Consider the following 144,179-nt stretch of genomic DNA (forward strand, 5'->3'; position numbering starts at 1 on the left):
TTGCCCATTTGGAGCAACTGGGATTCAGAATTCATTTTTGTAGCTGGATCCGTCTCCTGTATCAAGATCCAGTGGCCCGTGTACGAGTTAATGTGATGCTTTCTCAGACTTTTGTCCTGTGGTGGGGCACACAGCAGGGGTGCCCACTCTCCCCTACGTTATTTGCTCTTGCAATAGAGCTGCTGGAGGTGTAGGTCCACCAGGACCCTTTGATTTGGGGCATCAGGCTAAACAGGGCATGGAAGGAACGTATTTCTCTATACACTGATGATGTGTTGCTCAATGTTACTAACCTGCACTGGTCCATAGCTAGGATCTTACAAATGTTCCATATCTTTGGGGATCATTCGGATTATCGTATCAACTAGGAGAAATCCCTTGTTTTTCTGCTGGCTGGGGGTCCACCAGTAATACCACCAGAATGCACCGAGCCAATTGCCTATGATGGATTTATATACTTGGGCACTTATATTACCAGGGATCCAGAGAGATTTTGAGAGGCCAACCTCCTTTCACAATTGATAAGGTTACCCAGGGATTTGGACCTCTGGCGCACCTTGCCACTGTCACTAATGGGGAAGGCAGCATTCTATAAAATGGTTCTGGGCCTCGACCACATGGGTGATGTTTGGAAGAAAAGGGCATATGTGTCATGTAAGGATCTCAGGCTAGAGTACAATATGGCTGAATCTGAGTGCTTTCGATATCTCCAATTGGGGCATGCTCTTTACTGTCATATATGGGCGGGTGAACAGTTGGCAGACGTGACCCTGTTAGATGAGTGCCTCCTCATGGAACCACTGGAGCTTGAAGCAATTTTGTTGCTTAATAAGAAGCTGATGAATAATTCCCTGGACCCATTAGTCTCCTTCCCGGAGGCTTGAGTGAGGGGATCTGGGAGGGCCAAAGAAGGACGACTGAGTGGAGGCACTCCAGAACCCTACGGAGGTGGCCATTCGGCTCGCTTTAGATTATTTGAACTGAGAATGCTCCACAAGGCGTATTACTTCAGGCTACTCCATCGGATGGATGGAGGGGGGATTTTTCTCTGTGCTTGAGACAAAGTGGACAAATCCAGACCTTTTATCATATCCTGTAGTCTTGTCTGGGGAATAAACAGTATTGAAAAAGGGTAGACAGGAGCATGGCCTGGGTGCTTGGGCGCAGTCTCTTTGGATCCTAAACTGCTACTTTTAAACATTAATGGTGCGGAAAGTTGGTCAAAATATCTGCAAATGTTGTTAGCCCCGACAGCAATAGTTACTAAACGAAACCTCACAAGAGCCTGGGGGATAGGACAAGTTCCCAGCGACACGGCGTGGAAGTCTGACCTGGATTGATGTAGTGGGGTGAGAGAGTAGGGGATGCCCCAAGAAATGGGATAAAATATGGGGTAACTGAAGTCTATATAGAGGGTAAGTGATCTGTAACTTGTCTGGGAGCGCGAGGTACTGTTGACTCTTCCTTGCATTTATTGTCCCACTGAAAATGTATAGTTTGTACCCATCTGAACAACTGATTACATCCTTCTCTGGTAACACTGAGAATTGCTCTGTTAACTGTAGTCAATTGTCCAACGTGTGCAACAATTAAGTCTGCTAATAAAAAGATTTTAAAAAACAGAAACAGTTTGTAAGCGCCAAATTCATTGAATTTGCCAATACTTCTTTGCAGTTTAGTATAATGCTTTGATTTACTATACCATGTAATTCTATATCTCCGGAGCCCTCCATTGGATCTCTTTCGTTGTGGTGTCTAAAAATACATAAAACTACAGTCTATTTTTAAGACTAGTGTTGGATTTCTTTGGTGTCTTGTTGATTTCTTCTTCAATTAATTTGCTGCTGTTTAAATGATTCAGGAGTTGTTTCTTTGGTTTCTTTGTTTAATCCTTGCTGCACAGAGCCAAACCTACCCAGGGTTGCGCTGAAGATTTTACAAAGAAACCTAAGGGCTGGGCCGGACTGGCAAGATGAAAGCAGCCCTGACAAAGTTTGTCAGACCAGCCCCCTTATGGTGCATTGCGAAAATGACCACTAAAATGGGTTCTTCCCCCGCCCCAAGAACATTTGGGAGAAACAGTGCATTCTGCAACACATTTTTCATTACATATTGAATGGTATTAGTTTTTAAAGCATAGTAAATGATGACCTTACAGTGCACTAGGATACGGCAATCTTTAAAGGGGTTCTTCAGTGACTCTCTCACCATTACCCCCTGACATCATCCCTCACCTCTCTCATGTAGTTAATTTGTTTTCGTAGCACCTCCCTTACCAGCATAGGGAGTACTTTACATCACACACGCATACAGAGATAATAAATCATATATGTGTAAATCAGTGTATAGAAAATATTGTATAAAAAACAAGGAGACTACAAGGTGTAGGATTCACTTGTCATCCCTACTGGTTGGCATCTTTTAAGAGTGCTTGGTCTGGTCAAATATAAACCCAGCATTCAGAATGTATCACAGTGGTTAGGGTTGGCTTTGCCAAAAATGTATGTCTACTAAAAAAAAACCTTTTTACCAAAATTAGGATAATCAAAGACTGGTAGAAAAACATAACCTTGTAACCTGTAGTATGGAGTTTGCATGTAGCTCTTTGATGGCAGTTCATAGCGCACTTTGCTAGATTATGATTGTAACTTATAAACTGCAAAGTAACAAAGGGATCTCTGTGACAAAAGCAGTATCGCTTTGAGCACTGAACATAAAATACTGTTCTGTGATCGGCACAGTACTCGGTCCTTGCAGCAGGCATATTAACCCTCTGCGCTACCTTAAATTAGTCAAAATTGCCCCTAGACAAAATTCCGATCTCTTTCCAGCAGGTAGATTAATCACCAGAGTTATTTTACCACTTTTATTCTTGCCTGAAAACTGTTGGCTATGCAAGGAACTCTGCTGCGCCTTTAAAACTGCTTCACTGCTACAAAACCGGTCCCCCAGTAACAAAAGCGGCCTCCACAACCTTCCAGCCTCCCGGGGAAATGCCCAAAACCCCCTACAGCGAGTCCAGCCTTACCTAGGGGTTGGTGAATGTATTACACTGTGAGGTTGTACAACTGCACCATATAATACACCCCCCCCCCCATTTCCTCATAAAATGTTATTTAATGGCTTCTGACTTGGTCTTATGAAGATTCAGGCAGCACCAATCGTACATCTTGACCCTTTTAATTGTTTTAATTAGCGCATCAACGTTGCTCAATACTGTGCCTTTTAAAATTTGATTGAGACTAGTTCAAAATTAGAAGTACAGTTTAGAACATTAGCTCATTTTTGCACTTTTGAAACTTCGTGTAAACAGAGTTTTAAAAAAAACACAAATTCTGCGATGCAATTGTTCTCTGAACTCTCAGGAAGCTAATCTGATAAGTCCATATATCTGAGTCAGTTCTAACATTTTCACTGTATACTGTCTATCCATACAAGCACATGTTCAGCATTTTCCTAAAGTTTAAGTGTGGATGCATGCCTGATTTATATGGGTAGCGAATTCCTTAAGTGCATTAGGGCCGCAATGCCAATAAAATAAGGAATATTGTAAAAGGTACATTGAGGGGAGTATACTGTAGCCCAGGGGGCTCTGATCTACTCCTCCAGATGCCCACAGCGGTCATTTACACCACGCGGCTTTGCTACTCACTCACATGGTAGTCTGTTATCTTGGCCACCAGTCATTTATTTTATTTCTCCTGGAATCTGAATTGTATCTTTGAGAGTCATGCGTGGAGTTGTGATGCATGGTTGGGACCTTGTCCCACACACATGATATCTGAAGGTACACACTAGTAGCAATTCAATGTTACATGGAGTCTCTTCCTCTAGGACACATGGATCAGACCTTTTCCCACACAACCAATATCTGTAGGCATGCTCTAGTGGAGGTGGCATGGGTCATTGGCATCCTGGCCTCAATTCATGCTTTGTATTTCCCATGGAATCAGAATTGTGTCAGTGTGAATCATAAAGGCATGTGTGATGCGTGGGTCAGACGCTGCCTCTCACATGTCATATCTGGAGATACGCTCTAGTAGCAATCCCATGGAGTCTCTTTCTGTAGGGCACATGGTCCGATCCTGTCCCACACAAGAAATATCAGTAGACGTGTTCTGGTGACATAGTCCATTACTTGAGCCCCTTCCCGTAGGATGTAGACCTACAGATCAGGCCTGGTTATATTCATAAACATTAAAAGCCACGCTCCGGTGGAGACGACACATTCCATTGAGTCTCTTCCTGTAAGACACAAGGTTCAGACCTCATTCCCCCTATTTCTGAAGACATGCTCTGGAGGTGATTCAATGTTAAATTGTTTCTTCCTGTAGAATGCATGGCTAAACTCATGTCTCAAACTAGGGATATTCAAAGGAGCCCTGTTGTACAGGAGTGTTCCATTCATCCATTCAGTGAGCCTCTTCTTACAGGACACATGGTTCAGGCCCAATAAGGCACACTCTACGAGAAGTCACTGTATTGGCCTTCCATGTGCATGTTCCCTGTGGATAGGAAAACTGTTGATAAGAAATATCCCGGTCAGTGCCCCTCCCCAACTTTCCTTAGAGCTGAAAAAATGTAACCGAAGTGATATCCACTGGACATGAATTCAGCAGAAAGAGTGACAAGATAATGCTTTTATTCACAAAGCTTCAAAACACACAGCTATAACGCCCCTCCGAAGGCCCTGATCGGAGGGCATTCTGTGCACTCCTGCCCCCCCCAGTGAAAACAAGGGAGACTTCTATCACATCCCTAGCGAGGTAGACTAAACAGCTTACTTCTCAGTCTTAGTTCATCACTTTTGCGGTCCTGCATTCTAGGCCGTGTGAGACGTGTCCATTCACGGCCAGTATTGGGAGCTCCAAATAATTTCAACTCCACAGATTGGCCTGGAACCTTCACTGCAGAAATTCTCTTCATGAAATGTAGGCATGACAAGCAAGTCACCATCAGGAAGGAATATCTGTTGATCGGAACTGTTCCCATGAAGAACACAACACTCTTCGAATGCGTGCATGCTTGAGGTTAGGTTCAAATAAACCGACTTAAAAGGGATGTTCCAATACCAAGCAACTTGCCACCAATGCCTGGCAACACCATAGATGCGATTGATCCAATTCCCCCAAGAATATCAGAAAACCAGGAGGACTTGTTTTGAGCGTTTGCCAGCTCATTGCTCAAGCTTTGGATCTGGGACTGCAGAGCGTTGGCCTTCTGTTCGAAGCCTTCCATCAACAGTTTCTCTTGTTCCTGAAAGACAGCGGGTTAAATGTGGTAAACACGTTGGCTTTCAGAACGTAAAGGTAACATAACGGGGAGCCCTCGATTGCCTATGAAAATCCAGAGGTAGAATTACACAACTAAAACTGCTCTACATAGAAAGAGCAGGGAGACATATGTGTTAGGAAATAGGAATAACAAAAATACATTTCACTAGAAAATTAGATTTATTGCAAATTGCAAAGGTACTTCATGGCCACACTAAACAGTAAATTGCATAAGCATTAGAAGGATGCATAGTTAAAGCACAGGTGATAGGCCCTTAGCACTAGAACGATTTAAGGCGAGATGTGGTATTAGATGGGTGGCTGTGATTCTAGATAGCAGAAGCATTAATAGTGAGTTCTGGCATTAGACGAATGACTAGTGATCCCTGGGTAGTTAGGGGATGGCTGGCGAGCTCTGGCATTACCAGTGTGTATGGAGAGTTCAGGTATTAGAAGGATGACTGGTGAGCCCCGTCAGTAGCAGGATGTCTCATAAGTAATGACATTTGAAGGATTTAATGGTGTGTTGTAGCATAAGAGGGATAGCCGTGAGCCCTGGCATTAAAAGGGCCTCTGGCGGTACAGGGATTAGAAAGATGACTCTTAGGCAATAGCATTTGAAGCATGTATAGTGAGCCCTGTGTATCTGAAATGTGACTGGTGAACCCTGAAGTTCCATCATTAGATGGCGAGCGAGCCCACGGTGTTGAATGGTTAAATTAGTTGCTCCCTAGATCTGGTGGAGTTTGCAGTCACCCTGCCTTACAGAGTGGACATGCCCATACCTTGAGTTTACTGGTCACCACTCTCTCATTGTCCTCCACAAGCTTCTTTCGGTCCTCTTCCATCTTAACCATCAGCTGCTGCACATGCTCCTCATAGCTGCGCTTCTGGTCCTCCAGTTTCTGCTGCAGCTCGTCCTGCTTCTCCTGCATCACCTGTCGCTCGCGCTCCGCTGCCTCTGCCCGGAGCCGCTCGGCTGAGGAGGTAAGGGAAGGAATTCAATGAGAAGTCACATTGTCTAGTAAAATAGGTCTAACCTGTGCATAAAAGTTCACAATATTTCTCTTTTAATGTTCATCATGAGTAGAGAGAATTAAATTTGAAACTTAAGATAACCTTGACTTAGGACAATTCTTGTAAAAAGGCCCCATATGTCCCTGTGACTGGCATCTACCATGCCAATGAATAGTGAGTGTGAGCTGGTCTGGGGCCACGTCAGGCTTTTTTATAGTACAAAGTCAAACTATTTTCCCAAATTCTCCCCTCCTTTTGGGAGTAGCAGCTCCGCCTGCAGCTACAGTGATTGTTCAGAGCATACGGAATATCCATGACCAACAGAATCTGCTCAGTGCCCTGACTATTGAAGTCCATCTGTTTCCCACTTCCTTCCTCCACAGTGATGGAATGTTCCCGTTCCAATATACCCATCACCTGCGCAGTCACCGAGGGTTCAATGCCGTCCGTGGTCAACATGTTCATCCTCCATATGGAGCTCCTTTGGGGTCTACTCACCAATAACAGCATCAAAATTGACCAAGATGCTGACAGTATATATCTTATATAAACCATACCTTATGTTGACCTATCGTTTAACTTCAAGGTATTCAGTTGAATTGTTTGATGATTAGTGTTATGGTGTTATATAAGCAGACCAACATTAAAGAGAGGATAGCAGGATATGTATATAGACGGGGTCCCACTACCCCACTACATTGTCCAGTGGGTTCTAGGAATAGTACAGACTTTGTGAATTTTCTGCTGCATCGCACATTCAGTAGATGGTGGGGGCACTGGATGCTCTACAGCTTTTGGCCTCCCTGAGTCTGCTCATCGCTCGGTGCAGATCCCACAAGGGTAGATGTGTGTACATGGGTTGCACTATTTGTAGAAGCTCTCTCTAGTGATTTTGCATGTTACTGTAAAGATTAGTCTTTAACGAAGTTTAGTTCCACCTTTCTTTTATTTCACATCCAATGTACAGCATCTCCAGCACAGCCATGAACAGCATCCCTGGCACAGCTTCCACCTTCTTCTCTCCTCCTACTCTCTCTCCCCAGCTCCCTAGTTCCATTCTAGAATACCATCTTCTCCTAAAGTTCTAGTATTACCTACTACATTACATAAATTATTAAACCATCTCTACACTTCTCCCCCTTATACAATATACAACACATAACAAAATAAAGAAAAGCATAATGAAAATGTCACTTACCCAGTGTACATCTGTTCGTGGCATCAGTCGCAGTAGATTCGCATGTTCTGCAATAGCTCGCCATCTGGTGTTGGGCCGGAGTGTTACAAGTTGTTTTTCTTCGAAGAAGTCTTTCGAGTCACGGGACCGAGTGACTCCTCCTTTTGTCTCCATTGCGCATGGGCGTCGACTCCATCCTCGATTGTTTTTCCCCGCAGAGGGTGAGGTAGGAGTTGAATTGTAGTAATAGTGCCCATGCAATGGAGTGACTAAGTATGCACTTATTTAAGGTTGAGATGATACATATATAAATAATTGAAGGTAACTTCCAAACTGCTACAGGCTCCCGGGGAGGCGGGTGGGCACATGCGAATCTACTGCGACTGATGCCACGAACAGATGTACACTGGGTAAGTGACATTTTCAGTTCGATGGCATCTGTCGCTGTAGATACGCATGTTCTGCAATAGACTAGTAAGCAGTTATTTCCCCAAAAGCGGTGGATCAGCCTGTAGGAGTGGAAGTAGTCTGAAATAATGTTCTTAATACAGCTTGACCTACTGTGGCTTGTTGTGCGGATAACACGTCTACACAGTAGTGCTTGGTGAATGTGTGAGGCGTAGACCATGTGGCTGCCTTACATATTTCTTGCATTGGGATGTTTCCTAGAAAGGCCATGGTAGCACCTTTCTTTCTGGTTGAGTGTGCCCTTGGTGTAATGGGCAGCTGTCGTTTAGCTTTAAGGTAGCAGATTTGGATGCATTTAACTATCCATCTGGCTATACCTTGTTTTGAAATTGGGTTTCCTGCATGAGGTTTTTGAAATGCAATAAAGAGTTGTTTAGTCTTTCTGATGTTCTTTGTTCTGTCAATGTAATACATTAATGCTCTTTTGACATCTAATGTATGTAGTGCCCTTTCAGCTACGGTATCTGGCTGTGGAAAGAACACCGGAAGTTCCACTGTTTGATTTAGATGGAACGGTGAAATAACCTTTGGCAAAAATTTAGGATTGGTCCTTAGGACGACTTTATTTTTGTGTAGTTGTATAAAAGGTTCCTGTATAGTAAACGCCTGAATCTCGCTTACTCTTCTTAGGGAAGTAATGGCGATGAGAAATGCCACCTTCCAGGTTAGGAACTGTATGTCGCAGGAGTGCATGGGTTCAAAAGGTGGACCCATAAGTCTAGTTAGGACAACATTTAGGTTCCATGAAGGAACAGGTAGTGTTCTTGGTGGTATAATTCTCCTAAGGCCCTCCATGAATGCTTTAATGACTGGTATTTTATATAGGGAAGTTGAATAGGTAGTCTGCAGGTATGCAGATATTGCTGCAAGGTGAATCTTAATGGAAGAGAAAGCTAGGTTAGATTTTTGTAAGTGAAGCAAGTAACCCACTACATGTTCTGGAGTTGTGTGTAATGGTTGTATTTGATTAATATGGCAGTAGCAAACAAACCTCTTCCATTTACTTGCATAGCAGTGCCTGGTGGATGGCCTTCTTGCTTGTTTTATGACTTCCATACATTCTTGGGTAAGTTGTAAGTGCCCGAATTCTAGGATTTCAGGAGCCAGATTGCTAGATTCAGCGATGCTGGATCTGGGTGTCTGATCTTTTGGTTGTGCTGTGTCAACAGATCTGGCCTGTTGGGCAATTTGATGCAGGGTACCACTGATAGGTCTAGCAGCGTTGTGTACCAGGGTTGCCTTGCCCAAGTTGGTGCTATCAATATGAGTTTGAGTTTGCTTTGACTGAGTTTGTTTACCAGGTAAGGAAGGAGAGGGAGAGGAGGAAAAGCGTAAGCAAATATCCCTGACCAGTTCATCCATAGGGCATTGCCTTGGGATTGTTTGTGTGGGTATCTGGATGCGAAGTTTTGGCATTTTGCGTTCTCCCTTGTCGCAAACAAGTCTATCTGAGGTGTTCCCCAGAGTTTGAAATAAGTGTTCAGTATTTGGGGGTGAATTTCCCATTCGTGGACCTGTTGGTGATCTCGAGAGAGATTGTCTGCGAGTTGATTTTGTATCCCTGGTATAAACTGTGCAATTAGGCGAATTTGGTTGTGAATTGCCCAATGCCAAATTTTTTGTGCTAACAGGCTTAACTGCGTGGAGTGCGTCCCTCCCTGCTTGTTTAGATAATACATTGTTGTCATGTTGTCTGTTTTGACGAGAATGTATTTGTGAACTATTATTGGTTGGAAAGCTTTTAGTGCTTGAAAAACTGCAAGAAGTTCTAGGTGATTGATATGCAGTTTTGTTTGATGTACGTTCCATTGTCCTTGTATGCTGTGTTGATCGAGGTGTGCTCCCCACCCTGTCATGGAAGCATCTGTTGTTATTACGTATTGTGGCACTGGGTCTTGGAAAGGCCGCCCCTTGTTTAAATTTATGTTGTTCCACCACAGAAGCGAGAGGTAAGTTTGGCGGTCTATTAACACCAGATCTAGAAGGTGACCCTGTGCTTGAGACCACTGTGATGCTAGGCATTGTTGCAAGGGCCTCATGTGCAGTCTTGCGTTTGGGACAATGGCTATGCATGATGACATCATGCCTAGGAGTTGTAATACCATCTTTGCTTGTATCTTTTGTGTTGGATACATGCGTTGTATGAGGGTGTTGAAATTTTGAATTCTTTGTGGACTTGGAGTGGCTACTCCTTTTGATGTGTGTATTATGGCTCCCAGGTATTGTTGTACCTTGCGTGGCAGAATTTTGGATTTTGTGAAATTGACGGTGAACCCTAGTTTGAAGAGGGTTTGTATGATATGATTCGTGTGATTTGAGCACTCTATTAACGAATGGGCCTTGATTAGCCAGTCGTCTAGATATGGGAAGACATGTATTTGCTGTCTTCTGATGTGTGCAGCGACTACCGCTAGACATTTGGTAAAGACTCTTGGTGCGGTTGTTAATCCGAAAGGCAGTACCTTGAATTGGTAATGTATTCCTTTGAATACAAACCTTAGGTATTTCCTGTGCGATGGGTGTATTGGTATATGGAAATAAGCATCCTTGAGGTCTAAAGTTGCCATGTAGTCGTGCAGCTTTAGCAATGGCAATACTTCTTGTAGTGTGACCATGTGGAAGTGGTCTGATTTGATGAAAGTGTTGACTACTCTGAGGTCTAGGATTGGTCTCAGTGTTTTGTCCTTCTTTGGTATCAGAAAGTACAGTGAGTAAACTCCTGTGTTTATTTGTGTGTTTGGCACTAATTCGATTGCATTCTTTTGCAATAGTGCCTGCACTTCTATCTCTAGGAGATTGGAATGGTGTGTTGTTAAATTTTGTGCTTTTGGTGGTATGTTTGGAGGGAACTGTAGAAATTCTATGCAGTAACCATGTTGGATAATTGCTAGAACCCAAGTGTCTGTAGTGATTTTCTCCCATGCTCTGTAATAATGACCTATTCGTCCCCCCACTGGTGTTGTGTGGAGGGGGTGAGTGACATGTGAGTCACTGTTTAGTAGTAGGGGTTTTGGGGCTTTGGAATCTTCCTCTATTTCTAGGGAATTGCCCTCCTCTATATTGTCCCCGAAAACCTCCTCTATACTGTCCTTGGTAACTGGACGGTGTGGCTTGTGAGGTGCTGGCTTGTGTGCTTTGACCCCGAAACCCCCCTCGAAAGGGCGTTTTACGGAATGAGCTGTAATTCCCTCTGCTCTGCGGGGAGTAGAGTGCGCCCATGGCTTTGGCAGTGTCCGTATCTTTTTTGAGTTTCTCAATTGCTGTGTCCACTTCTGGACCGAACAGTTCTTTTTCATTAAAAGGCATATTGAGAACTGCTTGTTGAATCTCTGGTTTAAATCCAGACGTTCGGAGCCATGCATGCCTTCTGATAGTTATAGATGTATTAATTGTCCGTGCAGCTGTATCTGCAGCGTCCATGGAGGAGCGGATCTGGTTGTTGGAGATGGCCTGTCCCTCCTCAACCAATTGTTTTGCCCTATTTTGGAAGTCTTTGGGCAGATGTTCAATGAGATGTTGCATCTCGTCCCAGTGGGCTCTGTCATAGCGCGCAAGTAGTGCCTGGGAGTTCGCGATGCGCCACTGGTTTGCAGCTTGTGCTGCGACTCTCTTACCAGCTGCATCAAACTTGCGGCTTTCTTTATCTGGGGGTGGTGCATCTCCAGATGTGTGAGAGTTGGCCCTTTTTCTAGCTGCTCCTACAACAACAGAGTCTGGTGGCAGCTGTGTTGTGATGAAAGCCGGGTCCGTAGGAGGCGGCTTATACTTTTTTTCCACCCTTGGTGTGATTGCCCTACTTTTGACCGGGTCCTTAAATATGTCTTTTGCGTGCCGGAGCATACCAGGGAGCATAGGCAGGCTTTGGTAGGAGCTGTGGGTGGAGGAGAGTGTGTTGAACAAGAAATCATCCTCGACCTGTTCTGAGTGGAGGCTTACGTTGTGAAATTGTGCTGCTCTAGCCACCACCTGAGAGTACGCGGTGCTGTCTTCTGGTGGAGATGGTTTTGTAGGGTATGCCTCTGGGCTGTTATCTGACACTGGGGCGTCGTATAGGTCCCATGCGTCCTGGTCTTGGTCACCCTGGCTCATGGTGGTGTGAGCTGGGGAGTGTGATGGCGTTTGTGCTGGTGAAACGTTAATCACGGGCGGAGGAGAGGGTGGTGGTGTAACTCTTTTCACCACTTTTGGTTGTGGTGCTTGTTCCGTCTGGAACTCCAACCTTCTCTTTCTCCTAATGGGGGGAAGGGTGCTTATTTTCCCTGTCCCCTGCTGAATGAAGATACGCTTTTGCGTATGGTCCGCATCAGTTGCTTGTAGCTCTTCCTCAAACCTATGCTTCTGCATTTGGGAGGTTAGCGAGTGCTCTTCTGTATAAGAGCCTGAAGCTGGGTCGCTTGCAGTTTGTTTCGGCATCGAAACTTTGTCTGCGTGTTTTTTCGGCTCCGAGGTGACTTTTTTCCTTTTCGGGGCCGAAACCTCTCGGCGTCGATCTGTTTCGGTGCCGCTGTCTCGGCGTCGAGCCGTGTCCACACCGGCATCTCGGTGTCGAGGCTTGTCTCCAGCACTTTCTCGGTCCCGAGAAGGCTGCGTGCCGGTGTCTCGACCGGAGTCGGACGATCTCGGCACCGTTTGGGCCTTTTTCGGTGCCGACGGTCGGTCACCGATTTTATGGGTTGAGCCATGGCCTGGTGGCAGTGGCGTCCCCTGGGCCTTGTAAATGTTTCTTTGTGTGGTTTTCGACGTCTTACTCACGGTTTGTGTATCGTCGAATCCTTCGGAGTCTGAGTCTTGGATCGAGAAGGTACCTTCCTCTTCCTGTTCCTCGAACTCCCGTCGGGCTGTCGGTGCGGACGCCATTTGAAGTCTTCTGGCTCGACGGTCTCGGAGTGTTTTTCGGGACCGGAACGCACGACAGGCCTCGCAGGTGTCTTCGCTGTGCTCAGGTGACAGGCACAGGTTGCAGACCAAGTGTTGGTCTGTGTAGGGGTATTTATTGTGGCATTTGGGGCAGAAACGGAAAGGGGTCCGTTCCATCGGCGTTCCTCAGCACGCGGTCGGGCCGACCAGGCCCCGACGGAGGATCGAAAAACTACCCCGAAGGGCACCGGAGCTCTTCGATCTTCGATGCGGTGTTGAATGTAAGTACGCCGATCCCGAACGCAACAATACCGACGAAAATCTTCCGAAATTAACTATTTTTTCTGTTCCGAAACTCGGAGCGACAGGAACACGTCCGAACCCGATGGCGGAAAAAAAACAATCGAGGATGGAGTCGACGCCCATGCGCAATGGAGACAAAAGGAGGAGTCACTCGGTCCCGTGACTCGAAAGACTTCTTCGAAGAAAAACAACTTGTAACACTCCGGCCCAACACCAGATGGCGAGCTATTGCAGAACATGCGTATCTACAGCGACAGATGCCATCGAACATAAGATTATATACATAGAAATAAGACAATAACATTGACACAAGCTACAATAAAAGTTCTATAAATAACTAAGAAACTTTGCATTTTAACAACTTAATGATGAACTTTACACACACTTCCCATACTCCAGGAAGAGCCATCCTCTAAAACTACCACATTTCTTTTGACCTCCTTCACACGTTGAGGAGTGAAGTACTTGCTGTCCCCCTTCACAACTATTCCACTTCTCCTTGTCACTACCCGATCTCCCTTATTTATGTGGCCATATTTTACACACATTCTTTTGTTATATTGTTGGATACTTTTCCTTTGCATCTCCTCTACTCTCTTTACCATTGCTTCCCTGTGCACTCTTACATTCCTTTTAGTCTTTAACCAGACCGGGCATTCTTTCACACCAGGCATTCTCCCCTTCAGAGACACAAACGGTGCCACCCCAGTGACTGAATGTGGAGTTGTGCGATATGTCCACATCATTTTACATAATTCACTTTTCCAAGAGAGATGATTAGCCAAGGATAACTGAATACTATCCATTATCAGTCTGTTAACCCTTTCAACCAAACCATTGGCCTGTGGCCGAAATAGAGCAACTCTTTCATGATTAATACTCATTCTCCGTAAATATTCCACCATTCTACGTGACACAAACTGTACCCCATTGTCAGACACAATAGTTTTCGGAATTCCCTCTTGTAAAAAAACTTCTTCAAAGAATTCTATGACTCTTGTAGTGTCCACCTGGTCAACAATTTTGATTACAAACCACTGAGTGGTAGTCAACAAGTACAATAATGAACTTGCTCCTAGCACCCAACTTAAAGATGGGACCAATGAAATCTACAGCTAGTTTTTCCCAAGGTCTTTTTGGAAAAGTCATGGGAGCTAGAGGTGTTTGCCTTAAAATCTTAGTTTTGTCACTATTACCACAAGGCACACAATGTTTCACTGTCTCTTCTACTTGTTTGTCTATATCTGGCCACCAGAACAATTGTCTTATTTTCCTTTTCATCACACCTCGTCCTAAATGTCCCTGGTGTGTTATGTCAATAATGTGCTTTCTAACCCACTCTGGTGGTACAATTTGACTCTTCCTATACAACCTACCCTCCAATATACTCAGTTGATCCTTGATCCTAAAGTAAGAAGACACATCACTATCATGTTCATCCTCATATGTCCACCCGTTAATTATTTTACTTTCCACTTTATTCATAACCAAATCGCTCGCTTTAGCATCAGCCCATTCACTTTCGCTCAAGGCCAGTTCACCCAAGATAGTTCCCACAAAATTCTCAACTACCTCACTCACGATTTCATCCACTTCCACAGGCATTCTTGATAAGCAATCCGCCACCACATTCCTCTTACCTTTTACAAACTCCACTTCAAAATTATATTCCATTTTAGATAATAACCATCTTGAAATTCGTGGTGTTACATTCCCCTCTAAACCACGCCCCCCTTTAAAAATATAAATCAAGGGCTTATGGTCTGTCTTCAATTTAAAAGGCACTCCCCACAAGTAAAACTTGAAATGATTGATTCCCCAGCAACAAGCCAAGGCCTCTCTCTCAATTACAGAATACGATAATTCTGCACCCTGCAAACGTCTGGAAGCAAAACCTACAACATACTCATCACCGTCCTTTACCTGCGTTAAGATCGCTCCCACTCCTACATTGCTCGCATCCGAAGTTACATATGTCTTTGCTGTTACATCAAAGACGCCTAAAGTAGGAGCACTCAAAATATATTTTTTCACATCCTGAAACGCACATCTGCAGTCCTCACACCACTCATATGTTACTCCTTTCTTCATCAATCTCCTTAAAGGTTCTACTATCTCCCTGAAGTTCCTTATGAATTTGGCACAATACTCTGGAAGACCTAAAAAAGATCTCAACTCATCCTTGTTAGTTGGCTCTGGTGCTTTCTCAATTGCAGCCACAATACTTTTCTTAGGTCTAATACCATTTCCACTAATAGAGTGTCCCAGATAAGTTCCTTCAGATTTTCCAATTTGGCACTTCTCTTCCTTAATGGTTAAGCCTCTCTTCTCCAATCTGGACATCACTTCCTCAAATAAGTGGTTATGCTCTCTTTCATCATTACCCACAATTAAAATGTCATCCTGAAAGCATAACACTTTTTCCAAATCCCCAAAAATCTCCATCAGTCTTTGGAAAACAGCTGAGGCAGAGGCTAATCCAAAAGGCATCCTCTTATAGCGAAAAGGCCCCAGAGGCGTGACAAAGGATGTCAAGTGCCTAGAGTCTTCATGTAAATTAATCTGATGATATGCTGAAGACATATCCAACACACTAAAAATGCACCCTTTACCTTTTACAGACAACATCTGGGAAATATTTGGCAACGGTTGTCTGTCCACCCAAATATTTTTGTTCAAATCTCTAAGGTCGATGCACAGACGAATCCTCCCCTCTTCATTGGGTGCCACCACAATTGGAGCAAGCCATTCTGAAGACTCGACAGGTTCAATGATGCCATCCTGCAAAAATCTATCCAATTCACTTTTTAAAGGGTCTTTCGTCAAGTTAGGTATGCCACGTACTTTATGAACAACCGGTTTCGCACCTCTCTTTAATACAATTTTATGGGAAAATCCTCTCAAGACGTCCAATCTCGGAGAAAAAACTTGTGGATGCTTTTGAATCAAAGGATGACGAGAGTTTTCATTAACTTCACAAATTTTCCCTTTTTCCATTAACATCACAGGCTCTTTGGCATTGGGATTCAGGACTATCCCCAAATCTTTCTGGTGACGCCAACCCGATAGATTGGTACCAAAGTCTGTGATATATATTCTTCCTTTCACTGCTCTTCCTTTGAAAACAATTTCTCCTCTCCCACAATTCCTCATAAGTTTTTCTCGCAATGAGGGTAAACAGACTCCCAGAATCTACCAACAATTTAACTGGTATGTCATTCAATAACACTTGAGCATGAGGTTTCTCTAAAACACTTGTACTTTCCAGATCAACATTGTGTATCAAATTCTTTGCACTTGCAGTTATAACCATAGGCGCTGAATCAATGACATTTCCTTCCACTGTTAATATTATTTCTTCCAAATTTCCACATACGTCCTGTATTTCTTGAATTGCACGTCCGCCACCTTCGTTGTTTTTGAATTTACAGACTTTGGCAAAATGCCCTCTTCTTCCACAATTGCGACATATAGCGGTTTTTGCAGCACACATTTTGCTTGATGCAATGTGCCCAGGTGCTGCACATCTATAACATTTCACTTCCCTTGAATCAAATCTTCCTCGATTCAGGTCCTCCCAGTCCCTTGTCAATTTTTTCTTCACTTCCTCAAATGGGAGTTTGCTCTTATCTCTTACTTCATTAACAATATTCTGTTTTCCATCTTTATTTGAACCATCCATTTCCAGTAGCCATACAGCCGTGTGCTCCATAGTTTTAGCAATTTGTATAGCCTCATCCAAATTAGAATCTTTCATTAGTAATTTCTCCCTTATCTTTTTGTTGTAGGCACACCTTACAATCTGGTCTCTTATCAAAGAATCAGATAACTGTTCGAAGCGGCAAGACAATGCAAGACCACGTAAGGTTGCTACATATGATGCTACATCTTCATCAGCATTCTGCATCCTTGAAAAGAATTTATAACGTTCTAAAACTAAGTTAGTTTTAGGTGTAAACTGCAAATCTAGCATTTGTAAGGACATTTCGAATAGATTGGAAGGCTGACCATTACCCATACCTAAGGAAACCTCAGGTAGGTCCTCATAGATCCTTCTTCCCTCTATGCCTAAATGATGAATCAGAATTGCTTGCCTTCTGATTGGACTGTAACAATCACCTCCAATTGCTAGCAGGTAGGTAGAAAACATCTTTTTCCACTGTTTCCATGGAATGGATGGCTCTCCAGGGGTTGGCAAAAAGGGTGGTGGTGAAGACATATTTTGATCACCCATAATTTGTTTAGATCGATATTCAATTCTATAGTTGTAAATATTAATCAATTATATTAATAATTTCAATCTATACACTTTTTTATATGCATAACTCATAACTTTTTTTTTTTTTTAGTCTTTTCTTAAAACAATCTAGGACCTATGTAAAGTCTTTCTTCAATTTCTTCTAGTAAGTCCCTTTTCAATTTCAATTTTCCAGATGAAGGTTAAGTGAAAGACAGAGACGTTAGGTGCACACGTGAGTTCTTTTCTTTTATTTGTTTAATCATCCGTATTTTATTTGTGCAGGTTGTTTTCATTCGCATAAGAAAGCCGCATTAATCGTGCTCGCGGTATGTTTGTATCCAAAATGCTTTCTTTCACAAGCTGTGTGCGCACGTCGCTAAGGAAACGCCGACAGCAGCACGTGCAGTGCTCGCGGTGTGTCTGTTTTTGAAAATGCTGACCGCTAGCACTGCCGCGAGCGCCACACCGACCGCTGTGTGCATACGCTGGCAGAGAAGCGCTGGCAGGAGCACGCGCTTACTTCGGTTGAAGATTTAAATATATACACACAGTCCTATACAGGCACGCAGGCGTAGACCGTTCAAAAGTATTATTAATTACCCTTATAGAGCCGCCCAAATTTAATTAATTATATATGACAATAAAATACCTTGACTGTCCTCTGCTTCAAGCATTCAAAGTCTCAAACACTGCCTGCTGCCCTGGCTGTCCAGCACCTACTTCAAGCTCAACCCAACCAAGACAGAATTCCACTTATTTGTCAGAAACAACAAGGAACAACTAGTTCATTCCTGACTCAATGGCACAGCTAATTCAAAGCCAAACCTTTATCCGATACCAAGGCACTTGGATTAACCCTTCGCACCAACCTCACCCGGAAAAAGCACATTGCCAATAAAGGAAAGACAGACTGGTAACAGCTCTCTTTACTAAAGAAAGTTGAATCATTCCTCTCAGAAAATGACTTCAGAACTGCTGCAACGACTAAGCGGAGCCTGCGGGAGCACACGGGGACCGCGGTGGAAGCCTTAATTGTAGTCGCAAACTGAAAAATATGGTTGTGGTTGGTGCGGTACAACTTGGTGACCCTTTTGATGGATCCATTTTTCTTGTTTGGAAGAGCAGCAACAGGAGTGGGAACATTTTAATTGAAACTACTGACCTTCTCTTCAGGTTATATTAACCCACGAGTACAGTGTTCATTAATATTTTATTTTTCCTCAAGTGTAATAAAAATATGTAATAAAAAAAAACCTGCAGTTCAAGCCTTAGTACTTTGACATCTAGATGGTGACCACACTATGGTACATGCCCTCCTACACTCCACGGGGGCATCGTTAAGGGTGTCCTACATGATGTAGCACACCTCACGTGAGCCCTAAAGAAAGAGGACTACATCACTTGACGCAGCTCCACTTGCAAGTCCCCATTATCTTCAAAATCACTGCATAACTTACAAAGCCAATACAACCAGCCACCTTCCTATATACTTTTGGGGGGAAAATAGCTTTATTTTGAATGCATTGTAAAATGTGATAACAATCAATGCATACATACATTTGTCATCAAAATCATACAAAAATGAGCGACCATGCCATTTCAATCTTGCAGATAGCTGGCTACATACAGTGAAACTCCAGAAAACGAGAAATATTGAGCTCATATGAGCTTGTTTTCATGTCAATAAAAGATCCAATGTATGTGTCTTGTATCTACATAGGCACTGAATTATTTTTAACAATATATTCTATCCATCAAGAAATATGGATGAGGATATTTTTAGGAAACGGTGTCCAGGGATGGGTACATGCCCCCAATGTATAGTGACTCATATCTTCATGAGGAGGAGTGCCAACGATGTCAATTTTCATGTGCTTTTAGGGATGTCTTTTTTGTACCCCAGGAAGGGATAGCAGTGGGGAGGAAGGCGTTTGTGCCATCAACAGTTTAGACAGCATCTACAATATGACCACCCAAAATGCTGCAATCGATAGAGAAGCCTACGCCAGATGAAAGTAGCCTGCCATGGGATGGCGGCAACTCAGGCACTCCAGATCGCTAACATCCAGTTCAGTCTGGCTAGTGTGCAGTGCACATCCGCAAGAATTTAAAATGAAGACATGTATGTCTGCTATTCACGGAAACCTGTTGTGTCTGAGCAGCAATATGTCCAGACTTTATCATCCAAGCTTCTGTTAAGCTCTTCTTCCCATCGCTCTCTAACTTGTGACCCATGAGTCCCAACCTGGAGACTGCATTATGTAGTTTTGTAATCACATTCCGGGTGCCATATTGACCTCAAGAGAAGACTTAATTTTGAGCCGGTTAAGTTAGCCCATCTTTAGGCCCTTTGCCACATCATTAACTTTTGCAATATCCATCAAAGTGCCAAATCATCTAAGCAATGACCTTGATAAACACTTAAGGTGGCATAAAACTGACACCAGTCCCATGGCATCTATATTTCAAGGTCAGATAGTGAATGCACAACAAACACATGTAGTCTGAACTGGCATACTTTTTCATACTGGTTCATACCGGTTCGATCTTGAACTTGGTGGAAACTGCTGCAGCATCCATCCCTTTGCTAAGAGCCGATTCCAGGCCAGTTTCAGGAGGAGAGGAGCTGAGCCTAGCTGATGTGTGTTTTCCTTTCAAGGAAACATCCTCTCCTGGCTGAAGTCTGATAAACACTGTGTCTCTGCAGTGAACAGGTATGCACTGTGCTTCTGAATCCCAAGACACTCTGGAGGCTAGCTAACTCTCAAGTTAGCTACTCAATGTTCTCATCATGTAGCGCATAAAAGTAGCATCTAGGGTGCAACCATGCTAGAAATGTTGGTATTATTCTTGCTGTTAGTGACATGCACGAGTGCTGTTTTAATTATTTTCAGTGTGGCTATTTCTCATGTACTAAGCAACAGGCTGAGGCTGCTGAAATAAATACCTCTAAATATATTGTGTCTTTTGTTAGTGCAGTACTTGTGTGTGACATTCTAAAGTACAAAATTAGGTTTGTATTACCACTGCGTCCCTGCTCCCTTTACAGGAATGTTAATAACCCTGAAAGGGGACACTACATCGACAAGTATGTTGAGTGGGGTTGTGTGGGCTACAACATCCTGGACCTTCACTGTGAAGCGTTGGTGTATTGAACTAAGTTCAGGCGCCTGTGGGGGAGCCAACTGCTGTTGACCTAGGCCGGAGCCCTAGTTTATGCAAGATGGGGGGGCGGTGATATGCACATATATCAGTTTTAAGGTTGCAAAGGTGGGGGATAGTTCTGTAAATGTGGGTATCACGCTTGCAAAGATTCTTTTCAATCTCCAATAGAGAAAATTGTTTAGCGGGGAGGTTCCTCATCTCTGTCTAGATGAGCCTAATGTTAAGAAATGCTTTTGGCTCAGAAGAAAGAGGGATTATAGGGTTGACTCATATATGTAACTATAAGGAAAACATCTCATCTGTTTTCAATATGGAGTACCAGGCATGTGATGAGCGTGGGACCATACCAGAGTGTGAGGGAGGAGGTGGTGGTCTCTGAGCAACAATGGAGGAGTGTGGGGTCATGCCTACCAGGTCCTGTCCATTGTATATGTTGGCAGCTTAGTAACGTGACATTTCCAGTAGTATAGGTATTTAATCTAAGCCACTGCATAATTCCATTCCAAACGTGGAGCAGCAAAGACCCCCTCCCACATCTTATGGCAGCGTCAGCATCAGCATCTCCCAGCTCACTCTAGGCCATCGTCCGTCCCAGACACAGTAAGGATGGAGCAAATGGTGATAAAAGTGCTCATACAGAGTGTCTTCCAAATGTAATCATTTCTCTCATAATTGGATTGAGATTTGTCTCGGGGTGTTTAATGTATAAAATTATGTCATCCGCGGAAGCAGACTACGGTGATTATATTGTTCCCTCAAGATACTTATTAGAGAATCAGTTTCCACACAGACAAGAGCAGTGACACTGAGCAACCCTGTCGCGAAACCTTTGCAATCGGAACAGAGAGGGACAATGCACCATCGAAACACAGTTTTGCCGAGGTGCTGGTTTATAATATACCAAGCCCAGAAAACTCTCTCACGTGCACACACAAGTTTGTTTGTCAAACATAAAAGGCATGCTAGGGAATCAAATACCTTTGGGAGCTATAATATTATTGATGGGTCTGGAACATCAGGTTTGACCTGTCAAGCTACTGTGAAAGAAGTCGTAAGATTGTCGATCTTCCACGTGAAAAGCCAGATTTCTCGGGCAAAACTATATTCCTCATGTGGGATTTACTACTAGTAAAGGTAGGCTTTTGGTCTAACTATACCTCTGCGAATACCGAAAAGTAGTAAAGTTAGACTTTTGAGGTAAGTTAGACTTTTGGTCTAACTTTACCTTTGTATACCAAAAGGTAGTAAAGTTAGACTTTTTGACCTAACTTTACCTTTCGAAATTCGGGCACATTGATTATACAAATAGTGAAACTGGTTTGGTTAAGTACTCAAGTGGTTCATTCAATAACTTCAATCCATATCACTCTAGGTTCACCACAGAGCAGGAAGGGAGACAGTGAAGGTGGAACCATTCCAGGATCAGGGGATTCCCACCGACTTGGAAAATAATTCTGTTGGGAATACACAGAGCTGAGACCTATGGCCCTCATGCAAACAGCAGGTCTACGAGCACATCATTTCAAGAGCTCTGCCAGCCACTTTGCCCACTTCTGAGACCACTCACCTTCTATTGCCTTGTCACTCTCCGTCAGGGCATTGTCGGCCTGCAAGATTGATGTGGCCATGGACTCCTGGCCCTTCAAGAAGCTCTTGAGCTCGTTATCTGCCTACAAAAATCAATGAAATGGGAAATAAAATGATTGTGAGAGTGTGGCAAGTCATCGGACACCGACGTGGCAGAAGACACCAAGGGAGCCTATCTCCTGGTCTGGAGTAATGCATGACTGGTCTCATCTCAGGGTTGGTCCATGCTTGGATTTGTTTGGAGATCTAGGGGAAGATGTATGAAGATACTGGTCACTAAAAGTGATAGCAAATTCTGACTCTACATTTTGTGACCAGTATCCTATTTTGTGAGCCAATTTATGTAATATGAGCTCGGTTTGCAAAATACCAATAGGAAGGGGTCACAGAGCAAACTGCCTAATTTAATAGGCAGAACGCAAGAAGCGACTCCCCCCGACTGGCTACTGTGTTAAGGGGTGGGTGCCCTCCAGGGACAGTAGGCCACCATCCATGTGCCTGCATTTCAAAATTTAAAATTCCTTAACGGAAACAAACTGTTTTGTTTTTTTTAATCCATTTTGATACATTTCTTGCAGAGTTGGCAGTCATTCCCTGGGTCACTATTGACTCCATCTGAAGCTGCTATACTGATTCCCAATTGGACAGGGGCCGAAACTTGGTAGGTGGCCTCTTATCAATGGTTTGTAACCTGCATTAATGTCACCGAGAACACGCCCCTTCAAAACTGTGATTCAGTAACAATTTATAATGCCAGTTTTACAGATCACAAATTTCTGCCAACTCCTAAAAAGAGGATATTACATAAAAAGTAACTTTTTAGCAGTAGCAGTTTCAAACCCTTTGATGTAGCAAACTGACTGCAAAAATGTTTGGCACGCCTGGCCCAGACTTAGCATATGGTTTCCTTTTGTAGACTGGCCTTTGGATTTGTATATTTCTTTAATAATTATAATTAATTATATCTACGTTGTCTCACAAAGAATTGGCTAGGCTTTGTGAAACTGTGATTTGTGTTTTTTCTGGAAGACTTGGGAATCGTGGGGTGCCCCAATGCAGGCTGTTTTGGAGTTAAGTTACCTGTGTGCCCTTTCGCGGTGCCTGATTATATTTCATCACTGCGGCCTGCTGGTCTGCCATGAACTGCTGGTATCCCCCCTTCCTGGAGTACTTCCCTGATGAAATCCCTGCCTCCACCGACTGGAAGAGGTCTTTGATCAATTTCTGGCACCCGGCGGATGACTCACGCTCATTTCTTCGTAGGAATTGCTCTTTTTTAATTTCCAGATCACTCTGTTTTGGAGAATAACACAAGAAAAGAATTAACAGTGAGGCCAACTGCTAGGATTCTGGGCAATAGAAGGAGATAGTAGGAAGTGAGCCCGGTGCAATGTAAGAAACAATAGAAATGTCCACTTGTAGGTGCTCAGCAATCAGGTGGCTTGTGAGGAATCTCCCCCCCCCCCCACCAATCCAGACAGCAAATGTTCCTAAAAGACCCTCACAACTGAGGAAGATGCAGACCCAGGACAGACAGTGCATGACTTATGACCAACTTTAGACCCAAGTGACCTTCCAGGGTCACCGCCCATCTGGAAACCTCTCTATGAGCCTCCAAGGCTAACAGGACGCCAGCCAAGCCGCACCTAGATCTTTGGAAGCAACACACTGGGGACTCTTTTCAAGTCAAATGAAAGAATTTAAATAAAAAAAAAGGTCAATGTGTTTCTTTGATATTGCATACAATATTGTGCTTGGCATTTAAAGCGGTGTCTTGTTTTCAATTATCTCTTCTATTTCCTACAATCCCAGCGTGCAATAGGCCCTATGTTTCTTCTGCTCTATGGTTATTGGACGTGCGTAAAAAGCCACTGCCTAATTTAAGGGCACCCATCATCTTAGTCAGAATCCATATCTCACCAATGCTTTCTAAGTAAACCACCAAGTTAAATAGGAGACACAGTAAATAAAAAATTCAAGTTTCATTACTATTTAAATATGCAAGTTGACAAAACAGCCATCACATATTTTTTCTGCTATATTAAAACACCAGAATGTAGGGTGCCCTAAAGACTCACCTAAGATAAATATTATTGTTTTTTGTTTGCCAGAGAGCCCGAGTCCCTTTTCAAAGCAGTATGAAAACTCCAGATTGATTGAACAATTTAAAACAATTGTCACTGACTCAAAGCACTTTAGACATATAACAAACCCATGGAAGCCTAAATGATGTTTTTGAGGGGCCCGTCTGGCTCAGGTGCACTTGTATCAGCCTAGATCATAGACCAGATTTATTGTCTACATATTAAGACTGCTGCACATTTAGAATTGCAGCTTTTTGGTCCTGCCACTGATTCACAATTATCCATCTTTCCAGGCAGGAGGGACCTCACCCTTCTGCAACCTGACCACAAATCAAACTTACAAGCACCGTGAGTCTAGCACGTCTAGACTACTGGACTATGGTAAACATCAGTGTCACGAAGAAGTGCATTCTCAAACGTAAGACAATTTGGAACCAAGCGGCAAGACTCCAACTTAAACTAAAGATTCATGAACATGATATATCAAATCTGAAAGAAGTGCACTCTCTCCCAGTAGACCAAATGCGAAACTTAACAGTGCTTGTACAGTTTCAGTCTCATTCGGAAGAAGGACAGTAGTACCTAGAATCCTGACCATCCACCCTGTCCCCAGTCCAAACCTCAGATCTAATAACACAAGCCTGTCCAGCCCAGAGTAGAACAAGCTCTTGGGGAGCTCAGCTTTGGAATCCACTAAGCCCAATTTCCTCTAGACCAGATTTCCTCTTCGCCACTACCCTTTTTTGCTGGCCCGCTTTGTTTAGGTCTCCCTCTGTTCCTACACCTGATATAAACAGGCGCTCTCTCCATCTCCTCTATGCCAGCTGCAGTCTCCTGGAATGAATATGAACCTATTTCTGCGTCTCTTATTGTGCTGCAGGTGGCCTCTGATTACATGCCAGAACAATAAAAAAAAAAAAAAAAAAAAAAAAAAAGATAAACATAATTATTCACAAATCTTAAACAAATCCCAGCCAACATTTTTAACCAATATTTGAAATTCTCTCCAGAAATTGAAACCTTTTACAGGAACTTGAATTTTGATTTTTCTGTCCAAAACTCATCAGTGCTGCTCACTTTGAGATAAAGAATGGCATAAAAGTGCAATGAGAAACTACTAGGTTTCACCACGTCTGTACCATGCATTGGGCAGGACTGCAAAATCCCAAACGCAGTCTTGCATGCGGCTGATCCTATCACAGTATTTGAACGTGCGGAGATATAGCATATTCTTATTGGCAGTTTGCATTTGCTTTGCACTGTAAAGATCTATAAGAAATCAACAAGGATTTTCCATTTTTCGAACACAGTACCATAAGCTGGCCTTGGAACTCCCGACTGTCATCTTTAAATGAGCGGTCCATGAAGATCTGGATGGCGCCTTTCTCACAAACTGCGTGCAAGTCCAGGAACTCCTTCAGCGTATCAGTGGGAAACTTTACCCGCTGGCTCATCTCCTTCTCGTAGTGCGCCACGGCCTCCATGACAGCTGCGGAGTTCTCAATCTGCGCCAAAGCCAGCACTGCATTCTCCATGCAGGGCACTGCACCGCTCCGGATTGCATCCACATACGTCACCGCCAGATTCCCCAGAACTAAAATAGAAGGATAAATCTTATTTGAAATATTTTCCTTAAAAGCAACTTCCACGCTGGATAGGGCCACTGGAATTGGGTGCTTATCCAGAGGCAGAAAGCACTCAATAATTACACATTTACTGCATAATTCGTGATCTGCTGAGTGGAAGAAGTAAAATATATTTCCACACCTACAAATCAATAATTTTTCATTTTTTTAAAATTAAATATGTACCAATGACAGAAAAGCAATCTATATAATGAGGTTACATTACATCTGGTATGCAAAAGTAATGACACACCGTAAAGCACAAGTTTAATGACAATATTCTTGTGTACTGTAGCTGCAGGAACACACCTACATATATGTCTAGAATAGGAATCAATTCTTTAACAAATGGTAGATGAGAAATTTAAATATATCTAAATGAAATATCTGTCCTTAGCTTCAGCAAACACTCAAAAAGTGATGGGAGAAATGCTTCACTTTGTCTAACCACTGCCCATTTGCTCGGTGTAGCATTCAAATCCATCATTCATTTGCTACCGTGCCACCTCAGTTTGGACCCAGCCATGTGCTAATCAGTCTTGATCCATCTCCAAGAGCAACATCTCCAGAACTGGCAGCCCAGGTCCTCCCTGAACCAGAAGACAAACAACCAAGACGTGGGTCCCTTGGTCACTATGCCACTGGAACCAAGATGCAACCAACTGATACCCCCCCCAATCACAGCAAACCCAGTCTTGGGCTCCAGTTTGGAGAGGACCCCTGACTGGCAGTTCAGGCTGGGCTGTTCCTATTGCAGCAAGATGAAGTTTGATGTGTATATGGCTAGGTCTAATCTGAGATGGCATGATGGGCTAAGAACGATGGGTTGGGGTGCTGGCCCCAGTGGTTGCCAGTCGTTAGACAAATTGCAAGCGTTTCTCCCATCACATTTTGTGTGTTTTTCCTTTAGATTTAACTTTATAACTACTGCATTAAGACCTTAAAGTTGTGATAATCTGTGTCTAGGTTTATGAGCTTACCACGTTAGAGAAGTTCCTCAGTTCCATAAGGCATGCTTGTGTATTCGTACTTTTAAAACAAAGGCAAAAATGAAAAACAAGCATTTGCAATGCAATGGGTCTCGCGTTTGCTCGAGTAAGAGCCATTTGCGTTGTGAATTCCGAACTGGTCATTTCTTGCCACATAAATTGAAAATAAAAAGTAAAACAGAAGTTTGCTCGCAGTCAAACGTATTATCGGCAAAAATGAAATTATCCATGTAACAAGGTCGATGTGATGCAAAGCTCTCGACTACTGCCCAGCGAGATCGCACTGCATAGGAAATAAATAGAAAGAAATAGTTCAGAAACCATACAGAAAACACGGAGCCTTATATGTTTTCAGTAGTTGACCAGTGCGCTCGAGGATGGCTGAATACCTGAAAAGGCATGACATATGCATGTCTTCCACTAATGAAAGCAAGCACATCTTAAAAGGCAAGCCCACGAACCAACAAAGCTCATAGGTGTGCGTTGGGTGTGGTTACAAGCCCACAGAGAAATTACAGCAGGGACAGAGCGCTTGGCCCTTACAAGGGACAGAATCGCCATAAGACGGGTGAACGTAGAATCGTTTACAGTGGATCAATGGCAAAGAAGGTATCTTGAATGCATGGTTACAGGACTGATGCAGTAGGAAGTTGTAAAACGTCACCCTGATCTGACTACACTGTGCAAAGTCTGTGCATGTTGTCAAATATAAATTCAGCAAAAACAGTTTAAAAATGAATCATTATGCACAGACAACATGCTTTTATCCAAGGGGGAGGAGTGAGTCCCTAATGAAAAGAGGAAAATACAGTACAGCAGTTTTGATCAGAAGGGTAGATAGTTCACTAAGGATTAAAAAAAAAGTAACAGATCACCTAAGGGTCAGCTTACAGAAAAATGCCCACATTCATAAAGTGCACAAAACAAGGTTTGTACTTTGCCTCCTCCCTAATGGCTAAATTGCTTTGCAAATTGTATCATTAGTTTTTATTATTATTGATTTCTTGTTCAGTGTTCTGGTTAATTGCCCAACTCCAAGCAGCTTTAAACTATTCACAGAATGGGTCATCCTTGGACAACATAAAAAGGTGTGGAAAGCATGAAACTTCCCTTGAAGGTTGTCGGAGGGGGCGGACGCCCGCCAGCAGCAAGGCCGCACACCCCTACAGAGGTTGTGGAACTAAACAAGAAGATTGTTACCATGGATACCTTATACCTTTTGACTCTGGAGCTCAAAGGGTTCAGCTTTTACCAGGCACATGCATTGGCCTTTTCACCCCTTCATTCTATAAATGAAATATAATCTAAAGTTCACTACCCAATTTTCCACTGAGTGGCTGTGTTTCAACTCTTTGTTTAAGAGTCATTTTTGGAACAAAGCTGTTAGGCTGGGCTGGCCGGTTAATCCAGGATTGGCTATATGTTTATCTACCCCATCAGCTCTTGCAATAGAGCAAAGATAACACTTTCAGTAGCAGTGCCTACAGACTGCTTCATAGCTGGTATTTCCAGCTTCTTCTACCCTAACAACTCTATGAAGTCCACCTTCTAAGATATTTCAATCACTTGCTGAATGAACCTTGGAGTGTCCTAGAGCTCCCTCTCTAGTAGATTTATGTGGGCCTTCATTGCGGTCAAAGATCACACTCAGATTGCATGCTAGTGAATGTTAGAAGGATTAAGAACATCACCCCTTCCAGGTAGCAGGTCCTGTATTACAATTCTGAGAGTGAGAAGGCTAGGCTAGGCAAACAACCTTCTACTTGGGAAGGTCTATGAGCTGTCTAATTCCATTCCTTAGACAAACTTTACAAGAAAGACTCAATTCTATCTCCCATACACAAACTCATCTCCCGCTGCTGGGTCCAAGCCGGCTGTCTGTCCTTGGTGTACAAACTTCTAACCCTTGCTTTTAAAAGCATGTGCATCCCCATCCACGGCCATCTTTAAACATCTCCCAAAATCTTGCCCGCTACACTCCTACACCAGTTAGCAGCCTACCATTTCCTCATTGTACCCAAACCATCCATCGCTTCATCCAGCAGTAATACTCACTGTATTCAGCCCTCTCCACTGAAACTCATTCACAGCCAAACTGTGGGACCTCTCCCCTTGCTCATATTCAAGGTCACCCTTTCATTACCCTTTACATGGCCCAAGATACAACACTGTTGTATGGGGACCATAAAAACCCAGAGACCTAACCCTTCCACATCCACTGTCTAGACCCTGCCTCACCATAGACCTCTCCACTGTAGCCTTATCTGGGGAGGGGAATGTGAAACATATCAAGGATAGAACAGCTCCACTCTTAAATAGCGTAAAAGCTATCTAATGTTTGCACTCATTCACTGTGCATACTCACACTTTCCGGTCACAACATGGCCGCCCTTGATGGTCTTGACTTTGCAATTCTCGAAGATGTACCCACAGAATTTCTTTGCCTGGGCCACAAACTCGGGCTCTAAGTCACGCTCCTGGAGCTCCTCGATCCGATGAAGGCCGCTCTTGGAGGCTGGGCGATCGAAGACAAAGCACTTACGAGCAGGAAAGAAAAGGCGAATACATTCCCTGGGGAGGTTAAACAGAGTCACCTTTGGGCTGCTACCTGAGAAGGAACAAATGGAAGAGACTGTCACCGTTAAGCTCACAGAGGGATCTATACAAGCCCAACCTGATACTAAACAAATCATTCACTGCTTCAACACCTTCTGTATGTGTAAGGAAATGCCTCCTTGGCATGGTTACCCCCTGACTTTTTGCCTTTGCTGATGCTATGTTTTGAATTGAAAGTGTGCTGAGGCCTGCTAACCAGGCCCCAGCACCAGTGTTCTTTCCCTAACCTGTACTTTTGATTCCACAATTGGCACACCCTGGCACCCAGATAAGTCCCTTGTAACTGGTACCTCTGGTACCAAGGGCCCTGATGCCAGGGAAGGTCTCTAAGGGCTGCAGCATGTATTATGCCACCCTAGAGACCCCTCACTCAGCACAGACACACTGCTTACCAGCTTGTGTGTGCTAGTGAGAACAAAATGAGTAAGTCGACATGGCACTCCCCTCAGGGTGCCATGCCAGCCTCTCACTGCCTATGCAGTATAGGTAAGACACCCCTCTAGCAGGCCTTACAGCCCTAAGGCAGGGTGCACTATACCATGGGTGAGGGTACCAGTGCATGAGCACTGTGCCCCTACAGTGTCTAAGCAAAACCTTAGACATTGTAAGTGCAGGGTAGCCATAAGAGTATATGGTCTGGGAGTCTGTTTTACACGAACTCCACAGCACCATAATGGCTACACTGAAAACTGGGAAGTTTGGTATCAAACTTCTCAGCACAATAAATGCACACTGATGCCAGTGTGCATTTTATTGTAAAGTACACCACAGAGGGCACCTTAGAGGTGCCCCCCGAAACTTAACCGACTATCTGTGTAGGCTGACTGGTTCCAGCAGCCTGCCACACTAGAGACATGTTGCTGGCCTCATGGGGAGAGTGCCTTTGTCACTCTGAGGCCAGTAACAAAGCCTGCACTGGGTGGAGATGCTAACACCTCCCCCAAGCAGGAGCTGTAACACCTGGCGGTGAGCCTCAAAGGCTCACCCCTTTGTCACAGCACCGCAGGACACTCCAGCTAGTGGAGTTGCCCGCCCCCTCCGGCCCCGGCCCCCACTTTTGGCGGCAAGGACGGAGAAAATAATGAGAATAACAAGGAGGAGTCACTGGCCAGTCAGGACAGCCCCTAAGGTGTCCTGAGCTGAGGTGACTCTAACTTTTAGAAATCCTCCATCTTGCAGATGGAGGATTCCCCCAATAGGATTAGGGATGTGACCCCCTCCCCTTGGGAGGAGGCACAAAGAGGGTGTACTCACCCTCAGGGCTAGTAGCCATTGGCTACTAACCCCCCAGACCTAAACACGCCCTTAAATTTAGTATTTAAGGGCTCTCCCTGAACCTAGAAATTAGATTCCTGCAACAACAACAAGAAGGACTGCCTAGCTGAAAACCCCTGCAGAGGAAGACCAGAAGACAACAACTACCTTGGCTCCAGAAACTCACCGGCCTGTCTCCTGCCTTCCAAAGAACTCTGCTCCAGCGACGCCTTCCAAAGGGACCAGCGACCTCTGAATCCTCTGAGGACTGCCCTGCTTTGACGACGACAAGAAACTCCAGAGGACAGCGGACCTGCTCCAAAAAGACTGCAACTTTATCCAAAGGAGCAGCTTTAAAGAACCCTGCAATCTCCCCGCAAGAAGCGTGAGACTTGCAACACTGCACCCGGCGACCCCGACTCGGCTGGTGGAGAACCAACACCTCAGGGAGGACCCCCGGACTACTCTACGACTGTGAGTACCAAAACCTGTCCCCCCTGAGCCCCCACAGCGCCGCCTGCAGAGGGAATCCCGAGGCTTCCCCTGACCGCGACTCTCTGAAACCTAAGTCCCGACGCCTGGAAAAGACCCTGCACCCGCAGCCCCCAGGACCTGAAGGACCGGACTTTCACTGCAGAAGTGACCCCCAGGAGTCCCTCTCCCTTGCCCAAGTGGAGGTTTCCCCGAGGAAGCCCCCCCTTGCCTGCCTGCAGCGCTGAAGAGATCCCTTGATCTCTCATTGACTTCCATTGCGAACCCGACGCTTGTTCTAACACTGCACCCGGCCGCCCCCGCGCCGCTGAGGGTGAAATTTCTGTGTGGGCTTGTGTCCCCCCCGGTGCCCTACAAAACCCCCCTGGTCTGCCCTCCGAAGACGCGGGTACTTACCTGCTGGCAGACTGGAACCGGGGCACCCCCTTCTCTCCATTGAAGCCTATGCGTTTTGGGCACCACTTTGAACTCTGCACCTGACCGGCCCTGAGCTGCTGGTGTGGTAACTTTGGGGTTGCTCTGAACCCCCAACGGTGGGCTACCTTGGACCAAGAACTGAACCCTGTAAGTGTCGTACTTACCTGGTAAAACTAACAAAATCTTACCTCCCCCAGGAACTGTGAAAATTGCACTGTGTCCACTTTTAAAATAGCTATTTGTGAATAACTTGAAAAGTATACATGCAATTGAAATGATTCAAAGTTCCTAATGTACTTACCTGCAATACCTTTCAAACAATATATTACATGTTAAATTTGAACCTGTGGTTCTTATAATAAACTAAGAAAATATATTTTTCTATAACAAAACCTATTGGCTGGATTTGTCTCTGAGTGTGTGTACCTCATTTATTGTCTATGTGTATGTACAACAAATGCTTAACACTACTCCTTGGATAAGCCTACTGCTCGACCACACTACCACAAAATAGAGCATTAGTATTATCTATTTTTACCACTATTTTACCTCTAAGGGGAACCCTTGGACTCTGTGCATGCTATTCCTTACTTTGAAATAGCACATACAGAGCCAACTTCCTACAGTATGGAAGAATAATCCTCTCAAAATCTGATCTCTGCGCACTCTCCTCTCCATCCTTCTGAAGTTGTCCACGTTTGTTGGCAAATAATCTGCAAATTAACTATGTCGTAACTTGGATGACCTTCTCTACTTCTGGTTCTTTACTAAAATTGATATTGCTGTACTCTGGTCTATGCCATAATCTGCTTCAAATAAAAACTCATAAATAAGTATATCCAGAGCACGATCAGTGGCAGGAAGTGATGGAAACACCCATACAAGGTGGAACAGAACCTTTTATGAGGTTCACTGTAGGTGCTACTGTTCTCCAAGACAGTTCCACTTCATTGTTGAATCCCAAAACAAAGTGTGCTGAAGAATGTACAGACCGAGGGCACTCTCACTGATATCCTATGATCCTGTCCACATATCACCCCTTTCAGGAGAGGGAGATGCTAAAGGAAATTAGAGAGGCCAATGGGTTCGATGTGGCAGTGTGCCTGTGCCCACAGATGGACCAATTTGGCTGCACCACTGAGACAGATTGCCCGAAATATAGCAAGAGAGTCAGCATAATATCCCACAAGCTACTTGTAGCAAAATAATTGATTTTATCTAGATGAGGCTCAACAAATCTGCCTTCTAGGGCAGGCTGGTGGCAGACTTTACGGTGGATTTTGGAGAAGGAGAAACTAGCTAACGGGAATGCACAGGGATTTTTGTAAGTAAAAGCATATATTCCTGTCTTAACTGTCCAGGGAATCCTTGAGGACTCTGCATTATACAATATATGTACACCTACTGAAGAAAGCTAATGTGCTTGGGGCATATGTTATACATTATCACCTAGTTGGGAAAGCTTTAATACATGAACTCTACAAGGTAGACAATGCCGCTAGACTGGCCTGGGTTCAACGGGGTGCAATAGTGGAGATGGGGAAAATGTTAGTAGATTCTTATTTAATGATCCTTTTTTTAACGATTTAGTGTTTTAAAGACAGTAATTCCAACCTATATTTTGTAAATGCAAAACAAAAAAACAAAAAAAAATGTACTGAAATTTAAAAATGCAAGTGAAGATTGTAAAAACGCATGTTTTGGTTTTGCGACTCAGAAAAGTTTGTATGGTTTTCAAAGTTAGCTTTTCACGCCCAATTTTTGAAGTGAACTTTGAAAATCAGTTTTGCTTTCAAACGGGATCCTATAGCTCTTCTAACTTCAACTACGTACCTTGTATTGAGGAGCTATAAACTGCATGTTCAAAGACCCTCATACATGTGTACAGACACAAACCCTTCTTGAGCTGCAGGGCGTTCTCCAGGTACCCATCCTCTGCAACTATATACCTAGTATGGAGGATCTAGATACACCTATGTAGCTAGTATGGAGGAGCTAGATACCGCATGTTCAAAGACCCTCATACATGTGTACAGACACAAACCCTTCTTGAGCTGCAGGGCATTCTCCAGGTACCCATCCTCTGCAACTATATACCTAGTATGGAGGATCTAGATACAACTATGTACCTAGTATGGAGGAGCTAGATACCGCATGTTCAAAGACCCTCATACATGTGTACAGACACAAAGCCTTCTTGAGCTGCAGGGCGTTCTCCAGGTACCCATCCTACGCAACTATATACCTAGTATGGAGGAGCTAGATACAACTATGTACCTAGTATGGAGGAGCTAGATACAACTATGTACCTAGTATGGAGGAGCTAGATACTGCATGTTCAGAGACCCGCATACATGTGTATAGAGACAAACCTTTCCTGAGCTGCAGGGCATTCTCCAGGTACCCATCCTCTGTAACTATGTACCTAACTTGGAGAAGCTAGATACAACTATGTACCTAGTATGGAGGAGCTAGATACCGCATGTTCAAGGACCCGCATAAATGTGTATAGAGACAAACCATTCTTGAGCTGCAGGGCATTCTCCAGGTACTCGTCCTCTGTGATTGGACGCCCATCAATCTCCAGCTGCAGGGTGAAGTCCCGCACGGTCCAGATGAAGGTGGGGAAGAAGCTCATGAATTCACCTGTTTCATCAAAGTCGTCACGGCTGGCAGGAGTAGACTTCACCTTAATGAGCTCGGTTAACTCAGTCACATAGCTGTGCGTTAGGGCTCAGGAAAAAAAACAATTTAGCAGCCAACCATGACAAAAAAAGGAAATTCAAGGAACATGGTGAAGTGGTAGTCTTTTCTTCCCCCATGATAATCCTTGGTGAAAAAAAAACACAGAAAGCATACATCTCACATTTCCATTATAGGAAATATTGTTAAATTATTCACCAAAGTTCAATAACAATTTTGAGGTCAACAAAACATAGCCCATAGAATGAAAATATTTTGTTTAAGAATGCAGTGTTAATCTGACTTTAAGCAATAAGAAGGATATGAATGGTTATTATTAATTAAGTATCCCCTTTCCTCAAGTTTTCCTTGTGCAACGGATTGCTAGAAATACCCTACATCCAAAATGCTACACGTTTAGGAGAGGAAGTAAAAAGCATTCAACGTACTAACTACACACCAGAAGTGAGAAATTAGAGTCCAACACTGCAGCTTGCGCCCATCAGTAAAACACTCCTAATGATTGTCAACGCTGTGCTCAGAGCCAAAGCCATCGAGAGAGTAATCAGCATCTCTCTGGGACGTGTGAAAATTCAGCAAACGAAATAGAGAACGAGATGGGAAAGGCCCAGAGCAAAAGGATCTTGGAGCAATCACTCAGAGGGTAGACTAGCTAAGAGAAGAAGGTTAGCCCAGATTATGGCCTGGTTTGTAGTGGGTACCTATGGTACTTACACCTTATACCAGGTCCAGTTATCCCTCATTAGTAAAATGTAGGCAGTGTCTAGAAGCCAGGGCTCTCTAGAGGTAGCTGTAGACAGAGCAGCCAAGGCTTATCTAGGAGACATGCAAAGCTCTTGCAGTACCACTGCAGTCACACAGTACTCACACACATGAAAGAAAATACTCAGTGTTACAAAAATAAAAGGTACTTTATTTTGGCGACACAAATACCATGGAGACTATACTCCCTTAAGAGGCAAGTAATACACACATTATATACATCAGTATGCAGAAATGGGCATAAAACAGTTAGAAAACAGTACAATTAGTGAAAACCACTATATTTAGAAATGGGCCGAGGGGGACACAAACCATATACTAAGAAAGTGGAATGCGAATGTTGGTTTCCCACTTAGGCAAGTGGAGTGCGTAGCGGGGTGCTGGGAGTATTAGAAAACACTAAAGGTAAGTAATAGAACCCACCCCAGAGCCCAGGAAAGCAGGAATCACAGAAACTTTCCTAGAATACACAAGAAAGAAGATAATGCAAAAACCAGAAGGGACTGCAGGACAACAACAGTGGATTCCTGGACCTAAAGACCTGTGGAAGAAGACGACCAAGTCCAAGAAGGACAGAAGAGTCCAGGGAGAACAGGAGCCCGTACTAACCCAGATGAAGGTGCAAAGGAAGAACCACCGGTGAAGAACCACAGTCAGTACTGCACCCAAGAAGATGCAGGTTCCTGGTTGGTGCAGATGATGTCCCATGCCGGACGAAGATTGAGGTCTGGTTTGAGTCACTGGATTCTGCCAAAAAGCCTTGGCACACACAAAACTCAGGGATAGTGGAAACTGGTGGTGCCAGGGACCAGGAGGGACCTGGTGGGCTCTACCCAGGATAGAGAGCCAGCGGAGGCTCTCAGCAACTCAGAGAGCCTACAGAAGACCAGGCAGCACCCACAGGAGTCCCACAGCACAGGGACAAAGGAGGTGCAAAAGGAGGCCCACGCAGCACTACAAAAAAGCATCCCACGCCACCGGATAACCACGCAGAAAGCTGTGCATTGAGGGTAGAGTGCTGGGGGTCGGAGCTGCACAGTGCATGAAGAACTTCATGGAAGAATGCCAACAAGCCTTGGCAACTGCAAAACACGTGATGCATGGGGGTACTGTCTTGCGTGGGGAGGCAAGCTCTTACCTTCACCAAAGTTGGACATCAGGACAGTCCGTGATGCAGGATCCACTCAACTCATAAGGAGAGGGGACCCACGTAGCCGGTCGTCGTTGCAGAGAGACGGCTGCTGAAGCAGGGGAGTGACTCCTTCACTCCAAGGGAGATTCCTTTTTTCTTCTTGTGCAGGCTGAAGACAGGCTGTCCTCGGAGGATGCACGACCTGGAAACAGTTGCAGTTTCTGGGAGGAGCTGAAGATACAAAGTTCCTCTACGATCCAGGTGCAGTCTCTTTGGTGAGAAGGTGAAGTAAAGGATGCAGAGGATTCCTGCTGGAGTCTTGCAATCTGAATTTGAGGAATTCCCAAAGAGAGAGACCCTAAATAGCCCTGAAAGGGGGATTGGTCAGCTAAACAGGTAAGCACCTATCAGGGGAGGGCTTGGACGTCACCTGTTGGCACTGGCCACTCAGAGCAGTCCAGTGTGCCGCCAACACCTCCGGTTTCCAAGATGGCAGAGGTCTGGAGCACACTGGAGGAGCTCTGGGCACCTTCCCTTGGAGGTACTGGTCAGGGGAGTGGTCACTCGCCTTTCCTTTGTCCAGTTGTGCACCAGAGCAGAGCTGGGGTGTCCCTGAACCGGTGTAGACTGGCTTATGAAGAGATGAGCACCATCTGTGCCCATCAAAGCATGTACAGAGGCTGGGGGAGGCTACTCCTCCCCAGCCCTTCACACCTATTTCCAAAGGGAGAGGGTGTAGCACCCTCTCTCAGAGGATATCCTTTGTTCTGCTTTCCTGGGCCAGGGCTGCCTGGACCCCAGGAGGGCAGAATCCTGTCTGAGGGGTTGGCAGCAGCAGCAGAAACCCCGGAAAGGCAGTTTGGCAGCACCCGGGTTCTGTGCTAGAGACCCGGGGAATCATGGAATTGTCACCCCAATACCACAATGGTATTGGGGTGACAATTCCATGATCTTAGACATGTTACATGGCCATGTTCGGAGTTACCATTGTGACGCTATACATAGGTAGTGACCTATTTATAGTGCACGCGTGTAATGGTGTCCCCGAACGCACAAAGTTCGGGGAATTTGCCCTGAACGATGTGGGGGCACCTGGGCTAGTGCCAGGGTGCCCACACACTAAGTAACTTGCCACCCAACCTTCACTAAGTGAGGGTTAGACATTTAGGTGACTTATAAGTTACTTATGTGCATTGAAAAATGGCTGTGAAATAACGTTGACGTTATTTCACTCAGGCTGCAGTGGCAGTCCTGTGTAAGAATTGTCTGAGCTCCCTACGGGTGGCAAAAGAAATGCTGCAGCCCATAGGGATCTCCTGGAACCCCAATACCCTGGGTACCTCAGTACCAAATACAAGGGAATTATATGGGTGTATCAGTGTGCCAATGAGAATTGGTAAATGTAGTCACTAGCCTGCAGTGACAAATTTAGAAAGCAGAGAGAGCATAAACACTGAGGTTCTGGTTAGCAGAGCCTCAGTGATACAGTTAGGCACCACACAGGGAACACATACTATGAGCACTGGGGTCCTGCCTAGCAGTGACACAAGGGCTAAAACAACATACATACAGTGAAAAATGGGGGTAACATGCCAGGCAAGATGGTACTTTCCTACACACAGGTTGGGGTTTACGTTAACCCCAAACACCCTCCACCAGAAACACAAGGCCGGCCGGGTGCAGAGGTTAAAGTTGTTGTAGGATTTAAAATCGGCTCCTATGGAGACTGGGGGCACTCAGATTTGGATCTGCCTGCGGGTAAGTACCTGTGTTTTCGGAGGGGAGACGTGGGGGGGTTATGTGAGCACTGGGGGAGCCACAGCTCAGCACCATAGACACACACCCTCAGCGGCACAGGGGAGGCATGGTGCAGGGTTCAAACACAGCGTCGGCCTTCCAATGTTTTTCAATAGGGGGACCCTGGGGGGAGGAAGGGGGAGTTACAAAGATACTGCAGGCTAGATCCAGGGGGATGGTTCAGGACGACAACAAGCTGGACAAGGAGGCGGGCCGTTTGCTGAACGTTGCTAGACCAGTGGTTCCCAGGGGGCTGCGGGTGCAGGGGTACTTTTAGGCGCCAGGAATCTTGGTCCAGTTCTCTCGCGGTTATGGGGGTCCTCCAGATTTAGGGTGCAGGCGTTGCGGTGTTCGCCGGGGGGAAGGGTCAAACCAGGGTGGACCTGTTCTGGACTGGTGGGCCACCTGGATACAGGCTGTGGGTGCAGGGTGGGCAGGACTCGTAGATCCGGGGCAGTTCTGGAGTTTCTCTCTGGACAGGGCCGCTGTCCACAGGAGAGCTTGGTCCTCTGGAGTGCTGGCAGTCCTCTTAGGTCTTTTAGGAGGTTGCTGGCCATGCAGGATGCAAGCCATTTTGTAGCAGAGGCTTCAGAAGCAGGAGACAGGTCGGTAGGGCTGGGGCCAAATCAGTTGCTGTCTTCAGTCTTCTCTGCTGGGGGTCAGCTTAGCTCGGACCGAGGGACGGACATCTCCACTAGCTGGAGTGCCCTGGGGCACTGTAACAAGATGCCTGAGCCTTTGAGGCTCACCGTCAGATGTTACATTCCTTGCAGGGGAGAGGTGTGAAGCACCTCCATCCAGTGAAGGCTTTGTTTCTGGCCACCCTCTGGGTGAATTTTTCAATAAATCCAACAATGGCATCAGTGTGGCTTTTAAGTGCCTACAAGTTTTGATACCAAACTTCCCAGACTTCAGTGAAGCCATCATGGAGCTGTGGAGTTCATAGTGACAAAGTCCCAGCCCATGTATTTTATATGGCCACACTGAACTTACAATGTCTAAGAATGGACTTAGACACTGTAGGGGTATATTGCTCATGCAGCTATGCCCTCACCTGTGGTATAGTGCACCCTGCCTTAGGGCTGTAAGGCCTGCTATAGAGGTGAATTACCTATGCCACAGGCAGTGGTTTGTGAGCATGGCACCCTGAGAGGGATGTCATGTTGACTTTGTCTTTTTCTCCTCACCAACACACACAATCTGCAATGGCAGAGTGCATGTGCTTTGTGAGGGGTCCCTTAGGGCGGCATAAATGTGCTGGAGCCTTTGGGGACCTTCCCTGGCCACAGGGTCCTTGGTACCATGGGTACCTTTTACAAGGGACTTAGCTGTGTACCAGTTATGAGAACAATGGAATTTTTTAGGAAAAGAACACTGGTGCTGGGGCCTTGTTAGCAGGGCCCCAACACACTCTCAGTCAAGTCAGCATCAATTTAATGCAAAAAGTGGGGTGTAGCCATGGCAATTTCCTACACTGCTTATCTATGAATGCTCTTTTTTAATGTATAAAAGAATGTTTATTATGGTTTTTGTGCATGTACAGTATTTGATTGACATCTTTTGTACATGTGTGTAAACTTGATGTTTTTTCTGTTACACCTCCTTACAACGCAAGAAAAAGATTGAAGTTGTGTGTTCTTTATACTAATGAGTTATATTTTTGTGTCCAGATGAAGGTAGAAGTAACTAGTGGATTTTACGGAAATGTACATGGTCATCTTTTTAATCATCTACAGTCCCTGGCCACAAGAGGAGGAAAATATTCAATATGCGTCCATGACGTTTCAACTCGGTGCCTCTAGCTGAGATCAACTTTTTAATGAAGGACAAATGGTTTTTGGGTTGGATTCATTCTTTGGGACTGGGGAGGGAAGGTAAAATGATTTTTTTATATAGCGCATTGTGTGTTTATTGTGGTCTTTTCAAGAAATATTAGACTGATTTATCTACGAATGATTTTGTAACAAAGAAATTGCTATATGATGAAGTAGTAAATTTGCTGAGTAATTGATTTAGTTGGGCTAGGAAGAGTGTTTTTGGAGTTTATTGCTCAGTGGGCACTCTTCCGCCCTTGAAATCCCACTACCTGGTGCTGTTCACATTTAAGGATACTGCAGCTGCTCCAGGGCCCGCTGGTCAATGGTGCCCATGCTGTTGTACACAAAGGCGCTGCTCAGCAACACGGACAGGGCGAAGATCCACGAGTCATTCTTGGAGTCACCCTACAGAATAAAAGAAAACATTCAATCTCCTCCTTCAAAATCAACATAGCACTTTTATTCTGAAAAATGAACAGATAATCCTAAGTACCATAGAACAAATGGTGACAGCAGGGGGAAAATCTCTACTTGTGGGAATTGTATGGAATATCATATAGTAGGCAATACCATCCTAAGATGGTAGATTGTATAACAAGCTCCAAAGCAATTCAATGGTCCTAAATAAATTCCCACTTCATCATCGGAATAATGGAACGTTTTTGGCGTGGCTGAGTTGCCTAAGATGATTGAATTTTACTGCAATTCATAGCAAGGCACGGACGATAGACTACTTGACAATTAAGTTTTATTAAGAAATGTTGGTGGGAGATTAAGTAGAGGAAGACAGTCAGGCCTGAACAAGAGAATGGAGGAAGATGGTCACTAAACATCATAGGGTGAGGTGCGGCGACAGCCCTGTAAGGAAAGAGGCTCTTGCCCGGACGAGACAGAAGCAGTGGAGGTAGGATGGTTGGGTGGCGCCACGTGGACATCTCACTGCGAGTGGACGAGAAATGCTCAGCAGGAGGGTAACTGAAAGGCCAATAATGTGGAGAAAACTGAAGGATTTAAATATCAGCAATTACACCACCGGGCAATGTATCCACCGAACAAGCAAGAGGCCACCAGGGACTTATCTCCTTTAGTAAAACTTGCTATACCAACAACTGAGACTAAGAAAGCAATATCATACATTTATGAACGCTTAATAGAAGAGGAATACTCCTCTAAATAGGGATAAATATAAATGTAGAAAGAGAACTGATTTCGGATATAACAAAAACGAACATGCAGACTATTGGCGAGATACTACAAGAGTAAAAAAAAAATATAACGCAAAAAAACCAAGAATAAAATAATGTTAAATTGATACCGAACACCTCATAATTTGAACACGATACATAGAGGATGCTCGGACAAAGTGTGGTGAAAGACGAGCCCTCACACGTGTTTTGTGGGCAGGTCACAAACTTGCAACCTACTGGAAAGAGATTTTAACCACAACCAAATAGATGATGGGGTTCCCAATCTCAGGAAACCCAAAACTACTAGTGCTGGGGAGGAGACTTACCTTATGGGAAAAGAGTCACTAGAAAAGATTGGTCAATAATTTCTCAGCTGTTTTTGTCTGTAAATATAATGATTGCACGTCTATGGAAGCAAACAGCAGCCCCCACCATGAATTTGCAGTTCCTTTAATTAAGATTTGGGATACGGTGGCAATGAAGAGGCTAATTAGACATTTGATTAAAGACAGACAACTTCTTATCAGCATTGTAACCAGTATGAGATTATATAGATAACGACTGCCAGGAGAGGACATGTCATCCACTACTGAAAACTTTACATCTGTTCGACCAAAGAGGCTCTCGTCTAAGTGTATACCCAGCTGCAGGTGAAAAGGGACAAACAGAGAGAGGGGTAGGGAGGTGGGAGGTTGCATAAGGGTTTAGAAATAAACATATGGAAGAAATTCTTTGCAGCAACTCACTTTTAAACAAATATGTTACAAAGAACTTTAACTATCACAAAGAGCTAGACTCATACACCTGTAGACTATTTTAAACGGCCTATGGAAGTCATTGTTTATGAAGTAAATTCAGCATTAATTGTAACACAACCACTACTGATGATTGTTCACATGAAACAAAAAACATTTTTTTATATTGCTTCCCTGTCCTATATCTTGGATACAATTCCATATCATGCAAACATTCTCCATTTTCAGCAATATATGCCTATCTGTAATCTCTCTCTCTCTTTTTCTAATAGTTCAAGTCAACCCCAAAGAATATAAACTATAACTAAATGAAAACTGCCAAATTGGTTCACACAAAGCTAAGTAAAGGGACTTCCTTGTGTAAAGTTGTACTTTAATGACAAGTTTGATGTAATTCTGTTTGGTCCTTTTTTTTTTTTTTTCATTGGAGAGCAAGGGATCCTATGGGAGTTAAAAGATAAATATCACTTTTTTTTTTTTAACCTGCAATGCCTTTTTGGCCCCCACTTGCCATGCCAAATCCAAGTCTGATTTTTTTTATTGTAAGGTTTTGCGTTAAACCCCCTCCCCTAACACTCACCTTTTCAACGTCACCGAGGCCTTCTGTGTCCAGAAGCACAAGCGTTTGTTTGGGTTTTAGGGGGTGTGGGACACACCACATCCAGATCCCTTTAGTCTCAGATTGGATCGTCGATCCCAGAGAGAATCCTGCAAAAAGTGAACACAGCATAAACAGCAAAGACAAGCTCAAGGTCGCGGGGACAAAACAAGCTCAAGGTCGCCGGGGACAAAACAAGCTCAAGGTCGCCGGGGACAAAACAAGCTCAAGGTCGCCGGGGACAAAACAAGCTCAGGGTCGCCGGGGACAAAACAAGCTCAGGGTCGCCGGGGACAAAACAAGCTCAGGGTCGCCGAGGGCAGAACAAGCGCAAGGTCACAGAGGGCAGAACAAGCTCAAGGTCACAGAGGACAGAACAAGCTCAAGGTCTTTGGGGAAGCTCAAAGTCACTGGGGACAGAACAAGCTCAAGGTCACTGGGGACAGACAAAGCTCAAAGTCAGTGGGACAGGACAGAACAAGCTCAAGGTCACTGGGACAGGACAGAACAAGCTCAATGTCACTGGCACCAGAACAAGATAGTAACACTTTGTAGATCTCCATGACTTTGTGGAGCAAATTCTCTTACTACCCCAATCATTCCAAGCATCCCTCATAGTCAAACATATGTTGGGTAAATATTGCAAACAGCAGAGTCACTAGACAAGGCAATCACAAGCCATGCACTGAGACACTTTAGCTCAGAAAGACAAACATGTTTATTATCCCGTATAACCAGCGAACCCACATCACGCCATAAACCGTATCATGGCAGATTTAATTCTGAAATATAAACCAAAGTATTGGGTGGCTTGAGTAAACTTTGGAAACCTGCTGTGAGAAGAGATAATGTGTAAATACCATTCAGCTGGCAAGGGTCTCCGATGGGGGAAGAGCGGTGAGTTTGAGAAGAGACAGAGAGAGGAAGAGAGAGAAATTAATGGCCAGATGTGTCATTTTACCAAATAGTGATTACCTAATTGCGATTATCTGTGAATCGCAAATATGTAATCGCTATTTGAATGTATGAAACTCCAGGAGTTTCATTTGACAATTCCCAATGGCTCACAAATCGACCTACCTCATTAATATTCATGAGGTAGGTCGCAATTTGCGACCAATTTTGAATGGCTATAATCACTCTGCAGACCACCATGCCACCATGTCTGTGATTGCTTTTAAATAAAGCATATTTTTTTTGTTTAAATACAGCCCGTTTTCCTTACAGGAAAACGGGATGTGTTTAAAAAAGAAAAATGAAAAGTTTTCTGTTAATTTTTGAAGAGTAGGCAGTGGTCCTTTAGACGACTGCCTGCTCTTAAAAAATGATTTTGCTACCATTCAGATAGGGGAAGGGGTGCCTTGAGGACCTCTTCCCGTTAGCGAATGGGTCACCACCTACTTGAAGTAGTTGGTAAAATGCAAATGTTTTGCGACCGCATTTCGGTCACAAAACATTTCTACATATCACTTGACACGCCCCTTCCTAATACCGAATCGGTATGTAGTCGCAATTCCAATTTGCGATTCAGTAACAAAGTACCGAATCGCAAATTGGAATCCATAAACACCAAAATGCATTTTTGCGATCACAAACGGCCTGACTGGTCCTTTTGCGGTCGCAAAAATGCATGATCCATCTGGCCCCAAGTCCAACTTTTAAATGACCAGCTGCCCCAAAATGTTTTGTTTAATAAATGTTTATAAATACTAAAATAACAATTTCACTGATCTTTTGCGCGTCTTTAACAATCATGTCCTAGTGGTCTTGCATCTTGGGGGACTCAGCGGTAACAAAACTAGCCTGTGAACCCTAGCCCCGATCAATGAACTTACATTCGTTTTTCCAAGGTCGTGTGTGAGCCAAGAAGGTGTGTTGCTTTCTGATGGGGCAGAGGTGGACTTAAAGCAGCCTTGACCTTTCTAATTACTGACCAGTGAAATGACTGCCCAAGCCTGGCATATAGTGTTGCCCACAGTGGTCCCTTGGAGGAGGAGTAGCGCACCCCAGGACATGAAGAAAAGGAATTTAAAAAAACAAAAAAGGAAAGCAGATCTCTTTACGCAAGTTCAGCTGGAAGCTCTGCTGAAAATACGAGAACAGATTTGTTCAAAGCCTTAGGTCCAGGCAAGATATAACTGAATCTCGTGGTACACTCAGGTCTAAAAAAAACAAAGATTGAAACAAAATAATATAACTGTGCATTCTCTATCCTCTACTTCCTGGTTATTGTTAGAGTAAGTTGGCCTCCGAATACTCAAGATGTCAGTCTATTTCCTGCTTACTGGGGGAGAGCGTTGCACTCTGAATGGTCTAGATTTCAGCCTTTCTGTAAGAAATGTTTAGTAAAAGTTCATAAAAGCAGTCACTAAAGGTCTCTCTGGAGACTGGACCCTCTGTCCAGGAATTCTATAGTAAAAGTACATTTTCTACCAAGATCAGAGAACACACAGTGTTTATCCACAGAATCAGGCATGACACGCCAAAGGCTGAATTAAAGTTTTTCATCATCGTCAACTACACTAAGTGCCCAGCCACATTTACAGCTCTGCTGCAGAAGTTGGATCCTGCTGGTTCAACACTGGCTGGCTGGAAGCCCGACACTTGTATTTAAATCTACGGACGCCCTGGGATTCTCCAGTATCCGTCTTCAGCTAGGGTGAAGGTGAGTAGGTGCTTAATCCTTCTGCTGGTGGCACCTGGCTTAAATTAAAGCAGAGACTGGGTTAGTCTTCAGAGTGGATCCTGCTAAACATTAGAATACCCGGGTTACAGCCAATCAAAGAGGTCCCACAGCTTCAGCTTTCAAAATACAGGAGCGGTCTTAAAGTGGGGGTTCCCTTACTACAGCTCTGCTGTCCCACAAAGCCGGGGCTATTCAGTTTCCATTTGTGTCTTTTAGTATTAATACTACCACAAAGTTGGTCACTTCTGATACATTTTAGAGACATTTCACCTAAGTTTTCCCTCCTTGGTTCCGCTAATCAAGAACTTCCCTTGTGGCGTTTTCTACACCAATAACAAGCATGACCACTAAAAGGATTTACTTGGCATAATTTATGGGGCCAAGGATGGCATGTGGTCCAATATATAAACAACATAATATAAGTTAACTTCAAGAATTGGGCACAGATAAAGAAAGATTAATGTGTACAAGAGTTAACTTTGTGTCCTTTAGACCAGTCTGGGATACATCCTTTCTTCATGATGACAGAACAAAGCATGGTATGGATCCTTTCTTCAGAATGGCAGCAGACAGCATTTTACCAGTCTGGGATGTATCCTTTCTTCATGATGCTAGAAGACAGCATCTTTGCTACTCTGTGACACATTTGAAATGGAACTGAGTCATGTGAGACTATTACTTTACATGGATAAATTTGTACAATTTGCTTCACATAAATAACAGCGTTTCCGTCTGCTGGCCCAGCGGAAAAGTCACTTCAACATTGAAGCCGACTCATAAAAGAGCCAGTGGCAATGTTGATGTGCAGCGGGTGCAGCAGCACCAGTCGTGCATTTCACTGCCTTGAATTCGGGCAGTGAAATGTGCGACGGGGCTGTGCCTGGGGGCCCCTGCACTGCCCATGCCAAGTCCATGGGCAATGCAGGGGCCCCCAGGGGCACCCCGAGTCCCCCTTACCGCCAGCCTTTCCATGGCGGTGTTTACCGCCATGGATAGGCTGGCGTTGGGGATTATGACCGCCCGGCGGAAGCCTGGCAGTATAGTGGAGGGGCCGGCGGTATGGCCATGGCTAATGCGCCACGGTCATAATACACTGACGGAACACCGCCACTGTGTTGGCGGTATTACCACCAGTGTTCCGCCGGCCGCCAGGGTCGTAATGAGGCCCTAAGTATCTTGTGCCCTCTTACACTTGACTTGGGACTGGAGGGAGAAGGATAGCAGCTGTCAAGGTTCATTTTGAGCTGTTTAAAGTGGGAAAAAGTGACAGACATTATAGTGGAATTTTTTTTTAAAAAGGGAGATTCTGTATTTTTTTCTTATTGGGGCTGTTGGAAGACCAACAAAATGAGTTGTGTGCAGGTTCCAAAGGAATCTGTAATACTTTTACAACTAAGTGTCCAGACAAATAAATGCATGGTTGGGGCGAGGACGAATAGGGTCTTAATCGTCAAGTATTAAGTATGATATCAAAAACAAAAAAGTGTTCATCAACTTTGACTACCTGTATATCTTAACTAATATTAAGTTTGTATATTTAAAGGACTTGGTTCAAGACATTCATTAATGATATCAACAGACAGCGGTGGCTACCGTCAGCTACTCCATGTAAAGGTTTCCGCTAGTAATTGAAGTCAAAGGCTAATTAATTGTATGACCCATCCTAATCTTTATCTCTAAGAAGTTCAATATGGCGCAATGGTGATCGATAAACTGAAGGTGGTATTTCCCATGCCCCGGCTGGTCTGCTTCATCCCTAGAGTAAGCTTCATTAAATGCTGCGAACACAAGGGCAATGCCTTCAGCCTCAGTCTGTAGAACCCACAGAGTGCCCTGGGGTTCGTAAATGGACTCACATTCACCAGCTCGCCCATCAGGTGTTCGAAGTTCCCAGTGTGGACCCTACACAGGGAATATGTGGGTAATCACTTCGCTCCCTGGCTCACTCACCTGTCCTCTTTCCCGCCAGCTTGTTCATGAGGTAGGATTTGCCAGTGCGGTAAAGTCCAACAATAGCTACCACCACCACGGGCTGGCCAATGTCAGCAAGGATCTGGAGGGCCTCCTGCCGCACCTTGAGCTCCCCCTCTTTAGTGTTCTCGATGAGGCACACCGGAGCAGGCATCGAAATTTCCGGCATGGTGCCTCCTCAAACAGGGTCAGATGTCTGGTCGAGAGAACAACGATGAGACCTGTGGAGCAAGAAAAGCATTTATTAATTGGCTCCGATTTATACTTCCAGTATCGCTGGAGGTGGGAGAGAGGACTCTCAAACCGAGGTCAGGAGCAACAACGGACAGCCCAATATGCCAGCCAGTGGCTTTCTATATGTGAACTGCACTGGCAATGCCCAAAACCCATTTTCATTAGTGTACTGATTGCTTTTTTTCATGTACAACTTCCAATCTGATGTGATCTGTGACATGAGTGGACTTGTCTCAGTGCTAATAAGATGTGCCTGGCTTACAGCCTGGTATTCATACATGGCCATGAGCACTGTGTGCCACAGCCAGGCCTCACCACACCTACTTTGGAGGTGCAGAAGCCAGCTCAGGCACATGCCCCTTGGAATCTTAGCAACTCTAGGCAGACTGCCAGCAAGAAAGACTTGCTTGACAATCACCCCATCCTGCAGTCAAGTGTGAGAAAGCCGACATCCGCCCACACACATACAAATTACGAAAGTGACAAAATTATGCAATTACACCAGTTTGAGCAATTTAGGGCATAAATCCTACCACAGGAGCACATGAACAGGAAACTTAAAGACGGAATGGCTGCTGGCTACTGATATTCGTGTCCTGTAGCATTTGGTGCTATTTTCTTAGCACAAATTGCATCCTCAGGCCCATTTTGGACACGAAAGTGCATTTTGCACTTAGAAAATAGAGCTAAATGCTGGATTATGTCTCTCACACAATTACACATAACTGAAACTTTGCAGTAACTACAAGTAATTATGCTAGACAGAATTACGCCAGTTCTGCCCATCCCATAATATATGCCCCTACTCCTTTAGGCTGCTGCTCATGCATGACTTTGGGGTCTCTTTTTAAAATGGTCATGAAAATACGAAGGACAGATCACTACCTACCTGGTATCAGAAGTGATCAACTAATCCCTGCCAGGAATCTGCTTTGCATTTTTCAACTTTTACTTATTTATTCATACCAAAGAAGAGCATGAGTAGGTTACAAAATGCAAATAAAATCAGAAGTGACTATGATTCACACAGGACATGCGACCGCTACTGATATGCATGGAGGCATCTTCATAGAAAGCCAAAGACTATATTAAATGCAAAAATCGAGTTAAATGGAAAACAAACCTTTTAACCTGAAATGTAAGGTGTCCTTTTGTGGTTATTACTCATTTGTGCACCCTCGGTAATTCCAGCACATCCCTACTGGTACACAGGCATGTACTGCCTTAATTCAAACATGCAGTGCACCTTTGTATGGGGAGAGTGACATATTTGTTCATTGCAGAGGGATGTGTTAGTGTCAGCCCAGTACCACCCACAGTCCAGCTGCTGGGAAGAGAGGAGAGAAGTGTGTGCTTGGTCTGCACCCCCCAGAAGCAGCATTCTGTGGCATTCCGTTTAGCTTGTACACTCAGCATTGCTAGCTTACAGATGCCCAAGCTACCGCTGCTTTCAAATCTATGCTCGCACTTTTATTCCAATGCCACCATTTTCATGGAGGTTTGGGGTCTGAAGGAAGATTGCCTAGCAATGAAGGAAAACCCTTGAATCTAGAGGGACTCGGGCTATGTTCGTTTTTTTTCTTCTTCAAAATATCAGTTTTGTCCCCGTCTGGAAGTTGAAATGTGCCAATCTGGTCTGATAAAACTGCCTCAGATGAATGAAGGTATGAGAATATGTCTTTGTTTTAAGAAGGCTTTCAGCCCAAATTGTGTTAAAGGAAGAATCCCTCTGGTTCATCGAAAATGTATTTGTAATAAGTTTTTTATTATGAAATTGGTTGTTGAAATATTGATTTAAGGTACCACAGATGAAAATAGGAATTGGGGAGTATCTGAATCGATTTAGGGCAACACGGGTGAAAATAGGAATTGGGGAGTATCTGTATCGAGATATGGAGTTTGTTTCATTCTCTCCACCTAGATGTCATGTCTGTCTTTATGAGGAAGAGCTGTACGTCAACCACTCTACAACACAGAGTGTAGAGAGTTGAGTCAATTTAGATCTCATTCCCTTGAATCTTATGGGTGGGACGAGTTCTCCTTCTAAATTAAACTGTTGAGGACTAGCTGGCATGAATAAGACTGTCTCAGGTGTATGGGAAAGTTCAAGTTTGGGAGGCCTTTTGTAGAAAACTTTTTCTGAACATAGGATCCTGAAGCAAGATGGGCCCAGCATAAAATCATTTTTAGACAATTTAATGATCACCAGTGTTTAGTAAGAGTTGGAAGGCTCGTCAGATCATAGACATACTTGGGACATATGAGAACAAACACCTATCTGAGGTTATGGTCTGGTGACAAAATATGTATAATTTGGGAGGATATTTTTCCGAGATGCAGACTGCTAACTGGGGCAGCCCCTTCCTAGTTTTGTTGCAACTAGACCCATTTATATTCAGTATGTAAAGCAGAAATGGATTCTTTGACTTCAGAAAGCCAGAAGCAAACTGAAAGTTGAAATATAGTGGAAAAAACTTTTACAAAGAAAATGAAAACATAATCCTAATTCCACACTACTTATGAATGATCATGTCTGGGGGTGTTCTGAAGTGTGTTATGCTTAGATAATGTAGTTAGTTTGTATACATTGGTGTCTGTGGTTATGGTTTGCATCTGTGGTACTCAATAGACTTTTTTGATGTATTTTATATTTCAGGGATTTTTCTTTGGGCACTGCCAAATAAATAATTTACCAAGGGGGCTAAGGTCCAGGCGAATGTACAAGAAGGTCCCAACTCCATCATTCGTCAGCTGCTCTCCTCGATTTTAGGTAAATGTCACATTGAAACAAATGTTTTTTAAGAGTTTACTCAAATCAAAGCCAATGGTGTCCATGTTTCAGGCCCTAGACTTCTAAGGATGTTTTGCCATGTGTTAGTCTCATGCATAAAGGTTGCTGAATCAGCTGAGAGAAGCATCACAAACATAACAGAAGATTTCTGGCGTTTATGTAGTGGTGTATTTTGTTTGTGTGTGCTGTATTTCACTTTGTGTTCAGAAATAAATAATATGTCTAGCAGAAAAGCAGGTATCTGGCAGTGGGTATTGGGGTATTGGGGTGTCTGGATGTATTTGGAGTTGTGTGACTCTGTACACCTTGCACCCACCTCCCCCTCCCCCCCCACCCCTAAGAAGGCTTGGACTGCTCGTCCCACAATACCACTGAAAGTGATGCCACCACCAAGAGCCACATGCTGAAGGGGCAGTATTTGGCCCATTTGCTCAGGCCCAATAGTGGGTCAGGCCCCGCGAAATCAGGAGTAAAAGGTCTCAACCTCCATGCTTAGGTCCAGAAGCTGCTGCTCTGTAGCCTTTTGAGAGGGAGCCCAACAATGATTGTTCTACAAAGTGCTTCACTTTCAACAATAAAAGTACTGTAATGCACGCCTGAACTCAATGCTTCACGTCTAAACACAAATAGGATGCAACTTAGTGTTCTTCCTTGATTCTTGAGGTTGTGCTGTGTCCCGCTACCTGTCTGGTTCCCTCCCTCCCCTCCTTATGGCCCAGCCAGTTCCCTCCCAGGGTCAATGTTAGGCAAGATAAGGCTGAGGTGCACCCAGTCTCTCACAGCACTCTTTATCTCACCACATCAGGCTCGGAAGTCGGCGTTGGGGTTGGCATACTTGGCTAACAGAACGGCTGCTGCTCCATTCATTCACTCTCCTGCTTCTGGGATAGCACGAGCCAACATTTCCGAAAAGCCCTCTCCATGCAGTTGCATCTCCAGTGAGACAGCGGCTCCACAACCTTCGATGCCTGGGGTGGCTTCTAGCAGGAAGGGCCAGCAGTCCTGGGAGACACTGAATTCACTCAAGGGCTAGGTACACTGTGTTCTGAGATCAGTGAAGCCCAGCTACGGATAAAGAGATCCTAGCAATGTGGCTGTGCACAGGCCGGCCGCTGGACAATGCAGTCGCACACAGGTCAACTTCAGTTGGGTAGCAAGGCCCAAAAATGTTAGCACTCTGTCGAATGTGGGTCAGGTTATGCTGCCATTTCATCCTGCCCTCGGGCTCAGATCTTGCAGCAAGTTCAGGGTTGGCACAGAGGCTCAGGTCATACTGTGCTTGACAGTTTTGGCACTGCTGCTCAGATCCTACTACACCTAATGTTTCTAGCCATAAACTGTAGGTTGAGAGTCTGAAACTCACGTACATCAGAGCACACAGAGAGCTCTCAGCATTTTTCCACTTCTTATGGGCCACCTACACTGAAGTCTATCTGCACCTTACTACTTCTGGACACAAACTACTTCGGCTAGGTGGTCGGCAGCATCTCTTTTTCAACAGTCAGGTAGGATCCTAAGAACTTCAAAACAGGAAAACAGCTCTTCCAGTCAGAGATAGACTCAGGTGTTGTCCATCAATTCTTGAAAGCTGACCGGCAAGGAGACATCAACTCTGGTTACACAACAGTACTCTGAATACATCGCAGAGCACGCCTGGCCTATGGATCGTGGGATCGGAAAAATAAGGTAATCAACGGGCCTCACTTCTACATAGTGAAAGAAGGCAGAAGCTGTGGATCGCCCATCTGCATTTTGAGAACCCTTTAAGGGTTGTTCTTGTTTCAAGTGTCCTTTCCAGGCTCCCGCCAAACTCAGCCATTGTGTAGAGTGATGCGCCTCACAGCAAGGTAGTTTACGGTCTTGAAAACCCACAACAGAAGCACAAAGAGCTGTAAGCGTTCTGCACCTGGTTGTTATCCGCTACACTGAGTCAGCGGTCAGGCAACGACAAAAGGCTGGACCTCAGTTAATGCGTCCTCTTCAACTTGCACAACAGAATCTGCGCTCTCATCCCTCATCCCCAACATCTACTTCGGGAAGACTAATCAGCAGCTATTTGCTGAACATAAGGCCTTACTGAACTTCTGAAGGAGCCTCGTCTCTTCTTCCCTCTCTTCGGTGTCTCCTCCCTCCAGACTCCGGAATGTCCGTAATATACTTCAGCTGTTTGGAAAAATAGCTTCTCCTCCATCATGACAAGGAGGTGTACTCACCGGGGTCCCCTCCCAGAAGCAACAGTGAACTTCTCTTTTTTCTACCGGCCTATCAGACTTCCTGGTACTTTCAACCTTGCTCTCCGGAATCAGAAGGAGCGGGGATTACTCCAGCACTGGAGTCACATATTAGAGAAGTGTGGCCAGAAGACGCACGTTGGATAAATACCCCCCCGGAGATGTTTGAACAGCGTCTCATCCCTATGTGAAGGAGCAGAAGGTGCTGCGCGAAACATAGGAACCAGAGAAGGCAGCCACCCCATGCAACCCAGATTAGCAGTTCAGTGCTCAAGAGCCAGGAAAGCCCTGCAGCCTGAAGAAGCAGAGGAAACACTGCAGTACGGCCGAGGGGTGGGAGCTGCCAGTGTCACGGACAGAGCAACCTGCTGGTCTGCGGAAACTCCCAGCCACTTTCTAGGAGGAGTGTGGCTTTGGCAGGTACATGACTGACTTTAGGGCTAAGGTAGAGGGAGAAAGCACAGAGGGTGTAAGAAGCAGCCAGAAGTGTAGAAACTCTAGCAAACGTGTTATTCGATCCAGATAGTACACACTTGGTGGTGGACAAACAGTGTGTGTTAAAAAGCTTGAAGCACTATTCAGTTACCTCTGTAGTATCTAAGAAATAACACTGAATATACCTACTTGGTGCACAATTCCCCAAATCTTCTGTTTCACTCTCGGGTGCACTATTAATCGGGAGCATGAGTGTTAGAAATAGGGTCCCTAGTTGGCAGAGGTATACACACTTGTCCAAGTAGGGACCACAATTCTAGTCAGGGTAAGTCTCACACAATACAAATTATCCTGGCCCACCCTCAACTTACTAGCCAGCAAGCTCAGGTAGGGCTCCTAGAGCAGCAATGTCCTCCCCGGTTGGCCTCCTCCTCCTCCTCAGGGACCCCGTCAACCACCGCGGGAACTTCTAGGACTGGTTTCCCACAGCCTTTGCCCCTCTCCTTAGCAGCTGTCTGGGCCATTCTTCCTGGCTCCAGAAGCCCTTGACTTCCCTCCTGGGCAGCCATGGACCTTGTGGTCATGCAGACCCATTCAGGCAACCCCATCATCTCCAAGTGAGACCTTAGCTCTACCTCCCTCCAGGTAGTGTGCTTAAGGTCAATGCCTAACAATCTACAGGCATGGCAGGACTTACAGCTACTTTTAGAGTACCAGAGACACACCCCCAACTCAAAGGGAACCAGAGGCACCGGGCAGTGGCTCTCATGATTGTCTGCGACTATAACTTGGTGGAATGTGTTCGGTAGGACCTGCAATGCTGATACCAGCTGACCCTTGACAGTAGTCATGCTGGCTCCTGTGTCACGCAGAGCCTCCACCCATTGCCCATTAATGGGGACCCACTGCCTATACCTGGAAGTATTTGCAGGCATGTGGGCTTTTGGCACCATTTCTGTATCTCCTAGGGACACTAGGGTCACCTCTATCTATTCCCCAAAACTAACTGGGACTACCTCCTCCTCGAGCGCTACACTAGCCAACCCAGCTGTCTGCCCTCCGGTGGGGGACTGTGCCCTCTTGGCACATCTGGAGTCACCCTTAGAGTGACTATACTTAGAGCAATATATGCATTGGGATACAAACCTCCCTGTCTTATGGTCAACAAACCCCCCCCCCCGATACCTTTTTGGACACTCTGGTGCTAGCCCAGGGATCCGCCTCCTCAGCAAGCTTCCTGGACTCAGTCAGCTTACTGTCAACTAGGTGCCAGTGCAACGCTGTAAAGCAAATACTCAGCATATGCTCTCTCAGTATCAGATTGAACAAACCCATGTAATCATTTACTTTACTGCCCCACACCCAGCCATTCAGTGCCTTACTGGGAAAAAAAAATCAATAAATTCTATCCAGGTTTGGATGGGGTGCTTGCTACTGTCCCTGAATCTTTGGCGATACTTTTCAGGGATCAGTCCAAATTTGACAATCAAAATGACCTTCATAGGGGTATACTTGGTCTGGTCCCCAGCCTCTAGTGTAAAAAGTGTGTCCCTCCCAAGTATTGGTATGTTTTTCCACAAGCACGCACCCCCTCCCCCCCCTTGCTCATCAGGACCCCATGAGCCCTTAGTGCAACTTCATATGCAGAAAACCACTTATCACTGTCGTCTCCCACCACATAACTTGGCACCACATCCTTGGGTATACAAACCTTTTTGTCTCCAGCGGGTGCTGTATGTATGCTGCCACCATCACTGCTGGGCTCAGACGGCCTAGACTTGAGCTCCAGCTCTTCAGACTCAGTTCATGAGCCAAGATGGGTTTCTTTTCTGCTAAGGCCCTTTCAGCCTCAGCTTGTTTGGCTTCTCTCTCAGCTTTCATCTCCTCTGCCTCCATGTTTAATCTTGCCAACTGCAGCCTGAATTCGCTCTCCTCCCTCCTTTCCTCTGCAGTCAGGCCATGACTCAAGACACTGCTCCCTGGTTTAACAGGGGGCGCCTATTCAGGGGTTTCACCCTTCTCTACTGTCGGCAAATCCTCAGGAGAGCAATCCACTTGCTCGCCCAACTCAACATCCTCTTGTGAACGGGCTTCTGCCCAGGCCCTCAGCACCTTTTAGTACTCCTCCTTCCTGGAGGCTCCCAGGGTAGATACTTCCATCCCCGTGCAGAGCCCTATCAGGTGGCTGGCAGTGTACGCCTCCAGCTTGGCTAGGTCAAACTCTCCAGCTCCTCCGTGAGACCCAGCCAGAGACATGTTGTATTGGATACTGATTAAAGAATGTCAAGCAGAGGAATTTGCAGCAAAAAGAGAACAAATCAAATTGACCTTTAACAGTGGGTAGGTAGTGTACACGTAGCTATTGTATGGCGCTGCACAAACACAAGTCTTATCCTCACCGCTGATCACCAATGTTAGAAATGGGGTCTCTTGTTGGCAAAGGTATACACCCTTGTCCAAGTAGGGACCACAGACCTAGTCAGGTTAAGTCACACACAATCCAAATTATCCTGTGCCCATCCTCTGGCAGCTTGGCACTGAGCAGTAATGCTTAACGTAGAAGGCAATTTGTAAAGTATTTGTGCAATAAATCATACAGTAACAGTGAAAATACCAAAGAAATACACCACACAGGTTTAGAAAACTAGATAATATTTATCTGAAAAAAATAAGGTTAAAACTACAAAGATCCAATAAGGACAAGTTGAAATATCACTTTTGCAAGATTTTAAATAGTCTTAATACTTTTAAATAAACAGTTGTCTCTTTGTTACACAAATTAACTAGTATGCATCAAAGATAACAGCGCACGGAGACTGCCAAGGAGATGCGTGGAAAAATAAGGTGGCACGTTGATTTCTTCGATGCAGCACAGACAATGCATTGTTTCTTTCATGCTGCAAGGGGTTTGCGTCATTTTTCAGCGTGCATTCTTGGTTCCTCACTGTGATGCAGGGTACTTTGATGCCCAGGGACGATGCGGGGAAAAATCCTTGACCCGCTGGAAGAAGGCACAGGCGCTGCGTCGATCTGGTAGGCGATGTATCAAATTTTCCGTCGCAAGGCAGGCGATGCATCGAATTTTCACTTGGAAAGTCTGGCTGCGTTGTTCCAGTTGGCTGTGCCGCGTTCCTTGGTCGCAAGGCAGGCTTCGCTTCGTTTCCGGCAGGCGCTGCATCGATTTTTGACACACAAGGAATTTATTTGAAGTGGTGAAGTATTTTTGGCCCTGAGACTTCAGAAAACAGGAGGCAAGCTCAATCCAAGCCCTTGGAGAGCGCTTTTGGGAAAGGGAGAGTCCTTCTCAGCAAAGTCAGAGGCCAGCAGGGCAACAGCAGGGCAGCAGTCCTTGTCAGCAAAGCAGTCCAGATGAGTCCTTTGGGCAGCCAGACAGGTCTTTTTGACAGGGTGCAGGTGTAGGTCCAGAAGTGTCTGAGTTGGTGGGGTCAGAGACCCAGTTTATATACCCCAAAATGCCTTTTAAGTGGGGGAGACTTTAAAGAGTGGTTTTGAAGTTCCCCTTTCAGTGCAATCCTGTCTGCCAGGGTCCCAGTAGAGGGGTTGGCAGTCCACTGTGTGAGGGCAGGCCACTAGCCTTTGAAATGTAAGTGTCAGGCCTTCCACCCTCCCAGCCCAGGAAGACACATTCAATATGCAGATGAGTGCAGGTGTGACTAAGTGCCCTGTGTTTGTGGCTGTCTGGAAGAAATGCACAAGGGAGCTGTCAACCAGCCCAGCCCAGATGTTGATTGGAGACAGGCTGTAAGGCACTGATGGTTTCTAAGTGCAGAGAAAGACTCACTTTCTAAAAGTGGCATTTCTAAAATAGTAATATAAAATCCAACCTCACCGATAAGCAGGATTTCCTATTACCATTCTAGCCATACTAAAAATGACCTGGTTACCCCTTTCTGATCAGAATCTACCACTCAAAAAGTATCAGGGCGGCCCTAGTGCTAGTCTATGAGAGGAACAGGCCTCACAGCAGTGGGAAACGAATTTAGGGGTTTTTCCACTACCAGGACATATAAAACATGTGTACATGTCCTGCCTTTCACCACCCTGCCCTATTGGTTACTTAGGGCCTACCTTGGGGGTGACTTATATGTAGAAAAAGGGGAGTTTTAAGACTTGGCAAGTACTTTTGAATGCCAAGTTGAAGTGGTAGTGAAAATGTACACACAGGCCTTACAATGGCAGACCTGAGACATGGTTAAGGGGCTACTTATGTGGGCGGCACAATTATTGCTGCAGACCCAGTAGTAGCATTTAATTTACAGGCCCTGGGCACATATAGTGCACTTTACTAAGGACTTATTAAGTCATATATGGCAATTGGGGATGAATCAGTGTTACCATGTTTAAGGGAGAGAGCATATGCACTTTAGCACTGGTTAGCAGTGGTGAAGTGCACAGAGTCCTAAAACCAGCAAAAACAGTGTCAGAAAAACAGAGGGACACAGGCAAAATGACCCCCCCTAAGGCTGTGAGGTCTAACAATAAGGAAATGTCTGCACAATATAAATACAATGAGAAGTAAGGAACAGAACTGAAATAAATAGGTGAGTTACCTGCCTCCTTTACTTTTCACCGAGAACACCAGCAGTGAAGACTCCGGGATGCTGAATCCATAACATAAAGAAGGAGAGTGAGCAGTTAAAATACACGTGTGGAGTTAATTTGTTGTGAAAATAAAAACCATAACAATACCACTACAGTCGTGTTGCTGGACACACGTAACTTCTGTCCCCATCCCGCTCACACAAAAGGCTGAAATCCATCTTGTGCCAAAGCCAGGCCATGGGTACCCAAAATGGATCCCAGAGGCCTTTGTGGCTCTGGTTCACTCAGACACACCCTGCATGTGCCACACAGGCTACACACACACACACACTTGGGGAGTTAGGACAAGAACCCAGGAAAGTGCAAAGAAGCAAAACTTTACACGAGTGGTCAAGCAAGCATCACTCCCGTGACACGGATGGGAAATGTGCTGTCATAAGTATTGGTTCACACAATATGGTCTGCGGCTGTCGGTCTGCTACGAGCTCAAGCCAGGACAGAGGGAATAGTCCACTGTCTGGAAAATAGGGGTATGCTTGGAGCACCCCCTCCAGGTCACAGAATAGGACCTCACTAGTGCCCAGGGGGAGGACTAGGCCTTTGCACACACTAGATTAGCAAGAGGATGGGTACAAAATCAAAAACCAGGATACCAGATACTCACAGTCGGGCACTAAGGACAGGAGCCTCTCCCAGTATCAGCCCCTTGTACCCTCTTGCAGTACCAGGCATCAGCTGGCATCATCATACCTGCAACCTCCTCGAGCACCAGCCTCATCTCATGTGCCCTCTACCTCCTCGAGCACCAGCCGCATGTGCCCTCTACCTGGTATCACCTGCATCCTCTCCCAGTACCAACCCCCCTCTGCCAGCCTCTTGCGATGTCGCGAGCGCAGCGAGATAACGAGGAAGCGAGTGGGCATACACAGGGAACAATGCCGAGATGTGGCAATAGTCAGAGAAAGTGAAGAGGGACTGGGCCTGGAGCACTAGTGAGAGGGACCAGAGACCCTGGTGCAGGCGGGACAGTGCCACTGAGGGCCATGGCTTCGAACAGGCTGCACCCCAATGTTACTGTCTGTTTCTGCCTCACCGCTGCGCAAGGGAGCCCACTTTCCAGATTTGCATTAGGGCCTCTATTACACTTTCTACCCCACTGCTATTGGCTTTGTCAATGCTTGTTAGTAGCATCAAATAAGTCAAAGAAACGAGTAACAACGATGTTATAGTAAATAATTCGAATTGAAAATGTGTTAATTTTGAAACTATGAGATTTTGAATCAAACACTAGCAAAGCCCGTGGGAGGAGTGATGGCTTTGGAGCGCCTCGGACACTCCCGATCTTCCTTCAGGGCACTTTGTTAGACACTTCTGCCATTTTCTCCCAAAACATGAAACTCGGTCTGTGCAACTTATGCCATCCCTTACCTCTTCAGCAACATCTTTCGCGCTTGCTTCTTCGGGTGTCTGTTATAGCCCCCCCCACCCCCCTCCCCCCCTCCAAACCCTGCACTCCGGCGCTAATCTTATTTCGACAGCTGTGTATCCCCCTGTACACGCTTTCCCATAGACTCATAGCTCATACATGTATGAGCCTCCCTCTAAGCACTCCGCAGAGAGGCCTAGGATCGGATGTGCCTCGATGTCCCACTGACGGCACTGTGAGAAACTCCCACTGCCTCGAGACCCATCATAAACACCCAACCACACCCTGAACTGTGCACCAGCCATATGATGTATGAAAAAACTACCCCAACACAACATCTGAAAAAAATACATACTCCTGCCAATGCAGACGGTCGTAAAACGTGAACTATAAACAGGGACTTCGGCGCCAGCAGGAGTACTCGGAGTGTTTACAGGCACTGCTGAGAGACCGAGCACTGCTTGGGGCTGTAAAGTTGATGATATGAATATAGGGCGCGACAGGGACCCCTTTCACCGTCAGTTTTTAATTATTGCCGGGTCTGAGTTCTGGCAGGACCCGCCCCACTTCAAGCCCGGTCTGTGCTGTGTGCAGAGACTCACCTGCTCGTCCAGGGAGGGGCTCTGCTGGTGTCTCAGCTTGCGGGGGTCTCTCTGGTTGGGCTGTCCTGTCGCGGCACCGCTCTGAGTGTAACTTCTGCCTCTCTCTTTCTGCTCTGTCTTTTTGTACCCCCGTCCCCCTCCCTCTCCCTCTCCCTCTCGGCGCGTCTGCCCTATTCTCTTCTCGGTAGTCTCTCCTTTTCCAGGAAACAACACAACTCGAAAGTGAAAGCAGCGAGCTCAGCGGACCGCCCTTTCACCCAGGGGCAGGAAACATGAAGGGAGGGGCAGGAAACTTGAAGGGAGGGGCGCCCTGCGGGTGCCTCTGTCTGCCTCCCTCAGGGCAAAGGGCCTGGACTCTCCATCCCTGCGCCAGGTGGGATTTCCCCGTCTGACACCCCGCGGGAGAACCCAGCTCCGCTACTTGTCAGCTCCGCCTTTCATCCTGCGGGAGTCGGACAGCAGGGACTCCAGGGCAGAAGCGCAGCTCCGAGCCCCCGCGTGTACCGATCACACCCTCTGTAACCTGCCCGCAGGGACCAGGACACCGGGTTCTAGTCACGACGCATCCGTCCTCTCATTATCGTGTGATCCTCGGCACATCACCGCAGTGGTTTTTGGTGCCTTGTTTCCCACACCGTAAGTGTTTGAAACGGAGAAACGCAGGTAACAAAGTGCTCTGCACGTTCTAAGTACTTATAAGATCGAAAGTCCCAGGCTGTGTCCAAAAGATCACCTGTTTACCAGACGTTGACCGATCAGTTCTTCTTGGGGCCTGATGTTTGCTTGTGCACAGGAGCTGGCCACGAGTCCCGCACGCGACGTGGACTCTGTTTGGTGATAGGTTCCACCTTAAGTGGTACTCCTTTTAACATGGTAGGCTGTTACCACCCTCCTAAAACTTGGCGGCAGCTGGCTATAGAAGTGGGGTAACAGGGTACCTGGAGTCCGAGGACTAACTTCCCTCCGTCTCCCAGTTGTAAGTTAATGTGTTCTGTCATGGGTGGGCCACCCAGCCCCCACGCCGTGTCTGGGTACACGAGAGGGTGTGAACCCATGTGCTCTGGTCCCAAGGATGTATGGCACCCCTAAAGTTAGATATGCTACATCGAACGCGTTAAGTGGTAGCACCGGGGTCTCCCCTCTATCCCTGCCTTTGTTGCCCCTTTCACCCCCTCTTTAGAACTGATTGTGAGGGAGGGGGGGGGTCTAGTTTCGGACATATCCCCTGAATGGAGCCGGGAGGGTCTTTTGTTGCTTCTTAGCTCTGGGGGAGACCAGTTCCAGGTGGGCACTGGGCAGCCCGTGGCCTGACAAGAGCAACGCACGGACAGTGAAGTGACCTAGGCATGGCTGAGTCTGCAGACCTAATGCAGGGTGGTGGGCTTCAGCGCCCCGTCCACGTCCTGGGCCCTGTCCTGCTGGGGAGGGAGGGCCCCACTGTCCTAATGGAGAGAGGGGAGCTCACTGTCCTGCTGGGGAGGGAGGGCCCCACTGTCCTAATGGAGAGAGGGGAGCTCACTGTCCTGCTGGGGAGGGAGGGCCCCACTGTCCTGATGGAAAGAGGAGGCCCCAGCCCCCACTGTCCTGATGGAGAGAGGAGACCTCGCCGTCCTGCTGGTGGGGGTGACTCTGCAACTCCTTCACTGTTGTTGGGGTAGGACGTTCTATCAGTAGGACAGGTCGCTCTCATAGTGGGACAGGCCTCTCTAATAGTGGGACAGGCCGCTCTAATAGTGGGACACTCTAATATTGTGACAGGCCGCTCTAATAGTGGGACAGGCCGCTCTAATGGTAGGACATGGTTTTCTAACAGTGGGACAAGCCGTCTCTAGCAGAATCACTTCCTCACTGAAAAAGAGACTGGCGCTATCTGTCAATCCGATGCCCTCTCTGGATTTCTCATGTTATCGCCGACAGTCTCACATCTTCGCTGACACTCAAACAGTCACTCTCTCAAAGCCGGAAGCCTTCTCGGATAGGGACAGGTCCTCTCTCGCAGTGTCGAGTCTTCTCGGATAGGGACAGGTCCTCTCTCGCAGTGTCGAGTCTTCACACTTCTGAGTGTGTAAAGCAATAGACAGGACACATGTACTAGAATGCAATGGAAAACATTTACGGGATGACCTACAAACGTGGACTAAGGACGTGAGGGCATCGCTGACTCCCATGGCGGTCTCATGTGCCAGGCCCTGGAGCTGAACCCCCCTCCCCTCTTAGCCTCGCACTCTCTGCTCCCCCCCACCCTCCCCCCGGCCAGTGTCCGACCCCTCCCGTCTTTCTCTGGCAGTCTCTTGCTGTGTGCTGCCTCGTTTGACCGTTTTCTGCCCTTTCAGAAGGTTTGTGGCAGTCTCATGCCGTCTCGGGCAGTCTCGCACTCTGTTAGCAGTCTAGGCCCTGCCTGTAGTCACATAGCGGCTTTACAGCGCCTGGAGGACTCTTCCTTTCTCTAGAGCTTGGGCAGATCTCATTACTAGACGGTTCCACTTTCACTTTCACTTTCACTGTGAGTTGGTGGGAGGAGGGACTTGAGTGCAGAGTCTAAGAGACGAAGGGCGCCCACAGTGCTCACTCTTCAGAGGGCCGGCACTCACTCACTCGCCGTTACTCTGGGGGTGTTCCAACTTGAGCCCTCACTGACCTCTGGAGCCTCTAAGGGTGAGTGTTCCCGCACCAGCAGTTACCTCCGGGGAGTCCCAGGCAGAGCCCTCTCCCAGCAGCACTCACCTCGGGAGAGTCCCAGGCAGAGCCCTCTCCCAGCAGCAACTCTCTCCCCCAGCAGCACTCACCTCGGGAGAGTCCCAGACAGAGTCCTCTCCCAGCAGCAACTCTCTCCCCCAGCAGCACTCACTTCGGGAGAGTCCCAGACAGAGTCCTCTCCCAGCAGAAGTCACTTCGGGACCCACCAGCAGTCACCTCGGGAGGGTCCCAGACAGAGCCCTCACCCAGCAGCAGTCACTTCGGGACCCACCAGCAGTCACCTCCGGAGGGTCGCAGACAGAGCCCTCACCCAGCAGCAGTCATCCCCGGAGAGTCCCAGACAGAGCCCTCACCCAGCAGCAGTCACCCCCGGAGAGTCCCAGGCAGAGCCCTCTCCCACCAGCAGTCACTTCGGGACCCCACCAGCAGTCACCTCGGGAGGGTCGCAACTAGTTTTCTCACCCAGCAGGAGTCACGTCGGGAGCCTCCGAGGGTAAGTGTTCCCGCACCAGCAGTCACCGCGGGAGAGGCAGAGCCCTCACGCACCAGCAGTCACCTCTGGACGGTCCCGGGCTCAGCCCTCAAAGTCCCCTCCGGAGGGTCCCAGGTTGAGCCCTCACAGTCACGCCAGGAGGGCTGAGCCCTCACTCACCAGCAGTCAGCTCTGGGGGGTGTCCAAGGCTGAGCCCTCACTCACCAGCAGTCAGCTCTGGACTGTCCAAGGCTGAGCCCTCACTCACCAGAAGTCACCTCTGGGGGGGGGGGGTCCCAGGCTGAGCTCTCACTCACCAGCAGTCACCTCTGGGGGGGGGTCCCAGGCTGAGCCCCCAGTCACCTCCGGAAGGTCCCAGCCCTCACTCACCAGCAGCTTCCCTGGGAGGGACCGAGCCTTCACTCACCTGCCGTCCATCAGACTCCATGTCGGTTGTTAATTTCCCAACTTCCTCCCAAAGCCAGGCCTACCAACCATGCCCCGGGTGGTCGGGGCTTCGGGCTCAGGAGGACGGTGGTTTCTGAGAGGGGGTTGGGGTGCAGGGGTGCTACATTTTCTTAACGCACTGCCTTCTTTTTTTAATCAGGTTTCCCTTCCCTTCCCTTTCCACTGCTTATCTTTTCCTATAGGAACCGAGGGTCAGGGGCTTTCAGTGTCACTGGAGGGCGCTGTAACTCCTGGCTGCCGAGTGGCCCACGTCATGACTGACTGCTCGGCCAGTCCCGCCCCAAAGCACTCTGCATGTTGGATTGCTTGAGCCAATACCTACATGTTAAAAGTGAAACTACAAATCCCAAAATGCACTACTCCGGTGGCTTTAAAGCCTGCTCTCGATTAAAGCCAGACATAACATGGGGGCACTTAGCGGGTATGCGCACCCCAAGAGTTTTAAATGGGGAAGGAGTGAGAGGAGGAGGGCATCCCAGGACTTCAGTGGACCAGGGCCACAGGTGTGGGGGCACGTGTAATAATTCAGAACACTGCAATGCGCGCCTGCTACGTCACGTTTAAGCAGCAGAGCCACTGGGTTTGCTTTGCATTCTGGTACTTGTAGTTTTACCTTTGACCAGTGGAGGCTCTCATCAATCAAGCAATCAGTAGATTTGTAGAGCACTTCTTGTCATCTGTGGGTGTATCTAGGCGCTAACGGGGTAAGTTGATCAGCCAAATAGCCAAGTTTTCAGGGACTTTCGGAGCTCTGGAACAGGTGCTACACCTAAGTGGTCTGTGGAGCTGGCGCTGCAGGGGGACACACATTTGAAAGTGGGGATTTGACAGAGACTGTGGCAGTTTGTAGGTCCCCAAGAAAAGCAACCCCACCTCTTGGCACTGAGACTGCAATTCTGGGGGTGCCAAGAGCCAAATGTTAAGCCAGCCGCAAGATTGGTTTTAAAAACAGCGGTAAGAAGCTCTTGTAGTAGGGAGCTTGATAAATAAGAGTAAACATAACCTAAACCCCTCAGCTGGGGTCTGTAGGGGGAGCCTTTTTTTGGGGTCTTGGATCAATCGGAGGCCTACCTGGGCCTGGTCAATCAATCAGTATTTGTAAAGCACAGCTATTCACCGTGAGGGTCTCAAGGCGCTCTTCAGGACAAGGTTGTTAGCATTGCTGTCCCAGGGACACACACTGCTGTCAGTGGCGTAACAAAGGCCCCTGCAGCCCCTGCTGTGTGGGGGTTGTGGGGCCTGGAGCTCCAGGGGCTTCCCTCAGGATAGTGTCTTGACCTGAGAGCTCCTGAGGGATTCCTGAGGGGGGTCCCTCAATACAATATGACTCCGCTGTGATCCTTCTTACAGCCCATAGAACTGTTCAAATTAAAACCCTGGGTGAACCCTCTGAGCATTGTCCACTGCTGGAGCAGGTGCACCTCTAAGGTAAAGCATGCTGCCATGTTTGGGGGAGGGACTTGCATCCTTTTATTTAGGGACGAGCCTGCGAGTGCATGCGTGAGCGCATTTGTCACGCTTGCGAGACAGTATGGTTAACAACAAGCATTTCCAATGCAAAGGCTCTCATGTTTGCTCGAGTTAGAGCTATTAGCTGGACTTTTCTTGCCACATAAATTGAAAATGAAAAGTAAAACAGTTGACATAAGCGAGCCGATAAAAAGCACCAGGGCCGCCAGGAGCGTGAGTACGAAGGAGAGACACAAAAGGAAAAAGAAGTTTGCTCGCAGTCAAACATTTTGGCAAAAGTGCAATTATCTATGTAACAGGGTCGATGGCCAAGGCGATAACAAAACTGCCCCAAGGAGGGACAAAGGTAAAGCATGTGCCAATGATAAAGGATTTTTGAAAGGCTAGGCCATGAACGAGTGATAGTGATGGGCATGCGGTGGGCGTGGTTAAAAGCGCACAGATAGATTACAACAGGCCAGAGCGCTTGCAATCCCGACCTAAAAAGGACTTGTTCTCTCTGATTGATCAGCACACGTGGGGGGGGGGGGCATGCATTGCTTAACTCCTTGTAAAAGCAGTAGCCTTTCACCACTATGAGGGTAGCGCTTTGTACATCCCTCCTGCTGCGATCGGAGAGACAGGCCTATGTCATGGCACACACACATGATCTGTGTTTCCTTATGACAACAAAATCAGCATTAGGGATCCAGACAACGGTATAAGTTGGGCACCCAGGGCAGGGATGGGGGGGAGACGTTTCCAAACGCTGAACACCTTATTAGTCACAGGTACATCATTGTGCTTCTGTATTAATGGACCAAAAGCTGTTACCCCGGTATGTTTTTAGAGTATGCGGGGCGCGTTTTTTTTTTTTTTAAAGTAATTCTAGCGATCACTGCCGGCTTTTTGGTGCTTTAATAAATCTCCTGCGTGTCCGAAGCAAGCATTTTGAGCTGTTGTTTAGTTATCACAGCTGAGACGGTGAAAGCCCTGCACACTGCGCCGACCTCTTTTTCTCGCACTTATTTAAATACGTTATTTCAAGAATTCATTGAGAGCCTTTTGCAGTCAGTTTTAGGTAACATAACTTCAAACATTAGCCCCTCCTCGGGTTGGCAGTGTGATGGGACGTGTGGAGAGCTCTGCGTCACTTCTCACTGGAGCTATACTGCTCTGGTGATAAAGCCAATCTAAGTGCCACGTAAGGGGAATGATAGAGCGAACCGTAGTAATAATTTACCTGTGTTCGGACGCTCTTTAGGCCGATGAATCTTTTGACTAAGTGGGAACTCTCCGTACTCTTATATTGATCAGTTGCATCAAATCAATAATCAATAACGAACATAAGCAATACCTTGATCAACATAACACTTAACAATTAATCCAGAATACATTTCGGCGAACCCTGACCTTTCAGCCAGGAATAACCACACCAGTTTATTGCAAAGTTAGTGAATTTATTTCCCTATATTAACAAAGCTAGCACAATATAGATGTGTCTCAACACCAAATGATAAACATAAATGAACATTAATAGCTGTCCATAACGGCGAAACAAGTGCAATCTATGTAGCATTTGAATCACAAGGCATTCGATAATAGCAATGCAAATCACTAATACGATAATCTGTAATGAACTAATTGCATACATTTAGTCAGCATAACAAGATCTCAAATTGCATCGTGCGACATATGGAATCCTCGTCTAACCTCAAATTAGCATCGGCATGTGGGACTTCATGCAAAAACAATTTAGCAACATTAATTTAGAAAACTCCTAGCTAGGGATCTTACCAAAATCAGCAGTTGGTTACCTAAAAGAAACACAATGCAATTTTACAATTTTCCTTTCATATTTACCAATTACGATCAGCATACAAGGAAGTCTTCGTCTCACAGGTACCGTTTCTCGAGCAGCATGGGTACCGTTTCGATCAGCATGGGATGGGGCAAAGGGGCAGGGGTGGACGGGGCAATTGCCTCACGGCGGCAATAAATCTACTACTTCATGCAAAGAGCATTTCAAAGTTAAAGTCTCTAGGGCAAGAATCATTTAAAGTCTCTTTCTCTCGATTAGAGAAAGCATCAAAGTCTCTCAAAATGGCGTCGCAGCAAAGTGGGCCATAATAGCTACGAAGTCAAAATGGCGGGATGTCCAATAATGGCCTAATTTCTCCTCGTGCACCTGGGTTTTATAGACAACAGTTCGAATCCAGTAGGGTCTCCATTGGAGGGTTCATAGGTTAGCTTCAAATTGTCCAATCAAAAACGACAGTTCTCAAGCTTTTACTTAAGCATACATTATCCTTGGAGATGGGTACGCACGTTGCAACATTGTATACCAATTAGTTCACTTTCAGAGCCTCCATTGTCCGCACCTGCAAGTCGACCTTGAAGTAAAGAGAAAATATGCCAGGCTGGCACGAAACCTTAAGATAAGCATGTGAACAGTTTCTGTGGAAAAGTACAGCTTCAAGCAAAAATACACGTTTAATAGCACATTGGAAAAATACGAGCATCTAAACCGTGAGACCAGGCCACTAGGCCAAAGCCTCCGCTAAAGTAATGCTAAGCTAACGCATTTCAAACAAGCAAATCGTAGCACACGTTTATGGTTATGTCGGATTAGTGCAATTCTAATACACCACGTTACATAAAGCACGCTTATAAATGTTGGCGAACTACTCTAAGGGCACATTTTGTCCCCGTACAATCTTTATTAGTTCGGTTAAAGTCACACATGATTATTTCACACTACGTTTATGCGTTAATAAATCAAAACCTTCATTTTCTGCTTCATCAGGAACTATGGACTTTGTTCTTGTTTGTGAGTTATAACCACCTGCTTTCAAGTCGCTATGGCTACCCACGAACATTGCAGCTCTTGCTATACTGGCTGTGGAAGATCTACAGATTTAAACAGCTGTCTTTTCATAGGCGCAAGCCTGGAGCTAAACCTGGCAGGGGAATTTCCTGCTGTGTGTGTGTGAGGACACAGCAAATGCCCGTCGGACGGAATGGCCCCCTCGGTCCTCCCCGATCTTCTGCATTCGCTTTAGATGAATGAGCAGCCACCCCCCGCTGTCCTGACACTTGGGTAGCAACCGACTTGTTAGCCAAGGGTGTGGGATGGCTGCGTTGATCCCATTGGTCCGGACGCCGGAGTTGTAATCCCACCTTCCCCATCCACCAGGCAATGGCCGAGTCTGGGCAGATTCAGCTTCCGAAGCCCCTCAAATACAAGATGTGGAAAGGTTGCATAAGTGCACAGTCTGCTGCCTTGTTCAGTCCTAATCACATCCGGGTTCCTGTGTTTCAGTCTGATCTGGAGCTGACATACTATGTGCAACTCATAGACAGCGAGATGGCTCAGTCAGCGTCACACCGGTGAACCCCTGCTGTGATGTGCAGGTTAGCAATCTGAATTTTAGTAAGTGAAACTCAGCATTTCATCCTTCATAGGCCCGTAGACGGAGTACCTTTCCATTAAATAAGGAATGTAGAAAGCGCCATATAAAGCAAGTCCATCAAAGCACCACGACCTCTATAAGCGCAAAGGAGACACACAAAAGGAAAAATGAAAAGTAAAAAAGTTGACATAAGTGAGTTGATTCAAAGCGCCATGGCTGCCATAAGCGTGAAGGAGACACAAAAGAAAAAATACGTTCGCTCGCAGTCAAACATATCGGCAGACATGCAATTATCCATGTAACAGGGTCGGTCCCCAAGGCGGTAACAAAACCGCTCCAAGAAGGGACAAAGAGAGAGCATTTACCAATGATAACAAAGGCTTTTTGAAAGCCCACGGGTGAAAGTTGTGGGCGTCATTAAAAGCCCACATAGATACCAACACGTCAGAAGAGCAGCGCTTGTGCGCTGCTATGCTTAACCTAAAAATGGCTTGGAGCCCGCCTGTTACTTTCCATTTGTTGGCTTGCACAGCACTCTTCTTTACAGCCTCGTAAATGGTCACTGCAGGTCAAGTATCATTTCCATTCCTTTCTGTGGAGCAGAGAGCAAGCACTGGTTGATTCAACTAAATCAGTGCCTGTCGGCTGCTCCTGACGCGATTGAGGTACTTCTTTTTAACTTCTATAGCCCTGCAAACAGAAGGAGTGCGACTGGCAAAAATGTGCCCAGCAGGACAAACAAAAGTGCAGTTTTATTTTCAATGGTTAACTTTGTTTTATTTTGCTAAGTCCTCTTTTCTCTTTGCACTTGTGTTTTGTTTTGCTCGTAGGTGCCAGCTGTTCTCGAAAGATGATGATTATCTTGTTCTAAATATTGCAAAGTGACATTGTTTCCTTCTTGTGTGTAATTTCCTAAATTATCCTTTAATGCTCCACCCCAATCCTCCCAACCTACCCTAATCCAATCCACCCCAATCATCCAGTCTGCACCACTCCAATCCAACCCACTCCAAACCACCCACTCAATCCACCTACCACAATCCAATCTAATCCACCTGCTCCATTCCACCCCACTCCATGCAATCCTCCCCACCCTACCCCAAGCCAAACCACCCACTACCTCAATCCAGCCCTCCCTATTCCACCCCACTCTCCAATCCAGCCTATGCAGTCCACCCACTCCAATCCACCCCACTACCTCTATCCACCCCACCTTGTACCACCCCACAACACTCTCTGCCACTGAACTCTAATCCACTCTGACACTCTTCCCCTCCACTCTACTCTAGGACATTCCATCCCACTAACGTTTATCCATAGTGAACAGCAGTCACACTGGTGTACAGTATGGCTAGAATACATTGCCAAAGCCAATTGGCAAGACCTAATGGCTTTACCAGTGCTTGTTTTTATATAACCGATAAAAGTCTGACAATTTACATAACGTTTCCACTCACTAGGGAAAGGCTTTCAATCAGAGCACCTCAGTCCTTGCTGTACAGATATGTACACAAACGTTCCCAATGTAACCCCCTACGCCCGACACACCAAGACCCACAAACCTACTGCCAAGAAAGGGTGAGGTGGGAGAAGGCCCCCCACTTCCATACATCCCAGGGAAGCAGGGGGCGGGGAAGGTGGGTTGTTTTCTTGTCTTTGGCTTCTTCCTGGCACTTGTTTTGTTTGTTCACCTTGGTTACCAAACTCTTCAGTTAAACATAATAAACCTTCCCTGCTCCAGGCTCCAGACCTTGTGATCTGCCTGTGCAGCGCGGGGGGGCATGGGGGAGAGACCAGCAGGGGGGGAGCAAGATCCAGGTGTGCAGCACTTACTGCTGCACCTGGTGCAGTGAAGCCCCTCGGAGAAAACCCTTGTCTGTGAGGACTCTCTGGGGCACAGGCTGGTGGGGGGTACATAAAGTGGTGCCCCCCCCACACACAACAGACAACACTTAGGCCCTCATTCTGACCTTGGCGGGCGGCGGAGGCCGCCCGCCAAAGTCCCGCCGTCAGGTTACCGTTCCGCGGTCGAAAGACCGCGGCGGTAATTCTGACTTTCCCGCTGGGCTGGCGGGCGGTCTCCTTCAGGCCGCCCGCCAGCCCAGCGGGAAAGAGGCTTCCACGATGAAGCCGGCTCGGAATCGAGCCGGCGGAGTGGAAGCTGTGCGACGGGTGCAGTTGCACCCGTTGCGTATTTCACTGTCTGCGCAGCAGACAGTGAAATACATTTAGGGGCCCTCTTACGGCCCATGCCAGTGGCATGGGCCCATGCCAGTGGCATGGGCACTGCAGGGGCCCCCAGGGGCCCCGCGACCCCCCCTACCGCCATCCGGATCCCGGCGGTCAGACCGCCGGGATCTGGATGGCGGTAGGGGAGGTCGGAATCCCCTCGGCGGCGCAGCAAGCTGCGCCGCCTTGGAGGATTCTATGGGGCGGCGGTACACTGGCGGGAGCCCGCCAGTGTTGCCGGTCCGACCGCGGCTTTACCGCCGCGGTCGGAATCCCCATTGGAGCACCGCCGGCCTGTCGGGCCATTGGAGCCCGCGGTCCTCCGCCCTGGTGGTCTTTGACCGCCAGGGTCAGAATGACTGCCTTAGTCACCACCCTCCAGGCACAGTCTTTACCCCCTCACCTACTCTCCCTGCTTCCTTACGCATGTGTCTGCATGAGTGCCACCCACCAGAGACCATCCGGTGTTCCTAGCACCAGGCCGCCTCCACCTGTGTCGCTTGCCTATCTATTGGGATCACTACCCTCTGCAGTGAGCATGAGTAACCTTACATTTCACATCCTTATCAGGTCAATCATTCATGTGTAAGGTGTAAGGAAAGCCAATATAAACCATTCGCACATTTTGTGAGTGTTTCTGAGATGGGCACCTTGCAAAAGTCAGACAAACAGGGGCAAGATTGTAAGTATTTACTATCCTCTTGTAAGTAGCTTCCCACCCTGGAAACGCATATATTTAGTCCTTGTGGAAAGGAGGAGAATAGACCATGCGGTGATGGGAAAGAGGGGTGGAGCATAGCGATGGGATACACCTAGGGGGGAGCAAATGTTTACTTAAGAGCAAAAAAGGAAGAGAGGGTGACTTTCTTCAAATGCACTCCAGTGTATTAATTACCAATGCACACATTTCCACTCAGTGAGAATTTTGAATGCTTAAATGCACAGCTAAATGTGTCAGGAAATCTTTGACCATTTGGGTTTTCCTGCTGCGTGCCTGGGATCCTTGTGAATCTGGCATTTGTCACCGACTTAAAAGAAGTCCTACAGCAGTACAATTTCAATTTGTCCTTTTGTGAATTGGGTCCACTGGTAAGAGGTGTCTGAGACACAGAACGCTTGGCTAAAGTCTTTTTAAATCGTTCGGCCTTGCCATTCCCCTGGGGGTGATTTTTATGTGCTTGGTGTTGAAGGAAGCTAAGTACTCGGCTATTTCTGTTCCCTGGAATGGGGGCCCATTGTCAATTCTCAATTCCTGAATGCTGTCATGCGTTGCCATTGTTTTGTTTAGTTTTGTGGTCACACGCTCTGCTGTGGTGGACTCAATGATTTCCACCTTGGGATACTTTGAGTAGTCATATATTACAACCAGCATGTGGCGCTCATCCAGGAGGGAGCCAGAGTCTGTGCTGACCTGTACCCAGGGATGACAAGAAGTTACCTGAGTGATGGTAGGTGCCGGTGAATCATGAAGGTTCGTGGTCTGGCATTGGAAGTAAGCGCCAACTGTTTCATCCACCAGTTGCTCCGGATCCAAGGACCATACTTTGGAGCACAGACATGAATTCGCTCTTACAATCCACTCATGTCCCACATGGGCTAGCTGCACATCATTTTGGATTACTTGGAGAGGTATGAATAGTCACGTACCCCTGTTGAGACACCCTTCTGAGGTGGATGTCAGTTCTTGTTGAATGCAGTGTAAACATTTGAGGTGAGACTGTGCGGCCATCATACGAACGGACATAGTTTTTTCGATCTCTACAAAATTGTCCAGGTGTATTGCAGATATGGCGAGTATCAGACACTCGTCTTCTGATGTCTCTCTAGTTATTTTTTCGAGGGATATTGATTTCGGTCTTGGCCTATGAAGGACCAGGCATATATGCTCCTGGTACCCAGGCTTCTTCCGTCTCTTGTGTGGTTAAAGTTCTTGAGTGCCTTGCTAGAAAATTCAGCAAGGTTTCTTAAGCCTGGGCGGTATATCACTAATAAAGAATACGCCTAGAGTTGGAGTTTCTATTTCTCGATTCTTTGTTGAGGCGTGGCAGATGATCCCTCAAATAGCAGAATTAGGAGCTTGTGGACTGTGGCCTTTGGGAAGGGTTGGTCTTCAAGGTAGAGATGAAAATGTCTTCCCTCCCCTGGCAATAACTTCCTTCTCTGTATGGGAGTAGTGTTGCACCTTGAGCAGTTGGCACATATTTTTCTCCAATACAGTCTAGCATGAACCAAGGGGCAACGCGTCACCACATTTTAGCCATTGGATGAATTCACTGAGTTACGGCATGCTGCTCTTTCACAAGGAGCACATCCACATACAAATTAGTTCGCTCAGTGCCAGGGGGTGCTATAGTAATTCCGCCGCCATGGCTCCAATATATAGCATGGAATGCCTAGTGTAGTCAGGATGTGACCTGATCTCTCTGGTTGTGAAAATCACACTCACCGGACCTTTAGTGAATTTTCACACCTTGATCTACCCAAGGATCTATCCACCTGTCAAGTTTTTGCAACCAAGATGGGACTTTTACTGAATTTTCATACCCAAGTGTGATTGCATCTCAAAATCTGACGATTATGCCTCATTGTGCCCAGCAGCATGCCTTGATATATTCTCATATATTCTCATATGCAAACACTATAACTCATTTTTGAGAGTGCACTCATTAAAAGACTTTGTAAGTGCCAATAAGTATGGTTTATGAGAGAAAGTGCCTTTTGTCATTGATGGGATTAGGCACCCAATAAGTCGTCATACATGCACTCTGTCACTCATCTTTGCATTCCTGCAACCGCTGACTCGTTCTTACATTCAGTGTCCGACACAACCGCAATAACACACAAACTCAACAAGATATGCAGGATAAAATAAAAGAATACAAGTAGAAAAAGAAAAGGTACTGCTGTCTAAACATGGCAGACGTATGCTTGCAGCAATGAAAATAAATATAGTAGAGGGTGTCCGTTTTGAAAAGATTTAGTAAATACTCTTGTAATTTTAAAGTTCAATTATGGCTGTCACCTTTAGGACCAATGTGTTGGCCATCTTGGAATGGTAAAACAATTATACACTATGGACAACAGCATTCCGTACTGGTCTCCTGGTTTAGATGAAGTAGTCTTGTGGGATGCGGTACACTGCAGACAAAATGAACGGCAAGCAAGTGACCCGTTAGCACTGTCTGGAGAGCTGTAGTATTTGGTTAAAAAAATTAAAATATAGAGGAGAAGCAAAGAAATGAAAGGGAAACTATAAAATGAGAACGTTTAAAAGTAGAGGTCTGGCCAACCACCCCTGACACTGAAGCGGACTGCGGTGGGTGTACATATGTAATCTGAAAATACTGTTATTCACAGGGTAAGGGAGCTAATGACTGAACTCAACCATTACTCCCTCCATCATTAAACTCTGGTCCAAGGCCTTTAATAACCAATATAAGCTTCAGTAGCAGAATATAATAAGCCATAAATGAATAAAGACAGTATAGCACTTGATGTGAGGGCACTTAGCAGATATGTGACTGAGTGCACTCCAGCCCTACCGGATTTTTAGAGCCAGTCATGTATACAATGAAATACAAATTGTATTACTAGAAAGGCTTGTAAGACTCATTTGTCTAGATAAGCACACAATTAATAAAATTATACACAAGTTGCTTCTTTGAGCATGGTAGCATTGGAAACAAACTTACAAGCAAGAAATCTAAATGAGGTTATTGACCTTTAGCCAGCTTCCTCACAAAAGGCTCTAGGTTTGCAGAGTTTCTAGAAGTTCAAAGATTCACAGCTAATCTTACTTGGGTAGAGACAAAAAACGATGGGCCTGATTACGAGTACGGCCATCCATGAACTTGTCCATGGTGGTCAGGCCGCTGCAACCTTGGTAGACCGACCGCAAGCACATTACTACCACTGCCAGGATCATGGATCCCGACAGGTTGGCGGCGGTGCAGGTCGTGGTCAACCACGGCTCTGCCGATTTCAGCACTGCCATGCTGATTATGACTTGCTTTTCTGTCTGACTTTCCATGCCAGGGATCTGGGCATGAAAAGGCCAGCGGAAAGGCAGTGCAGGGCCCCCCGTCAGCACACCCTGAGTGTAAGCACAGAGAGCCGAAGCTAATTCTGCTGCACTGTGTCTACCAGCCAGCCCAGGGGAGAGTTTGTAATACGGTGATGGGGAGGCTGCCGCCTTGGCAGCCGCCTCCCCCAAACGTCGTATTGGCAGTCCAAACTTGTAATAAGGACCTATGTCTCTAAACATCAGTAGTTATCAACATGATCTGGAAGAGCAGTGTTCTAGGTGTTCTCCAGAATTGTCCCTTTGACATGTTCGAACTCACTTTACTGTCATGCCTGACTTGTTTTCAACCAGACCCCACTCCCTCTACACCACTAAACTTGTCCATATGTTCGAGAGGCTGCAGTCACAATAAAATATTTTCTGTTTAATACTTTCCTGCTCATTGCAAATCATCCCAAAATCATCTCCACATAATCCAGATTTCTATTTAATCTGATGTTTTACCTTAAAAGTAAGGTGCCTTGAGGATTGTAAACTTCTGGTCTCTCACTATTTCTCCTATTCCATTTCTTTTAACCCAGGTTAATCTCACTGATATAAAATGGCCTCCATGATGCACATGGACGCACCCATCTGTCTCATCGACAACAGCGCCAATTGCCAGTTGCATGTGAACCCACGTGCCCTAGATATTCTCAAAGGCATTAATCAGCCTGTAGTGGTGGTGTCCGTTGTGGGGCTCTACCGCACAGGCAAGTCCTTCCTCATGAACAAGCTGGCAGGACAGCAGAAAGGTGAGGTCTCAATTGCACGTTGTTGTAAACCCCACAAATGAGCCTGAGGTAACATCTTGCTTTAGGTGCAGTGTCTTCCTTCCTTACACAAACCTGCTGTATTTTTTTCTAGGATTTGCACTAGGATCCACCATCCAGTCTCACACCAAAGGTATCTGGATGTGGTGTGTTCCTCACCCACAGAAACCCAACCACACCTTGGTGCTGCTCGACACAGAAGGGCTGGGAGACGTGGAGAAGGTAAGATTGGGAGAATGTGACCAGAACATAGGGTTGTAGCCATCCCTTGCAGCCCTAGCTGTGTCAGTGCATACTCTCCTCTAGTTTGAAAGCAGTTATGGGGATAGACGTATAATCATTTACGCTTACAAGTTTGCCAAACTTGCCTCACTTACCCAACTCATAAAAATGTTGTACATTTTCAAGGGTGATTCGAAGAATGACTCCTGGATCTTCGCACTGGCCGTCCTGCTGAGCAGTACCTTCGTCTACAACAGTATGGGCACCATCAACCAGTATGCACTGGAGCAGCTGCAGTATCCTTACATCTGTGCGTGCTCTGGGGACTGGGGGAGGGATCAAGGGGAGAGAAATTGATGCCTTTCTGCGTTGGGCCAGTCACTGCACACTTTGCAATCACATTGTATCTGGTCCTCCACTTTAACCTCTTCTGTATAAGTTCTACACATCTCTATCCTCATTGGCTCTTCCAGGACATGTTACGTTTATTACCATTACTACTTCTCCATAGGGTTCCTTGTATTCCACCGGGAAGAGGAGCTTTTCAAGGAGATGGGTTCTCTGAAGGTGGAATGATACTCATCTATTTTTTAATCCATGTTTAGGATCACCTGGCCTCATGTAGCAGTTCTCTAGCAGACATGTGCAAGTTATGAGAAACTGAGAAATTCAGAGGAAGCAGCCTTCAGTTATATTTATATATATATATATAAATATAATATAAATATTAACACACACACACATATATGTGTGCGTGTGTGCACACAAGGACTAAGCTTCTATAAACATGTCAATTTTTTAAAAATTCACATTTGTGGTGCAAAGTATGTTCCCTTTCTCTGCTGTGAGGCAAGGGCTTTTGACTAATACATTAGTTATGTCAAGAAAACATAGCCACTGCAGATTACATGATGAAGCTAAACAAGATCTCTCTTTTTTCAGGGGTACTTCCAGCTTTGTCATGTCATCCTTTGATATTTTCCTACCAGTCCAGCAAGTTTTGCGTTTGACCCCTCAGTCTTTATGTATGTGAAGAGCAAGGGGTAGTCTCGCCCTCATCCATTTCATTCCTTCGTATGTCCTCTTACACCCTTACCAACTCGGCATCCAAGTTCACAGACCTCATTACATAGAGAACTGCAACCTCTTTCCACTTCTTTACTTCATACATTCCATAGCTCCATGACTAACCTTGTTTCCAGGCCCACAGCCCTCATTAAAGCGAATGCCACAGGGTTTTCAAAATGTGGTCCATTTCTTTACTGCAGCGCTCCATTGCCTCCAGCTAGGTTCACGCAAAATATGTAAGACTCCGTTTAGTCCCTAACACTTTGACCAGCTTTGTGTCCGAGCTCACAGACCTCATTAAAGTGAAGTCCACAGGGAGCGCAGATCAAGCAGATGATGACTTCGAGGATGAAAGTCAGTTTTCCCGTTTCTTCCCAAACTTCGTCTGGGTGGTGCGCGACTTCACCTTGGAGCTGAAGATTGATGGACAGGACGTGACTGAAAAGGAGTATTTGGAAAACTCTCTGGCGTTGAAGAGAGGTAACCTAAAATATTACTATGGGGTGATTTGTGGGGTGAGAAAAGAGGAGAACAAACTTGCATAAGAACTGATTGTCTTAGTAAGGGACACATTGTACTAATGCAAACTATATACCTCAGTGGTGTCCGCCATAGTATCTGTGCTCTACTTCACCATGCCCTCATGATATGATCCTGACTGTGATGATTTGAAATGTGAAGTGTTTCTCCCATCATTTATATTGTTCGCATTGCAAATTTACTTTTGCCTTTAGATTGACTTTCTAAGGCAATTACATCTATGCCTCATCCCTTGCAGCCAAGACTGTGCCCCCACAGTTTCTGCAGAAACCCTTTATCTCTGGTCCTGTGCCAGACCTGAAATGGCACTCTTATTACAAGAAAGACACCTGCACCTCTGTACTTTAATTTCTGTATTCTAATCTTATGAGCTCCTAGAGCAGCCATTAAACAGTATCTTCTATAGCAGACCTTTTCTCACACTAGTCTTCAAACATTGCACTCACTGTAGCTCATTATTCATACTCCTTTTTACGTAAAGCGTGCAAGCGCTTTGACCTGTTGTAAGTATTGTGGGCTTTTAACCATGCCCACGTCACGCTCGTCACTTACACTCGTTCGTGGGTTTGCCCTTCAAAAATCACTTGGTTTCATTGGATAATGCTTTACGTTTGTCCCGCCTTAAGGCTGTTTTTGTCACAGCTTGCATACTGCCCCCGTTCCACGGATTATTTCACGATTTCCGATATACTTTAGCGTGGACAAACTATTTATTTTGTCTCTCCTCTTCGTCATGCATGGCGGCCATGGGACTCACAGCGTGAACTCGATCAACGGTATTGGAGCACTGGTCACATTGTACACAGTTACCTAATCAGAGTCAGGTCCTGTGGCTCTCCCCTTAAAACATTTGAAATTGTGAATGCTTTACCTAAAACAGAAATCCTTAAAGTGAAAACGTCTCTCTCTGCACAGCGGGGGGCAGATACTACAGTACTCGTTGGACATGGGAAAACTTGACCCATAATGCTTTGCTGGGCATTACTTTTCCAAAACATTTTGCTCATAACTCAACCTGTGGTGATCCTAGGAATATGGGACCACCACCAAAGTGTTCAATACATGTTCTTTCTCTCTACCCCTCCCACCATTCAGTGTCTGTTTAGGCTCTTTCATGGCTGGATCATTTTTATTTTTACAGCCAAGAGTTGCTTGTGTTTAAAGGTTTTTATATTGTAATATTGCAATAGGGCTGTTGCTCCTAAATGTATGTAATGCATTGTCTTCTAGGGGCAACAAATATAGTTACGCTGCATTATTTATTGCCATTCTGTGTGTGGATATACCCTCTAGGAGCTCACTATATAGTTACATGACCACATTTCTTACAAATGCTATTTTCATTGTGATGTCCTCTATCTAGAGGTTGTTCGAAGCATTACAGTTATATCAACATTTAAAATATCCGTGGCACGGAAACTTGTCCCATAACGCTTTGCAGGGCATTACATTTACAAAACAAGTTTGCTCATCACCTGTGGTGGTCCTAGGACAATGGGACCACCTTCAAAACATTGACCACAATGTGCTCTTTCTGTCTATATCATGTCTGGGACCCCACACTGTTAGTGGGGACTCCAAAATAATAACCTCTATCACCATTCCTTATCTTCTTAAGCTTTCTCATGGCTGTACCTTTTGTTTCACAGCTGAGAGCAGTTATGTTTTATGGGCCTTTTTTGTCATATCATTGCAGTAGTCCTGCAAGCCTTAAAAATGTGCAAGGCACTGTGCCCTCTAGCGGCTAAATATATGGATACACTGCATTACTTTCTCCCATTCTTTTTTTTATGTGGTTATGATCTCCAAGGGCTGAATGTGTGGTTACATGACCACATTTGTTTATCAAATGCTATTTTTATTGTGTTGTACGGGCTGCTCTGGGCATTGCAGTCAACATACCATAATATTCATGGCACAAAAACTCGCCCCATAATGCTTTGCAGGGCATTCCTCTTAAAAACATTTTTGCTCATAACTCAGCCTTTGGTGGTCCTAGGACAGTGGGACCACCTTCAAAACTATTTCTGCCTACACCATGGCTGGGTCCCCACACTGTTATTGGGACCCCAAAATAATAACTCCTCCCACCATTCAATGTCTTTTAGGCTTTCACATGGCTACAACTTTTTTTTATTTATTTTTTATTTTACAACTGGGAGAAGTTTTTGTTTTAAAAGCCTTGTTTGTAATACCATTGCTGTAGGCCTGTGTTAGCGCGCCAGAGCCTTAATAAGTAAACTTACAAGGAGACACGTTTAGGTTGATAAACCTTTGGACCGCATTTGGGGACTTCCCGGTACGAAATATTTTCTTGGCATTATTTAATCAACCAATCAATACACAATCAGTAAGAATCAATAACTGAACACACCATGACCTTCCAGTCATGAATAACCACACCAGTTTAGTTAAGTGTTAGGATATTTATTTCCCTATTAGTAACAATCTAATATCATGTCTGTTAATCTCAATATCAATAAACCACATCAGAAGCACTACTAATTAGCAATCAGAGCACAACTTAATCAGTGCATAGACTATATTCATTCAATATTTAGGCACATCATTAATATGAATCAACTTAGCAGAGTCTCATTAGTACATGAATCAACAAAGCAAGAACTCAGTCATTTGTCTATTTGCATAAGATATTAGTGAAAACCTTAACTAACCTCAAATTAGCATTAGCATGTTGGGCTTCATGCAAAACATTTTAATGAACACAAAAATTTAGAAAACATCTAAACTAAGGCCTCCATCAAAATAGCAATTGGTACCTAGAAAGAAAAGGCAAACAGAAAATCACAATTTACATCGGATAATTAACAATCCAACAGATGAGCAAGCAGCGTCAGTCTTCGTCCTCAGGACATCAGTTCAACAGCATCAGCAAAGTTAGAACGGGGCAAAGTCTCAAGATAGCATAGCTAAGGAACATATTACTTCCCTCCGATAGAGGAGAAGATAATATCAAGCAAAAGGTGGGCAGAGGATGGTTTGGGTGATAGGACAACTAAAAGACTAACGTATGGGTTTGGAGTGTTCGGAAGAATGGCAAATGGCAAAAGTCCTATGGCAAAAGGGAAATGGCCAATGTCCTCGATTTCTCCTTGGGTCACGCCGTTAAATCAAAACTGTCTAACTATTCCCTAATTCCTCATTGGATAATATTTGGTGCATCATTATCTCTGTCCAATAATCTGGTAAGCACCTTGCTAGAATTTTCCACAGTTCACAGTTCCCATGTCACGGATTGGTCCATGTTATTGACGTCTTCAACGGTTGGAATGTCCGGTAGAAAATGTTACACTTTGCGCTCCAGTCAGTGTCTTCATTGTCTTCTCCTAGGAAAGTTAACCTTGCACCTGTTACGAATTACACTGTTGCATTTAGCAAGAACATCGCCTTGAGCAAGCGGGTTCTCATGAGAAATAATTTACTACGGCTACACACATATAGCTCCTGGAAAAATACAGCTTTGTGTCCTTCAGGAAAAACAGCACACTACACGTTAGAAAATGCAATTCAATATGAGGCCAGGCAGCTAGGCCCAAGCCCTCGCTAAGTTAAAGCCCTTTTTGTTTAAACAAGCAAACTCCTAACACATAACCCTAATTATGCTATACTAATACAAATTCAAAACATTATTGCATAATAATTCAGAATTAATAAGCCTTTTCATTAGTCTTTGCATATACTGGTGGCCACTCCCCGTGGGCACATTTCAAACGCGTGCATTATTATCTACGTTAACACATTTTCTATGCAGCTTCATCACAGATTATATTGCAAGTTTTCATATTAATATTGCTTTTAAAAGACACACTCCAACACCTGCTAGCCCTAAAATGCCCTCTTGGGGCTAAGTATATGGGCACACTGCATTACTTTCTCCTGTTTTATTCTCATGAGGTTATTACCCTCATAGGCTAACAATATGGTTACATGACTATGTTTCTTACAAATGATATTTTGTTATGGTGCCCTCTAGGGGCTGTTTTGAGCATTACAGTCTAATGCCAAAAGTTTATTTCTGATAAAGGTTTATATTATAATTGTATATGTTTTAATAATCACTCCTTATTACAATTATAACCATAATTCAGGCCCACTTAACATCCTTATTACACTATGACTGTTTGAACACTCTTGAAATGTTTGGGTGGCCCTCCTAGTTTACTTCTCCTCTGTGGTTGTCTTGTTTTTTTTTGGTGGTGGATCTGTGTTAACCAGCCAGCAACCCTGATGGCGGGGTGGAGAAAGTGGTATTCTATTAGAATTAGCATGGCAGATTTAAATTAAGATGCTAAATGGCAACCTTTCCATTTTTTGCTGCAGATAGAGGAAGAAGGTAAATGGAAACGCTTTAGTTATATTCAGGGCCACTGGAATTATAGGGCAGGAAAACACAAAATAATGAGGCAGGATTGAACAGTTTATGTGGCAAGGAAAGTCTGGTTATGAATTTATAATGAATGCCAATAGCTCTAACTCAAGCAAATGTGAGACTTATTTCATTGCAAATGCTTATTTTTAATTCCTCCAGGCTGCGGTAAGAAAGTGGTGGACTATAACCTTCCCCGTGAATGCATACGGAACTTCTTCCCTTCTCGTAATTGCTTTGTCTTTGTCCGCCCGGTGTCTGGGAAGGACATTAATGTCATGGAGTCCCTCCCAGAGAGTGCGCTTGATCCACAGTTCATGCAGCAGACACGCAAGTTCTGTGACTATGTCTTTCAGACGGCTGAGGTGAAGAAGGTGAAAGGCGGTTATCAACTCAACGGCAGAAGTAAGTTAACGAAAGCAGGAAAAGCTCATAATCAGTTAAAGTTGTTTAATGTAAAAGACCTGCTCATTGATGCACACATAGGGTTACCCCATCACAAAAGTGACTGATATCTTGTCCGTCAAAATCTAAATCCCATAGGAAAGAAAGGGAATTTAGATTTCAGCGGACGGGATATCAGTCACTGTTGTGATGGAGTAGCGCGCCCGACGAGTTCTAAATCAGGTCCATAGTCTTGGATCACATCTTCATTGTAATTTGTGTGCTGCAAATAAAGATTAGGCTTCTCGTCGAGCCACTGGACTCAGCCTCCACTCTTTTTTGTTTGTAAGGTGAACCATGGACGGTGATGAGGTCATGAGCTGTACAGCCGTCCTCTGATGTTAACACCAGTAGATAAGGTCTATGCTACCAAAGGACCCGCTGTGTGATTCCGCCTGTCTTCTTTCTCTTTTTAGTGTTCAGCTCCTTGGTTCAGACCTATGTGGAGACCATCCTCAGCGGGGCAGTTCCGTGCCTGGAGAACGCCGTCCTTTCGCTGGCCACTATTGAGAACGAGGCGGCCGTCAAGGAAGCAGCGGGGCACTACGCTTCCCAGATGCACCAGCTGCTGAAGTTCCCAGCAGAAGTCCAAGAGCTCTCACATCTGCATGGGAAGTGCGAAGCGGAAGCTCTCCAAGTCTACATGAGACGATCCTTCAAAGATGATAAGGGGCAGTACCAGCACCAGCTCATGGTGACCTTCTCAGCCAATACCTAGCTTCATGCATTGTTGTTCAGCCTCTTTAGGCAATGATGGGACTGTTTGTGAAATCACAAGTACTGATCCTGAACGTAGAAGCAAAGATGATTCTGTGAAAGAGTATGGAGGCTAAAATGTATCAAAAATGTGTAGCATTTGTAAAGCCCTTGTTACAGCATGACATAATAATTGTGCCCTGAAAGTGTGCAAGTATCATCACAAAATGACCATGATTAGAAACTTCAGGAGTTTTTGTAAATGTTCCTTGAAGCAGACCACTTAAAGGGAGGTGCTATCTCAGTGCCCTCTTACTTCTGCAGTCTGACCTTTATTTATTTTATTTGTTTATTTAGGTATAGAGGGAGCAGAACCATGACAAAAAACAAGGACCATTCATATACCATGTTAGGGTAGGCAGGCGGGCTTGATATATTTAGGCAGCAGAGGGGGTGGTGATGGAGGAAAGGAGAGATTGAAATCAGGTTCATACATTTTTAGCAGTTCAGTTTATTTACTTTAACACCAGGTTCTACAGAAGTAAGTCAAGGTCAATTGTGCAAAAATAATATTGTTCAAATACCTAATATTCCAAATTCCTTAGACAAGTTATTATCAAAGGACTTAAAGAATTCAAAGCACAATAACACATATTATCCCTTTTAGAGCTATAGAAATATAAAGACACCTCCCTAACTATTTGAATTTCGTAATCTGCAAATAGAGCTTTAATGAAGGGGATCAGAAGCTGCTTTTTCAAAAAGTTGTAAAAAAGCTGAAGATTTGTATTTACATGTCAGACAGGGTGATCCCTATTTCCAAGATTCCAATACAGTCCATAACTCTCTTCCAGAGGGAGCCCTCCTGTCTACAATTCAACATCCATATACAATTGCAACTGCTTTGGCTGTGTGGCTGAAGCATCTGGGGTTCTTGTTATAACACTTCATAGCATGGGACAGTGTAGGCCACACTGGTCCACACTGACCTCGGATGGAGAAGGTGCCTGGCCTGTCCTCCTTAGCATGGCTTCCAGTTATCTCATGCACAACTCCTCTTCACTGCTTTGCTTGTTATTAAGACATGCTGCGGTTTCTTATGGTGCCTGCGAGGTGAAGAGCTTATCTGGGTCCATCTTAAAACAGTCAAGAAAATAATTTAAAAAATAACTTACGGTTTAATGGATATGGTAGAAAATTGCTTTAAAAAAAATAGTTTTCATTTAAAGCAACAAACCACTGCAAAGAATAGGTAAGTCATGTCTGCGTATTATGGCCGAATAAAGACCTCGGATGGAGCTGACAGGGGCAGGCTAACGCTATCCTGCACTTTCCCCAAGAAAAATCTTTAAAAACCTGAAGTTACAAAAAATACTTTTTAAATCTCATAAATCTTTAAAAAAAACTCCCAACAATTAAGACTTTGTTAATGTTTTCTCACAGAAAATGTTGTTTGTTTGTATAACCCTACAATAATTTATTAAAACCAGTGTTATTTTCAGATTTTATAATTTTAGTTTTTTTAACATGTTAATTTTCTAGCACGTTATAACTGGTGAACTTTTCTGCTTCATTTGTATTTACAAATGTTTCCATCGTGAGACAGCTGACTTGGCTTTATGTGCATTCTCCAGTGTGAAATAGCAGAGCAGTATGGGAACCTATTAGTGAAGAATGAAGATGTCTCCTTACAAAAATGCCGTACCCTGCTTCGGGACCTCTCCGTCACCCTTGAGACAAACCTGAGAGGTGGTGCTTACACCCAGCCTGGTGGGTACGAGATCTACACCCGCGACCGAGACCAGGTGGTGATGCAGTTCCAAGCCAGCCCCAACAAGGGTGTGAAGGTGAGTCGAGCCACGGAGAAGGGACCAGGTTTCTTAAGAGTTGAGAGAGACCAGTGGGTTTGTCTCCAAATTAAGATACATTATAGTGGAAGAGGAATTGAAGGGCTGAGTGTAAAGAGCCAGAACAAGTAATCATTGATGAACTAATGTCCACATTTTACGATGCAACCATGGGGGTAGTGGCATGGGCAGATGCGAGCATCAATAAACTAGTATCCACTAGTTGCTATGGCACCCCTGGGAGGGTGGCATAGACAGAAGCGAGCATCACTGAACTAATGTCCACTAGTTACTATGACACCTCTAGGAGGGTGGCATGGACAGAAACAAGCATCCGTGAACTAATGTCCACTAGTTACTATGGCACCTCTAGGAGGGTGGCATGGGCAGAAGCAAGCATCAATAAACTAGTATACACTAGTTGCTATAGCACCCCTGGGAGAGTGGCATTTGCAGAAGTGAGCATCAATGAACTATTGTCTGCTTTTTACTATGGCATCCTAGAGGGAGGCATGTGCAGAAGTGAGCATCTATGAACTAATGTCCGCTAGTTACTATGGCACCCCTGGGACAGTGGCATGGGCAGAAGAGACCATCAATAAACTAGTATCCACTAGATACTATGGCACCCCTAGGATGATGGCATGCGCAGAAACGAGCATCCATGAACTAATCCACTAGTTGCTATGGCACCCCTGGGAGGGTGGCATGGGCAGAAGCGAGCATCAATGAACTAATGCCCACTAGTTACTATGGCACCCCTAGGATGGTGGCATGAGCAGAAGCGAGCATCAATGAACTAATGCCCACTAGTTACTATGGCACCCCTAGGATGGTGGCATGAGCAGAAGTGAGCATCAATGAACTCATATCCTCTAGTTACTATGGCACCCCTTGGATGGTGGCATGAGCAGAAGTGAGCATCAATGAACCAATGTCCGCTAGTTGCTATGGCACCCCTAGGACAGTGGCATGGGCTGAAGCAAACATCAATAAACTAGTATCCACTGGTTGCGATGGCACCCCTGGGAGGGTGGCATGGACAGAAATGAGAATTAATGAACTAATGTCTGCTAGTTACTACGGCACCTCTAGGAGGGTGGCATGGGCAGAAGTGAGCATCAATAAACCAGTATCCACTAGTTGCTATGGCACCCCTGGGAGGGTGGCATGGGCAGAAGTGAGCATCAATGAAATAATGTCCACTAGTTACTATGGCACCCTAGGATGGTAGCATGAGCAGAAGTGAGCATCAATGAGCTAATGTCCGCTAGTTACTATGGCACCACAGGACAGTGGCATGGGCAGAAGCAAGCATCAATAAACTAGTAACCACTGTTTGCTATGGCACCCCTGGGAGGGTGGCATGGACAGAAATGAAAATTAATAAAATAATGTCCGCTAGTTACTATGGCCACCCCTAGAAGGGTGGCATGGGGAGAAGTGAGCATCGATAAACTAGTATCCACTGGTTGCTATGGCACCCCTGGGAGGGTGGCATGGAGAGAAATGAGAATCAATGAACTAATGTCCGCTAGTTACTATGGCACCCCTAGGATGGAGGCATGAGCAGAAGTGAGTATTAATGAACTAATGTCCGCTAGTTACTATGGCACCCCTGGGACAGTGGCATGGGCAGAAGCAAGCATCAATAAACTAGTATCCACTGGTTGTTATGGCATCCCGGGGAGGGTGGCATGGACAGAAATGAGAATTAATGAACTAATGTCTGCTAGTTACTACGCACCCCTAGGAGGGTGGCATGGGCAGAAGCAAGCATCAATATACTAGTATCCACTGGTTGCTATGGCACCCCGGGAGGGTGGCATGGACAGAAATGAGAATTAATGAACTAATGTCCACTGTTTACAATGGCACCCCTAGAAGGGTGGCATGGGCAGAAGCGAGCATCAGTTAACTAATGTCCACTTTTTACTGTGCACCCCTAAAGGAGTGGATTGGGCAGAAGCAAGAATCAATGAACTAATGTCTACTTGTTACTCTGGCATCACTAGGAGGGTGGCCTCGGGAGAAGAGAGCATCAATGACCTAATGTCCACTACTTCCTTTTCACCCAGAGGAGAGTGGCATGGGCACATTGAGTGGATTCTGTCTACAGCCGATAAAAACTGTTTTGTGTTAATCTGCTGCCCTCTTCACAAATTAATCTTTTGTTTTACTTCTAAGGAAAAGTTAATGTAGTGAATGTGTTTTGTTCCAACTCTGTTTAATCTTTTTAGGAGGGGCTCTTCACATCACCCTTATTCAGTTTTCAGTCCAAGGAAGAATAGCATTGTGATACCAGCTTCCTGTGTTGTTGCTTGATTTATTGTTTGTTTCTTTGTTTCCTTTTTTAAAAAATGTACATGCCTTTTTAGCCATGTAAAGGTGAAGATGTCTTAAGCACAGCCTGCCCTTAAAAACACATCATCATTGTTGTTGGCCTATTTGGCAGAATTTCACTCCTGGCTGGACACAGAGGCTTCCCCTGGACATACTCCCTTCCCTGTTTCCTTTGCAGAAGCAGCTGCTTGTTCCCTGAGGATGGAGCTGCATTGTCACCTGTCTTTCTTTTCATCTTTAACAAAACTCTAGCTCTAGTATCTCTTTTCAGTGTCTGATTTTCACTCCCAACATTTTCCAGACAACATTTAAATGTTCTAGAGAAAGTAAAACTTGCTCATGCCTTGGAAAGTTTATTACTGTTGCTGTGTCCAAGAGGCTCATCTTAGGTCACTTTAAACTAAAGGGTGGGTCTTGCATGTATTATTTGATGGCGCCAAAGATTCTTAAAGGAGCACTGCTACATCCAACACAGGAAGACAATACAATTTGACCCACCTCGTATCCTTACGGACGTAAAGTGTTGCCATTGCCCGTTTCATTTTGGCTAATGCTAATGGCTACCAAGGCAGTAAATGCTTTCCATCCTTCTGGTTCAAGGGGGCTACTCTGAGCTCTCATTTCTGCTTAATTTCTCTAATTTCTGCCACTACGGTGAGTGACTCGAGATAGGGTAAGAAACATATCAGTACTGACAGAGCATGTTTGAACTAAAAGGAGAAAATCATCCGGGGACAAACCCAATTCTTCTATGACATGCTCAGACCAGACATGATTGACATTCACTATCTTTTGTGATCCAGCCTTTAGGCCTTGCAGGTCTGGCCCCTACCAAACTGCTTCTTCCCAAGGGGGCACCCCTGGGTGAATCTCCTCTCAGGCCCCTTCAAGCACAGGAGGTTTCATCCCCTCCACCCCACCATGCACCCACCAAAGCTCAGGCACCAGTATTACTCTGCAGCCAACTTTACCTTTCCAGGGAAGAACTTTAAACGGTGGAGTTACTGAATTCGATTTAATGATCCATTTATGTAAATTATACGCTTTGTGTACACACCCACAATAATTACAAGAAAGGTGGGAATGTGTCTGTGTGTTTATGCGTTACTCCTCATTTACAAATTCTTGTGGTAATGGCTAATAATCTCAGGGGCTCCAGTCAGGATTACAAGAACTTTTTTTTGTTAAATTGCGACAGGTTAGTCTGGCCAAAATTTCCAGGTCAAACATTTTTGCACCTGGTAATTAATGGTAACGATTAACATTTCGCCACCTATAATTCCAATATTGAAGCATGCAGTTGTTTGTGGAGGAGTGTCAATTAAACTAGGCACTTGTAATCAAGCTCTAAGTGTATGGTATTCCGCCTTCCTTATGTATCTGTTTCCTGCTCCCCTACTTCTAATTTGTCATTATCGGTCTCCCGTGTGGTGCCCAAGAGCACAGAATGACGGCCATTTTTCTTTTATAATCACCATGTACATTATGCAGAAATACCACCCAAGGACACCAGGATCCAACACGACAAAGTTGGCAACATTGGCATTAACAATAACATTAAACGTCATTGTTTCTCCCCACCCCAAATCCCAGACAACTACCAGTACATTTTCATAGCAAACAGAAAAAGTAGAGACTGTTCCATCTTCTCAAACGATCACATATATATCCATTATGTCATTTCCTGGCTGTATTCCCCACCATCCTAGGCTTGCTTTAGGGAATAATAGGCCATCCATCCATCACAAATGTTAAAAAACTTTCGGGGCAGCCCCTGCGAGTATACTTAACTTTTCTGCCACCATATACATATCCATGCCTCGCTTCCACTCCTGTATTGTTGGGCGCTCACCTATTACCCAATGCCGGCCTATATCCCTCTTCACTACGACTAGGCCTAGCCCACAGAACAAGAGCTTGGCCCTAGGTAGGCCAATGTAATTGGAAGTTCCCAAAAGGTTCTAGTTGAATCGGTTCTGCCAGGATCTTACTGAGTTCCTCAGTGATTGCCACCTAGTATTCCTGGATTACTGGACATCCCCAAAGTGTGAGGAAAATGGAGCTCTCTCCCTCCTGGCATCTCGGAGCATGTGGGTACTGTGCATTTCCCATCCAATGTAGTCTCCGTCTGTCGTGGTACATTCTGTGAAGGAAATTAGATTAAGCGTAGCCTCACTTTCATTGCCACCTCCCCCTGGTGCATCAGGACTGTTTCCCAGGCAATGTCTTCTAAGTTGCCCAGATCTTCCAACCACATCTCATGCAGTGAGTCTGTCTGGCAAGTTGTTGTTTAGGGTTTTGTAAGTTAGGACGTTTGCACCCTTTCCCAGCTCCTTTGTGAGAACCCACCCTTTTTGCGGTTCGAATTCTGGGATGCCCTCTCAGGGAAACCCCTCGGCATGCGCATATTTCAAAAATTGGTTAGTATTCATTCCAAATTCTTGCTGCAGCGAGGAGAAGAGCATTATAACGCCAATCTTCAAGATCCCAATAAGGTCCCGTGCCTCGAAACCTTTCAATTTCTGTACCTCTGGGTGACAAGTTTCTTCCCACTTTGGGGTTTCCCGAGTGGGCCTACAGTGCCAACCCAAATACTTTATGGCTTTTATCAAGGCCACTTTGGTAGCTGAGAGAAGCAGTCGTGTCCCTTTGCCCTCGTCTAGGTAATGCAGATAGGACTTTCCCCCCATTGCTCCCGCTCCGGACAAAAGGTATGGTTGAGGGGGGGCGAACAACCAATTGTTGACATTCATTAGTGGGGCGCCCAATAATAGGCCTCCAAATCTGGTAGGGCCAACCCACTGTTATATGGGTTATGTGGCAATGCTTTGCTATTCTGGGGGGTTTCCCGTCCCACAATAGGGTACGCGGGTCGCTCTTAAACCTAGTGAAGACCCCAAGTAGGACCCGGTAGAATGTGTTTTGTAGCACGTACAGCAATTTGGGAAGCGAAACCATTTTAAGCATGGCTGCACAACCAATTAGCGTAAGGGGCAGCTCGCTCCATCTCTTTTCAACATGATTTTGCCACCCTTCCATGGTTTCATTCAAAGCAAAGTTCCTAACATCATAAAAGTTCCTAAATATTTAAATTTGTCTTCAGTGCAAGTTAGGCGGCTGGGGATTAGGGACGTATTGGTACCGTCCAGTGGAAGGTAGAGTACCGACTGCCCCCAGTTGATTCTATAACCAGAATAGCTCCCATATTCCTCAAACAGCTGGAACATTAAGGGGAGGGACACGGACTGTTTCATAACATAAAGAAGGCTATCATCCAAGTAAAGTGAAATGTTCTCCTCTTCTTCCTCAACTTCTGCTAGTTTTAAACCACGAATCCCGGGTGGTCCTGCACAGCACATGCCAGCGATCCTATGGTGAGAGCAAACAGCAAGTGGGGGCAAGGAGCAAAACTGTCTTGTGCCTCGACAAATGGGGAAGTCTGAGGATAGTGATCTGTTCACTTTCCCCGCTGCTTGATAAAAGTAGTCATACCCACTTCCAGTATTGGGGGCCAAACCTGAACTTCACCAGCGTTTGTTCCAGGAAGGGCTGAATGATAGTCATTCTTGAGCAAACCTCACCTTTTAGTTTGAGATTCCTGAGTTCTTTTTTAGCTTTGATTTTCACTTTGGTTATCTGCTGGTGCGTAGTTACAGACCATGCGTACTTTGGCTGGGCTGTCAGAGCCTCTTCTTTTGAAGTCCTACCAATACAATGCCTCTGTTTTTGGAGAAAAGCCTTTTGACAACTACAGATTAAAGCAGGTCCCCACATTTGTTTTTTAACAGAAATGATGTGAGTTCTCTTTTTGCAGACAGGAGCCATCAAATCTGCTGCAATCCTCTGTTTAGTACATTTTCCATCAGTTGTTTGACCTGTGTCTCTCCAGCTCCTTCAGGGAAACCATAAATATGCAGTTTGTTCTGTTGGACTCTGTCTTCAGCATGTACAACCTTAATTTAAAAGATTTTAGTTTACTTTTCAGTTAACATCACAACTTTTTTCTATCTTGAAAATTTAGTTTCCTGACACAGACCCTGGTTTTGGTTTTAGTAACCCTGAAGGATGTGTGGTATAGTTCTAATGAGCTAATGAGCCTAACCTTAGTGCATCATCGGTTGTAATGTAATTCAATATGACTGACTAATAGTGGCAGAGTGGAATACAACTGACTACATACAGTCATTCATAGTAGGGCTTGTATATTATTTCTATTATTTGTTGTCCTTGCTTTTGCAATCCAATTACCTATATTTTAGGATGTGTTCTATGTTGAGGAGATCTCTGGCATTCATGATGGGGGCACTGGCAACACTAGGCCCTTCACCCCTTAGTCTAAATAGTTCCAAGACACCCTATCAAACATCATGCTGCAGAAATACAGTTTGTGGCGAGTGGGGTGGTGCTGAGACCTGCAGTGATACGTAAGGTACACAAATGAATGTTTTATCTATTAGATCAGTGGCACCTAGTGCTTCTGTAAGAAGTGGAGTTGCTTACATATGTTTAATACAGATCAGGACAAATTCTTAATATGAGAAGGGCAAATAAAATCTGCTCTATCGGGCATCCATTCTCCAGTGCGATGCAGTTCATCCTCTTATATCAACAGCGTGTGCAACAGAACAATTCACACAATGTGGCCCCACTGTCCTCAGCTTGTGAAGGAGTTTGCCAATAATGTGAGCTTGTGCCACAATTTAGGGCCACCCCAGTGGTACTTAAACTAGTGAATAAGGAGTTAGACCACAAGGTGTCCCTTGTTGGATAAAATACATTTAAGAAATACTGTATTTTATTCTCGAGTTTTAATCTTTTGTGTGGTGATTGTTGAGGTCGCAGATGATGTTAAAAAGTAGATTTGAAGTGAGTAGCCTAAAACAAAACCTTTTTTCATCAAAACCTTTAATGTTGATTGATTCTCTTGCCTGGTGTGGAGTGAGCACATTATTTGCTCAATAGCTCTGTCACATATGGTGTGGGGTTTGTGGTGTGGGAATAAAGAGCTATGTATAGGCAGGACGAGGCCTACTTTGTGGTGATGTACTTGACAAGGTTTGTGACAAGCATTAAAAATGCATTCTTTATAGGATATACTTTGACATATGTTAGGATTACAGATGTTCAGTCCTAAACTCCTTCTGGACATTTCTTTTCATGTAAAGTGCCTGTTAGAATGTTTGAGAATTGGAAATCTGAATAAGGTGATGGAGAACTAGTTAGAATTAGTTCATTGGATCTCTTCTCATGACTGCTCAGCAAGGCTGTCCCTGTAGCCCCCCCATCCCCCGTTCCATGAAGCTTCAGGGTTGATCGATGTACAGGCACTCATACCCTGACATATCTGGGTTTTTTTTCCACAGGCACAGGAGTCACTGGACGAATTCCTGGTCAGTAAGAGAGGAGAAGCCGAAGCCATACTGAAAGCAGATAAAAGTCTTAGTGAAAGTGAGAAAAAGCTTGCTGGTAAGTTGTTGAGGTGGGAGAAAGAATGTCATGCTTTGCATTCTATCTATCACTTTTTAGCAAGATGGATGAATTTCTGCAGCACATAACTGTAGATCTCATCTCAAAATATGCCAAACCCAAGCCTGATGGTTTTTTTTTTTAGAGATTTTGATGCATCTTTAGCAAGCAAAATATGAACAAATATTATCAATTGAGAACACTCTTGACCTCACATTGTGGTCTTTCTGCACTCTTTCCCATCCTCTCGGGGGTGCTGCCTTCATCCTTGCATGAATGATTGGCTGATAGCCTTTCCCGATTTGCCGCGCCCTTGAAGGAGTTCCGGAAATCTTGAATACACGCTCAGATGTGTGACACCATCTCCCAGGCCCCCTGCTTAAGGAGAGTTGGCCATAGACTACCCAACAGACACTGCACACCTTCCTGAGAATTACCTGCTTAAGGACAGTGTTTCTAGCACACTGCCCAATCTTTAGATGCTATAACCGAAAGTGTTGCTTTAGAGCAAACAAGCCTTTGAAAGGAGTAGTGGGTACCTATGGTACTTGAACCTTATACCAGGTCCAGTAAATCCTTATTAGTGAAATGTAGGCGGTGTCTAGAAGCCAGGCTCTCTAAAGGTAGCTGTGGATGAGCAGCCAGTGCTTATCTAGGAGACATGCAGAGTTCATGCAATGCCACTGTAGTCACACACTACTCACATACATAAAAGAAAATAGAGTCACAAAAATAAAGGTACTTTATTTTGGTAACACAAATACCAAAAATACCAAAGAGACTATACTCCCTTGGGAGGTAAGTAATACACAAATCATGTACACTAGTATGCAGAAACAGACATAAAATAGTTAGAAAACAGTGCAATTAGTGAAAATCACAATAGTTAGAAATGGGCCTAGGGGGAGCACAAACCAGATACTAAGAAAGTGGAATGTGAAAGTCGGCCCAAACCTAGGCAAGTGTCAGCGCCATCTCCTCCTCCTGCTACAACACCCTCTGCATGCTTCGCAGAGTTTACAAATGGATCCCAACAGAAACAAGAAAAACAGTAACCCAGGCCCTCGTCAGCAACATACTCGACTACGGCAACGCCCTCTACACCGGTGTCCCATCCAAACTCCTCCAACGCATCCAAAACGCCTCCGCCCGACTCCTCAACATCCCTCGCCACTGCCACATCACCCCCCACCTAAGAGACCTTTACTGGCTCTCCGTCAACAAGAGGATCACCTTCAAGCTCCTCACCCACGCACACAAGGCACTCCACAACACCAGACCAACATACCTGAACAACAGACTCAGCTTCTAAACCCCCACCCGGCATCTCCGCTCCGCAAACCTCGCCCTCGCCTCCATCCCCCGCATCCGGCTCAAATCTTCCGGCGGCAGATCATTCTCGTACCTCGCCGCCAAGACCTGGAACACCCTCCCGTCAAATCTATGACAGACCCAGGACCTTCTTTCCTTCAGAAAACTCCTCAAGACATGGCTCTTCGAGCAGTAGCGCGCTTTACAAATTGATTGATTGATTGATTGATTGAACTGGTGTAAACTGGATTCTGCAAGGAGGGCACCAAATGTGCCCCTCAAAGCATTTCCAGAGGCTTGGGGAGGCTACCCCTCACAAGCCTGTAACATCTATTTCCAAAGGGAGAGGGTGCAACACCCCTCTACCAAAGGAAATCCTTTGTTCTGCCTTCCTGGGCTCGAGCTTTTCAAGCAACAGGAGGGCAGAAACCTGTCTGTGAGGTGGCAGCAGCTGGGGCTGCCTAGAAAACCTCAGAAGGCTGTAATGGCAGTACTGGGGGTCCTCTAAGGGACCCCACAGTGCATGGAATCATACAACCAATGCTTGCAAAAGCATGGGGGGTATGATTCATACATGTTTGATACCAAACATGCCTATGTTCAGAGTTACTATTAAATAGCTGTACATAAGTAATGACCTATGTCCAGTACACGTGTAAAATGGCATCCCTGCACTTCTGAAGTCTGGGGAAATTGTCCAGGAGGTCGTGGGAGCACTTCTGCTAGTGCAGGGGTGCCGTCACACACAGGTACTTTGTACCATGCCCTCAGAGCTGGATGACCTGCTATAGGGGTGACTTATAAGATACCTGGTGCATTGTAAATGGCAGTGAAAGGGTGCGTGCACCTTTTCACGCAGGCTGCAATGGCAGTCCTGCAGAAGCCTTTGCATGGGCTCCATATAGGTGGCAAAATAAATACTTTAGCCCGTAGGGATCCTGTGAAACCCCAATGCCCTGGTTACCTAGGTACCATGTACTAGGGACTTACAAGGGGCACCAGTATGCCAATTGTGGGTAAAAAACTATGTTAACAGTATCCAACAACCAAATTTAAGGGAGAGAGCATAACTACCGGGGTCCTGGTTAGCAGCATCCCAGTAGACACAGTCAAACACACTGACAAATAGGCCAAAAGTGGGGGTAACCAAGCTAGAAAGAGGCTACTTTTCCACAAAAGGATCCTAACGGACAGACCTGTGTATGTGGTGAGGATGGCTGCAGGTTGCTCAGTCCACATACAAGTAGCACGAAAGAGAAACTACAAGGGGACTGGAGATGTGCCAACATTAATCCCAGGCAGCCTGGCACTCTTAGCACTGCACCTTACGAACTGCTCGTTTATACAAGTTTATATCCTGTCATTTAGGAATTCATCCCATTGTCTATTCATATGTCTTGTGCATTTTAATACTCCTGGCTCGTGTTCCTTCACTTAAAGAACCACACACAATATCGAAATACCGAAGCTTGTTTCTCCTAAGTCCGTTTTTTTAGGCTGTGCCTCAGCGATTTATGATGGTTGTGGTGTTGTGATCACCCACCCTCTTAGTTTCCCCTCCTCGTTGCACCTCTGTGTGCTCATAGCTGCTTGCTCTTTCCTTAAGTTTGCTATGTGGATATAGAACCACACCGGGAAGGACTAGGATGCCTGTTTCAGTGGGCCTGGGGTTTTTACATCTCAGGCTAGGTTTCTTGGTGTTGTAACTATTCTCCTTCTTCTCTAACTTCACCCTTCCACACACAACCTACTGGTTGTTTAAGAGAACATTGACTCTCGCTGATGGCGTAAATAATGTGAAACTAAAGAGGGTTTATGTAAATGAGAGTAACTGCAACGACGAGTTGTTGTGGGTCTTTGAATAGTGGTCTTTCTGGACTAGCAAACATCATGGCTGACCTGATTACTTTAAATATTGCATTATTGAAATACTGTCTCATCAAGTCATTGGTGCTGCAGTGTGCTCGTTCCAGGATATTTGTAATTGTTTATGTAGTGCCTTGTGTCTAACCAACAGAAGAACACTCTCACTGTATGCATGACAGGGACTTAAAGCCTCCACTTTGAGTGGTGATTATGGACACTGTAACCCCCCCTGTATGAAAGAGGAATATCCTCTGACATAAAGCCTTTAAGGTTTGACTCATCTGACTCCATTTTAGGTACGCTCTACGCCATTTCAGATAATGGACGTCACCATTTTAGACCATGGAGGTCACCAGCTTTCTCAACTTATGCAAAATCATCGTCATGTCTGCCATTTTATACAAGTACCTTTCTCAGAACTGTGAAAGTGACAGGTCGTTTGACTGATGACAGATGTAAACCCGCTGCAACATCAGTCTCGGTCAAGTGCCTACTTATCACCACATCTAGCTCCAGAGATTGTCCAAGATAGTGTAGCCTCAGTTGGCCTCCTCTTCTGTCTGAAATGCCAGTCTTCGATAAGATTTATGGCCATATGTACGAACACATTTTCGCATGGACACAGAATGGGCAAAACTGCTTGCTACATCTGGCCCTAAGTGTACAAGGCCCCCATTCAACCACTTAATAGTAGAGGTCCTTCACCCAGATTATTGCCCAAGATTCTGCCCGAAGACAATCTCGCCTACTGCTGGCACACCTTAAAGATACTTCATCACATTAAGTGCTGATAAAGTTGGGTCCCGGAGGAAGGCTCCTACCACATTGTGTGTTTGTTCTTTACAGGGATCACTTCCCTCACGACTTCACTAATAATGACAGCTCCAGTTGTCAACAAGGTATGTGGTGCGTCTCTTCTCCCTAAGAAAATCTTGCAAGTTGCTCTGCTTTTGATGCTCTTCCTAAGTGTAGAGCATAGAATTAGTCTTTAAGGTGTTTGGTTTTAGGTGACATTTTAAACATGTGAGTTATGTCCATTTTATTCTTGCCACTCATGTGCCTTCTTGCTTTTTTATTGATATCCTTTCTAGTTGTTTTAGACACACTGAGAAACAGGTTATTACTGTTGTAATAACTGCTCTTATTCTAAAAGTGCCTATTCCTAGAGCAATATGTGTGATGCTATGAACAAAGAAATAGGTTTGTTTACCCCAGTGTCCCCAAGCACCTCATAGGGACTGTTAGTAACCCTAAAGCAATACCTCTACTTCACTCCTATATTGAATACGGTTCTGTGGGGCTACAATGACCTGTCTTTCACATTTAGCACTGGTGCATTGAACTAAGTTCATTTGTGTCACCCGGGGGTGGATAAGCAAACCTTGTAGAAATACACCAAAGTTGTAGTACACGCCACACCCCTGACCATTACCTTCCATACCAGGCCTATGTAAAGATATGAAGGCAAATGGCCGGACTGGAGCATTTTTGGGAAAAGACACTATAAGGAATACACTGCATCTTCACTTCAACACGGGGACTCTTAACATGCAGTAGGATGTGATCCAACCTCATCACAATTAACTTTAAGGTTACTAACTCACCAAATTATGCTGCACTTTCACCTGAAAATGGGAAGAACTAGAGAAAGGTCCTTTGAGAAATGCAGAAAGGGAAAGAAATGTAGCCCTATATTATCTTGACCTGGAACATGGGCCAAAGGGTGTAGACTATTCCCAGAGGATCATAAAGTCTGTTCTGTAATGCATTGCAGTCTGCATCTGCCAAAGTACTCTGCTGTCTAGGTAGCCTTGTGCCATTTGCCAGCATCCACTATTTAAAAGACCAATATTTCATGGTTTGTCAGTCTGAGCACTGACTATGTCGACAATTTTGAACCACTCACTAGTGTGAGGAAGAACAGACAGCGTTTTGACAGAAGTGATCCTCAGATTATCCACAGTAGTGACCAGGCTTGGACTTCACTATCAGAAGAGGACCAACATGCAGAGGTCCACTTTTGGACTAAAAAAATTGTACTAGTATTTAGTTTTAGATAGTCGACTGTCATGCAGGTGTCCATCAGTATTTATAAAGCATGGCTTATCAATGGTGAGCCTTAGTGGTAGAGACAGGTCTTGAGTCCATTCCTGAAGTGGACGAGCGAAGTGGAGGTTTGGAGGTGGAGTGGGAGGTCGTTCCAGGACATGGCGGCGAGGTGAGGCTCTGCAGGTGTGGGGGACGTGTGTGAGGGTGAGAGATAGGGATCAGAGTTGTCTGGTGGAAGGTCAGGAGGTGGTTAGTGCAGGACGGTCCGGTGTTGTGCAGGGCCTTGTAGGCGTGAGTCAGCAGCTTGGCCTGGCATTTTTTCTGAACGGGGAGCTAGTGGAGGCTTCTGAGGTGGGGGGTGATGCTGGTCCGTTTGGGGAGGTTGAGGATGAGTCTAGCTGAGGTGTTCTGTATGGTCTGTAGTCATTTGAGGAGGTAGATGGTGGTTCCGGCGTAGACCCATATTAAGCTAAAAAACATGGGTGGTGGGTGCTGTTGGGTCCATGAGGCCTCTGCTTAACCTGGTGTCACCCTGAACGAAAGAGTTTAGCCAGGACAATATATTTCTGACGTGAGGATACACCAACAAGACACCTCGAGACAGAGACTGAGGGCAAGAAGAGGCAGATGGTATAGCAACTGACTGGCATTGAGACGACAAGAAAGATTAAGGCTCAGCCAGAAGAAGCTGGTTGCACCCATTTCTTCCAATCTGGTCTGTAGGACGATAGGATTGACAAGTTGAAGACTGCTTATAGATAATAAAATATGGAACAACAGCATTGTGATCAAGTTCCAACAGATTTTATCTCCCTCTCAGCCTGACTCTTGCCCACTTGCAGTGGATCCTCTTCACCTTACTCGGTGACCCAAATAAGGTATTAGCAGTCATTGGCCCATGACAAATCCCACCTATCAAACAATTTTGTTAATAATTTGCAGATGCGGTGCATCTGAGAGAACGGTCTGTGCCTGTCTCATTTGTCAAAACCCTATGACTCGTGAGGAGTCGGTAAGCTTGAATAAACCATAGGCAAGTATATGAAATTGAGTTATTGGATGAGGGGAGGTGAAACCCTACTTGAGCAGCAACCACAATCCTTGTCAGGGTGAGGCATAAAAAAAACATCAAATTAACCGATGCAAGGCCCTACATTGTCATTGAGGATTGTGTCAGCAAGGGCTTATGATACAAAGTCTGGTGTCAAGGATGTGGTGTGCAAACAGGGCAATGAGTTGGTTTTGCAGAGCTGCAAGGTTGCAATGAGAGATCCTCCGTCGTCATCGAGCCTGCGGTCGACATGAGATATGCGACGCGAGGGTCTGTATCAGGAAGGCATTGCGCGGCAGCAGATCCCATGTGAGCTGTGTGGTTGCTGCAGAGTCCTTGCACTGGGAGAATCCTCACAGCAGAGGTGATGCATCTGTTAAGCTCAGGGTTGCACCACGCAGCAGGGGAGATGTGTTGGTTCTGCTGGATACACAGATGGGTTGGTGGAGCACTTCCAAAAGTCCAAGAGCGGGGTGGCACCACTTGGCAAAGTCCAGGTACTGGTTCAAGGTGGTTGGAGCCTTCTATCCCTGAGGCTCCAGTCAGGAGTCCAGTCAACTAGGCCTTGCAGGCATCCTGGGTTCAACTGGTCCAGGTCCACTCCTTCTTGCCCAGGCAAGAGGGCAGCAAGTCAGCACAGCAGGTAGCAATCCTAGAGGGCAGCAGTCCAGCAGAGTGGCAGTCCTTTCAGCAGCACAGCAGTCCTTCTTCCTAGCAGAGTCACTACAGGTCCAAAAGTGTATTGAATAGTCGGTGTCTGAGTTCTAATCTATATATACCTGGTGCCCACTTTGAAGTGGAGGAAGCTTCTACAGGTTTCCACCCCCCTGAGGTGTCAGGCATCCCTTTTCTACCTGTCCTGTTGCCAGCTTGTCAGTGGTTGCAATAGGCTAGTCGCAACACCTTTGCGAGAGGTCAGGCAGAGCCTTTGTGAAATGCAAATATGGTAGGTGACGGCTCCTCCCCCTCCTCCTGCCAACACTTATCTTACCTTTGTGTCACTGTTTTGGAGCAATCATAAAAGCCCAAATGCCTACTACACCTAGTCATGTGACCCAGGATCAGGCTACAGGCACTAAACAGTAAGGAGAAGAAAATGGCAACTTTTTAAAGTAGCATTTTCATAATTGTGATTAGGAATCCAACTTTACCATTAAAGAGGACTTATAATTATAAGTTCGATGGCATCTGTCGCTGTAGATACGCATGTTTTGCATAGCTCGCCATCTGGTGTTGGGTCGGAGTGTTACAAGTTGTTTTCTTCGAAGAAGTCTTTCGAGTCACGGGACCGAGTGACTCCTCCTTTTGTCTCCATTGCGCATGGGCGTCGACTCCATCTTCGATTGTTTTTTTTCCGCCATCGGGTTCGGACGTGTTCCTGTCGCTCCGAGTTTTGGAACGGAAAGATAGCTAATTTCGGAAGATTTTCGTCGGTATTGTTGCGTTCGGGATCGGCGTAGTTAGATTCAACACCGCATCGAAGATCGAAGAGCTCCGGTGCCCTTCGGGGTAGTTTTTCGATCCCCCGTCGGGGCCTGGTCGGCCCGACCGCGTGCAGAAGAACGCCGATGGAACGGACCCCGTTCCATTTCTGTCCCAAATGCCACAACAAATACCCCTATACAGACCAACACTTGGTCTGTAACCTGTGCCTGTCACCTGAGCACAGTGAAGACACCTGCGAGGCCTGTCATGCGTTCCGGTCCCGAAAAACACTCCGAGACCGTCGAGCCAGAAGACTTCAAATGGCGTCCGCGCCGACAGCCCACCGAGAGTTCGAGGAACAAGAAGAGGAAGAAACCTTTTCGACCCACGAATCCGACTCCGAGGAATTCGATGACCCACGAACCGTGAGTAAGACGTCGAAAGCCACTCATAAGAAGATTGACAAGGCCCAGGGGACGCCACTGCCACCAGGCCATGGCTCGACCCATAAATTCGGTGACTGACCGCCGGCACCGAAAAAGGCCCAAACAGTGCCGAGACCGTCCGACTCCGGTCGAGAAACCGGCACGCAGCCATCTCGGGACCGAGAAAGTGCTGGAGACAAGCATCGACACCGAGATAGCGGTGTAGACACGGCTCGACGCCGAGACAGCGGCACCGACGAAGATCGACGCCGAGAGGTTTCGGCCCCGAAAAAGAAAAAAGTCACCTCGGAGCCGAAAAAAGATGCAAACAGGGTTTCGGTGCCAAAACAACCTGCAACCGACCCAGTTTCAGGCTCTTATACAGAGGAGCAATCACTAACCTCCCAAATGCGAAAGCATAGGTTTGAGGAAGAGCTGCAATCAACCGATGTAGACCATACGCAAAAGCGTATTTTCATACAGGAGGGGACAGGAAAAATAAGCACCCTTCCCCCTATTAGAAGAAAGAGAAGATTGGAGTTCCAAACTGAACAAACACCACAAACAAAGGTGGTAAAAAAGGTTACTCCACCACCCTCTCCTCCCCCTGTAATTAACGTCTCACCAGCACAAACTCCATCACATTCCCCAGCTCACACCACCATGAGCCAGGGTGACCAGGATCAGGACGCATGGGACTTATACGACGCCCCAGTGTCAGATAACAGTCCGGAGGCATACCCTACGAAGCCATCTCCACCAGAGGACAGCACTGCGTATTCTCAAGTGGTGGCTAGAGCAGCACAATTTCACAATGTAAGCCTCCACTCAGAACAGGTCGAGGATGACTTTTTATTCAACACCCTCTCCTCCACCCACAGCTCCTACCAAAGCCTGCCTATGCTCCCTGGTATGCTCCGGCACGCAAAAGAAATCTTTAAGGAGCCGGTCAAAAGTAGGGCAATCACACCAAGAGTGGAAAAGAAGTATAAGGCGCCTCCTACAGACCCGGTTTTCATCACTACACAGCTGCCACCAGATTCCGTAGTTGTGGGAGCAGCTAGGAAAAGGGCCAACTCCCACACATCTGGGGATGCACCACCCCCAGATAAGGAAAGCCGCAAGTTCAATGCAGCTGGAAAGAGAGTCACAGCACAGGCTGCAAACCAGTGGCGCATCGCTAACTCTCAAACACTACTTGCGCGCTATGACAGAGCCCATTGGGATGAGATGCAACACCTCATTGAACATCTACCCAAGGACCTACAAAAGAGAGCAAAGCAAGTGGTTGAGGAAGGTCAGAACATTTCAAACAACCAGATACACTCCTCCATGGACGCAGCAGACACAGCTGCAAGAACTATTAATACATCTGTGACCATCAGAAGGCATGCATGGCTACGAACGTCTGGGTTTAAACCAGAGATACAGCAGGCAGTTCTCAATATGCCATTCAATGAAAAAGAACTGTTCGGTCCAGAAGTGGACACGGCGATAGAAAAACTTAAAAAGGACACGGACACTGCTAAAGCCATGGGCGCACTCTACTCCCCGCAGAGCAGAGGAAACTACAAGACCTTCCGCAAAACACCCTTTAGAGGGGGGTTTCGGGGTCAGGCCACACAAGCCAGCACCTCACAGGCAACACCGTCCAGTTACCAGGGACAGTACAGGGGAGGCTTTCGGGGCCAATACAGAGGAGGGCAATTCCCTAGGAATAGGGGAAAATTTCAAAGCCCCAAAACCCCTACAACTAAGCAGTGACTCACATGTCACTCATCCCCTCCACACACCACCAGTGGGGGGAAGAATAGGTCATTATTACAAAGCATGGCAGGAAATCACTACAGACACTTGGGTTCTAGCAATTATCCAACATGGTTATTGCATAGAATTTCTACAATTCCCTCCAAACATACCACCAAGAGCACAGAATTTATCAAAACATCATTCCGAGCTCCTGGAGACAGAAGTTCAAGCACTATTGCAAAAGAATGCAATCGAATTAGTACCAAACACACAAATAAACACAGGAGTTTATTCACTGTACTTCTTAATACCAAAGAAGGACAAGACGCTAAGACCAATCCTAGACCTCAGAATAGTAAACACATACATCAAATCAGACCACTTTCACATGGTCACACTACAAGAAGTGTTACCATTGCTGAAACTACACGACTACATGACGACCTTAGATCTCAAAGACGCGTATTTCGATATACCAATACATCCATCGCACAGGAAATACCTAAGGTTTGTATTCAAAGGAATACATTACCAATTCAAAGTATTGCCTTTCGGTTTAACAACAGCACCAAGAGTCTTTACAAAATGTCTAGCAGTAGTCGCTGCACACATCAGAAGGCAGCAAATACATGTATTCCCGTATCTAGACGACTGGCTAATCAAGACCCATTCGTTAGCAAAGTGCTCACACCACACAAATCAAATCATACAAACCCTCTACAAACTAGGGTTCACCGTCAACTTCGCAAAATCAAACATCCTGCCGTGCAAGGTACAACAGTACCTAGGAGCCATAATAAACACAACAAAAGGAGTAGCCACTCCAAGTCCACAAAGAATTCAAAATTTCAACAACATCATACAACGCATGTATCCAACACAAAAGATACAAGCAAAGATGATATTACAACTCCTAGGCATGATGTCTTCATGCATAGCCATTGTCCCGAACGCAAGACTGCACATGAGGCCCTTACAACAGTGCCTAGCATCACAATGGTCACAAGCACAGGGTCACCTTCTAGATCTGGTGTTAATAGACCGCCAAACTTACCTCTCGCTTCTATGGTGGGACAATATAAATTTAAACAAAGGGCGGCCTTTCCAAGACCCAGTGCCACAATACGTAATAACAACAGATGCTTCCATGACAGGGTGGGGTGCACACCTCGATCAACACAGCATACAAGGACAATGGAACGTACATCAAACAAAACTGCATATAAATCACCTAGAACTGCTAGCAGTTTTTCAAGCACTAAAGGCTTTCCAACCAATAATAGTCCACAAATACATTCTCGTCAAAACAGACAACATGACAACAATGTATTATCTAAACAAGCAAGGGGGGACACACTCAACGCAGTTGAGCCTGTTGGCACAAAAGATATGGCATTGGGCAATTCACAACCAAATTCGCCTAATAGCACAGTTTATCCCAGGGATTCAGAATCAACTCGCAGACAATCTCTCTCGAGATCACCAACAGGTCCACGAATGGGAAATTCACCCCCAAACTCTGAACACTTACTTCAAGCTCTGGGGAACACCTCAAATAGACTTGTTTGCGACAAAAGAGAACGCAAAATGCCAAAACTTCGCATCCAGATACCCTCACAGGCAGTCCCAGGGCAATGCCCTATGGATGAACTGGTCAGGGATATTTGCCTACGCTTTTCCTCCTCTCCCTCTCCTTCCTTATCTGGTAAACAAACTCAGTCAAAACAAACTCAAACTCATATTAATAGCACCAACTTGGGCAAGGCAACCCTGGTACACAACGCTGCTAGACCTATCGGTAGTACCCCACATCAAATTGCCCAACAGGCCGGATCTGTTAACACAACACAACCAACAGATCAGACACCCAGATCCAGCATCGCTGAATCTAGCAATCTGGCTCCTGAAATCCTAGAATTCGGACACTTACAACTTACCCAAGAGTGTATGGAAGTCATAAAGCAAGCTAGAAGGCCATCCACTAGGCACTGCTATGCAAGTAAATGGAAGAGGTTTGTTTGCTACTGCCATATTAATAAAATCCAACCACTACACGCAACTCCGAAGGATGTAGTGGGTTACTTGCTTCACTTACAAAAATCTAACCTAGCTTTCTCTTCCATTAAAATACACCTTGCAGAAATATCTGCATACCTGCAGACTACCTATTCAACTTCCCTATATAGGATACCAGTCATTAAAGCATTCATGGAGGGCCTTAAGAGAATTATACCACCAAGAACACCACCTGTTCCTTCATGGAACCTAAATGTTGTCCTAACTAGACTTATGGGTCGACCTTTTGAACCCATGCACTCCTGCGAAATACAGTTCCTAACCTGGAAGGTTGCATTTCTCATCGCCATTACTTCCTTAAGAAGAGTAAGCGAGATTCAGGCGTTTACAATACAAGAACCTTTTATACAACTACACAAGAATATGGTCGTCCTAAGGACTAATCCTAAATTTTTACCAAAGGTTATTTCACCGTTCCATCTAAATCAAACAGTGGAACTTCCAGTGTTCTTCCCACAGCCAGATTCCGTAGCTGAGAGGGCACTACATACATTAGATGTCAAAAGAGCATTAATGTATTACATTGACAGAACAAAGAACATCAGAAAGACTAAACAACTATTTATTGCATTTCAAAAACCTCATGCAGGAAACCCAATATCAAAACAAGGTATAGCCAGATGGATAGTTAAATGCATCCAAATCTGCTACCTTAAAGCTAAACGACAGCTGCCCATTACACCAAGGGCACACTCAACCAGAAAGAAAGGTGCTACCATGGCCTTTCTAGGAAACATCCCAATGCAAGAAATATGTAAGGCAGCCACATGGTCTACGCCTCACACATTCACCAAGCACTACTGTGTAGACGTGTTATCCGCACAACAAGCCACAGTAGGTCAAGCCGTATTAAGAACATTGTTTCAGACTACTTCCACTCCTACAGGCTGAGCCACCGCTTTTGAGGAGATAACTGCTTACTAGTCTATGTAAAACATGCGTATCTACAGCGACAGATGCCATCAAACTGAAAATGTCACTTACCCAGTGTACATCTGTTCGTGGCATCAGTCGCTGTAGATTCGCATGTGCCCACCCGCCTCCCCGGGAGCCTGTAGCAGTTCGGAAGTTACCTTCAACTATTTGTATATATATCATTTCAACCTTAAATAGGTACATACTAAGCCACTCCATTGCATGGGCACTATTACTACAATACAACTCCTACCTCACCCTCTGCGGGGAAAAACAATCGAAGATGGAGTCGACGCCCATGCGCAATGGAGACAAAAGGAGGAGTCACTCGGTCCCGTGACTCGAAAGACTTCTTCGAAGAAAACAACTTGTAACACTCCGACCCAACACCAGATGGCGAGCTATGCAAAACATGCGAATCTACAGTGACTGATGCCACGAACAGATGTACACTGGGTAAGTGACATTTTCATTCTATAGCGACCAAACTTAACTCATCTCCCTGCTCCCAATTGGAAGATACATCTTATTAAATGCAATAAGGTAATACCAATATTATCCAATGGCAGAAGTGGGCCTTGCAGGTACCAGGACATGTGCAGGCCTACCATGACATATGAAACTTAAAAGTACATGTCATAAGTTTTAAAATACACTGGACGTTCCCTTTGGGCTGTTTAGGGCCTACCACAGGGGGTGACCTTACATGTATTAAAAGGGAAGGTTTAATACATATGTCAATGGTCAAAATGGTTTATTTTGTCAGGTAAAAATGGCAGTTTACAACTCCTCACACAGGCTGCAATGTCAGGCCTGAGACGTGTTCAAATGGCTACTTAAGTGGGTGGCACAATCAGTGCTCAGGTGCAGCAGTAGCATTTAATTTACAGGCCGTGGGTACAGACAGTACCACTTTATTAGGGACCTACAGGTAAGCGAAATCTGCCAATTGAGGGTAAACCAATTCTACCAAGTTTTAAGGATAGAGCACAAGCACTTTAGCACTGATTAGCGATGGTGCTACAAAATGGGTTCAGAAAAACAGGAGGATGAAGGCAAAAAGTTAGGGGATGACCCTGCAGGAAGGACCAAGTCCAACAGCAAACTATTATATTTCCAATGTACAATTTTTCTTCGGAGTTCAAAGTTTCTGACTGTCAAAATTGACAACGCTAGGCAATAATTTCTAGCAATTTTGTTTGTTATATTTCCTTTTCTGACCTTTGTGGTGTTGAGAAAGTTCAATAAATTACCTTTCCACCAGCTTTATCTCATTCTTTACCATTTCGTTACTAGATGAGAAGGAGAGGGTGGCTCTGATCGAGCAGGAGAAGAAGGTGGCCGAGGAGAAGAATTTGCAGGCGGAGCAGCTGCTGAGGGACCAGGAGCGCAGCCACCAGGAGAGCGTGGCACAATTGCAGTGTAAGATGGAGGAGGAGGCAGAGAACATCAAGAAGGAAGCTGAGAAGGCACTAGAGAGTAAACTAAAGATCCATGAGGAGATGATGGAGAAGGGCTTCCAAGAGAAGGCTAGGATGATGGAGAGTGAAATCTCCACCCTGAAGAGTGAGGTCAGCGAGGCCAAGAACAAGAATTTCATTACGGATATTATCCGAGGCGTCGGAGAAGGACTCTCGCATGCTGCTAAGATAATAGACATATGGAAAAGTCGAAGAAGTTCATCCTCCAGAAGCAGCCATCCCTCTGGGAAGGCAAAGTAGGAGTATAATTGGGACCGGTCACAAAGAAGGGTGCTCCTCTCACCATCACTGGTGGAAAGTGTCTTGCATGTTTCTCCAAAAGTAAATCTTGTCAATAGTCTAACATCTGTCTGTGCACCAGAGGGACTTCCCAGACACTGTCATGGGCGACTGCGCTTCTCACTGCTTCTTGCTGTAGGAGGAGGGTCCACAGGGTAACCTTCTAGACCCGAGGTGATTGTGGTGTCTAGAGGAGTTTTCTTTTTTGTGCTGCAAGGGGCACAATGATTATTTTTCCCCAGAAATTACTTTTTTTCTGTTCTGAAATGTTACAGTATCACTGTGGGAACATAAATGTGTCACCTCTAGTACTGTTTCCTAAACTTTAGTTATTGCTTGTGTCTGACTTTGCACAGGAATTTACACTTGTGTACAATGATGCGCTCACCCATTCTCCCTTCTCCTAATTTATCAATCTCTGTGGTTTGTGGACATGACGTTAGTCAGTGGTCCTCGCTGAATCCTGCGCTGGGTGAGTAGGACCCTGATTTAGTGATCAAACTATCTCTCATTGTGCTTCTGCGTCTTAGCGTGAACTTGCGTTTCGAACAGAGTTCAAGTTGCCATCAGCTGCTGTCTTTAAGCAGTCCGTTACCACTAGGCATTACCTAGTCATGACTACCTTTTCGTAGCAGCTGTCGAGGGGTAATTACATGTGCAAATACTACTTGTGCATATAATTCTCCATTATGTTGCACAGAGTTCAAATCTGATGCAAGTGCTGTGTGCGCCCTGGTTATTTTTTTGTTGTGTTTGTAAATAGGTGTCAGTGGCCCTGCTAGAGTTTTGGCTACAGGAGAATTTGTTATGCACACTTAGACCTCAGTTGATAAGGAATTCTGAAAGAAGCCAATGTTAAAATGACACTTGACCAATTGCTATCGTAATTATTTAAGTAAATGTGTATATGCATCTCTCCTGTTTTCATAATCGATAGTTCGCTGCAATGCATTCACTTTCTATTTAGGCAAATACACTGAATTGTGTATAAGGGAATCCAATAAATATTTATGGCTCAAATCTTGGTGACACTCTTTACTTGCCAGATGTATTAGCCCATTTGTTCCAGTGTATGAGTTTTTTTTCTATAAGGATGAAAATGTAGTTGGCCATGTTGACTGATAGGATTGATCAATCCATATCTAGGCTGCCTAAAGCAAGGACATGACTTTGAAAGCCTCCTCTTCAGATCCATCCTTATCCAGACCTGGAGGTCCAGCACCTACCTGCAGCTTGAGCCCTCCTCGAGAGGATTCAGACAAGGTTTATATCACTGGGGCATTCAGAATGGGGCAAAGGGGTCACCCTAAGGGCCCGGCAAAGGGATCACCCTAAGGGCCCGCACTGTGTCCCAGCATATGGCCATTTACGAACAGGCCGATATCTATCTCGGGGTTAATCGCAGGCAGATATAGGGGGTTATTCTAACTTTGGAGGAGGTGTTAATCCGTCCCAAAAGTGACGGTAAAGTGACGGATATACCACCAGCCGTATTACGAGTTCCATAGGATATAATGGACTCGTAATACGGCTGGTGGTAAATCCGTCACTTTACCGTCACTTTTGGGACGGATTAACACCTCCTCCAAAGTTAGAATAACCCCCATAGTGTTGTTGCAGCGATGAAAAAGACCAACTGGAGTAGAGAACAATGAAAAATCAATGGGATAACCTTTCACTATGTTGATTTCTTTGTTTTATTCATTGCGATTTATGTCTGAAAGATATTTTGTTTTGATCACATTAAGAGATGTGGCTGTTCACTGCCTATATTCAAAGTGATGACAAAGGGTTTCAAGTTTTTTTTATTTACTTAGTTACTTAAAACAATAACAAGAGAGGAATTAGATGCTGAATGGCCTCTTGCGTCAGTTTACAGTATCCTTTGTAACAAATGTGATTGATTGAAAAGCTCAGTAGAACAAATAAGGTGGATATGAATCCTTAAAGTGCGCAGTAGGCAGCCCATAGTTCTTGCAGCCCTCTCAGCAGCAGGGATGTAGTAGCAGTATATAGCTACCTGCTGGAGTAACTAGGTGGCACCTTGCATCAATGTACATCAGCTGCAGCAAATTTACATCAGATGTGATAAATTCTCAGTCAAGCGATAAAGTACATGTGAGACCTTAAACTGCATCCTAAGCAGATCCACAGTTCATTCCCGCCCACTAGCAGCAGAGACATAGCAGCATGTAACAGCCCGCTAGAATTACAACAACCTCCCAATGAGCTGCAACTTTCCAGTCGCAGCTAAAGGTCATGCAAGTTGCCACCTCAAAGATTTAAGGCTTGAATTTGATTTCAGGGGACGGGTTAGTCCATCTCAACGGTGACAGGTATCCTGTCCAGTGAAATATGAATCCCACAGGAAACCATGGGATTTGTATTTCTGCAGATGGGATATCCGTCACCGAAACATAAATCCCACAGAAAATAATTGGATTTATATTTTGGCCGCCGGGATATCCATCATGGTTGTGATGAAGTAACCCGTCCCCCGAAATCTAAGTCAGGCCCTTAATTCGAAATTGGAAACATTCAAATATAGGGCGGTTCAATGAAGGAGGAACGGAGCTGGTACCTTGGTGCTTGGTAATGGAAAATACAACCTATGAGGGCAGGGGCTGCCCTAGGAAATGGAACAAAACATGGGCAGTATTGGGGCAAACAGCAGGTATCAAGGGGGCTAAGGAAGTGGGAGGCAAAGAAGTTCAACTTCTTGGGGGTACAATGAGATGTGTTCATATAATTCATGATCAGCTGACCAACTGTGCAACACTGTGTTGTTTATAAGTTCTTAAAATGCTAACAAAAACAAACAAAAAAGAGATGAGGGGACACCAAGATGGACGACTACCATGTGAGCGTTTTACAATCCGCTCAGTGTGAGTGACTGCTGTGGGGATCTGGGGGGCTACACCACCGTCTCATAGGCTACAATACGCCCCCTCAATGTACCTTGTGCCAAACAGCCACAGAACAGCTTCATGTGATTCTTCGACTGGACTCGGAGATGTCGGGGCAAGGGTCGGAGTCAGCTTGGAAGGGGAACGGCTCTGACAGCGAGACCAGGAGGCTCGTTGGCGCCCTCCCCAGTCACCGTGTGGAGTCCTTCGGCGTTGGAGACATCCCAGTATGGCCCTGGACTTCAGCAACGTCGGAAGCAGAAACGGGGCCCTCCCTCCACCCTGTTCAGGAATCCCTGCCTTCCCTGGCCCTGGACTCAGCAACGCCTGCCTCCCCTGGCCCTCGACTCAGCATCATCGGAGACATCCCGGTATGGCCCTGGACTCAGCATCCAGTCGGAGACATCCCGGTATGGCCCTAGACTCAGCATCATCGGAGACATCCCGGTATGGCCCTGGACTCAGCATCATCGGAGACATCCCGGTATGGCCCTGGACTCAGCATCATCGGAGACATCCCGGTATGGCCCTAGACTCAGCATCATCGGAGACATCCCGGTATGGCCCTGGACTCAGCATCCAGTCGGAGACATCCCAGTATGGCCCTGGGCTCAGCATCGTCGGAAGCAGAAACGGGGCCCTCCCTCCACCCTGTTCAGGAATCCCTGCCTCCCCGGGGCCCTCCCTCCACCCTGTTCAGGAATCCCTGCCTCCCCGGGGCCCTCCCTCCACCCTGTTCAGGAATCCCTGCCTACCCGGGGCCCTCCCTCCACCCTGTTCAGGAATCCCTGCCTCCCCGGGGCCCTCCCTCCACCCTGTTCAGGAATCCCTGCCTACCCGGGGCCCTCCCTCCACCCTGTTCAGGAATCCCTGCCTACCCGGGGCCCTCGCTCCACCCTGTTCAGGAATCCCTGCCTACCCGGGGCCCTCGCTCCACCCTGTTCAGGAATCCCTGCCTCCCAAGCATCTCTGTGCTGAACCGGGAGCCGCCGCCACAACCGCTCCTGAAGGTTTTCTATGTTTAAATCAACCTCTTTACAAGTCACTTTTGTTTAGAGAAAAACACCTCCCAAAGCATTTTTTTTTACTGAACAAAATGTAGATGTTACTGAACAAAATGTAGATGGCCACGAATGCCTAGCATGACAAACGTGTTGTGATGGTCATCCCACCCCCAGCAGGGGTGGGCAGCTATCACCGTGACCCGGCGCCCCCTGGGTGGACGGGCACCCAGATCAAAGCTTCACAGTGACCGGGACTCCACCAGTGTGAGTCCTGTGCTAGACAGAGTGAGGGGACGGGGTAGTGTGCCTGGGCAGAGGAGTGACTGACTCCGAGAGATTGCCGAGCTGCACGTCCTGTGCAGTGATGGAGATCACTGATCGCCACTGATCGCCACACTGAGCCACGCTGCCCTGAGCTGCACGTCCTGTGCAGTGATGGAGATCACTGATCGCCACTGATCGCCACACTGAGCCACGCTGCACTGAGCTGCACGTCCTGTGTAGTGATGGAGGAGATCACTGATCGCCACACTGAGCCACCAGAGCCACGCTGCACTGAGCTGCACGTCCTGTGCAGTGATGGAGGAGATCACTGATCGCCACACTGAGCCACCAGAGCCACGCTGCACTGAGCTGCACGTCCTGTGCAGTGATGGAGATCACTGATCGCCACTGATCGCCACACTGAGCCACGCTGCCCTGAGCTGCACGTCCTGTGCAGTGATGGAGGAGATCACTGATCGCCACACTGAGCCACCAGAGCCACAGAGATCACTGATCGCCACACTGAGCCACCAGAGCCACGCTGCACTGAGCTGCACGTCCTGTGCAGTGATGGAGGAGATCACTGATCGCCACACTGAGCCACCAGAGCCACAGAGATCACTGATCGCCACACTGAGCCACCAGAGCCACGCTGCCCTGAGCTGCACGTCCTGTGCAGTGATAAAGGAGATCACTGATCGCCACACTGAGCCACCAGAACCACGCTGCCCTGAGCTGCACGTCCTGTGCAGTGATGGAGATCACTGATCGCCACTGATCGCCACACTGAGCCACGCTGCCCTGAGCTGCACGTCCTGTGCAGTGATGGAGGAGATCACTGATCGCCACACTGAGCCACCAGAACCACGCTGCCCTGAGCTGCACGTCCTGTGCAGTGATGGAGATCACTGATCGCCACTGATCTCCACACTGAGCCACGCTGCCCTGAGCTGCACGTCCTGTGCAGTGATGGAGGAAATCACTGATCGCCACACTGAGCCACCAGAGCCACAGAGATCACTGATCGCCACACTGAGCCACCAGAGCCACGCTGCCCTGACTTGCACGGAGCTTGACCTCCCAGCCCGCCGCCTCCATAGAGGTTTACGGGGCCTGTGGGGGTGCAGCGCTGGGGGGACGTGCACGTGGCTGTCCTGTATGTGCCATCCCAGCCTGGCATGCTGGACCCTGCGGCACTGTGTCTGCCGACGCAGCAGAATGGGGTGGAATGGATAGTGCCGTGAGTGTGGTGGAGCGCCACACGCCCCCTTCTCCTGGGCCCGGGGTTTTTTGGGCGTCACCTCTTTTGATTGCCCCCCCCTCCCGAGTCATAGAGGTCTGGGCCCCCTTTGGTCTCGCAGAGCGCTATGGAAGGAGCCCTGTGAATGTGGATGTCCGCGCACATAACATTGGGGTAAGCAGTGACACCAGTGGGTACGCAGTGCACAGTGAGTATGCTTGTGCCCTCCTGTAATCTACAGGAGAAGATGAAACCACTGCCCAGCCCTCCTGCCTGCCTGTCTGCCCATCTGGCCTTAACTTACCCCCTTTTGCGGTATTGAAATTGGTCACTGGTTGGACTTGTAGAAAGGCGAGTGGGGGACGGATCCTGCGGCTGGAGTCCCCCAATAGGGGGGCCCGGTGAGGAGGGGTGCACGTCCGGCAGCTGAGGCGGCCGCTTGTAGTTCAGGGTGCGGTTTGTTGCCCCGCACCCCTCTTTCTCAGCCTCCGTTCGCCTCTCTCTCTCTCAACTGAGCTGGGTTGTCGCAATTAAGGAATTTTTAATCTCCTAGAACAGTGGTTCCCTGGGGGTCCGGGAAGCCTTCTCAGGGGATCCGCGAGAGCCTAGAAAATTAACAAATGTTGACAAATTAGGTCCCCAGCTTCCAGTAATGACTCATGCGGGAGTCCCCGGATTCCAATGATGATTCAGTGAGGGTCCCTGGGTCCCATTAATGTTAAAGTGGGGGGTCCACAGAAATCAAAAGGCTGGGAACCACTGTTCTAGAAGAAGAGGCAGCACCCTAGAGCGGCCTTTGTTGTGCAAAATGGGGATTACCCTACTGTTCATAAGGAGGATTCTCCTGAAAGCCTCAAGGATGATTTTTCTATACTCACTCCTTTGGGCGGGCCTATGCCGGCTCCTCAGTCCACAGGATTGTAAAAACTTTCCCTCAGAGGGATTTGCTGGCTGGTGTGGGGCACTAGTGACCCCTGGAAGCGGCAATTCACACCGGAGGTCAGGACAAGATATCCCCAAGCCCTCAGTCGGTTAATAAGCTCTCACATTCAAAGGGGGGCAAAGGAGTCCCTCCCCCTCCTGACCTCAAGAAATGTGTCAAATCAGGTTGTGCTTGTGGCATTAGAAGCTGAGACCTGGTCGCCTGCTCCCAGGGACGTTTTGTTAAAAAAACAGGTCTAATCCTTTACAAAATAGAGATCTTCGATTCTCTGCTTTGAAGGGCAAGAACCAATTTTGTTTCTTTTTGGGAAAGGAGAAACCTTCGCCAGAGGCTTTTGAAACTAATGTGATTAGCCATGTGGGTTCTAATGGGGCTTTGTGGCACGGAGGTCTGAGGGGGCCAAGCCCCAAAAGGGTTGCCCCAACTGTTGCTCCTCAAGAATTGGACAGGATCATTTCCCACACCACAGGTGTTCCAATGCCAAGAAGATGATCATGGCTCCCAAAAAGCATCCTCTCTGCCTCTAGTTAAGCCTCCAAACGACTTATGCACTACTCAGGGGCCAGCCTCGGACAGGGTAGATAAGTCCTTGGCCCCTCAGAGGGAAGATCCATCACAAAGAATAGACACTGGGTCTCAGACAGACGACTTCATGCTGCCAGACCTGGATATAAACCTATGTAGGAGATATGGACCAAAGGAGGGGATCATAATCTGCAACACAGAGGATCCTCTCCCCTGCCAGTCTACAGGTCTGCAGCTCTTTACTAGTGATAAGCTACTGAGTAATCCACCAGAATAAGATGTAAAGGTCTCCGCCTTGTTACTCAGTTTGGAGAGACTACTCTCTCGATCTTAAACTTGCTGGGAACATTTGTTGGAAGGACTGACTGCATCTTCTACACAGCGACTGCAATATTGAAAGTACTGACCATCGGTAAGGGAGCTGATTATAAACGGTCCTCCTCAACTCTTCAGTCAATGCATCAATGCCATTTAGTGCAGTGGGGAATAAAGATGTACATCCTGGGATAGACTTTAGCTCCCAGGCTGGGAAGCCACAGGTTAAAGAGCCATCCATGAATGTTTCCCTGCCGAAAGCCTGGTTGATTCCATCATATTTATTTTTTATGATATGCCACAGTGGGGGGGGAACTTGGTGGAAAGACACAGAGTGTGAAACAGGAAGTTTTTCCAATGTTCAAAGCTCACTCTAGGGTGGAGACATCTGCAGGAGATTCCTGCTCACCGGAGTTAGGACCATTGAACAAAAAGGCAAATATGGAATGGGGTGAAAAAAACAGAATCGTAGAATTTTTTAAAAAAGGTGCGATTTATAGAGTAGGAACCCACCCTGCAAGAGTTTCAAACGTTGGAAAGACCATTGCGAAACCGTCTCCCAGGCCATTTTGATCCCTAGCCCCTCAAGCCCCCAGTCGAAATAAGAGAAGGAGGGATATTTATGGAGGACCGCTTGGCATCGCCACAGCCTGGCTCGCTGGCCTTGAACCCCATGGCTATACCGTTTGTAGATCCAGGCTGAAGAAGGGCCGGTCAGGGCGGCTGTCCCAGATGGAAAGTAGCAGAGGCAGTGCAATGTGGACACTTTCATCTTAATCAATCAATCAATCAATCAATCAATCAAAAAAATGTATAGAGCGCGCTACTCACCCGTGAGGGTCTCAAGGCGCTGGGAGTGGGGGGGGGTTAAAAGGGGGCAGGGAGGGTCACTGTTCGAACAGCCATGTCTTGAGGCTCTTTCTGAAGAGCAGGAGGTCTTTGGTTTTGCGAAGGTTGGTGGGGAGGGAGTTCCAGGTTTTGGGGCGAGGTAGGAGAAGGCCCTGCCTCCTGTGGTGGTTCGGTGGATGCGGGGGACTGTGGCTAGGTCGAGGTGAGCTGATCGGAGGTTGCGTGTGGGAGTGTGGAAGTTCACTCTTTCGTTGAGGTAGGTTGGGCCGGTGTTGTGGAGGGATTTGTGAGCGTGGATGAGGATCTTGAATGTGATTCTCTTGTCTATGGGGAGCCAGTGAAGGGATTTGAGGTGTGGTGAGATTCGTTTGTGGCGGGGGAGGCCAAGGACGAGGCGTGCGGCTGTGTTCTGGATTCTCTGGAGTTTGCGTTTGAGTTTGAGAGTGGTGTCGGCGTAGAGGGCGTTACCGTAGTCTAGTCTGCTGCTGATGAGTGCATGGGTGACTGTCTTCCTGGTCTCTGGGGGAATCCATTTGAAGGATTTTTTTTAGAGTGCGAAGTGTGTGGAAGCAGGAGGCGGTTAGGGCATTGATTTGCTGTTCATGGAGAGGGAGGGGTCTAGGATTTAATTTTGAATAGACCCTTACTATTAAAATGTTTCTCAGAGATAGAACCTCTGAGGTTAATTCAAAGCAGTGATACTAACCTGGTATCTCTTGTGGACTCGGGACATGGTACCAAAACAAGGGTGTCCTTTTACTTGAAACTTCTGGTTAATGAGATTTTAAAAACGTCTGAATGGATGCAATGTAGGGGCATTGATGTTATCCCAATATCTGGGGAAAGGGAAGTCATTTTGTTGGTGGGGATTTTTACCAGAATGGGAAGGGGGATAGTGGATGGGCCTCATCTCTGCCCCTTCCCCACATTAATGGTCCCCTTCCAGGCCATCAGGAATTGAAAGTTTCTTTAGGGAGGCATGGTAGACAGGTGTTACTTAGGGAAACTCCAAATCCAAGCTCCCGAGATCTAAGCATTGAAACGTACTCCTGCAATTGGTTGCCATGAGTTTTAAATAGTTCTTCCTCTATGACTCACCCAGTACAGTTATATCACTAAAAATGAGCTTAAGGTTATCTCCTGGAATGTAGCAGGCATAAGGAATAGTAGGGAAAAGTTGGATCACCTGAATTCCTTAAATGTAGATGTGATTTGCCTCCGGAAGACATGGTGTGATGGGAGCTTTTGTGGGATAATAACTATTCTCTGTACTGGAATGTGATGCCCTCTAGGAGGGGTCATGCAAAGGGGGGAGGTGGGGGTGGCCTGTTTGTTGACCAATAGGCTTGAATAGAAGTGTGAATGCTTCAGAGATCTTTATTTTATAGGCATTGCAGCCCTCTTCCCGTTGTGGAATTCGATACCCCAATAAGTTAGGCTTGCACCCACACTGTTAAACTTTCTTGTATGGATAGACAGTACACACTGAAAATGTTTAAACTGACTAGTCCAAATATCTGTGTCTCTTCTGCATCCAGAAACTCTAGTGAATAAGTACCTCTTTGCGTTTTTTTTTTTTTTTAAATCATTGCTTACATGAAATTCAAAAGTGCAAAAAATATCTAATATTCAAAATTGCACTTCTCTTTTAAACTATTCTCAAGCATGTTTTAAAATGTGCAGTATGAAGCAGGATGAAATGCAGAGAGGACCTGTAAGGATTTAACTCTATGACTATGCAGTCAAACACAGATCCCTGTCTGAATGTGTTAGTCCAGTGTCCACTAGACCCCGCAGGCATCCAGTACTGCCTTAGAACTGACACCAGATGTTCACTATGCACTGGTTGTCTTGTTGACCAGAGAGGTCATCTCTGGGCCTTGTGTTGGTGATATGCCTCCCCTCTTGGACCTCTCAGCTAAGGTCAGTCTGGAGTGTGCTCAGTGCTGCTGAGGGCCAAGAGCCTGATTCGAGGTTAACACTCACTCATTGGTGCAGATTTACAGCTTTCAGGACTTCACAAAGGTTTGCCTGGGAATGAGTGAAAACCTTCAATAATCTCAAGTTTCCAGAGGTAGATTTCACATCCAAAAACTATACGCACATGTACTTTGCTTATGAAAGCAGAAATAGGCATGTTCACTTTTATTTTCTCAGCAAGGGAAAATATTTTCCAGAGTTGGAAAGTGTTGGAAGGGAGTTTTTGAACACCTAGACATATGAAGTATACCAGGCCTGTAATGCTCATTCTATTCCATGTTAGTAGACCTGTTAGTCATTGGAACAATGACATATACACAGGGACTCTGTCAGATTTAAATTTGTATTCTATACCTCTGGATAGAACAAGAGACATTTACTCTGCAGAACTTTGGCACCACCTTATGTACGATTATCTGCCACAGGATCAAAATCGCCACCTTCGAGTTTGCATCCCCCATGAACCTCTTGTAATTGCAACAACCACAAGCTCCCGTCTGCAGAGGATGTGAGCCCATCTGTCTGATCCTCTACAGATGTGCACCCCGGTCTTACGAGATAGTCTTATAAGACGACAACCCAAATGTGGCTGAGTTCTCAAACTGGACTCCAGTTACTTGACATCAACTTCATGGGGGTGGAGGGAAGGGGTTTGTGGGGTGGTATGGGGGGGGGTTCTTCCCCGAAGATGTCTGGGGCCTCCTCCGTGGAGGGCCTGTGCATCTTGTGATGTGCCCTGCAGCTTTCTCAAAGGTAGCGCAGAGTCTTCCTGGACCTGAACCACCAGCAGGCCTTGCTTGTGGTGTCGTGATGGTCCAGGGACCAGCACAAATTACACACCTGGTGATGGTGATAGAGCGTTAAGACCTAATAAATTACCTGTATTTGAACGCTCTTAGGCCAATGAATCTTTTGACCAAGTGGGGCTCTCTTCATCCGAGAGAAATCAATTCAATCAAATCAATAATCAATAACGAACATAAGCAATACCCTGATCAACATAACATTTCACTATTAATCCAGAATACATTTCGGCGAACCATGACCTTTCGGTCATGAATAACCACACCAGTTTATTCAAAGTTAATGAATTTATTTCCCTATATTAGCAAAGCTAGCACAATATAAATGTGTCTCAACACCAAATGATATACGTAAATGAACATTAATAGCTGTCCATAACGGCGAAACAGATGCAATCTATGCAGCATTTGAATAACAATGCATTCAATAATAGCAATGCAAATCACTAAAACTATAATCTGTAATGAGCTAATTGCATACATTGGTCAGCATAACAAGGTCTCAAATTTGCATCGTGCGACAAAAGAATCCTCATCTAACCTCAAATTAGCATCGGCATGTGGGACTTCATGCAAAACAATTTAGCAACATTAATTTAGAAAACTCCTAACTAGGGCTCTTATCAAAAATCAGCAGTTGGTTACCTAAAAAGAACACAATGCAATTGTACAATTTCCTTTCATATTTACCAAATTCAATCAGCATTCAAGGAAGTCTTCGTCTCACAGGTACCGGATTCGATCAGCATGGGACGGGGGCAAAGGGGCAGGGTGGACGGGGCAATTGCCTCTCAGCGGCAAAGGGACAAAAACTATTACTTCATGCAAAGGGACGAATCAAAGTTAAAGTCTCTAGGGCGAGAATTACTTAAAGTCTCTTTCTCTCGATTAGAGAAAGCATCAAAGTCTCTTTCAAAATGGCGTCGCAGCAAGGTGGGCCATAATAGCTGCAAAGTTCTGCAAATGGCGGTCAATGGCTGGTAATGGCAATAATGGCTGTAATGGCTCCTTTCTCCTTGTGCACCTGGTTTAAATAGACAACAGTTCAAATCCAGTAGGGTCTTCCATTGGAGGGTTCACAGGTTGGCTTCAAATTGTCCAATCAAAAACTACAGTTCACAAGCTTCTACCTAAGCATACATTATCCTTGGAGTCGGGAACGTAAGTTGCAACATATTTTACCAATTAACTCACTTTCAGAGCGTCCATTGTCTGCACCTGCAGATTGACCTTGGAGCAAAGAAGAAGATGCCAGGCTGGCACGAAACCTTAAAGATAAGCATGTGAACGATCCCACTGGAAAAGTACAGCTTCAAGCAAGAATACACTTTTATTAGCACGTTGGAAAAATACGAGCATCTAAATCGTGAGACAGGCAACTAGGCCAAAGCCTCCACTAAAGTTATGCTAAGCTAAAACATTTCAAACAAGCAAATCATAGCACACGTTTACGATTATGTCAGATTCGTACACTTCTAATACATCACGTTATATAAAGCACGCTTATAAATGTTGGCAAACTACTCTGAGGGCACATTTGTCCCCGTACAATCTTTATTAGTTCGGTTAAAGTCACACTTGATTATTGTAATACTACGATTAAGCGCTAATAAATGTAAAACCTTCATTTCTGCGTCATCAATCCCTCCTCTGATGACTACTTGTCATCACACAAAACATGCCCACAAATTTTATTCCATTAAAATTCTGTCAGTTCTCTTTGCCTTTTAGTTCCCCTCGTTCTTGCTTTGTATTCTTCTGCCATTCTTTTCATCATTTTCTCTTCCTTCCTTCTTTTAATTCTTGCCATGATCATTATTATTCCCCTTTTTATTCCCCAAATTCCAAAAATACAAATCAGTACTATTAATATTCCCTGTATTATTTTTAGTAATATTCCATTCCAAATGCCACCAAGCCAATTTCCCACTGAAGCAATTCCCTTTCCAACGTTCTCCCACACTCCTGGTTCTTTCAATTCCTTCAAATCTGCACTCTCTTTTGTTAGATTTGCAAGCATAGTTTTAATTTTCACACTGTTGTCGGGTATATACGTACAACAGTGACGCGCACCAAGCATTTTGCAAACGCCGCCATCCTTTGCTAAAAGAATGTCTAGGGCAAGCCTGTTTTGAAGAGTCATAGCTCTTTCTGCTGCAAGTTCAGCATCTATCAGGATTATAGCACCTGAAAACTTTGTCAACATGTTATCCACTATAGTAGACAACTTTCTTATTTTGATGGAATTCAACACAACTCCTAATGAAGGAATCATGGCTCCAAATATATCTCCTACCACAGCAGCTGCGGTCTCTCTTTTCTGGATACAATGAGATCCAGGCGTCTTTGGAATCACCGATAGGTCATCCAGTTGATAAACCTTTGGGAACACTATACCCAAATAACATCTCCCCCACCATCCCTTTGGAAGACGATAATAGGCATTATGCCCACAAATGTAATATACACCCGGTATGACAGGGTCTAGTCCGTTCAGCATGAATGTCCATTTGGCCTTAAAGATAAACGTATGTTTACATTCACTCGCTCCCACGAAAATGTTATCATAATAAGATTCACCTCGATATATACAAAATTTCCCTACATGCCAAGCATCTAAAGCTATTCTCCCTTGTGTTTTTATTGCGGCAAAATCATAATGATCTACTGAAGTCCTCTTACTTAGCTCTTTTTCTAATTTCGCATTCATTTGTGCCCTTCTATCATCTGTGCGATCTAAAAAGCTTATTTCTACTGCAGTGAGCGAGCAGGTAAGATTTTCCCTATGAGCGTGAGCTGTTTCGAAAGGTTGCATTGGCTCGAAAAATTCCCTCATTATTTTAGCATCCCAATCTTTAGCAATCTGACTTAGCTGCGTGATTATAGGAACATATGCAAAAGTAACATCATAATTTGAGTAAAAATACTGTATGTTGGTTTGACCATAAAATCTAGAAGTTACTATACTACATGTAATCCCATACGTAAGAGGCATGTGGTGATAAGTTACCCCTTCCTTTACCGATGTCGGTATCTGTGTACACACATAACAATCTTTCGCATCCATAGTCTCAACATATTCTGTTAGCAAGCGATAGAAAACATTATATGAAAGTTCCTTCTTATCATGCAAGTGTCTCTCATCTAATTCTAGTCTTTTCAATGCGGTTAGTTCAGTGACAGTAACAGGAGCAAAAGTGGAAGCATCAATTTTCTCATTCTCACCCTTACCACGCGTTGCAAGCACTATTACCACTATTATTAGTACACATGCAGTTATCAAGCCTATACACGCATATTTACAATATTTCATTCTACTGTTTTGTGTCATGATCTGTATAGAATCAGAGAGCTAGAAGCACCTATAAAAGAAACGATTTAGCAATTCAGTTACAAAGCTGAACGAGCGCAATGTTCACACAGTTTTCTTCAGGAGACCAGTCACTTATCGGTTAGCAGCATTTGTCTTAATTCGGCAATAACTCAGTCTCTTTTTTTTTTTTTTTTTTTTTTCAAAGTTCAATCAATAACTCAGTCTTTTATCAGTTCAACGTTGTCTCAAATCGGGTTTAAGAGTCAATCAGGTTTTCAAAGTCTTATCAAGTTAGCAAATGTCTCATCCGGTTTAGCAATGTCTCAGCTGGTTGTATCACGTTATTTTATAGCAAGCAATGTCATGTATCAGTTTTTCAATCAACAGAGTCCATAAAACTTTTCTTTTCTATTGGTATCTCTTCTTCTTCGTTCTCGAGGCTAAGAGATACAAATTCGTCAGTCCAATCGTCATTGACTACATATGCCCATTCTGGACCGGAATATCTCCTGTTTGGTATTCTTTTCCTTTTCAATTTCGCCTCTCTCTTTGATTCTGCCTCACTGGTACTTTCCTCTTTAGCCAAGTCTTTTCCTTCACTTGACGTTGGTACCACGACGGACACTTCCTTTCTTTTCTCTTTCACTCTTGGCCCTTCACTGTCGTTCAACTTTTCTCTAGTCTTTACTTTTACTGGTGATATACTTGGTCTTTTCTTTGCACTGTGTCCACTTGATGGACCTGCAATCTCTCCTGAAGAAGTTTGAACAGCTTCGTTCTGTTCTGCCTTGTCCCCTCCTTCTGGGGAGTCAATCACGTTTTCCTTTTCCTTTTCTGTACCGTCTGCTTCTGGGAAAGCCCTCCTCTGATCAGGCTCTCCTGCTTTCTCACCTCTTTCGAGCCCTTTGTCACCGTTACTTTCGTCAGGCTCTTTGTCACTTTCAGCTGCTTCAGGCTCTTTGTCACCTTCAGCTGCTTCAGGCTCTTTGTTACCTTCAGTTTCTTCGTCACTGTCTGAGGTTTCTCCTTGGTCTTCCCCAAGTGAATCGGTTGCTTCGTCCTCAGAGAATATCTCTCTCTCCTCTATTTCTGCCTGTTCGCTTCTAGTTCTGTTTTGCTCTGTCTCAGCGCTTGGCACTTTATTATCAGGAACTGGCAGTTTCAGCGCTTCAACTTCCTCATCTGTGGGACACAACACTTTCTTTGTATGACTGGCGTGAATCCAGTTGGGAACTCCCGCACACTTCACAGCGGTAGTGGTCGTCAGAATCACTTGGAAAGGGCCTTTCCAACGGGGTTCCAGACACGACTTCCTCACGTGCTTCTTTACCACGACCCAGTCACCTGCTTTCAGTGTGTGTCCTGGACCTTGGATCGGTGGCAAGGTGGTTGCTTCCACCTGGTGAGAGAAAGAGCGAACCACGTCAGCCAGACCTTTGCAGTAGTCTAACACCATATCATCTGTAATATTCAAGAGCGCGTTTGCGGGAACTGCAGGAAGTCTCATGGCCCTGCCCATGAGAATTTCGTGCGGGGACAATCCAGTCTTTCTGTCAGGGGTGTTTCTCATTGACATTAACACCAAGGGCAATGCGTCAGGCCATTTCAAATTTGTCGATGCACATATTTTCCCCATTCTTGATTTCAGTGTACCATTCATCTGCTCCACCAGTCCTGATGCTTCTGGGCGATAGCTACAATGCAGTTTTTGCTCAATGTTCACCGCTGCGCAAAGTAACTTTATCACCTCGTTATTGAAGTGACTTCCCCTATCTGATTCTAAAGAGATCGGGAATCCGAAACGTGGTATTAACTCTCTCAACAATAGTTTTGCAACTGTAAGGCTGTCATTTCTACGTGTGGGGTATGCCTCAATCCAGTGACTAAAAATGCACACAATCACCAACACATACTTCAGACCTCCATGCACAGGCATCTCAATAAAGTCCATCTGCATTCGGCTGAACGGGCCACCTGCCCTACCAATGTGGCTCACGTTCACAACCGTTCCCTTCCCTGGGTTCGTCTGCTGACAGATGACACATCGGTGGCAGACTGCTTCTGCCACTTGACGGAATCTGGGGTTAAACCAATCAGTTTTGAACAATCTTATCATGGCATCTCTCCCTAGGTGAGCCTGCCCATGATAGAACCGCGCAAGCTGCGATAAGAGACAATTTGGTAAGACAAATTTTCCCTCATTTGAAACCCATATCTCATCTGGTCTCTTTGTACATTGTGCCTTAATCCAGGAAACTTTTTCATCCTCCCTGACACTATTCTGTAATGCTTTTAGTTCATCCATTGTATCCACGACCTTCAAGGCAAATGCTTCAGCTGGTTCGAGCTCTGGCTCATTTATCGAATTCCATTCATCCCTGAGCAATATACAGTTCAAGGCACAAAATCTTGCGACTTGATCCGCATATGCGTTTCCCAGGGAAACGTAGTCCTGTCCTTTTGTATGAGCACTACACTTTACCACTGCAATTTCGGCTGGCATTTGAATGGCATGTAACAATTCCCTTATTCTCTCCCCGTTTTTCACTGGGGACCCTGAAGAGGTCAGGAAACCTCTCTGTGACCATAGTTGCCCAAAGTCGTGCACAATTCCAAACCCATACTGACTATCAGTGTAAATGGTAACCTTCATCAATGCAGACAGTTGACATGCTCTTGTAAGAGCTACAAGCTCTGCTACTTGTGCGGAATATACTCCTTGAAGCCAGGACGCTTCCAAGACACCTGTGACAGTATATACAGCATATCCTGCTTTCAATATTCCCAATGCATCTCTTAAACATGACCCATCAACAAAAACAATTTGGTCATTTTCATCAAGCTTAGTATCCTTAATGTCAGGTCGGGGTTTTGTGCAAAATTCAGTCACCTGAAGGCAGTCATGCTCGACGTCCTCAGCGTTCTCAATTTCAGCATTTTCACCAGGAAGCAAGGTTGCTGGATTCAACTTAGTGCACCTTTTCAGCTGCACATTCGGTGAGCCCAGAATTATTGTTTCATACCTTGTGAGTCTTGCTCCAGTCATGTGTTGCGTTCGGGAGCGGGTCAAAAGTATCTCAACTGAGTGAGGGACCATGACTGTTAATGGGTGTCCCATCACTATTCCTTCACTCTGAGTGAGGCTGATACCAACTGCTGCTACGGCGCGCAAACACCCTGGAAGTGCTACTGCGACCGGATCCAAAGTAGCTGAAAAATACGCTACTGGTCTGTTTATGCCACCATGGGCTTGGGTCAAGACAGACAAAGAACATGCATCACGTTCATGACAAAACAATGTGAAAGGCTTTGTGTAATCAGGCATACCTAAAGCTGGAGCCCTGCACATGCATTCTTTCAATTCAATAAAAGCATCCATCTCATCTCCTTTCAGCTCAATTTCATCCAAGGCATCCTTCTGGGTCAGTTTCAGTAAAGGCTTTGCTAGAGTTGAGAAGTTGGGAATCCACTGGCGACAGTAGCTCACCATCCCCAAAAACTTCCTCACCTCCCTCCTCGTCTTTGGTGGACTCATTTGAAGTACACTTGTTATTCTTTCCTTCATTATTCTCCGTGACCCTTTCTCTATTTGGTGACCCAAGTATTTCACTTTCTTCTGACAGAACTGCAACTTTGAAGGAGACACCTTGTGTCCATTCCTTCCCAAATGGTTCAGTAGAGCAATGGTGTCGGCTGTGCAGCCACTTTCTGTCTTAGATGCAATCAGTAAGTCATCGATGTACTGTACTAGAGTAGACTCGAATGGCAATTCTAACGCCTCCAAGTCCTTCTTTAGAATCTGATTGAAAATTGACGGTGACTCGGAAAACCCTTGAGGAATTCGACACCAACTGTAAACTCTGTCTAAGAATTTGAAACAAAAGAGAAATTGGCTGTCCTCGTGAAGAGGCACCGAAAAGAATGCTTGTGACAAGTCGATGACTGAGAACCACTCGGCATCGCAAGGGATTTGAAACATTATCACAGCTGGATTCGGTACTACGGGGCAGCATTTAATTACGATGTCATTTATTTTCCTCAAGTCCTGCACAATTCGGACCTTTCCACTCGGTTTTATTAGTCCCATGATTGGTGAATTACATGGACTGCTTAACACTTCTTTCAGTACTCCCTGTTTTGCAAACTCGTCAATGAGTTGGGCGACTTTCATGAGGGTGTCTTGTGCCATGTGGTATTGTGGGGTCTGGGGAAAGGTTGCATTGGGTTTTACGGTCACCTTCACTGGTTCCACTCCTTTCACCAATCCCACCTCTTTTCCTGTCATATCCCACACTTCCTTTCCGACTGTTTCCCGTAATTCAGCTGGAATATCTTCTTCAGTTATCATCGGAAGAAGGTTAATCAGAGGATATTCTTCATCGACAGTTTCCATCTCATCCCCTTCTACACTGTCCTCTTCTTCCCCATCACTGCTCGTCTGAATTCTGATTCCATCGTTCGAACACATAATCGAACATCCCAATTTGCACAATAGGTCTCTCCCTAACAGTGCTATCGGGCTTGAGTCACATACCACAAAATTATGTAACCCTTGATAGTTACCAATGCTGACTGGTACTGGATCTGTGATTGGGTTCGTCAGGTGCCTGTTTGCTACTCCCACCACTTGAACTGTCCTCCCCGAGAGTGGCAAATTTGGTACTTCAATGCTCCTAACAGTTGAACGTGTGGCTCCTGTGTCAACCAAGAATGAAACACGATGACCCATGACTCTTCCCTCTACATATGGACCCTTTTGATCAACTTCCAAGGATGCTGCAAGCACACAATTTCCCTCCTCATCTGAACTTTCACTCTCCCATACATTGTTTATTCCATTCTCACTGTGTAATGGGAACTGTTGTACTGTGCCATTTGTACTCATCACCTGACTCGAGACCTGTGGAGGAAGCATCACTTGCTGCTGACTCACTGGTGCCAAGGGTATTTGCATTTGCTGATTAGGTACCATGGGTAACTGCTGTTGCATTGGCTGCATTTGCGTCATCTGCATACGGGGCATCTGCATCTGGTGCGGCTGCATAGGCTGTAATCCCTGCAGCTGATTTATGGTCTGAAAATTTGGGTTTGGACCTCTCATTTTCGGTCCCCTCATTGTCTGGAATGCATTGACATCATTGTTTTGCTGACCAACACCTGCACCTTCCTGCACCACCATCGGGCACTCGCGTTTCCAATGTCCGACGATTCCGCACACGTGACACGGCATCACCTTTTTCATTGCCTGCACACCATTCGGAACCACAACAGTGTTCAAATCCGGACCATTACTCTCAAAACCTCCTCTACCTCTGCCTCTCGCCTGTGGCTGAAACACCATATTTCCCTGCGGTTGCGGCTGCGGTACCTGCTGTTGGAACCCTTGCAACCCTTGCAAACCTTGCAGACCTGTCTGAGCTGCCTTAAGTTGCATCACCATCACTTTTTCTTTCAACCTTTTCTGTTTCACCTCAATTTCGTCGCTACAGTATTTCGCATAATTCAACACCTCATCAATCGGTTTCGACTGCCAACAGATCAAATGCGACTTTATCATCTGACCTATCTCTGGTCTCAGCCCATCATGTCCTTCGCCTCTATTGTTTCTGTGCCACTGTAGTTCTTAAACGCCTTCAACAACCTCTCGTAGTAACCATGAATCGACTCTTTAGCCTCTTGGGCAGTTCGATCAATCTTCTGCCAATCCACATTTTTCGCGGCAACCTTCGTCTTCAAATGCTCAATCACCTTATAGTACAAGCTCATCACCATAGGTGATGGTGCAACCGTATCCCTGTCTCTCTCTGGTTCACTTGTCGGCCAACCTACAGCCCTTTTGCAGTCTTCCCACAAATCTGCCGGAACCACAATCTCAAAGAGGGTGTTCAGGTCTTCCCAAAGACATTTTGCAAGCTTCACAAACCTATCAGTCTGTTGATACCATTCAATCGGTTTCTCTCTCAGTTTGGGAAAATCATCCGTAAAAGACTGAATGTCGCTTCTGTGCCACGGTACATGTATTAATTTTCCCCCTGCTGTCTCCCTCATTGGTAACATGGTTATTGCATCACTACTCTGTGGTCTTTTCTCGTTGTGCTCTGGAACACTGTCTTTCTTCTTTTCCTTTTTCTTTGCCCACCTGCTTTCCCATTTGTCTAAGCACCTCCACACTTGTGCACTCTGCAGCAATTCTCTAAGGTGCGTTTTCATGCCTGCTGACCTCATGTGTTCAAAGTCTGTGGACCTGAAATCCAATCTATAGCTCCTGCTCAAGTGTTTTGTCTTGTCTATGTCAATCCCGTTTTTGTCAGCTATTTCTTGCAAGCTTCTATGCACCTTGTTCACTTCTCTCGTAATCCTGGGACATAGATACCTCAGCTCTTCTTCCGAGTAGGACTCTAACCTATTCACACCCATAGTCCCTTCCACCAATTCTTCTGCTTCCATGTTCAACCTGACCCTATTCAGATAGTCCTCTTCTCCCTTCCCACTGGCTGAGCTTTGTGTGGAATTTAGACTGTTGAACCACTGTGTCAGCTGTTGCGCATTCAGCCCCATCAGTGTAGCATTCACATCGACTGCCATCGATGGTTGCGGCAACTTTTCAGTGTGCGATGATAGCGGTATCATCAATGGGGGACTCGACCTCACCACTGTTGACTGAGCACATATGGGACTAAACTCCATCAAGGACCCAGATCCAGTTGGCCAGAGCCGCTATCGGAGTTGTCTCTGGAGTGTGTTCTATGCACCTCCTTTCCGTCCCATTCTGCACCATTGATCCTTGACCGCTCATACCTGAGTTAGGCTGAACGTACAAGGGTACCGGTGGACCTACAGTAATGGGTAGGGATATCGCATCTGGGTTCTGTCCATTCCCCATGTTCTGAGGCATGTTCATTCCTACACTATGGGTCATCATTGCCGGCATGCCCGTCTGACTCCCTGTCATCTGAGCATGTGCGGTTCCCCCCTGCATCTGCTTTTGAGGCATCAAAAACTGAGTTGATTCAGCTTGTGCCAATGTTGGGTTGCGACCATTCTGTACTCCCATTACGGTTGGATCTAGAACCATTCCCGTACTGTTGTCACTGCTGTAGTACCTTGGGACCTGCGGCTGATAATTGTCTGCTGTTTTCAATACAGGCACATCTGGATATATTCTCCTGACCTGCGGTATCTGCGGGGTGAACAGTAAACTCGGGTCCTTAGATCCCGATGGCGTTTCTGAACTCTGAGTTTCATTATTCTGTACCGGTGCCGGAGGGGCAGAACTGGTACTTGGACCTTGTCCATTCTCTGCATAAGGCGGTGGACGGTCGTTCAGCAATTGCATGATGAACTCCTCATCATCTGACTCGTCCTCCCTATCTTTGGAACACCTCCTGTTTGTCTTGCAGGTAGCTTTCTTGCCTGTCGCCTCTTCTTCCTTAGTAATTGCGGGAAACAATTTTATCCCCTGCAATATATCTGACCTCCACACCTTCTGTGAATTATCCCACCTAGCGTCCGCTAGTGTCTTTTCTGCCTTTCTTATCCTGGTCTCAAACTTCTTTTGCTGTTGCTGTCTAGCCATTAATTCCCAAATCGCTAGAGCCTCAAACTGTGCTGGCCTTGGAGGTACCTTCATGTCGTACATCGCGAATCTCAAATTCTCTAGGATCCTTATATTGAATGTCCCATGGATCGGGAACGCTACGCTCCCATGTTTCTCTGTCAGCTTGTGCCATTGCTTTAGCCAAAGGCACGGAGCTACCCCCCTTTCCTCCATTACAATGTAAGCTGGTGTACCTTCGGGTGGCGTCTCCTCTCCTACGCTCGCTTTAATGTAAGACTCCCCCTTCATCGCACTCTTCAATGCTTTAAAAAATTTCATTTTCTCGTCTTTTATTTCACAAAAATTGTAATCAATAAGTGACTTTAATTCCCGGAATACTCTTCGCTTGCCTTTCCCCTTCCAATCGAGCCCCACGGACTGCGTCCAATCCGTGCGCAACCCTTCTCTACAACCAACCTATCCCAGCGCGGCTCCTAGTGACGTCACACTCACACACACTGCAGCTGACAAAGCCTCGCGGCTTGTCCTCCTTCACTCAGCTCCTCTCGTAACAACTTCTAGCATGTATCGCGAGCAACCAAATAATAATCAAACAGATCTGTTGGTTTACTACAGGAAGGGTAACACAATCGCTTCAGGACCTTAGGGATTTTTCACTAGCCTCGGCAGTTATTGCATCTTTCTCGGTCCCCACTTTCGCAAGCAAATCTGACCCGCAGATCTGCTCTCAACTTGTCAATGATCTATTCTAGTGCACTTAGAATTTGTCAAAGCCCGAAGTCGAAGTTTTCTTTCACTCCCTTAACACGCGTACCGACTCGTTGACCACGCCCGGTCAACCTATTAAACCGACCAGACCACAACATAAAACAAGTGTCTCATACACTTTTCAACATACTCCGGAGTCTCTTGACCTCGCAGGGCCCGTCTCAACAACAACAACCACGTGGACCTTTTTCTGCACAAAGCGCCACATACACATGAAGTTCGACGACTTCCCTACTCTCACACTCGGAGTCGCACCTCCGCTATTCTCTATGAAGTTCGACGACTTCCCTACTCCTACACTCGGAGTCGCACCTCCGCTATTCTCTAAAATCCTCGCAACCTTTTCAAACAATCTGCGGCAATAAGCTGTGCAAGCGCAAAATTCTAACTTCACTCATACCGTCACTAGTACCGCCAACGCCGATCTCACACCTCCATTCTCTCCATTCGCAAGCTCCGAGATCCCGGGAAAGTTGCGGGGGACTTAGCCCATCATCATTTTCTCAATCTGTTTTACCCAAGAAAAATCTAATTCAACTTCTCGAGTGGAGTCCCAAAGAGCGTAACCATTAATTCAACACCATGTGCCTCTCGAATGGGGTCCCAAAGGGCGAAACCGTTAATTCAACACCATGTACCTCTCGAATGGGGTCCCAAAGGGCGAAACCGTCCTCTGCTACCATCTACTGATAGAGCGTTAAGACCTAATAAATTACCTGTATTTGAACGCTCTTAGGCCGATGAATCTTTTGACCAAGTGGGGCTCTCTTCATCCGAGAGAAATCAATTCAATCAAATCAATAATCAATAACGAACATAAGCAATACCCTGATCAACATAACATTTCACAATTAATCCAGAATACATTTCGGCGAACCATGACCTTTCGGTCATGAATAACCACACCAGTTTATTCAAAGTTAATGAATTTATTTCCCTATATTAGCAAAGCTAGCACAATATAAATGTGTCTCAACACCAAATGATATACGTAAATGAACATTAATAGCTGTCCATAACGGCGAAACAGATGCAATCTATGCAGCATTTGAATAACAATGCATTCAATAATAGCAATGCAAATCACTAAAACTATAATCTGTAATGAGCTAATTGCATACATTGGTCAGCATAACAAGGTCTCAAATTTGCATCGTGCGACAAAAGAATCCTCATCTAACCTCAAATTAGCATCGGCATGTGGGACTTCATGCAAAACAATTTAGCAACATTAATTTAGAAAACTCCTAACTAGGGCTCTTATCAAAAATCAGCAGTTGGTTACCTAAAAAGAACACAATGCAATTGTACAATTTCCTTTCATATTTACCAAATTCAATCAGCATTCAAGGAAGTCTTCGTCTCACAGGTACCGGATTCGATCAGCATGGGACGGGGGCAAAGGGGCAGGGTGGACGGGGCAATTGCCTCTCAGCGGCAAAGGGACAAAAACTATTACTTCATGCAAAGGGACAAATCAAAGTTAAAGTCTCTAGGGCGAGAATTACTTAAAGTCTCTTTCTCTCGATTAGAGAAAGCATCAAAGTCTCTTTCAAAATGGCGTCGCAGCAAGGTGGGCCATAATAGCTGCAAAGTTCTGCAAATGGCGGTCAATGGCTGGTAATGGCAATAATGGCTGTAATGGCTCCTTTCTCCTTGTGCACCTGGTTTAAATAGACAACAGTTCAAATCCAGTAGGGTCTTCCATTGGAGGGTTCACAGGTTGGCTTCAAATTGTCCAATCAAAAACTACAGTTCACAAGCTTCTACCTAAGCATACATTATCCTTGGAGTCGGGAACGTAAGTTGCAACATATTTTACCAATTAACTCACTTTCAGAGCGTCCATTGTCTGCACCTGCAGATTGACCTTGGAGCAAAGAAGAAGATGCCAGGCTGGCACGAAACCTTAAAGATAAGCATGTGAACGATCCCACTGGAAAAGTACAGCTTCAAGCAAGAATACACATTTATTAGCACGTTGGAAAAATACGAGCATCTAAATCGTGAGACAGGCAACTAGGCCAAAGCCTCCACTAAAGTTATGCTAAGCTAAAACATTTAAAACAAGCAAATCATAGCACACGTTTACGATTATGTCAGATTCGTACACTTCTAATACATCACGTTATATAAAGCACGCTTATAAATGTTGGCAAACTACTCTGAGGGCACATTTGTCCCCGTACAATCTTTATTAGTTCGGTTAAAGTCACACTTGATTATTGTAATACTACGATTAAGCGCTAATAAATGTAAAACCTTCATTTCTGCGTCATCAATGGTCAGACCAGGGGAATTTCTCTCTGCAGCAGGTGCAGTGTTGAAACATCATCCGTTCATTACCAATTCACCATTTTCCAATCATTGAGCTGGTGCTTGAGGAGTCGGTGCTATGGAGATCTTACTCATGAAACGGCAATGAATTATCATATTAATGTGAAAATTAGTATTGAAGAGAAGACTGGCAACTGTGGAGGAGAACTTCAAGAAGTGCTTTGATCCCGGAGATCTGGTCATGCGCGTCCGAACCCGACAGTGGAAAAAACAATCTGACCTGGAGTCGGTGCTCATGCGCAATGCCACCCTAAGAAGGAGTCAACATATACTTTGTGTTTCAAAAGACGTCTTCAAAGATAAACAACTTGGACACATCTTTCAGCACCCCTCCTTTCAGAGGACCACGGAGCTTGCAGGGGCTACTGGGCCCAACCCTGGTGCACTTGACTGCAATAGACTCTCAGTGGTGTCTGTGGTCGAGCAGTCAATGCTCCCTCGGGAGGATGTAGATACAGGTTGGTGAACACAACTTATAACTCAAAGTGCAGACAGTGCAAACACTAAATTAATGTCCAGCCTAATAGTTGCTTTTATAACATGCAAAGGAGTGCAACATTCAGAAGCAGCAACACACTCCTCCTAGTAGTTGTCAGGCAAATATCTGTCCCACCCTTGTTTGTGTAATCAAGAAAGGAGCTGAAGGCAATTTGAACTCTGTTAGCAATGCTAGTTCCTGCTAAAAGAGGCACAAACACACTTTGCGATAGTTCAATCACTAAATCATGGGTCCTAAAGACCCAGAGGTGGGATTCAGTGAGGAAAACTGACTAACGTCCTGTTCACGAATCACAGAGATTGCAAAATCAGGAGTGGAGTAAATAGGTGTCCGAATCTGTGTGCACAAGTGTAAATACTTGTGCAAAGTCAGACACAAGCAATAACCAAAGTTTAGGAAAGCAAAAGCTCTATAGAAGAGTCTCTATCTAATTAACAACATTTATATTCAAACAGTGTAATATACAACATGTCAAGGCAGAACTAGAGTAATTTCTGGGGAGAATAATCATTGTGCCCCATGCAGTGCCAAGGAGAAACCCCCTCTAGACACCACAATCACCTTGGTTCTAAAAGGTTCCCCTAGATATCTGCGCCTTCCTCCTACATTAAGAAGCTGGGCTGCAAAGAACAGCCACCCGTCAGAGGCAGAGGGATGGCTGGTGCACAGACAGATGTTAGACTATTGTCAAGATTTATATTTGGAGAAACAAAGAGTAGCATCTTTCTTTTTGTCCGGTCCCAATTACACTTCTACTTTACATTCCCAGAGGGACAGCTGTTTCCATATATCAATTATGTTAGCAGCATGCCCCAGACCTTCCCTGATGTCTTGAATAACATCCACAATAAAATCCTTGTTCTTAGACTTGTTGCGTCATTCTTGAGGGTGACGATTTCACTCTCCATCATCTTAGCCTTTTCTTGGAAGCCCTTCTCCAGCATCTCCTCATGGGTCTTTAGTTTACTCTCTAGTGCTTTCTCCACTTACTTCTTGATGTTCTCTGACTCCTCCTCCATCTTACGCTGCAACTGTGCTACGCAGTCCTGGTGGCTGCGCTCCTAGTCCCTCAGCAGCTTCTCCACCTGCAAATTCTTCTCCTCAGTCACTTTCTTCTCCTGCTCAGTCAGACCCACCCTCCCTTTCTCACCTGTTAATGAAATGGCAAAGAATGAGAAAAGGCTGATGAAAGAAAATATATTGAATCTTCTTAACTCCAGAAAGGTTAGAAAAGGATATATGACACAAAAGTGCTAGAATTTAATGAATATAGTTGTCAAATTTGACATTCAGAAACTTTGAACTCAGAAGCAAAGTTGTGGATTGGAATAATAATAGCTTGTTGTTGGACTTGGCCCTTCTGCAGAGGCACCCCTCACTTTTTTGCCTTTACCCTCCTGTTTTTCCAAACTAATTTCTGAAGACTTTAAGGACTCTCTACACAGTTTACCACCGCTAACCAGTGCTTAAAGTGCTTGTGCTTTCTCTTTAAATCATGGTAGAATTGGCTTACACCCAATTTATTTGTAAGTCCCTAGTAAAGTGGTACTGCCTGTACCCAGGGCCTGTAAATTAAATGCTACTAGTGGGTGTGCAACACTGATTATGGCACCCACTTAATTAGCCCTTTAAACATGTTTTAGGCCTGCCCTTGCAGCCTATGTGGGCAGTCGTAGACTGCTATTTCTTGCAACCTGGCAATATAGACTTTTTGCCTGGCTTCAACTTTCCCTTTTATTACATATGTCACCCCTAGGGTAGCCCCTGAACAGCTCAGAGGGCAGGTCCAGTGTATTTAATATGCAGGACATGTACTTTTAATAATCCTAATTCAGTACTGCAAGGCCTACTTCTGCCACTGGATAACATTGGAATTACCTTCTTATATTTAATAAGCTATGACTTCCAATTTGGAGCAGGTAGACATTTCAAGTTTGGTGTCTAAAGATTTATAATTAAAAGCCTTCTCTAATGGTAAAGTTGGATTTCTAATCACAGTTCTGAAAATGCCACTTTAGGAAAGTTAGAAACTTTTAGAAAGATGCTATTTTCCTGTTCTTGCCATTCATCTAGTGCCTGCAGCCTGATCCTGGGTCACATGGCTAGGTGCAGCTGGTAGTTGGGCTTTGTGTATTGCTCCCAGACAGTGAGACAAATGTAAAATAGGTGTTGGAAGAATGGATCACTCACAGTTATGGAGGGGGAGTAGCTGTCACCATACTTGCATGCCACAAAGGCGCTGCCTGAGCACTCTCACCAATAGTTTGTCACTAGTCTATTGTGACCACAGACAAGCTGGCGCTAGGACAGGTAGGAAATGGATTCTTAACACCTCGAGGGGTGGGGGGAACCTCTAGAAGCATCTTCCACTTCAAAGGGGACACCAGGTATATAAATTAGACCTCGGACACCAACTCTTCAGTGCGATTCTGGACCTGTGGGGACTTTGCCAGGAAGGACTGCAGTGTTGCAGAAAGGACTGCCACTCTGCTGGACTGCTGACCTGAAGGATTGCTGCCTGTTGTGCTGACCAGCTGCCCTCTTGTCTGGGTGAGAAGTACTGGACTTGCATCTGTTGAACTCAGGACCCCTGGGTGACTCCAAGGGCTCGTTGAGTGGCCTCCTGGTTGGCGCCTCAGGGACAGAAGGCTCTAACCACCTTGAATCCACCCCTGGACTCTGCCATCTACGAGTCCTACCCTGCCAAGTGGTGCCACACCAGTCCTGGATCCTTGGATGTGGGCCTGAAGGTGCTCTGCCAACCGATCTGTGTCTCCAGCAGAACCGATGCGTCCTCTCTGCTGCATGACACAACCCCAAGCAAGGTTGCTACCAGCACAAGGACTCAGCAGCATACTGACAGCCCGCATCGAAACTGCTGCTCCCAATGCAGGACCTCGTATCGCAAATCTCATGGCGATGGCAGCCTTGACGACGAAAGCATGTTTTATTAGCTGATTTACTGCTCTATTTTTCCAAATTGGTGTGAGATTTTACTTGTGTTGTGTGTTGAATTTATTATTGTTTGAAGTGCTGTATAAATAATTTATACATCGCCTCTAAGGTAAGCCTGACATCTCTGTGCCAAGCTACCAGGGAGTTGAGTACAGTGTAATTTGTTTTTTCTTTGTGACTCACCCTGACAAGGATTGTGTTTGTTGCTCTAGTAGGGTTTCGCGTCCCCTCAACCAGTAACCCAAATTCTTACACTTGCCTATTGTTTATTCAGGTTACAGACTCCTCACAAGTAATAGGGTTTTGCCAAATGAACCAGGCACAGACAGGGTTATTTCATATGCATTGCAACCTTATTACTTAACAAAATAACTTGATGGGTGGGGTTTGTCATAGGCTAATGACTGCTAATACCTTATTTCAGTCACCAAATAAAGTGAAAAGGATCCACTGCGAGTGAGCAAGAGTTGGTTTGAGAGAGAGATGAATTTTAGCTGGAACTTGATCAAGACGGTGTTGTTCCATATTTTTATATCTATCAGCGGTCGTCAACATGTCAATCATATTGTCCTTCTGTCAAGACTGGAAGAAATGGGAGCAAGCAGTTTGATCTGGCTTTGCATCATTCATTCTTGCCCTCTCAGTGTCAGTCAGTTGCTATACCATCTGTCTCTTCCTGCCCACAGCCTCTGTCCGAGGTGTCTCATTGGGGTTTTCTCCTTATGGAAATATAATGCCCTGGCTAAAGTCTTTCATTCTGGGTGACACCAGTTTAAGCAGAAGCTTCATCAACCTAATGGGATCCACCACATACTTTTTTCAACTTAATAAAAGTTACTGACACCTGCATAACAGCAGACTATCTAAGACTAAATACTAGTACAAGTTTGTTTGTTCAAATGTGGACCTCTGCATGTTGATCCTCTTCTGATGGTTAAAGGCCCAAGCCTGGGCTCTACTTTGAATAATCTGAGGATCATTTCTGTCAAACAGTTGTCTGTTCTTCCTCACACTAGTGGGCGGCTCAAAATGGTCAACATCGTCAGGTCTAAGACTGACAAATGTTGAAGTACTGGTCTTTAAATGGTGGATGCTGGCAAATGGCACAAGGCTACCCATACAGCAGAGTGCTTTGGCAGATGCACAGGCCGCAATTCGTTCAGGCTGCAATTCATTAGAGAACATTACGATCCTCTGTGGGTGGTCTACGCCCTTGGACCCCAGGTTCCAGATCAAGATATTACAGAGCTACATTTGTTTCCATTTCTGCACATATCAAAGGCTCTTTTTCTAGTTCCCATTTTCAGGCAAAAGTGTAGCATCATTTGTTGATTTGGTATCCTTAAAAGTCAGTGTAAATGTTGGATCACATCCTCTGGTTGCAGTAGAGTGTGGTGTGTTAGTGTCCCTGTGTTGAAGTGAGGATTCAGTGAATTCCTTAGACGTCTGTTTCTCAGTACGAAGGCACATTGTGAGCACTGAGGATAAAATGTACATTCCTAACATGTTTAGAGTTTCATCTAAAATCTAATACCCTAAAACCTACATCTACGAGTGTAGTGCTTTCCTCTTATTTAGTTTCTAAGCACTAACATAACACAACAGAAATGCACTTCTGAGGTCAAAGAAGACTTTTATTGTTGTTATATGAATGACGAATTAGTAGCTTTCAAGTCCGCGTTAATCAAACAAAATATATCAGTTTGCAATATACACAGCAGGTTATATTTATAAGATATTGAATGCAAAGCAAAACAAATACTTCACCGTGTAGGAACTATTTACAGCTACATCTTTCTAAGGTCTGCAAGCTGATGACCCCTGTCAGCCGCGAGAAAGAGTGTCATCTACCCACACGGGATGCTGGCAGCTGGCGCCAAGCTCCAGCACGAGGTCCGGCAGATTCGAATCTGACTCTCTGCAGCCTGTTACATTCGTTACAAAGGTGTGCCCCCTCCTCTCAGACCTGGGAAACTGAGCAAGCCTTTTGGAGACTGGCCAGGTCTCCAAGACTACTCCTGTTCCCAAGCTCAAGGGAAGAGAAACGACGCCCATGTACTCTCTCTTATCAGGTCTAGTCTACTGTGAGAGCAAAACATCTTGGTTCTCTGGTGCAAAAACACAGCTTGGAAAAATACAGAACTCCACGTTAAAGGCAATGGGCAGCTAACCTAAATATCAAATGCAATGTCATGTTAAAGGCAATAGGCAGCTAACCTAAATATCAAATGCAATGTCTAGTGTCATGTCAAAGCCAATAGGCATCTAAGCTGAATACAAAATACAATGTCTTATATCATGTCAAAGCCCATAGGCAGCTGAGCTGAATACAAAATGTAATGCAATGTCAAAGCCCATAGGCGGCTCAACTGAATACAGAAAGTAATGGCTAATGCCATGTCAAAGCCAATAGGCACAATACAGAATGTAATGACTAATGCAATGTCAAAGCCCATAGGCGGCTAAACTGAACAAAACATACCATGTGCTACTGGTGAACATTGAGCAACTAATATGCGCAGTGGTGAAACACAAAGTCATTGGTCAAAACAACACTTTATCAAATGGCAGGACATTCCGCCCTTTGACCAATGAATTTTTGTTTCACATATCTCATATTTCAAACAAACAAAAAAAACATCAGCACAAAAAAAACATTATGATCAAAGCAATCCCTGTAAAGCAATAGAAGTGAATTAACACATTGATTTCATAACCTTTCACATCAGATACATCTATACAGAAAAAACTGGGCAATTTTTTTTTCTGAATGAGTCTCTAATTCAACAGTGTTAGCAATTTGATGTGGCAGGAGTTCTGCTCATGTAAAGGTGCACGGTCCACCTGAAAGGTTTTCTGGAAGGTAAGCAAAAGTCAGAGTTCCATACGAGAGGGAAAAAAAAAAAAACACAGCAAACAAGTTGAACTTGAACTGAAGGCGCAGTTTGCGCAAAATGGATCCATGGTGCTGGCACTTTACTCAGCCAGGTTCAGGTTGGGGATTCGGTCCCTTCCCCGACCCCACACGCACACACCGGAAGGGGGACCACACAGCGCACTCAGGGACAGTGGCGAAACGTGGTCGGATCTGCAAAAGAAACAAGTATGACTTTTCTTGCAAATAACATTTTTCATTTAAACTGCACCCTTCCTCTTTCTTTCCCTGTTTTATAATCAGCAGGACGTTTTTGAGGCCCTTTGTTATATTTTCTGCAGGTTCTGGAGGATCACTTGGGGCTTCAGCCCACACATCAGCACTGAGGTTTTTATCTGCTGTGCCACAGCTTCCCTTTTCTTGCACTGTCAGAAGGGCTGGGGCAGACTCATTCTTTACCAAACCTCCATTCACTGCACTTTTGCCAATTTGGGCCATTCTGTCTCCAATTTGTATGAATAAATCAGATTCTTTTCTAGGTATCAGCATAATTTCGATTTTTCCTTGGTAATTTGCAGCAATCACTCTCCCTAAAACCTGATCAATTTGCCATTTCTGTTCTGGCAACTTTCCTCTCCCCAACTGCTCTGTGACTGCTTGCATGACAGATTGCTTTTGTGCGTGCTGCACAGTTTTTATCAAATCTAGGGGAATGTGCATCTCTCTCATCTCTGCCCACCTGTAAGTGGCCTTTTCACATTTCTGGGGCACCCACATAGCCATCCCCATTAAGGCAGAATTCTGGGTGAACACTTCTCTCTCTGAATTTTTCTCATTAACATCTGCAAGGTAATTGAACCAGTTAGGTACAAGCCATGTGGCTAAAACATTATCAAAGAACCAAAAATCAGCATAAAAATGACACATCTCATGTAGCTCTTGCTTTAAAATCTGACACACATTATACAACTCTGTTCCTTCTACTGTGCCAGAAAGCAACATTTCAGTCAATGAATCATTAGTAAAACAAACATGCTTTTTATCTTCAGTAGACACGAATTCAAATGGTGCACACAATTTCATTGATAATTCTTTTACCTGTGGTACTCTAGCCCTGTCTTGCAAGTACCAGATCCATTGTATGATTCTAGCTAGGGGCAGTATTTTCTTCCCTTGTTCTTGAATTACATGTACATAAGTATTTCCTTCTTGCACTGCGCAGAAACCTAAAGTCTGCATTATTTCATTTGCCAAATCACAAGCGCGCAGCTGCATATTATTTTCCACAGTGACCATATACAAAAGTGTTAGGATTCCTCTCAAATGAGGGCTATTCTTTTTCCAAAAATCAAACAAGCTAATGAAACTCGGTGTCTCTTGCTCTAATATCTTTCGTTTTACTTGTGCATTTTGCAACGGTAACTCGTAAATCACATTCTGGTCTCTCTCCTCTGTGTTATCAGTTAAGGAATGCATTTTGGCTGCCAAAAACCCTGGCTCACACGGAAACTCAGTGCAGCTCGGAGCTGTCTTAACCCCCTCATTACTGGAATGGGACAAGAAAGATTCTTCAAAAACAGCCCTTTTATAACTTTCCGTCTTATTTTGAATTATTGTATCCTGGCTAATTTGCTCACGTAAATTCCTATTTTCATGTTCCAACTTCCTACATTTCTCCTGCATTTCTCTGTAAGCAGATAAAGGTATCCAGAACTTTCTGTCATCATTACTTCCAAAACACTTTTTCTACATATATACAACGGGAATTATTTCTCAAAACAACATCAGGCATTTTAGCTACACATGCATTTTCTTCTGTAATTCCCCAAACAGAAAACAATTCACAGTTTTTCTTAGCACCATCAGGCAGTTCATCAACACATGTATTCTCAGACATGGTCTGCCGTGCTACTGTGATTCTCCAAACAGAACAATTTCTGTAATTCTCCAAACAACAAAAAACAATTACACTTTTAAAGTGTGCACTTAAAAATCTACTAACTCGTCAAACCCCTTCTTAATCACCTCTTAATGACCGACGCCCCACGACCTCTGGTACCAATTGTAGTGCTTTCCTCTTATTTAGTTTCTAAGCACTAACATAACACAACAGAAATGCACTTCTGAGGTCAAAGAAGACTTTTATTGTTGTTATATGAATGACGAATTAGTAGCTTTCAAGTCCGCGTTAATCAAACAAAATATATCAGTTTGCAATATACACAGCAGGTTATATTTATAAGATATTGAATGCAAAGCAAAACAAATACTTCACCGTGTAGGAACTATTTACAGCTACATCTTTCTAAGGTCTGCAAGCTGATGACCCCTGTCAGCCGCGAGAAAGAGTGTCATCTACCCACACGGGATGCTGGCAGCTGGCGCCAAGCTCCAGCACGAGGTCCGGCAGATTCGAATCTGACTCTCTGCAGCCTGTTACATTCGTTACAAAGGTGTGCCCCCTCCTCTCAGACCTGGGAAACTGAGCAAGCCTTTTGGAGACTGGCCAGGTCTCCAAGACTACTCCTGTTCCCAAGCTCAAGGGAAGAGAAACGACGCCCATGTACTCTCTCTTATCAGGTCTAGTCTACTGTGAGAGCAAAACATCTTGGTTCTCTGGTGCAAAAACACAGCTTGGAAAAATACAGAACTCCACGTTAAAGGCAATGGGCAGCTAACCTAAATATCAAATGCAATGTCATGTTAAAGGCAATAGGCAGCTAACCTAAATATCAAATGCAATGTCTAGTGTCATGTCAAAGCCAATAGGCATCTAAGCTGAATACAAAATACAATGTCTTATATCATGTCAAAGCCCATAGGCAGCTGAGCTGAATACAAAATGTAATGCAATGTCAAAGCCCATAGGCGGCTCAACTGAATACAGAAAGTAATGGCTAATGCCATGTCAAAGCCAATAGGCACAATACAGAATGTAATGACTAATGCAATGTCAAAGCCCATAGGCGGCTAAACTGAACAAAACATACCATGTGCTACTGGTGAACATTGAGCAACTAATATGCGCAGTGGTGAAACACAAAGTCATTGGTCAAAACAACACTTTATCAAATGGCAGGACAACGAGCTACACTTAGAGAGCGCAAGGAAGGCAGAGCAACTTGCAGTCTAGAGTTTCTTAGGGAGAAGAGGCGCTCTGCATACCTTATTGGCAGCAGGAGTTGTCGTTATCAGTGGAGGCAGGAAGGCAGTGTTCCCTGTGAGGGCAAAATCACTGGGGTAGAAGCTGTCCTTCGGGACTCAGCTTTATCTGCACTGAGCGAGATGTAGCATAATCAAAGTGTGCCAGCACTAGGTGAGATTGTCTTCGGACAGAATCGTGGGTGATAATTTGGGAGAAGGACCTCTACTATTAAGTGGTTGAATGGTGGCCTTGTACACTAAATCTTATCGAAGACTGGAATTTCAGACAGACGAGGAGGCCAATTCGGGCTACACTATCTTGGACTATCTCTGGAGCTAGATGTGGTGATAAGTAGGCACTTGACACAGACTGAGGTTGCAGTGGGTTTACATGTCATCAGTCAAATGAGCTGTCACTTTCATAGTTCTGAGAAAGGTACCTGTATAAAATGGAAGACATGACGATGATTTTGCATAGGTCGAGAAAGCTGGCGACCTCCATGATCTGAAATGGCATCGAGCCTACCTAAAATGGAGTCAGATGAGTCAAACCTTAAAGGCTTTATGTCAGAGGATATTCTTCCTTTATCTTGGGTTACAGTGTCCATAATCACCCCTCAAAGTGGAGGCTTTAAGTCTCTGTCATGTATACAGTATTTTTCTGTTGGTTAGACACAAGGCACCACATGAACAATTACAATTATCCTGCAAAGTGCACACTGCAGCACCAAAGACTTGATGAGACAGTATTTCAATAATGCAATATTAAAAGTAATCAGGTCAGCCATGATGTTTGCTAGTCCAGAAAGACCACTAATCGAAGACCCATTGTTGGAGTTATTCTCCTTTACATAAACCCTCTTTAGTTTTACGCCATCAGTGAGAGTCAATGTTCTCTTAAGCGACATGTAGGTCGTGGGTGGAAGGGCGAAGTTACAGAAGAAGGGGAATGGTTACAACACCAAAAAACCTAGCCTGAGATGTAATAACCCCAGGCCCACTGAAACAGGCAACCAAGTCCTTCCCAATGTGTTTCTATATCTGCACTGCACGGTTCAGGAAAGAGCAAGCAGCTATACGCACACAGAGGTGCAACAAGGAGGGAAAACTAAGAGTGTGGGTCATCACAACACCACAACCATCAAGAACCGCTGAGGCACAGCCTAAAATAAATAGGTTTCAGTCTTTGAATATTGAGTATGGTCCCTTTAAGTGGAGGAACACATGGCAGGCGTATTAAAATGTACAAGACATTTAAAAAGAAAATGAGATGAATTTCTAAATGACAGGATATAAACCTGTATAAACAGAGCAGTTCGTAAGGTGCAGTGCTAGGAGTGCTGGGATTAATGTTGCCCGATCTCCAGTCTCCTTGTAGTTTCTCTTTCGTGCTACTTGTATGTGGACTGAGGATCCTTCCAAAGGCTTGTTTGTTCTAAGGCAACACTTTAGGTCATAGTATCTAAAGAAATGGGCAGTGTTTGCCATAGACCTCACCTTAGTCAGTCAGGTAATTCTCAGGAAGGTGTGTACTGCCTGTTGGGTACTCTCTGGCCAACTCTACTTAAGTAGGGGGCCTGGAAGATCATGTCACACATCCAAGGATGAAGCCAGCACCCCTGAGTGGATGGGAAGGAGTGCAGAGAGACCACAATGTGAGATCAAGTGTGTTCTCACTTGATAATATTGTTCATATTTTGCTTGCTAAAGATTTATCAGAATTTCTAAAAAATCATCAGACTTGGGTTTGGCATATTGATGAGATCTACAGTTCTGTGCTGCAGAAATTCATCCATCTTGTAAAAAGTGACAGATTGAAGTTCATGCTTTGCATTCTTTTTTCCACCTCAATATCTTAACAGCAAACTTTTTATCAGTTTCAGTGAGACTTTTATCTGCTTTCAGTCCGTCCTCGGCTTCTCCCCTCTTACTGACCAATAATTTTGCCTCCTGTGCCTGTAGAATAAAGTTTGATATGTCAGGGTATGAGTGCCTGGACATCAATGGCCCCTGAAGCTTCATGGAACAGAGACAGCCCTGCTGAGCAGTCATGAGAACAGATCCAATGGACCAATTTTAACTACTTCTCCATCACCTTATTCAGATGTCCAATTCTCAAACATTCTGACAACAGGCACTTTACATGAAAAGAAATGTCCAGAAGGAGTTTACGAGTGAACATCTGTAATTCTAAAATATGTCAAAGCATAAGCTATAAAGAATGCATTTTTAATGCTTGACAAACTTTGTCAAGTACATCACCACAAAGTAGGCCACTTCCTGCCTATACTTAGCTCTTTCTTCCCACACCATACGTAACAGAGCTATTAAGCAAAAAAGTAGCTCACTGTACAACTGGTAAGAAAATCAATCGATTTTGATAGAAACTTATGTTAACACTATTCACTTTAAATATACTTTTTAATATCAGCGATCTCAACAACCATTTCACAAAGGATTAAAACTGAAGAATTCAAAAGATTTGTGCATTACATCTTTAAAGTATATCAGCCAACAAGAGAGGCCTTGTGCTCTCTCTGCTTATTCAAACGTTCAATTGCCAGTATTCTCCATCACATTCTGGGGACAGTGGGGCCATGTTGTGTGAATTGTTGTGTTGCACACGCTATTGAGAGGGTGCACTACATGGCACTGTAGAGTGGATGTCTGACAGAGCAGCTTTTACATGTCTTCTCATAAAAAGAATTTGTCCTGATCTGTAGTAAGCATATGCAAGCAACTCCATTTCTGCCTGAAACACCAAGTGCCCCTGAACTTGTTGATAAAACAGTGTTTCACTTGCTTAACTTACCTATCCATTCACGTCTCAGCACCATCCCAACTCACCACAATCTGTAATTCTGCAGCATGATGTTTGATTGGGTGTCAGTGGTTTTTAGACAAAAGGGCAAAGGGCCTGGCGTTGCCAGGCCCCCAGCATGAATGTCAGAGGTCCCATCAACATAGAACACATCCCAGACTATAGGTCAATGGAATGCTCAAGCAAGGTCAATACATAGCAAAATTAATATACAGGCCCTACTATGAACGACTGTTCGTTGTCAGTTGTATTACCCTCATCCACAATTAGACAATCATACTTAATTACATTATAACTGATGATACACTAAGGTCAGGCTCATAAGTATAGAACTACACCACACATATTTCAGGGTTACTAAAACCAAAACCAGGGCGTATGACAGAAAATATAATTTCCAAGATTAGAAAAAGTTGTGATGTTAACTGAAAAAGAAACAAATTTTTTTTAAATTAAGGTTCTAGATGTTGAAGAAAGAGTCCAACAGAACAAACTGCAAACTTCTGGTTTCTCTGAAGGAGGTGGAAAGACACGGGTCCAACAAGAGATGGAAAATTACACAGGCCACGTTGATGGAAAATGTTCTAAGAAGAGGAGTGGAGCAGCCATCTTCATCAGAGAA

General features: G+C 45.4%; 2 protein-coding genes across 9 annotated transcripts; one reads left to right on the forward strand and one right to left on the reverse strand.

Annotated features, from left to right (window-relative positions):
- Nucleotides 1-4,625: 4,625 nt before the first annotated feature.
- On the reverse strand, nt 4,626-63,098 carry LOC138246637 (guanylate-binding protein 1-like). 6 transcript variants are annotated; one of them, XM_069201352.1, is made up of 12 exons: nt 62,851-63,098; nt 57,235-57,285; nt 46,952-47,193; nt 42,298-42,425; nt 40,071-40,180; nt 34,085-34,284; nt 29,151-29,393; nt 25,485-25,765; nt 23,168-23,380; nt 22,068-22,170; nt 6,059-6,252; nt 4,626-5,256 (listed from the first exon to the last, which is right to left on the reverse strand). In XM_069201352.1, exons 3-12 carry the CDS (start codon nt 47,139-47,141, stop codon nt 5,038-5,040), a joined length of 1,881 nt encoding a protein of 626 aa, XP_069057453.1. In that variant the 5' UTR covers nt 47,142-47,193; nt 57,235-57,285; nt 62,851-63,098; the 3' UTR covers nt 4,626-5,037. The 6 variants fall into 6 exon arrangements, with proteins under 6 accessions (XP_069057453.1, XP_069057452.1, XP_069057454.1 ...); XM_069201351.1 differs by lacking the exon at nt 62,851-63,098 and adding an exon at nt 59,255-59,487; XM_069201353.1 differs by lacking the exon at nt 62,851-63,098 and adding an exon at nt 62,741-62,813 and having other exon boundaries at nt 4,894-5,256.
- Nucleotides 59,555-107,478, forward strand: LOC138246636 (guanylate-binding protein 1-like). 3 transcript variants are annotated; one of them, XM_069201348.1, is made up of 10 exons: nt 59,555-59,890; nt 74,588-74,800; nt 74,913-75,040; nt 75,227-75,336; nt 76,380-76,588; nt 81,198-81,440; nt 81,896-82,173; nt 83,810-84,022; nt 91,729-91,831; nt 105,995-107,478. In XM_069201348.1, the coding sequence occupies exons 2-10, from the start codon at nt 74,608-74,610 to the stop codon at nt 106,417-106,419; spliced, it is 1,902 nt and encodes a 633-aa protein (XP_069057449.1). In that variant the 5' UTR covers nt 59,555-59,890; nt 74,588-74,607; the 3' UTR covers nt 106,420-107,478. The 3 variants fall into 3 exon arrangements, with proteins under 3 accessions (XP_069057449.1, XP_069057450.1, XP_069057451.1); XM_069201349.1 differs by lacking the exon at nt 59,555-59,890 and adding an exon at nt 61,775-61,909; XM_069201350.1 differs by lacking the exon at nt 59,555-59,890 and adding an exon at nt 61,776-62,444.
- Nucleotides 107,479-144,179: the final 36,701 nt, after the last annotated feature.

This window comes from Pleurodeles waltl, chromosome 7 (assembly GCF_031143425.1).
Source record: "Pleurodeles waltl isolate 20211129_DDA chromosome 7, aPleWal1.hap1.20221129, whole genome shotgun sequence".
In the NCBI taxonomy this organism is placed as follows: domain Eukaryota; kingdom Metazoa; phylum Chordata; class Amphibia; order Caudata; family Salamandridae; genus Pleurodeles; species Pleurodeles waltl.

Bases quoted from the DNA above. Each gene is read 5' to 3' on its own strand.
- LOC138246637 (XM_069201352.1), bottom strand. From the start codon at position 47,141: ATGCCGGAAATTTCGATGCCTGCTCCGGTGTGCCTCATCGAGAACACT. The intron at 6,253-22,067 runs GTGAGTGGTCTC...TTACCTCCTCAG, and splicing joins GAGTGACAAGGCAATAGAAG to CCGAGCGGCTCCGGGCAGAG. The intron at 5,257-6,058 runs GTATGGGCATGT...GCTGTCTTTCAG, and splicing joins TGGTGACCAGTAAACTCAAG to GAACAAGAGAAACTGTTGAT.
- LOC138246636 (XM_069201348.1), top strand. From the start codon at position 74,608: ATGGCCTCCATGATGCACATGGACGCACCCATCTGTCTCATCGACAAC. The intron at 76,589-81,197 runs GTAACCTAAAAT...TAATTCCTCCAG, and splicing joins CTCTCTGGCGTTGAAGAGAG to GCTGCGGTAAGAAAGTGGTG. The intron at 84,023-91,728 runs GTGAGTCGAGCC...TTTTTTCCACAG, and splicing joins GCCCCAACAAGGGTGTGAAG to GCACAGGAGTCACTGGACGA.